The 126,419-nt window shown below is 45.7% G+C and overlaps 1 protein-coding gene across 1 annotated transcript; it reads right to left on the bottom strand.

Moving 5' to 3' along the window:
• Positions 1–7,392: 7,392 nt before the first annotated feature.
• On the bottom strand, positions 7,393–114,366 carry ZRANB1 (zinc finger RANBP2-type containing 1). The gene is made up of 10 exons (XM_040361353.1): positions 114,140–114,366; positions 59,567–60,394; positions 38,648–38,835; positions 37,658–37,811; positions 34,032–34,103; positions 33,750–33,948; positions 32,195–32,315; positions 26,702–26,831; positions 21,365–21,594; positions 7,393–8,594 (listed from the first exon to the last, which is right to left on the bottom strand). The coding sequence occupies exons 2-10, from the start codon at positions 60,351–60,353 to the stop codon at positions 8,376–8,378; spliced, it is 2,100 nt and encodes a 699-aa protein (XP_040217287.1). The 5' UTR covers positions 60,354–60,394; positions 114,140–114,366; the 3' UTR covers positions 7,393–8,375.
• Between the last annotated feature and the right edge of the window lie 12,053 nt (positions 114,367–126,419).

The raw sequence follows: 126,419 nt of genomic DNA, 5'->3' as shown, positions 1-126,419 counted from the left end.
TGAAAAGTTTCCCCCCTCACATATACTAATGTGCCACAAACAGGAAGTTAATATCACCAACCACTCCCATTTTATGAAGGTGTATCCATATAAATGGCCCACCCCTGTACATTGGAGAAGACAAAGCAAAGTATGACACGAAGGGAAGTAGACATTTCAGAGGGTATCCATGACAACCCCCGCTTCTCTCATTACAAGTTTTCTTTTGGGCAGTAGATTTTAATGTAAGAATCTGCATTATTAAAGTGGATGTAAACCCAATTCATGAAATGTGAGCTGGGCACATATATCGGCAGTGTTTTCTTATCTCTCTTCAATGAGAGACGTCCCATAGCGCTCTCCTGAACCATTCCTCTGTTATCAGCCTGATAACTCCTGACAAATTCTCAGACACAGGCTTATCAGATAAAAGCAGCCTGACACTTCTGTTGGGGGAAGTTGCTATAACTAGATTAGCAGGAAGCTGGCCCTGTTACAAAACACCTCTGAAAGTCTCTGACTAATTTCCACCAATCAGCAACGTTGGCTATATGCCTAGACATCACACCCTGTTAAACAGGAAGAGAAAATTTCCTTACACAACTTTCTAAACAACATATACATATACATACAACCTATGCAGGGAGATTTGGTTCATCCCTGTGCATCATCTGAGGCTGTTCACTTCACTGAGTGTAAGGAGGGTTTACATCCACTTTAAGGCTGGTATGAGACCGGCGTAGAAACATTTATTAGGACACAAAGCGTATGCAATAGAGCACTAAACCACCAAGGACTACCAGTGGACCCATGGCTAGGGACTGGCCATTACACAACATCTGTTAACACCATTGGCCTTTGCATGTCTGACATCAACCCATTCTATATGCTGATAGCCTCAAAAACAATGGAACACAAATACAGTTTATCAAAATAGTCCATTTTACAAGTCTTCAAACTTTAGCAAAATCTTCCAGTACTCATTATGCTCTACACAATATATGTACTCACCTACCCGGGCCCCCCGTGGACCTCAATTTCCATCAAGGTCATAAACACATGTACTAATAGGACCACAAGAGAACTTCCACCACACTTTGCAGTCTCCCACTCCCCAAAATGGGTACTTGCAATAAATAGAAATAATGAATATCTAGTGCTCTCTGTATATGGAGAAGATGATGGTGACCAACATTATTAAACTCACATTGTATTACACATAAGCAGCTCGATATATTTCAGCATGTCCTAGCTGTTCACCGCCTTAAAGCGGGGCTTCACCCTAAAAAAAAAAAATTTAAACATTCCCTTAAGCCGAGTTGTGAAAATGACATTAGGCTGACCTTTATTTTATTGCCATACATACCGTTTTATCTATATTTTCACTGCGGCATCCGGGTATGTAATCCTGCGGGACTGGGCGTTCCTATTCACATGTTAATTGATTGACATGCTTCCGACCGGCGCATACAGCACGTCACCGAAAGAAGCCAGACTGCGAGTCAGCTCTATACGGCGCCTGCGCACCGACGTTCGACTTCTTTCTGCAACTCGTGACGCGATGTATGCGCCAGTGGGAAGCATGTCAATCAATTAGCATGTGAATAAGAACGCCCAGTCCCGCAGGATTACATACCTGGATGCCGCGGTGAAAATATCAATAAAACGGTATGTACAGCAATAACATAAAAAAAAGGTCAGCATAATGTCATTCTCACAACTCGGCTCAATGTAATGTTAGAATTTTTTTTTTAGGGTGAACCCCCGCTTTAAGTGGACACTAGTGTGTGTGTGTGTGTGTGTGTGTGTGTACACACACATTGTATATATTTATATTAAAATATATACATAGGGCTAGATTCAGGTAGAATTAGGCGGGCGTAGCGTATCTCAGATACACTACGCCGCCGTAAGTTTGAGCAGCAAGTCCTGTATTCACATAGAACTTGCGCTGACACTTACGGCGGCGCCGTGTAACTGGGCCGACATAAGCCCACCTAATTCAAAATAGGCTGGTTGGGGGGCGTGTTCTATGTAAAATACTAGTGACCCCACGTATTTGACGTTTTTAATTCCGTGGACCTATCCCAGTGCGCATGCTCCAAATGACGTATATATCCAGCCACATGCAAAAAGAGATGGGACCAAGTGCATACCGCTAAAAGATACTTTATTTAAAAAAACACCTACTGAGGAAGCCCATTAGGCGTAACGCATGTACGGTCAGAGCCACACTGCAAGGAGTCTTCTGGTGATTAGACACAAGACGTGTGTCCCTATTGCCATGTTCTATATATGCAAATATAGCACTGTTTTTGTTTTTTTTAAGCGAGTGGAATATCGCAAGTGGTTTTAAATAAAGTAGCTTTTAGCGGTATGCACTATTAGTCCTGTTTCTATCTGAATGTGGCTGGCTATATGGTTGTTGAGGAGGAAAGAAGGTAAATCAAACGGAATAAGGAGGACACAGATTGAACCTTGAGATACATATATTTGGGTCCACTTAAGGAGGTGAGCAGCTGGGACATACTGAACCATCAAATTGATGAGGATTTTTTTCGAGCTGCTTATGTGTAATACAATGCGAGTTCAATAAATTTGGTCACCCATCATCTCCCCATATACAGGGAGCACTAGGTATTCGTTCATTTTATGCAAGCACCCACATTGCAGAGTGGGAGACTGATGGAGGGTGTGAAGACATCTATTAGCAAAAGCGTTTATGACTTTGATGGCAATTGAGGTCTGCACATATATTGTGTAGAGCAGTGGTCATCAACCCTGTCTTCAGGGCCCACTAAGGCCCCTTTCACAGTGAGGCAGGATGTGCGGTGGCGGTATAGCGGCGCTATACCGCTGTAATTCGCCTGCTAGCAGGGCAGTATTAACCCCCGCTAACGGACAAAAAAGGGTTAATACCGCCCGCAATACGCCTCTTCAGAAGCGCATTGACGGCGGTTTCCCATTGTTTTCAACGTGAAGGAGCGGTAAACTCACCGCTCCGAAGTTGCCGCTTGCAGATTTTATTTTTTTTTCTCCCGCCAGCGCATCACCTTCGTGTAAAAGCCCTACGGCTTTCACATTGATAATGCAGTGCAGGAGTTTTTTTTAGGCGCTATTTTTTGCGCTAAACCGCCTGTAAAACTCAGTGTGAAAGGGGCCTAACAGGCCAGGTTTTATACCTTGGGGGAAATGCAAACTAGAATAATGCAATCACTGATCAGCACAAATCACCCTGTGAGGTGTTTCAGTTATCTTGCAAACCTGGCCTGTTAGTGGGCCCTGAGGACGGGGTTGATGGCCACTGGCGTAGAGCATAAGAAGCACTGAAAGATTTTAGAAGATTGTGTAAAATTTTGATATTAATGGAAGGATTTCTAAAAATATGGACGATTTTGAAAAAAAAATAAAAAAAATTTGCGCTCCAGTATACCTGGTGAAAGGACAAAGTTTAGCAGCAATTTTTTCCTAGAGATTTCTGCTTTGTACACATATATTAGGTGTGTGACACAGCGCTGGTTGTTGATATTTATTCAGAGATATTCTAGATACTATATTAAGGCAGTAAAAGAGGTGAAAGGACGTGAATGTGCAAAACCCATATTAACGTCTCATTAGGAAAAACAGGCTGCAGCCAATCCCAGCAAGGAGCCCTGAAGAAGAATCACATTAGTATATCCTACACCAGAGGTCACCAAATGTCAATATCTAGGACAGGGATCCTCAAACTACGGCCCTCCAGCTGTTGCGGAACTACACATCCCATCAGGCATTGTAAAACTCTGACATTCGCAGACATGACTGGGCATGATGGGAATTGTAGTTCCTGAACAACTGGAGGGCCGTAGTTTGAAGACCCCTGGTCTAGGATCATGACATCTCCATTTCTGGAATCCACATTTATTGGGTAAAATAATCTCACCTTTAGGCCTCATGCACACTGGGTGTAATAAAACCGCCAGTAGCGGTGTCACGTTTAAAATTTAAGTTTTCTGCGTCTTTCTGCGTTTTTAGCAAGAAAACACAATCTTGGAAAAAAAAAAAACACCAGTTAGCCGCGTTTACAAGCGTTCGTATCTTTACAGCTGAAAAACTTCTCTCAAAACCCACCATCGTTTTGGGTTTCCAGACAGAAAACAGCCCAGCTAAAAAAAAACGCTGATATCAGCCTATGTGTGCATGGCCACATAGGATAAAATGCTGGGGAGTCTACTGGCTGCAGAACAGGGTGGATAAATATCAAATAAAAAAAAAAACTTTTTTTTTAGATTTTTATCAAATGTATTTTATTAAAATTTTGGATTAAAAGAAAATCTAAAAAAAGATAGTATTCTTTTTAAGATACATTAATAATTTAGTTTATTCAGCATGAAATGGAGCTTAGTTATGTAGCATGAGGCTGTATATTCTGCAATATTTACATTTTTGGTAAACTCATTCTAGAATCCAAGCTGAGATAACATGCACGGCATTGATGCATTCACACAATTTCACAGTAACCATGAGATAAAACAGTTCAGGAATATTCCTTTATCCCATTGTTTTGCAAATCTACGTACACCACAAACTGTATGATTGAAGAGAAATGCATCTGTGCCAGGCTCTAAGTGAGGCGGAAGGGCAAGCAGGAAAAAAATGAAAGTCAAACCTTCCAAGCAGCATATAAACCAGGGATATGCAATTAGCGGACCTCCAGCTGTTGCAGAACTACAAGTCCCATTAGGCATAGCAAGACTCTGACAGCCACAAGCATGACACCCAGAGGCAGAGGCATGATGGGACTTGTAGTTTTGCAACATCTGGAGGTCCACTAATTGCAGATCCCTGATATAAACCTTAGTAGCAGTCCGCAAATGACCCAGCTTGGGAAGATTTACTATGCTGACAGCTTTTTATTCTACATATGAAACCTGTGTTTTGTTTGCAAATATTAAAGATTTGAACTACCAGAAAGAATAAGTCCTTACATTTAAAGAGCACCTGTCATTTCAGATCCATCATGGCAGCGCCCGTTAGCAGACATCCACTCACTTGCTGCCGCCACGCCCCTCACCTTGTTGCGTCACTGCCACTTCACCAGCCGTCCTATTAAAATGAATGGGGACTGTCGGCGAGTCAACAGCGGGTCAGAGGAGGAGCCGCCACGGGACAGAGATGACAGTTGCCCTTTAAAAATTATGATTTAAAGGGCCAGTTCACACCAGACGCAGTTCCGTGCAACTTTTTTTTCTGCACAAAATGCATGCACAGTGTTCTCCATGTATTCCAATGGCTCTAGTTCACATCATGCAGTCAGTTTCTGCACCGGAAACTGCATGGTGTGAACTAGAGGAGGGCTGCAACTAACGATTATTTTCATAATCGATTAGTTGGCCGATTTTTTATTTTTTTTAAAGGTTATTAATCAAAACAATAAAGTAACTTTGCTGCCATTTGCATTTTTTGATGGCCAATTTGTTGTTGGGTAGATTTAAAAAAAACACAAATTGCCACAAAAACACATTACATGCTTTTCTGCAGCTTCTCCATTGAAGTATATTGAACCAAAAAGACAAAATAGCACAGGTGTGCATTAAAAAAAAATCCTTGCCCTTTCCAAATACGCAGCAGCTGAAAAAAATCATGGATGTGAACGTGTCCCATAGGAAACAATGTAAATGAACTGTAGTGTGTTTCTTCAAAAAGCACCAAAAAAGGTGTGACCCCAGCCTGAGATGTTTAGTAACATAATGGGATAACAAAAAAAAGTAAAAAAAGAAAAGTAAAAAAAAGAGCAAATAATCGCTACTGTAAGGCCCCTTTCACATTGAGCGGATCAGTAATGATCCGCCCCGTGAACCTCCGCTTGCTCAGCGGGGATCGCTCCGTTGATCCCCGCTGAGCCGGTGGATGACAGGGCGGTACCCACACAATGTGCAGGGACCGCCCTGTCTTTTCTCCGCTCTCCCCTATGGGGGGGGGGGGATCGGATGAACACGAACCGTGGGCTAGATTCAGATAGATCAGCGGATCTTTAGATCCGCGTAATCTATCTTATTTACGATCCGCGAGTGTAATTTTTTGAGGCAAGTGCTGTATTCAGAAAGCACTTACCTCGAAACTTGCGCCGGCGGATCATAAACCCCCCCCCCCCCCCCCCCGGCGAAATTCAAATTCCGTGGCTAGGGGGAGTGGATTATTTAAATCAGGCGCGTCCCCGCGCCGATCGTACTGCCCCTGCGATTTTTCCCAGTGTGCATGCTCCAAATGACGTCGCTAGGACGTCATTAGTTTCGGCTTGAACGTAAATTACGTCCATCCGTATTCGCGACCAACTTACGCAAACTACGTAAAAATTCAAAACTCAGCGCGGGAACGACGGCCATACTTAACATTGGATATGCCGCATATAGCAGGGGTAAGTATACGCCGGAAAAAGCCGAACGCAAACGACGTAAAAAAAAAGCGGCGGGCGTTCGTTTCTGAATCGGTGGAAAACGGAATTTGCATATTCGTCACGTAAAAAAACGAAGCGTCACCTAGCGGCCGGCGGGAGATTGCAGCCTAAGATCCGACGGTGTAAGTCACTTACACCAGTTGGATATAAGGGAGATCTATGCGCAACTCATTCTTATGAATCAGTCGCATAGATCCGACCGTCGTATCTCAGAGATACGATGGCGGATCAGGAGACACACGCCGTCATATCTCTTTCTGAATCTCCCCCCGTGTGTCCGTATTCACCCGATCCGCCAGACGGATGGAAAAGTAGGTTTTTCCTCCGTCACACTTTGGCGGGTCGGATGTCAGCGGGCATGTCACCGCTGACATCCGCGGCTCCATAGAGGAGCACGGAGCGCCCGTTCAGGTCTGCCTAAAAAACTGGCAAGCGGACCTAAACGGGCCGCCCGTGTGAAAGAGTCCAAAGGGTTTCGTTTTTTACTGTGGGACAGTGCGAATAATATTTACAGTAGCGATTTGCTCCGTATATTTTTTTTAAGCCCATTATGTTACTGGCCGATTAATCCATTATGAAAAAAATTGATTATGAAATTAATCGATTAGTCGTTTCGGTCCTAAACTAGAGCCAATAGATTACATGGAAAACACTGTGCTTGCATTTTTAGTGCAGAAAAAAAAGGCGCATGGGGCTGCATCTGGTATGAAATGGCCCCAAATCAAGTCAACGAGTGATTTAAATTGACTTGATTTAAATAAAATCCACCCTGCTGCAGAAAAAAAACAAAAAGAGCCGCTGTAAAAATATGTCCAGTGTGCACGAGGCCTTAGAAATAAATGTTTGGTGAGAGCGATGGACGCTCCAGGCTGAGAAGCTGCACTGGTGTTCCCTCCTCTCCAGCATGACCACAGTGCGGAGCGTCCTCCGAGGAAGCCGACTAAACACAGAAGTAAATGAACAGTCGAGAAAAGGAGTTCACAGCAAGACGATGTATTTGTGTCACATTCGGAATCAAGTCCAAGCTGGCAAACTGCACACAAATCGCTTTAGAACCTAATTCCTGCATGTGAGGAGGAGGGGGACCGGGGGGGACAAGTGTTCATGAACAAATAAATATATAAAGTTTTCAGAAAAGGGAAGAAAAAAAAAATACTTGGGTGACACGGGAAAAATTAGGAAGCCATAAAGACAGGAAGTGAAAAAAAAATCCTCCGCTTCCCTTCACTTGCCCTTTATAACTAATTCATTACCACATATTTAAAAAAAAAAGGAAAAAAACTAAAATAAAAATGCTTTTTTTTGGTCTGACCTCCGAGACCATCAATGTCTTGTGTGGGAAGGGCCTGAAATTCTGTGTTACCTGTGTAAAGAATGCTAAAATGAAAAGTATATTTAACCCCTTTATTGCTGGAGACAGCCATAAGCTATGGGTAACTGTGCAATATACAACTCTGGTGGCCAGTCTAGTAATGCCGGGGTTAAAAAAAAAAAAAATCAAGTGCGAGGCAATTTAAAATAAACATCGGAAATGAAAAACGTAAGCCTTGCAATAAACAGAAAGGGTCAGGAACTAGGAGCAAAGCAACTAATGGCCAGCCCATTGCTCTGATAGGTTGACCATGGGTTTTTGTGTTTATTTTCTAATTTTTTTTTTTTTTTACCTTCAAAGTCCTCTCTCTCCCCCGTTGCACAACACATGCATTATACCAAGATTTACAACCCAGATTAAGAGGGAGAGACGGAAAAAAAAAAAAAAAAAAGTGTCTGGTCTCGATAACAAAAAAGGATGTTTCCGTCAGAGCCGAAAAGGTGCCGTTATCCCGCAGGATTTGGTGGGCTGGAGCATTCCTCCCTGCATCGGACCCCAAGCACATAACACAGGGTCCCGTCATAACGCAGGTCCCAGTCATGACCTCACAGCATGTGCTGTTTACACATTAAGGCCGAGAGAGTCTTCTCACTCATCCTCGTCTTCTTCATCCTCCTCGCCATCAGACAGCGCTGTACAAGGGCGAATCTGACGATAACCATCCAACCATTTTTCCATCATTTGTGTCACTAGTGGGTGGTTACGACGGCGGGAGCTTTTCTGCATGGCTACCAAGACGCCGCCTTCCGTCACACAACAGTCCAACCATTCGCGCAGAAGCTTCTCCTGTTGGTCCTCATTCCCAAGCTGCAATGGATAGAAGAAAAACAAAAGTTAGTACAAAAAGTGAATAAATACTCCATCAATTCCAAACCCAACACAGCCAACTTATCAAAAGAGAGAGACGGCACATTATATGGACAGTGGTGGTTTGCCTATACCAGTTTCTCTGCACAGATCATGGATTTGAAGTAACCGGCCTGGTCACGGTACAAACACACACAAGAATTGTGGCTCTACACATTTTCAAAATCAGTACAATACAAGACCCCAAGGGTTTTAAAACAGGCGTTTCCAAACTATGCTCCTCCAGGTTGTGCAGGAACTACAATTCCCATCATGCCTAGTCATGTCTGAATCTCAGAGCTTTACAATACCTCATGGGACTTGTGGTTCTGCAACTAGGGGTCAATCGATATATCGGCCGATATTTTGGCCGTTGGAGAAATCGGCCGATTTTTATCCAAATTAGGTCTATATTTTACATGGCCGCTAGCTGTGCCACGGATCCGGAGCTAGGCCAAAGCCACGGCCTTTCCTGATGCTGTCAAAGCACAGGAAAGACCGCGGCTTCGGCCTAGCTCCAGAGCTGTGGCCATCTTGGTACACCCAGCGCGGCGGCCCTCCTCTCTGTTTACGCCCACAGAGGAGGAGGGGCCCGCGCTCGTGGGAGACACACCGGTCTCTGTCTATTATGAATCCATGCTGTTGTCGGATGCAGTATGTGGTTTAGCATTGTGCTCAGAGGTCAAGTCCTGGGGGAAAACAAGTGCAGAAACTCGCAACCAAGATCCACTCCCCCACCAGAAAAAAAAATATATAATACGCTCATATGCATAATTACTAAACCGCATATTTTTTTTTTTCGATCCATTGTACCTTAGTAATCCTTTATGTTACTGCCCGCTTCCTGTATATGGATTCATCAGGTAGTGTGCGGGTATTCCGTCACTTCCTCGATGCCGCAATGTCTCCTGGGAGCTTTTGTCATTAAACTTGCGGCAGATCTCCGCAATATCTCCTGGGAACAATGACAAAAGCTCCCAGGAGACATTGTGGCATCGAGGAAGTGACGGAATACCTGCACACTACCCGATGAATCCATATACAGGAAGCGGCCAGTAACAAAGGATTACCAAGGTTCGCCTGCCCCTGACAGTGACTCGAGCTGGGCATCGCCACTTAGTAAAGGATTGGCTCGGCTGCTCTAGTCCTGCAAAGGGAACTGCGTTCCTGCTGTGAAAAAAGTGCAGGAACTCCGTTCCCATGCCTTCCCCGCAGGACTTGAGCCTTGATTGCCCTGCTGAAATATACAAATCCTTCCCTGAAAAAGACGTCATCCGGATGGGAACATATACTGCTCTAAAACATGGATACATCTTTCAGCATTGATGGTGCCTTTCCAGATGTGCAAACTACCCATTCTATACACACTAATGCACCCCCCCCCCCCCATACCATCAGAGATGCAGGCTTTTCAACAAGCTGGAAGGTCCTTCTTTAGTCAGGAGGACGTGGCGTCCTCCAGATATACTCAAGAGTGCAATAATACAGGGAGGAACACTATTCTGAAAATTGTTTAACATTTAGATGCGGCTTTTCACAGAATGGGTATAAAAAGAGCATCTTGGAAAGTCGGTGTCTGAGAAGATAGGAAGAGGTTCACCAATGTTAGTGAATGGTTACTCATTAACCAAATTAGAAGCAAAATATTCTTCCAGCTCTAGTGCCACTTACTTGGGACAGCACAGGACACCAAAAAGCAGTCAAATTTTGTGTCATGTTTCTACCATCAGGCTTGGTTCACATATGAGCCGCATGCGACTCACAGCAGGGGTCCAGTGTATTCGCATTCACCATTTCAGCCTGAATTCGGACCCGAATAGGACCAAAAGCGCACAGCATATTTGTGCAAAACGCACCAGACCTGCTGCAGAGATATGTGAATCGGCTCCATAAAGAGCCAGTCAATCTCCCGCTATTGCGAATTGGATGCGGAGAATCGCATCCAAAGGTGTGAACCCAGCCTTTGTCAACATTGCTTTATTTTTTCTTCAAATGGGACATTCTCAGTTTAACAGGAGGTTACAAGGACAGAATGTTACCTGAAACAAATCTGCCTTAAAACCTATGAGCTGCAAAACAAAAATCCAATGTTATGGATGTGCTTGTAGTTCAAATCAGGGCAACAATGCGGCTCCTTCAAAAGATAGTGGAGCGAGTGCGGGGGGGGGGGGAAGTAGAATACTAATGCAGTCACCACATCCACTAAAAGGCACTTGCAATCTTTATGGATTTACGATTCATTTTCCATTACAAAACCTGCAGCAGGAGAAAGAAGACGGCAGTGGAAAAGCAAGTTGGACAGACATACAAAAATCTCGGAAACATTATAGCAGCCAGTGCCGGACTTGACATTCACCAAAACCTGAAACACCGGTTTTGCATTGATGAGAGCTTTGCAGCTTAGTCCGCCAACAACGGATGTAAAGCAGACAAGGCCTTTACTTAGAAATAAGCCGTTTTCAATAAATACGCCGGTCACAGAACAATTCAGGTCATCCCTTTTTTGGGAAATGTAAACAGTCCCCAGAGACTCCTTGGCTGCGGTTCAGTCATCTGTTCTTCATCAACACTCCCGATACAGAAAATCTATTCTTGCCATTAAACAGCACTGAAGACGCAGAGGCAGAACTCGGGTATCTACAACCTATACAATATGCAGATCAGGAAAGGTTAGAACCTCCTCACGTGGGATTTGTATCGCTGGGACCAGTCAATGCATTACATCAGGAAGTGAGGGGGAAACTCCCCAATATGAACAACACACATCAAAGCCACTGTCCAAAGGAAAAGCAAAATAAAGTTTTCTTTGGCACAGATCACCTGATTTCAGGGCGATTGCGTCGGGTTATACGGTTGTCCTGCATGCACAAGGGTGGAAAACCGATTCCTAACCATGCAGAGTCTAGCACAGAGCGGGCAGAAGAGACGCCGCATTTCTAAATTAGACGTTTTCTTTTTTTGGGCTTAAAATATGATCTTGCACTTCATCAAAGAAGTACAGTATGTGGGGTGTATAGCAATCCATAGGAACCAACCAGAAACCATCATCTTTCCCCAATTCCCTTCTACACAGAAGACCTGGACAGTGGCTTCAGTGCAAAAATGGCCAGTCAACCACTTTGTGTATTCCATGGAAAACTCCATCCACAGCAGACGGTGCAGCTCCACACATCATCTTCCATGCAGAGACTCACGGTGACCTACAACTTCTAGACATCCCAGTGCTCAGGACTGCCATGACCATTACAGACCCAAATCATGGTTATAGTCCCATTTCAGTGGTGTTCGGTTATTGTTCTGACCTTGTGGTTAAGGCCCCTGGAAGACGCAAGTTATTGCGAAACGGCGTAGGGTGGAACGGCGCAGAAACGTCACTCATTGTACCTACCAACAGGAACGGGTTTACCTGCAGACGACAGTTCCGGCACCGTAGGTTTAAGGCTGTTTATTTATTGAATTGATTCAGGTGTGTTTTTTTTAGCCTTTCTAAAAATAAATCCTATACGGTTTCTCACTATGGGAGCTATTTTTGTTGTCTTTTTGGTATGATTTCTGCCATTGGAGTTCGAGTCTGTGGGCGATTTGACTTGACCTATCATTATTCGAATTTGGCTGGAGTAGAGTGAGATGCATCTGTTCAAAGCAGTCTTTGATCCCCTGTAATAGGGGGTCATTGAGATCCGGTAAGCAGGCACTTCTCTCGATGGTGGATCCCATCAAACACTTCTATTTATGAATGCTATATTAAGGCTTACCTGTAGCTACCCAGGATATCTCCTAAAAATCCCCTGCATGTGTTCACACCATCAGCAAATGCGCACTGGGGCAAACTGAAGCAATGGCACCTATGTGCCGTTGCTTCAGTCTGAGTGCAGTTACCGGCAGCTACCGCGCACGGAAGCGACGTCATCACGCCTCCAGCCAATCACAGCGTTGGAGCCGCGATACCTGGAAGTAACTCCGGGACAACAACATGTCGGCTGCCGGAGGGGGAGACGTGGACCGCTGCGGGGGATTTGATCTGAGGCAAGTGATAATGAGCTAGTATGCCATGTCTTGTAGGGTTTTCTTCCTCTTTAAGCAGACCATACAGGAATGGAAAATCGTCCATTTCAACAGGGACTGGCCGATATTCAATCATGTGTGGCCACTGTGGTTAAACAGAAGTCCATCTACCGATCGCCTTTTGTTCAACCGCCCTGCTGATATTTTCTCATTCAATTAGCACGGCAGGAAATAGGCTTCAGCGCTACCTGTGTATTTTGATGGTGGGGGGGTCTCCCCCTGTCAGAATACAATCGTGGGGAGGATTTCCATATTAAAATGTGTGGATGGGGGAATTGAGTCAGTCCTGCTGGTTGAATGAAAAAAAACTGACCCATGTATGGCCAAGCTTTATACTACCCTAGAGAAATTGCACTGCTGTATATTACAAAGACAAGACACTGGGCAGCAGATTTTACCTACTGATGCCCAATGAATATTGAAATATTGGGCAGCGGAGGAGGCCGACATTTATCTGGAATAAATGACATTCCAGTTCTGAAACCTTCTGCAAATGTCCTGATCCCGCAGCTCAAACTTCACTATAAGATATCAGACGACCCACGCAGGCTCCTGAAATCCGGGGCACCTTGTGAAGCGCTCAATGAAGACTTTCATTATCTATAAAAAATGATTAGTCTTCTGTAGTCAATGGATTTTCTGGCATTTTAGGATCATAGTGAGAACATGCAAGTCCTCAATTAGAGTCTGATCAGGAGGAGGGATCCTCTCATTACAGAAAGATGCAATCAATACATGACATTTGTTTAATCAATGCCTCCTATTTAACGAAGCCAGTTAATTACATTGTTTACAGACTTCTCCAAGGATAAAATGTCACGTCAAAAGACATCCTGATCCAGGGGAGGAAGACTCCCAGCACCCCTGTGGTTGTTCATACTCTGATAGCAATGCCAAGAAAATGATGGGAGTACTACTGCACCCCTACGTCTAGAATGTGTACAGCTCATATATAGCCATAGTGGTGCCATCACTTGGCAGCGGAGGGGGATGGAGACGGCTATTTTTGCCATAAAAAAAAAATCATTTACGTTATTAACTGCTTCACTGTTCTGATTGGACGTAGCCGTAGGTTCCTCAGAACGCGAGGCAACGCAGCGGCACGATCCTGTGATGGCTGTATTCTTCAGGGGCAGCGCATTACAAATTGTGATATGGGCGCTGCGATAGGCCCTCCTGATCAGTTGATGGCTGTGTCTATGGTGATCTATCAAAGTGCCCGGACAAGGGGGGGGGGGGGGGGGGCCCACATATGACGCGCGGCGGGGAACACACAGCTATTCAAATGAAAACCGTTATGTTCCCCGAGCGCCGATCAACTAGACGGCGGGGGGGGGGGGGGGGTGGGAGACCTATACACACGGCTGCATTTGGGGGACACACACACAGCAAAAAAAAAAAAAAAAAAGGTATCGGTAATCGGCGAGTACATGATCAGTACTTGTACTCGGTCCTAAAAAAGGGGTATCGGGACAGCCCTAGTTTGTGTAGCAGTTGGAGCGCATCCCTCGCTTTGTCTAAAAAAAAAAAAAACAATCATCCCTGGGACAGTCATGGAGCCCCGAATAGCAGTTTAAACAAAGCTTCTATTCAGTCCCCAAAACATTCGGATAGACGTGCACTTTACCATTACAGCCAGCAGGTGTCACTCTCTGTAAATACTCAGAGAAAAAACAAGCCTTCAGACACAAAAGGTTGGCGATGCAAAGCGGATGAAAGTCAACATGACCACTTTTGGGGGGTAAAACAGAATGAATTTCTCTGCATGTGTTGCACTGATCATAAGATTCACCACAGCCGCAAAGCAAACCATCTCCAAAGCTTGGAAAACCGCTACGCTTCTAGTTTCTGAAACCAGAAACAGTACACCAAGCCATGCTCCACTCAAAATCAGAAGCCATAACCAATGATTCCATAGACATATATGAAACAATATGGAACCCATGGGTGACCTATACTATCTCATCTAACCCAGATGATTCTCTATTGAGACCTTGGTAGGATATTGTAAGCCAGTAACATTCTGGATACAGTCCCTCTATATTATTACTATCTCTATTATGTAACGATCCCGGAGCCTTTCCTCTATCCTGTACTGCCTTTCCTATCCTATTGTTTTCATCACTTTCCACTTTTTATACTCCACATTATGTCTTTATTTCTTTTTATCTCTCACTTCTTCAAATATATAGCTCAAGCTACCTCATTATATAAAATGGTAAATGTGAATATGTAAATACGATATCTAATTTTGCTCCTATTGTTTTAATATTTAACATGAATAAGATCCTTCTCCCCCCTATTTCGGCCAGTTTTTTGAACCGATTCATTGCTAAAATTACAATTGCTCCATAGCTATAGTTCATATCATAATTATATCCGGTTCCATTTATATCACAATATTCTATAATATTTTATATGAGTTCAAATGCAATAGACTAACATGATTGGTTTGACTATAACCTGCTTTAATGATTCCTTTAATATTCCTCATAGGATCTACAAATATTTATTGGATTTTTCTATGTTTCAAATACTCTCTTATTACATGATACCATTTTTATTTTTCTGTAATCTTTTATTGTCAATTGTATCTACTGTTTTCTCTTTACTTTAAACCCAATAAACTAATTTAAAAAAAAAAAAAAAAAAAATCCTTAAAATATAAAAAAAAAATACAGCACATGAGGACCAATAAGGCCTTATTATAAAACGTCATATGTTAAGAACTACAGTATCAAGTGTCTAACTCTTTATTAAAGACCAAAAGAACCCAAAAAAAAAAAAGATTAGGCCAGGGCCTGGAAACAAGCAGACCTCTAACGTGATGCCATTATAAATGGGGACACCTGCCTGTGTAGGGCCCCCCCCCCCCCCAAGACTTAAGGCCAAACACAGGGAAATACAACATGTCTGGTTTTGTTTGTATGTTATATAAAGAGACATTTCTATAAGGATGCATATGCCACATACAATGTAGTTCACTTTATTGTATTTCCTCCACCAATTGTAAGTGAAGTGCATAACGAGATAGATTTACTGCTGCTCAAAACACAGCCAACATCTCGGAGGCCCTGGAGCTGTACATTCTCTAATACACACACACACACACACACACACACACAAAGAAAGAAACACACACATACACACATATAAGAAAGAAACCCATTTCTTCCTAAGAAACTAAAACCAGATGTGGATTACAAGCAAGCTTTGCAGCTTCACAGCCTGGTTCCCTTCTGCGCATGTGCGACTTGCGAATTCTGATTTTGCGATTCCGAAAAGCGGAAGTTCTATTTTTGTGTGGAACTCGGCTTTAAAGTGTTCCTAAACCCAGGAGCCTGCATTCACTATATCTGACCCCCCCACAGTACACAGAACATGCAAATGCAATCATTTCAGTAAATATAAAATGACTAAAAACCTTTTCTCATCAGCAGTATATAGCAGTCTTGTGACTTCTATCAGTGACTGGTTAAAGCTTGTAGGAGGAGTTTTCATGCTGCCCTATGAGGCTGTAGGACCCCTTACCCTCTGTCTGGACAGTGCTGATTGGCCCTGTGCTAATCACATGCACCGTCCCCAAGAAAAGAAAAACACCCTCTAGCACAGGGATCTCAAACTGGTGGCCCTCCAGCTGTTGCGAAAACTACTAGTCCCATCATCCCTCTGCCTATGGGAATCATGCTTGTAACTGTCAGCCTTGCAATGCCTCATGGGACTTGTAGTTTTGCAACAGCTGGAGGGCCACTAGCTTGAGACCCCTGCTCTAGCAATACACACCAAACTGAGCTTGTCCCCTGAATCTGGATATGGCATTAGAGACTGTGGAAGAAGGGGAGGATCAGAGAAGACAGGAACAAACAGTTTTTTTACACAAAAGCAGAGATATTTCCCTTGGGTTCCACAGTGAGTATAACAAGCATGCTTTACGGCATATACAGACTGATTTTTACTGTTGTGGGTTTAGTAAAACTTTAAAAAGGCAAAGTATTGAAATAGAAAAAAATAAAAAATTTAATAAAAAAAACACTTTATACTCCTTTCCATGCAGCAGCATTGGTGCGATGCTGCAGCTGTCCCCTGCCAACTCTAATGAGCGATCACATGACTGCCGATTGCCCAGTTCTGGGTGAGCTGAGAGCAGTGGCTGTCAGTCACCGCTCTCCACTGGAACACCAGGCTGTGGAGGGGGTGGGCACTGGGGGCTCACCATGAGCCTGTTGATCAGGTATCCGCTCTCCACTGGAACACTAGGCCGTGGAGGGGGTGGGCACCGGGGGCTCACTCTTGGATGCGCACCATGAGCCTGTTGATCAGGTATCCAGGTGGTTCCTGACAATATGGTCACAATTCTGGGCCACAGGAGAGCAAAAGCACACTCCTGTGACTCAGAAGAGAAGTACGGCCACAAAAGCATTGGTCATAGTTTTACGTAAAGCTATGGTGAGACAAAGGATAAGTTACAAAGGTTTTTATTAGGGCTGCGGAAATTAACGATTAATTGGTCGATTAATCGTTAATTTCTTTGGTCGATTAAAATTATTTTGATCGATGACGATCCGCGGAGTGAGCTCCGCGGTCTCGCCCATAGGAAAGGCCGCGGCTTCGGCCTAGCTCCGGAGCCGCGGCGCGCTGACGTCATCATCACCTGCCCGCCTGCTTGTATCTTCTTCCCTTGCGCACGTGTGTCCATCGGCTACGCTGCAGATGGGTCTGCCTGCCTGATAGTCAGGTAAGAAAGGACAACCATCTGTGTGTGGTAACATTATGGGGCAGATGTATATATTCCTGGAGTATGGGGACAGATGTGTATATTAAAGCATGGGGGCAGATGCTGTAATGTACACATCTGCCCCCATGCTGTAATGTACACATGGGGGCAGATGTGTATATTCTTGCAGTATGGGAGGCAGATGTGTATATTAAAGCATGGAGGCAGATGCTGTAATGTACACATCTGCCCCCATGCTGTAATGTACACATCTGCCCCCATGCTGTAATGTACACATCTGCCCCCATGCTGTAATGTACACATCTGCCCCCATGCTGTAATGTACACATCTGCCCCCATGCTGTAATATACACATCTGCCCCCATGCTGTAATGTACACATCTGCCCCCATGCTGTAATGTACACATCTGCCCCCATACTGCAAGAATATACACATCTGCCCCCATGTGTACATTACAGCATGGGGGCAGATGTGTATATTCTTGCAGTATGGGAGGCAGATGTGTATATTAAAGCATGGGGGCAGATGTGTATATTACAGCATGGAGGCAGATGCTGTAATGTACACATCTGCCCCCATGCTGTAATGTACACATCTGCCCCCATGCTGTAATGTACACATCTGCCCCCATGCTGTAATGTACACATCTGCCCCCATACTGCAAGAATATACACATCTGCCCCCATGCTGTAATGTACACATGGGGGCAGATGTGTATATTCTTGCAGTATGGGAGGCAGATGTGTATATTAAAGCATGGGGGCAGATGTGTACATTACAGCATGGAGGCAGATGCTGTAATGTACACATCTGCCCCCATGCTGTAATGTACACATCTGCCCCCATGCTGTAATGTACACATCTGCCCCCAAACTGCAAGAATATACACATCTGCCCCATGCTGTAATGTACACATCTGCCACACAACTACTTTTAGCTGATCTCCTTGCATTGCAACTCTGCATTAGCCACTGGTAAATGTGGTGGGGGCAGTATGGGGGGCAGATGTGTATATTCTTGCAGTATGGGGGCAGATGTGTATATTACAGCATGGGGTCAGATGTGTACATTACAGCATGGGGGCAGATGTGTATATTACAGCATGGGGGCAGATGCTGTAATATACACATCTGCCCCCATACTGCCCCCACCACATTTACCAGTGGCTAATGCAGAGTTGCAATGCAAGGAGATCAGCTAAAAGTAGTTGTATCTGTATGTGCGTTAATTAATCGAAATTAGTCGATTAATCGATTAAAAAAAAAAACGATTAATCGAACACAAAAATTTTAATCAGTCACAGCCCTAGTTTTTATAAAATAAGAGGGTACCTTTTGGGCTACTCTTTAGGCAGGAGCTCTATTCGCACTTCAGTGAATGTACCCTTCCTTACATACACTATAGGAGAGGGTTACAAAATGGTAGCCTGTGTGACATCTTCATACACGTCATGTGTAGCTTTATTGGATTAGTGCAGCTAAACAGGAGCCCAGAGTGAACTATAGAACAGAGGTCATCAACTCCTGTCCTCAGGGCCCACTAACAGGCCAGGTTTGCAAGATACCGTATTTATCGGCGTATACCGCGCACTTTTTCCCTCCTTAAAATGAGGGGAAAATCGTGGGTGCGCGATATACGCCGATACCCGCGCTCAGTTTGAATGCCTGCGCCGACATACAGTGAGGAAAATAAGTATTTGAACACCCTGCTATTTTGCAAGTTCTCCCACTTAGAAATCATGGAGGGGTCTGAAATTGTTATCGTAGGTGCATGTCCACTGTGAGAGACATAATCAAAAAAAAAAATCCAGAAATCACAATGTATGATTTTTTTAACTATTTATTTGTATGATACAGCTGCAAATAAGTATTTGAACACCTAAGAAAATCAATGTTAATATTTGGTACAGTAGCCTTTGTTTGCAATTACAGAGGTCAAACGTTTCTTGTAGTTTTTCTCCAGGTTTGCACACACTGGAGGAGGGATTTTGGCCCACTCCTCCACACAGATCTTCGCTAGATCAGTCAGGTTTCTGGGCTGTCGCTGAGAAACACGGAGTTTGAGCTCCCTCCAAAGATTCTCTATTGGGTTTAGGTCTGGAGACTGGCTAGGCCATGCCAGAACCTTGATATGCTTCTTACAGAGCCACTCCTTGGTTATCCTGGCTGTGTGCTTCGGGTCATTGTCATGTTGGAAGACCCAGCCTCGACCCATCTTCAAAGCTCTAACTGAGGGAAGGAGGTTGTTGCCCAAAATCTCGCAATACATGGCCCCGGTCATCCTCTCCTTAATACAGTGCAGTCGCCCTGTCCCATGTGCAGAAAAACACCCCCAAAGCATGATGCTACCACCCCCATGCTTCACAGTAGGGATGGTGTTCTTGGGATGGTACTCATCATTCTTCTTCCTCCAAACACGGTTAGTGGAATTATGACCAAATAGTTCTATTTTGGTCTCATCTGACCACATTACTTTCTCCCATGACTCCTCTGGATCATCCAAATGGTCATTGGCAAACTTAAGACGGGCCTTGACATGTGCTGGTTTAAGCAGGGGAACCTTCCGTGCCATGCATGATTTCAAACCATGACGTCTTAGTGTATTACCAACAGTAACCTTGGAAACGGTGGTCCCAGCTCTTTTCAGGTCATTGACCAGCTCCTCCCGTGTAGTCCTGGGCTGATTTCTCACCTTTCTTAGGATCATTGAGACCCCACGAGGTGAGATTTTGCATGGAGCCCCAGTCCGAGGGAGATTGACAGTCATGTTTAGCTTCTTCCATTTTCTAATGATTGCTCCAACAGTGGACCTTTTTTCACCAAGCTGCTTGGCAATTTCCCCGTAGCCCTTTCCAGCCTTGTGGAGGTGTACAATTTTGTCTCTAGTGTTTTTGGACAGCTCTTTGGTCTTGGCCATGTTAGTAGTTGGATTCTTACTGATTGTATGGGGTGGACAGGTGTCTTTATGCAGCTAATGACCTCAAACAGGTGCATCTAATTTAGGATAATAAATGGAGTGGAGGTGGACATTTTAAAGGCAGACTAACAGGTCTTTGAGGGTCAGAATTCTAGCTGATAGACAGGTGTTCAAATACTTATTTGCAGCTGTATCATACAAATAAATAGTTAAAAAATCATAAATTGTGATTTCTGGAATTTTTTTTTTGATTATGTCTCTCACAGTGGACATGCACCTACGATGACAATTTCAGACCCCTCCATGATTTCCAAGTGGGAGAACTTGCAAAATAGCAGGGTGTTCAAATACTTATTTTCCTCACTGTATGCCGAGTACAGTACCCTCGGCTACATTTGGCCAGGCTCGGCTTCGCTCGTGCTTGCGCATAAACGTCACAGAGCGTGAGCACGAGCCTGGCCGAATGTAGCCGAGGGTACTGCACTCGGTATATGTCGGCGGAGGCGTTAAAACTGAGCGCGGGAAGCGGCGATTCGACGGGGAGACAGCTCGGGAGAAGCCAGGAGGACACCACCGCAGACGGACCCGACGAGGCCGACGAGGCCGCCGCACAAGACACCAAAACTAAGTACTAAAATGTTTTTTTTATACAGGAATGCGGGTCCACATTAGGGGTGCGCGCTATACGGCGGAGCGCGCAATACCCCGATAAATACGGTAACTGAAATACATCACAGGTGATATCATTTGCTGTCCAGTGATTGCAGTTTGCATCTCCCCAAGGTAATACATAAAACCTGGCCTGTTAGTGGGCCCTGAGGACCGGAGTTGATGACCACTGCTACAGAACGTCTTAAAAATGCTAGTTCCCTGGCTTCAAATGAGTCACTGACCCAAAACAAGCACTCTGCAGGTGAAGACTCCTAAACTGTACACTGCAATGGCAGACTACCTACATCCCGGCACCCCTGTACCTCTTGTGGCATTCTGTACAAGGAAAGGTCACAGGCTCACCTCTTGCGCAGACAGGAAGTGAATGTGCAGGAGCTTCCTTTCGCTGTCCACCAACGGGAGAAACGTAACGGTTACGTCGTCGTCTGTGTTTAGATTTGCACCGGCCCCACGATTGTCGTAGCCATCGTTCTCCATGGCTACCAGGGCCGAGAAATGACCCCGCGTGTAGCCCAAGGCGATCGGGCTTTTCCAGCAGAAGCTTTGCTCCCATAAAAGCGGCAGGTATACTCCTATGGAAAGAAGATCACACAAGTCAGCACCACGGTACATACAAGACACCTACACACTTACCAAAGTGCAGCTTCTGTTAACATGGTGCACATTTGGCAGTGCATTAAAAAAAAAAAAAAAGTTTTAGATATCATGGAACTATTTTTTTTTTTTTTTGCAAGGATTTAAAGCGGAGGTTCACCCTCAAAACAAAGTTTACTGCATTTATACACTTCAGGCCATTAAAGATTGATAGCGTTTACATTTTTTGTCCACGATGCTCCCTTACCTCTAATCTGCTCCACTTCCGGGTATTCATCCCTGCGGGGAGTGGGCGTGTCGCTCTATTCCCCGACCGCTCTGTGCATTGTGGGAGCAGATTGTATGGTGTCCAGGGAGTGACGTGAAGGCCAATCACAGCACATCCTCAGAAATAGCTAGGCGTCTGGTCTCGCGCTAGCTGGGCTGTCACGTGACGCGGGAGGTGGGTCACATGACTCGCAAAGCGCTGATAAAGTAGCACTAGTGTAATGGACACATCGGGGCGTGTCCTTTTCAGGACGCCACCCGCCATGGTGATGGTAACTGTGCAGGGTTGACGGCGCGGCTCGCCGTCAACACTGCGCATGCGCGGGATTACGCGGTGAATGCTGGGAGATCAGCATTCGCCGCATCCCGGAAGAAGGTACAGGAGGGCTTCAGCCCTCAATTAAGATGGCAATGTCCATCGTAGTATTTTATAAAATATTATTTTCTTGGAAACGAGGACCCTGGCGGCTGCAAGAACGGCACTAGTGAGCAAAAGAATAAGTATAGGAACAGCAGCAGATTTGTCTTAAAAAAAAAAAAAAAAAAAAAAAATGTTTTCCCACAGAACCTCCGCTTTAAGAATGCCATCAAATAGTTTTGAATGGAGAGAAGGTGACAATAGAGCACATCTGCTGCTCATTTCCAGTGTCTGGCAGATCCTCCGACAATCTCTGCATACTGGGCTGGTAGCCCTCTAGGCCAGGGATTCTTAACAAGGGTTCCAACGAAATCTACAAATCACTCGCAGGCAATGGTGTAGATCTCCATCGCATGCAGCCAAAGATGAGATTACTTCTAGCCTGACACAGCAGGCAACTATTACAAGACGCAACCATAATGAACAACTGAATGTGCATGTCAGACAAAGGGATCAACAAATCGCTGTTCATTGCCACAGGTACCCCGCATTGTGAAATAAGGTGGCCATTATATGGGTGCACAAACAAAAATCACTTTACTTATTTTACCAGAAGGAGCAGTAAATATTTTTTAAATTACATTCAGGCCCCTTTCACACATGTGGACCATTTGCCAGTTTTTCATTCATCAGTTGACGGACAAAAAAATGGACATCAATGCATCTCTATGAAAAAACGGATGTAAATGGGTGATCATTTATTCACATCGGCCTCCGTCTTTTTTTTATTTTTTTAAGAACAGATTAAAGCCCTAATTTTTCTTCCGAATCGGACGAAAAACGAATGTAAAATGGACAAACGGTCCGTTTTTGCATGAAAGAATGGCTCCGGGACTCAAGTGATTAAATTGATTGTAAAGTCACGTTTTTTCCCCTCTAAAAACATGTTATATGTACCTGCTCTGTGCAGTGGACAGAGCAGCCCCGATCCTCCTCTCCTCGGGTCCCTCTTCTGAGATCCTGGCTCCTCCCTCCTATTCAGTGCCCCCACAGCACGCAGCTTGCCAAGGGGGCACCCGAGCAGAGTCACAGCGCCGCCCCCTCTCTCGATTGGCTGTGGCTGCTGTCAGTCGACTAGCCAATGGCACCACTGCAGTGTCTCAGCCAATCAGAAGGGAGAATCTCGGACCGCTCAGACACTTGGACATCGCTGGACAGAGAAGAACCTCAGGTAAGGGGGGTGCTGGGGCATCTTCTACACTCAGAAGGTGATTTTTTTCCCCCCGAAATAGCTTCCTTTACCTTAGTGCAGTCCTCCTCCACTTACCTCATCCTTCCATTTTGCTTTTAAATGTCCTTACTTCTTCTGAGAAATCCTCACTTCTTCTGTCTAACTCCACAGAGTAATGTGAGGCTTTCTCCCTGGTGTGGAGAAAGCCTTTTGAGGGGGGAGGGGGCGAGCAGGAGTGTCAGGACGCCCACTAACACACAGCTCCTTTGTCTATCTGCAAAGTAGAGAGTGTCCCGACTCTCCTGCTCGCCCCCTCAAGAGGCTTTCTCCACACCAGGGAGAAAGCCTCGCATTACTGTGTGTAGTTACAGACAGAAGAACAGGAAGTGAGGATTTCTCAGAAGAAATAAGGACATTTAAAAGCAAAATGGAAGGAGGACTGCACTAAGGTAAAAGAAAGCCATTTAGGGGGGGGGGGGGGGGAGATGTACCTTTACAACCCCTTTAAACAAATGGCCCGTATGTGTGAAAGGGGCCTTGGTTATACAGCACAAATGCACAACCATTGGCAAAAGAATGTTCAATGTGTGCTTTAAGATCAGTTTTTGTTTGAATCAAATGGGTTCTGCATTCCAATACAAAGTCTATAGGGATCCAAAACCCACTTGTAGGAGACCAATGCAAATCTGAAACCAACGTCAAAATGTCAAGCTGATGCCATTGACACAAGACCAAAGCCCACTTATAATTGAGATACGATTAGGCCATCACTTTACTGAAAATAGCAATTGTGCAACTTAAATTTTATTTTGAACGGCTCACATGCAATTCAGGGGCCACATATTTTTATCGCTTCACTAGTTTCATTGGCAGAAGCACATTCACTCCATATTTCTTCCACTCATTTAGAAAGCTCAACCTCTTCCCAGCAGTTCAGTAATCTATTTTTCCCATGCCAGTTACTTCTAGATCATGATGGAGCATCACAGGACCTGTGACTGGCCAACATTAGTCACTGCAGCTGCAACTGTTCCTGTTTGTAATCAGATCTACGACTGATAAGTAAAGTGCGGCTACTGACCTAAGGAGACAGGAATTACGGAGGGCACCAGGCATACACAATTGATGTACAGAAACACAAGTTAACTTACAGTCTCTTCTATCCCAACCAAAAAAAATAAATGTTAACACTGCATTTAACATATGTGCATTGCACACCAATTGCTTAGGAACTCCAATGTAAGGGGAGGGCAGGCAGAAAGGCGAGGAAGGGGAGGGCAGGCAGAGAGGCGAGGAAGGGGAGGGCAGGCAGAGAGGCGAGGAAGGGGAGGGCAGGCAGAGAGGCGAGGAAGGGGAGGGCAGGCAGAGAGGCGAGGAAGGGGAGGGCAGGCAGAGAGGCGAGGAAGGGGAGGGCAGGCAGAGAGGCTAGGAAGGGGAGGGCAGGCAGAGAGGCTAGGAAGGGGAGGGCAGGCAGAGAGGCAAGGAAGGGGAGGGCAGGCAGAGAGGCAAGGAAGGGGAGGGCAGGCAGAGAGGCAAGGAAGGGGAGGGCAGGAAGAGAGGCAAGGAAGGGGAGGGCAGGAAGAGAGGCAAGGAAGGGGAGGGCAGGAAGAGAGGCAAGGAAGGGGAGGGCAGGAAGAGAGGCAAGGAAGGGGAGGGCAGGAAGAGAGGCGAGGAAGGGGAGGGCAGGAAGAGAGGCGAGGAAGGGGAGGGCAGGAAGAGAGGCGAGGAAGGGGAGGGCAGGAAGAGAGGCGAGGAAGGGGAGGGCAGGAAGAGAGGCGAGGAAGGGGAGGGCAGGAAGAGAGGCGAGGAAGGGGAGGGCAGGAAGAGAGGCGAGGAAGGGGAGGGCAGGCAGAGAGGCGAGGAAGGGGAGGGCAGGCAGAGAGGCGAGGAAGGGGAGGGCAGGAAGAGAGGCGAGGAAGGGGAGGGCAGGCAGAGAGGCGAGGAAGGGGAGGGCAGGCAGAGAGGCGAGGAAGGGGAGGGCAGGCAGAGAGGCGAGGAAGGGGAGGGCAGGCAGAGAGGCGAGGAAGGGGAGGGCAGGCAGAGAGGCGAGGAAGGGGAGGGCAGGCAGAGAGGCGAGGAAGGGGAGGGCAGGCAGAGAGGCGAGGAAGGGGAGGGCAGGCAGAGAGGCGAGGAAGGGGAGGGCAGGCAGAGAGGCGAGGAAGGGGAGGGCAGGCAGAGAGGCGAGGAAGGGGAGGGCAGGCAGAGAGGCGAGGAAGGGGAGGGCAGGCAGAGAGGCGAGGAAGGGGAGGGCAGGCAGAGAGGCGAGGAGGGGGAGGGCAGGCAGAGAGGCAAGGAAGGGGAGGGCAGGAAGAGAGGCGAGGAAGGGGAGGGCAGGAAGAGAGGCAAGGAAGGGGAGGGCAGGAAGAGAGGCAAGGAAGGGGAGGGCAGGAAGAGAGGCGAGGAAGGGGAGGGCAGGAAGAGAGGCAAGGAAGGGGAGGGCAGGAAGAGAGGCGAGGAAGGGGAGGGCAGGAAGAGAGGCGAGGAAGGGGAGGGCAGGAAGAGAGGCAAGGAAGGGGAGGGCAGGAAGAGAGGCGAGGAAGGGGAGGGTAGGAAGAGAGGCGAGGAAGGGGAGGGCAGGCAGAGAGGCGAGGAAGGGGACACTTTAATCCAGGGGTGTGAAACTCAATTTAATTGTGGGCCACATCAGCATTATGATTGCTCTGAAAAGGGCCGGTTGTATCTCTAAGATTAGATTTCGGGGGCATCCCCTCCCCATATATTAAATGTCAAGAGCCACCCCCACCATCAGAAGTTGAGTCCCTCACTCTCTTACATCAAAGTGCACCCCATTCCCTTATGCTGCTGCTGGTAAGAAGTTGGATGCATTGCTTGAAAGCGAAAGTAAGGGTCTGGAGGAGGACCAGAGGTTAGCTGGAGGTGCAAGGGCCACATGAAATGGCCTGGAGGGCCGGATTCGGCCTGCGGGCCTTGTGTTTGCCACCTGTGCTTTAACTAATGTTTCATATTTTATTTGTCACATCATTCCTGAAAACTCCCTCCTCATGTCATTATCTAAACAGCTATATAGTGCCGTATAGGCCAGAGGAAGAAGTCAAATCCTTTAAAAACACAAAGATCAAAACACATAGTCATATCAAACACTATTTAAAAAAAAAAAAAAAAAACAGAGAACTCCCCATTGTGATGCCCCCCCCCCCCCCCCATTAGAACACCCCTCCGCTTTCCATGTTTTCTGAACCAGTATCTGGTTACTCAAGCCTGACTGTACCTTGAAAACGAGTGTACCCCAGCGTCTCCCCACGGAAGCTCTTATAATATTTCACTCCATACACTATAATTGGTCTCCTAAGAATATGCGCAAGAACGAAGATGTGCGTCTGTTCCAGGCTGGCCCCTGGCTGTAAAGAAATAAAAAAAACATTCCAAGTTAGATTGTACAGGAAAAAAAATGGCAGGTTTATTTTAGAAAAGATCATTTGTCTACCTTGAGTTGGGCTTAAAAAAAAAGCTAAAACCAACACTAGGGTGTGTCTGGCTTGTTGGCGCCCCCTATGCCCTCTTTTTGCCCTGCAGCAGAAAAGAAAATACCAACCTTCCGATATTTTCATATCTGGGACTGGAGGATTCTGGGAGGACGGGTCTAAATCTAAATATTTTTTACTTTTTGCTGTAATAAATATCCCCCAAAAACATATATAAAAAAAAAAATGTTCCTCAGTTTAGGCCAATACGTATTCTTCTACCTATTTTTGGTACAAAAAAAAAAAAAAATCGCAATAATCGGTTATCGGTTGGTTTGCGCAAAATTTATAGTGTTTACAAAATAGGGGATAGTTTTTTTTGCATTTTTATTTTTATTTATTTTTTTACTAGTAATGGCGGCGATCAGCGATTTTTTTCGTGACTGCGACATTATGGCGGACACTTCGGACAATTTTGACACATTTTTGGGACCATTGTCATTTTTCACAGCAAAAAATGCATTTAAATTGCATTCTTTATTGTAAAAATGACAGTTGCAGTTTGGGAGTTAAACACAGGGGGCGCTGTAACATTTAGGGATCACTGTGTATGTGTTTACTAGTGTAGGGGGGTGTGGCTGTAGGAATGACACCATCGATCGAGTCTTCCCTATAAAAGGGATCACTCGATCGATGCGCCGCCACAGTGAAGCACGGGGAAGCCGTGTTTACATACGGCTCTCCCCGTTCTTCAGCTCCGGGGAGCGATCGCGACGGAGCGGCTAAAAACAAATAGCCGCGCCGTCGTCCCGGATCGCTCCCCGAGCGGACCCGACCTCTGCATGTACAGGGGGGGGGGGTCCCGATCGGACCCCCCACCCACGTCTAGCAGAGGACGTACAGGTACGTACATGTGCCTGTCCGTGCCATTCTGCCGACGTAAATGTACATGAGGAGGTCGGGAACTAGTTAAAGCTGCCTGAAGGATGCACATAGTGGAATTTTCTCAAGATGCGCAGCGGATATAAAAAAAAAAAAAATGCCCGATAATACAAACCATTAAAAAGTAAAGTAAATGTTAGGAGACTTCATCATCGCCACACCTTTTCCCTCTTGGCACCAAACTGCTATATTATATATAATTAAAGCTGAATACCAACAGCTTAATACATTGTTCAAATACATTTACCTGGCAAAGAATTTCTATTTTTGTCCATCCAGTCCTGCAATTTACACATCACTGACAGACAGCAAAGCCAGTTTGATAAAAAAAAAAATGCAGTTATGCATCACACCGTGCCCACCAACCAGTGACTGGTCAGTAAAGGAGCATTTTGACAAGCTTAGGCCTCTTGCACATGATACTCCTGTTTGAGCATCTACTTTTTTCCGATTTTTTTTTTTTTTTTTTATGTATTTGCGTGCATTAACCACTTAAGACCCGGACCTTTAGGCAGGTAAAGGACCTGGCCAGATTTTGCGATTCGGCACTGCGTCGCTTTAACTGACAATTGCGCGGTCCTGCGATGTGGCTCCCAAACAAAATTGGCGTCCTTTTTTCCCCACAAATAGAGCTTTTTGGTGGTATTTGATCACCTCTGCGGTTTTTATTTTTTGCGCTATAAACAAAAATAGAGCGACAATCTTGAAAAAATAATAGTTTAACTTTTTGCTACAATAATAAATATCCCCCAGTTTAGGCCGATACGTATTCTACCTATTTTTGGTAAAAAATAAAATAAAAATCGCAATAAGCGTTTATTGATTGGTTTGCGCAAAATTTATAGCGTTTACAAAATGGGGATAGTTTTATTGCATTTTTATTAATATTTTTTTTTTACTACTAATGGCGGCGATCATCGATTTTTTCGTGACCGCGACATTATGGTGGACACTTCGGACAATTTTGACAAATTTTTGGGACAATTGTCATTTTCACAGCAAAAAATGCATTGTTTACTGTGAAAATGACAATTGCAGTTTAGGAGTTAACCACTAGGGGGCGCTGAAGGGGTTAAGTGTGACCTCATATGTGTTTCCAACTGTAGGGGGGCAGGGCAGGGCTGGACGTGTGACGTCATTGATCGTGTTTCCCTATATCAGGGATCACACGATCAATGACAGCGCCACAGTGAAGAACGGGGAAGCTATGTTTACACACAGCTCTCCCCGTTCTTCAGCTCCGGAGGACCGATCAAGGGACACCGGCGGCGATCGCTCCCACGGCCACGAAGCTTCGGACCGGGACGCGTGCACGCGCCGTCAGCGGGCGTGACCCCACGGCTGGGCTTAAAGGGCAACGTACAGGTACGTGGTTGTGCCCAGCCGTGCCATTCTGCCGACGTATATCGGCGTGAAGGGGTCCTTAAGTGGTTAACATGCATACGCGTTTGCGCATTTCCAACGAAAACTTATCGTGTTCTCGTTCTGCACAATATGTAAATGCTTAGTCATAGCAAACAAACACTCTTTCGCATTAGTGTGATGGCCGGGTGATTGATGACTCCAGGGATAGTGTCTTTGGCCTTGCTGCCCTCCTGGATAGGGGATACCCTAGTAAATCACAGAAAAGAAAACGAAAAAGGGTACACACCAGCCTTGTGCATTATCCCGTCCAGCAGCAGTTCTGAGGTCCTCCTCTCTGCTTTCTGGAGACTGTTGGCTCTATGATTGTTTGCCACATCCAAGTGGTCTTCACAAGCTTTTTATTCATCACATGTTGGCGAGTAGGATTTTGCTTAATTTTTTTATTAATAAATTATCTTGGGATAATGCACAAGACTGGCGCGCCCTTTTCTTTTTATCCAACATGTAAATGCACATTTGCGTGCATGAGGTGTAAATTATTGACCGAAAAAAAAAAAATGCATATTTTCCTATATTTTTTTTTACTAAAGAATGCACTGCCCTTGTTTACACGCCTGTGTGCATGGGCAAACAATTAAAGTGGTTGTAAACCCTTTACAACCACTTTATGCTACAGGTAAGCCTATAATAAGTCTTACCTGTAGCTACCCAGGATATCTCCTAAACCTGCATATGTGCCGTTGCTTCAAACAGTGTGCCGTTAACGGTGGCTCCCGTGGGAGTGACGTCATCGTGGCTCGGGCCAATCACAGTGCCGGAGCCGCAATACCCACAAGTAACCTTTGGGAGAGATGTCGCTGCTGGAGGGGGGAGGGGGTCTGGGGGGCGAGGACTGCTGCGTGGGCTTCGATCTCAAGTAATTCATAATGAGCATACTAGCTCATTATGGCTTTGTCTTGCAGAGTTTATTTTTTATTTTTAAATCAGGTTTACAACTACTACTACTTTAATGGGCTGTATTTTAACTCAGTAAAATAAAAAGCTGTACTGAGCTCATTCAAACTGCAGTGTGCAAGGGGCACAAGGATGTCAGTTTTTTTTATTTAAAAAAAAAAAAACAGACATGATTCCCACATTCCCCCTGCGCTGTGTGTCATTGTATTTTCAGAGCGGCGGGACTTCCCCCAAAAAGAACACAGATCAAGTTCCCCCCCAACACGGTAGTTGAACAGAAGTCAATCAGTAGAGATTTAACCACAGTGGCCATACATTTCCCTGCTGAACCGTCCAAATTTCATTCAAGGTATGGCCAGATTTACGCCGCTCTTCTCAACATGACCATTTCTCATCCCAAATAAGAACATCCGATTGGCTCCCAGTACAGCCCCTCCCTTTCCCCAATCAGAGTTGCACTATATAAAGCAGGGGTCTCCAAACAAAGGGCCAGTTTATTGTTCTTCAGCCTTTAGGAGGGCCAGATTGTGGCTAGCGGGGAAGAAAAATGCCCCGGGCCCAGCATTGGTGAGAATAAATATGGCCTCATAGTTTGCGATCACTAGGATAAGGAGCGGTGCCCCTATTAGGAGTAATTGTATCTCATCATTGGCATCAGTGGAAGAAAAAGTGCCCCCTTGTTGGAGTCAGTGGTAAGAATAGTGCCTCATATCAGTGGGAGGAATAAAGCCCTGAGGGCCACATAAAGGCTAGCAAAGGGCCACATCTGGCCCTCGGGCCGCAGTTTGGAGACCCCCTGATATAAAGGGATTACAGGAGGCGGATTCTGAATCAAATTTTGGAAGTTACATTAGTACCCCAATTACATGCAATCATTCGCAGAAGCAGGGGCTGGCATGTCAGGGTTAAACCCGTGTTTAGCACAGGCCTTTTATAATAAATGGGATTCATAGTAATATAGTGTGGGGATACAGTATTATTATTATTATAACATATTGGTTGCTCAATTATGGCTCTTACAAAAACAGTTATCTGGAGGGATATCACGGCTCCCACTGCCAGCAATGCAGACAATGGTTGTTTCTGAAAATTAGGGAAAACTAAAGCGCAAACCAATAAGGGGGTGGGGTGGGGTGGAAGGGAAAAAAAAAAAAATGTGTTGCAGCCACCTAGTTCACACACTGATAGCAAAATGCATATAAAAGGATATAGGGGCGCTCACTCATTAAAATATCTTATATGTTCTTCAATACTAAAAAGATAAAATATGACTTCCTCCCTCTACAGTGCAAATCAATACCAAGTGCAGCAATCCAAATGTGAAAAAAACGAATCCTGTGTAAAATATCCATATAAACCAATGAGAAAAAAATAAAATAAAAACTGATAAGACTGATAAATGTAAATATTCAGTGATATAGTCAGTCTTTTTTTTTTCCCTCATTGGTTTACATGGATATTTTACACAGGATTTGTTTTTCACATATGGATTGCTGCACTTGGTATTTATTGGAACTGTAGAGGAAGTCATATTTGTTTATTATTGTAGAACATACAAGTTATATGCACCTTTTAGGTTAATTTAATAGTAATTTTAGAGAGTGAGCGCCCTTATATTCATTTTACTAGGTGGCTGCTACACATTTGCTTAGTTTTATTCCTGGACTTTTATGCACATTGCTGTGGATCACTTATAGAAATTTTCCAGCACAAGGAACTGCATCTGCACATGTTGCTGTTTTTTTGGATTTGCCTAATATTGTTTGATGCACTTTATACTATATATCACTGAATATTTTTATATTAGTTTTTATCAGTCTTATCAGGTTTTTTTCTCATTGGTTTACATCGATATTTTAAACAGGATTCTTTTTTTCACATTTGGATTGCTGCACTTGGTATTGATTTGCACTGTAGAGGAAGTCATATTTATCCATTTAGTATTGAAGAACATAAAAATATTTTAATTCAATAGTAATTTTAGAGCGAGCGCCCCTATACCCCCCTTCTTATATCCAATGGTTGTTTCTGGCTTTTACCTGGCTTGCGAGTGACAGAATAAAAGCCCAGTCTTCCTGCCACTGTTCCTCTCTTAGAGAGAAATGTAACCCAAAACTCTGCGAGTACCAAGACTCCCACTCCTTCCAGCGGCTGTAAAACCTGGAAAAAAAAAAAATAAATTTAAAAAACACAAACCACAATTCAGAACAGTTGTAATGTTGGACAAACTGCTGCCATTGCAATACAAGCCCATACACTTTTAAAATCGCAGGACAGCAACACAATTATGTGAACAGGGCCTACTGAAAACTATAGATTTTCTCTCGTCTCTGCATTTTGCCTGTGCTTGAGAGCAAAAATGAAGATTGTTAAAAGGTAACGCCAGTTTCATAGTGCATATGTTTGTGACACTAATCAATTTGTAATTGAAGGTTATTAAAAAAGTACCTTTTTTTTTTTCCAATGCGGCCGATGCCTGGGCAGGAAGTTGAGTGAGGGCAAGATGGCCCCCACTCGGCTCTATGCCCTTGGAGAACCTGAGCGACCTTTGACGCCACTTCTGGTTTTCAGGCACAATTTTTTTTCTTCAACTCTTTTAAAAAGGTAAATTAGAGATCCGAGGTCTTTTTAAAGCAAGATCCCTAAATAAAGAGGACCTGTCATGCTTATTTCTATTAGAAGGAATGTTTACATTCCTTGTAATAAAAATATATTTTTTTTTTGAACAGGACCGTGCAAAAAAAAAAAAAAAAACCTACATTAGACTTACCGGTAACGGCATTTCTACCAGGACGGCAGGCCTACTTTCAGGTGTGCCGTCCTGGAAGGTGATAGGAGAAAACCTACGTTAGACTTAACGGTGACGGTATTTCTACAAACCTTCCAGGACGGCACACCTGAAAGTAGGCCTGCCGTCCTGGAAGGTGATAGGAGAAATAAAAAATTTAAAGTGCCCCCATTCCTCCGTGCAAACGCATACGCAAGTCGCACTCGCATATGTAAATTGTGTTCAAACCACACATGTGAGGCATCGCTGCGAACGTTAGAGTGAAGCAATAAGTCTAGCGCAAGACCTCCTTTGCAACTCTAAACAGGTAACCTGTAAAAAAAAAAAAAAAAAAAAGCGTCGCCTATAGAGATTTCGTTTTCGTACTGTAGTTTGTCGCCATTCCACAAGCATGCGTAATTTTAAAAACAGGTTACATATCCATTTGCTCAGCGCAACATCTTTCACATTATTAAAAAAAAATTGGGATAACTATTGTTTTATTTGCATTTTATTTTTAAAGAGTATTTTTCCCCGCAAAAATGCGTTTTGAAAGACCACTGCGCAAATACAGTGTGACCCAAAATTTTGCTACGATCACCATTTTATTCTCTAGGTTCTCTGCTAAAAAGTTCCAAGTAATTGCCTAGCAAAAAAAAAATATAAATCAAAAAGTTGGTCAGCAAGTGGTTAAGAAGTCAAGACCCTGAGATTTCATTGAAAAAATGACAATAGGCTTCATAGAAACAGACCTGAAAAAAACTACATGGCTTAGCCAAACAGTTGCCAGGAATAAGGCCCCATGTAAATGCACAGGTTGTGATTACCAGTGGGAGCAGTCGTGGAGGCTGTCATGCAGAGCCTTTCTTAGCACCGAGTCTTTGTCATAGATGCCCCATGTAGCTTGTAGTACAGAGTCCAGCAGGCAGTCGCCTGCAGTGCGATTCCAAAGTGCATAAAGTCTGCTATCCAGACGGGTCCCCAGCTCCAGTGACCAATTAATGATCGGAGATTCTTCCTCTAACTCTGAAATCAAATATTGAAAATTTTAACCAAACACAAAAGGTTACACAGGTGTTGGATATGGAAGTCAAGTAAACCTGAATCACCTTTCTGCACATCCCGATCCAAAACTTCATCAAACAGTTTCTCCTGGACTGGGGGTGGCAGATCTTCTATGTCTATAGAAAGAAAAGTGCATTTAGGGGCCATCTTTGAGAGTTAAACCTTTTAGCCCTCATTCACACCTAGGCGACAAAACGCCTGAAGCGCGACGCCCGTGCCGCTGGAGGGGAGAATTTCCATTGATGTCTATGAGATGGTTCACATCTCATAGACGCCGTACGCCTGCCGCCTGAAAACAAGTCCCGGAACCTTTTTTTCAGGCGGCATTGGCGTTCGGCCATACAAAGCAATGTAAATTCTTTGTGAAAAAAAAAAAAGTTAACTAATCGCGGCAAAATACGCAGCGTACGCGGCGTTACAATGTGAGTGGAGCCTTAGCCCTGCACATTGTGACACAAAGGAAATTGTAAAATTGAACATGCCAACTTTAGAACACTGTCGCCTTGCCCATACAGTGTCTTTGCAAAGGACTCCTCTCCAACCCAGATACCCACCTTACTCCACTGCAGCTGGTGAGATTACCTGGAACTTCCAGGTAAAGGGGATCGCGTGATTTGCATTTGGCGTAAATGTCCCAAATAGGACACAGATTGTACAAAAAGTTTTAACCACTATATCAACTGAAGAAACAAAAAAGTAAAAAGCAAAAAGTTTAGTTGCCTGTCTACACCCCTGCAAAAAAAAACAAAAAAAAAAACACCCACACTATGTGCCACAACTCTCCCCCGTATTACGTTTTTGCACATGTGCAGTGAATATTCCATTCATTCCTATAGAGATGCCAATTTTTATGCCCCCCAATGACAGGCTACCTCTTCATAGGAATAAAAGGGGAACTGTCCAGAAAGTCTGCCGTATGCTTTGTGGCAGGGCAAGGCCATGCCACTGTTTAATATGGCGGTCTGGGTCAGGTTTTCCAGGAAACAAGCACACTAACGGCACAGGTGTGTTCCTGCTTTATGTTAGAATCAGAAGTAGAGGTCAGTGCCTCATCCTCCCAAGGGGATCAATTAAAGCGGTGGTTCACCCTCCTTAACATCAGTCTAGCATTACATTCGGCATAGTAGCGCGAGCTACAGTATGCCCCATCTGTATTTTTTTATCCCCGTACTCACTGCGCTATTGCACATTGAAGATTCCGTCTGCCGCGGGGAATGGGCGTGCCTATGGAGAGGGAGGATGATTGACGGCCGGCTCTGGCACGTCACGCTCCCCGAAGACAGCCGGAGTAGGTCTCGGCTCTTCACGGCGCCTGCGCACAGGCTATGCGCAGGCGCCGTGAAGAGCCAAGCCTATTTCGGCTATTTCCGGAGAAGCGTGACGTGCCAGGGCCGGCCGTCAATCACCTTCTCTCTCCATAGGAACGCCCATTCCCCGGAATCTTCAATGTACAATAGCGCAGTGAGTACGGGGATAAAAAAATAAAGATGGGCATACTGTAGCTCGCGCTACTATGCCGAATTTAATGCTAGAGGAAAAAAAAAAAAAAAAAAATTTTTATATAGGGTGAACCCCCGCTTTAAGTGAGAAAAGGTTCTGGACGGCCACACTCCAAAAATTAGCCTTTATTTAAAAAGATATCAAAAATGCATGACAGCAGAATATAGGACAGAAGACTGACACGTTTCGCACTTTCAACAGTGCTTGATCAGTGTTAAGCTATGAATAAGCACTGTTGAAAGTGCGAAACGTGTCAGTCTTCTGTCCTATATTCTGCTGTGTGCGGCTGTCCAGAACCTTTTCTCACCCAAAGCGGAGCTCCACCCTAAAGTGGAACTTCCGCTCATCGGACCACCAACCCCCCCCCCCAAACCTCCGGTGTCACATTTGACACCTTTCAGGGGAGGGGAGGGGGTGCAGATACCCGTCTAAGACAGGTATTTACACCCACTTCTGGGAGTCCTCTCTGCGGAGAGTGGTCACTTCCCGCCCGTTGTGTTCTGGGAAACACTCGGCTCCCAAAACACAGCGGGGACCATTGAGGAGAGTGCTGCGCGTCTCACGCATGCACCGTAGGGAATCGGGCAGTGAAGCCGGAGCGCTTCACTTCACGATTCCCTCACCGAGGATGGCGGTGGGGGCAGCTGATAGACGAGCGACTGCTCGTCTTCTACTGCAGACATCGCTGGACTCCAGGACAGGTAAGTATTGATATATTAAAAGTCAGCAGCTGCAGTATTTATTAGACATGTGCATTCGTTTTCGTTAGAATGCATTTTCGTCCGAAAATCTGTTTTTTTCGTTATCGTTCCATCGAATATTTTTTTGACCATTAGACAAAAACCAACAAAGATTCGACGTTCCGTCGAATATTCTTTTGACCATTCGACAGAAACCAAGTATTATTGGATTTTCGGACAAAAGCTATTCCCCAACGAAAAACAAAATAAATCAAAACGATTTTCGGGAGTAACTAAATAAATTTATTTTCCAAACGAAAATGAAAAAACGAAACAAAATATTCCAGTCTGCACATGTCTAGTATTTATAGCTGCTGGCTTTGAATTTTTTTTTTTTTATAACGGCGGAGCTCCGCTTTACTTGCTATATACAGTGTGTGCACCTGCTGCTTCATCTCTGAGAGGTTTATTTACATTGATCCACCTGGAGCGGTAATTCCCTTTCCCTCCCGAGGGAATCGGTGTGCAAAGGCACCGTATTGTCCAGGTCAGGAGACCAAGTCCCGAGCTTGAGGGGGAGAGACCGTCAGAGACTGAGCAGCTGCAGGAAAGACACAGCACTGAGGTACAGCATGTGTGCACAAGCACTGGGGAAGGAGGGCCAAGGCATCAGGCCTCAGCTGCAAGGCTGATCAAGAGCCGGGAGGCCGATTTGTATGTTTGGTTGCATTGATGGGAAGGACCCCCTGTGTGGAAAGATATTCATGTGAACTTTTGCTTTGGTTTAAATAAAAGTGGTCAGAAAAAGCCTGGAAAAGACTTTTTGCGTGGAGTACACTCACTGTTGGCACTACCAATGAGCAACAAAACCCAAAACTTATCACACCCCAACTTAGAACACTCAGGGCCAGTTCACACCAGATGCAGTTGTGTGCTTTTTTTTTCTGCACTAAAAACGCAGGCCGTGTTTTCCATGTATTCCAATGGCTCTAGTTCACACCAATGCAGTCGGTTCCAGTCAGTTACCGCACCATAAACTGACTGCACTGGCATGAACTAGAGCCATTGGAATACATGAAAAAACACTGCATACATTTTCAGGGCCAGCTCACGGCACACGCAGTTCCAGTGTGTTTTTGATTTTCTAGGTTCCAGTACAGTACTGTGCACAAAAGATGCAGCACGCTCTTTTTGCTGCCCCGTAAACTGACTGCACTGGTGTGAACTACAGCCATTGGAATACATGGAAAACACTGCATGCATTTTTAGTGCAGAAAAAAGGGCAAGAAACTGCATCTGGTGTGAACTAGCACTCATACAGATGGATAGTTATCGCTAAATTGGGGGGGGGAGGGGGGGGAATCACCTCCTTTGATACCTCCGATAGCAAGGAAACAAGTCTAATTGATGCACTGCAGCAATAATTTCACTCCTGCTGCACAATAAGGCTGCTTAAAATTCACTGTAGATGGGCAGCACCTGGCACTCACCAGCGGGTAAAGTGAAGGTCACCAGATCTGTCAGGAAGTAACAGGCGAAGTCTCCTTTCCTCTGGTGCATGGAAGCTGCAATCTCCCTCCTAATCTGCTCAGTAAGCTCAGGACACACCATGGCTGGGATACATTTCACTGCATGCTGAGACACCTACAAATACAACATGAAACCTATTAGCTGATCACAGATATTCGATGGAGATCAGATTATGAACCCCCCCTCCCCACTCCAAGATTTACTAGAGCAGCGATGGCGAACCTTGGCAGCCCGGATGTTTTAGAACTACTATTCCCATGACGTTCATGCATTCTGCAGTGTAGTTGACCATCATAAGTAGTTCCAAAAATATCTGGGGTACCAAAATTTGCCACAAAACAAAAACCAACCACCCACCCACAACCAATACACAAACCCACCCACCAACCACCAACCACGCGCCCTCGCACCATCCAAACAAAAAACCACGCGCCCACCCACCACGCACCCACCCACAACCAACCAACCACGCACGCACCCACACACAACCAACCAACCACGCACGCACCCACACACAACCAACCAACCACGCACGCACCCACACACAACCAACCAACCACGCACGCACCCACACACAACCAACCACGCACGCACCCACACACAACCAACCACGCACGCACCCACACACAACCAACCACGCACGCACCCACACACAACCAACCACGCACGCACCCACACACAACCAACCACGCACGCACCCACACACAACCAACCACGCACGCACCCACACACAACCAACCACGCACGCACCCACACACAACCAACCACGCACCCACACACAACCAACCACGCACGCACCCACACACAACCAACCACGCACGCACCCACACACAACCAACCACGCACCCACACACAACCAACCACAACCAAATACCCACCCACAACCAACCAAGGATGTCTGCCCAAAATAAACAGAACAGAACAGCAGTTGACTGGTAAGCGCTACTCACCTCTGTCAGAAGTATGGCCAGCATGTCCTGCCTCTGGAAGCGGATAGATAGGTGCACCAGAGTGTAACCCACATCAAAGGCCGATGGACGGTTCAAAAGACGAACTTCATCAGCTGAGAGTTGCCGAGCAATGTCTCCTCCTGAGTTCTTATACGCTTCCACCGCCGACAGATCACCCTCTACCACACCTGCCAAAAAACACACATACATGAGACAAACCCTCCTTACACAGAAACATTTCACTGTATGATCCAATGTAGTGGGACAGATTCAACCACAGTTTGCATGAAGCAGGCAATAGAATAAATTCCTGACGGCGCAACTGTCTTGCGAAACGCGTAAAGACTTCTGGGTAAGCGGAACTACGTCACACGAACACCTCCGTACGCTGAGACGCTCCGATACCGAGGCGTGGAGCGCACGCCGGCGGAACAGCAAGGAGAGCGGTAACGCTGGACAGACTAGTGCCGGTCTTAGGCACTAGAGCATGTGAGTGCAAATCTTTTTATGCTATTGAGCGAATACATTTTATGGTTTTAACATACTACCCCATATCGAGCCTCTTTACTTTTGAAAGCTATTCACCTCATTGGGGAAAAGAGCTGCGGATTAAGGCTTCATTTCCATGGACGTTTTTGGATGTTTTTACAGCCACTTTTCTGAGCTTTTTTTGCAGCTTAAAAACGTCTCTCCATGTTAGTCTATGGCCCCATGCCCACCATGACTTTTTTGAGCTGTAGATGGCTGAGCCGTTTTTAAGCTGCAAAAAAAAACCAGGACCAGTGCAATCTGAAGCATCAGCCTTAGAGCTGTAAAAACGCCAGACGTCAAAAAACGCTAAAAAACGTGCAAAAACGCGGCGTTTTTAAGCTGTAAAAAAGGCTAAAAAAAGTGGCTGTAAAAACGTCCATGGAAATGAAGCCTAAGAGGAAAACTTCTCAGAGCTGGTGAAGAGCAGGCTGATCCCGTACAGGCTTTAATTAAAGTGTGGTCTGGTGAGCGCATTTTTTGCTAAGAGGTGGTGGAGACACGACGGGTGAAAAAGTCACAAATTATTGATGAAATCTATGATAGCTGCACTTAGGAGAAATGGACTTTTAGATGCACATTTTACTGATTTGAATATACGTTATATAATTGTTGGATTACATTTTTTGTCATTGGGTTGGAGCGTTTTTTTCTTTGGTGTTTATTGATCACAGCACATTGATTGGTTCAGTGCATATTGATCACTGTTCATTGACATTTGAGTTATTCATTATTTTAATTGACACAAAATTGGGTATGTATATAGGGCGATAAAGGGAGAACACTTAATTCACTGGTATTATACTTATATTTACATATATACACACACATTATACATACATACATATGATCAGCGCAGTAATATATGCTCACACATATATACTTTGTTTTCTCTACAAATGGTGCAACACTTCTTATAGAAAAGATGTGTTGCACCAATACTGCAGCAGATAAATTGGACATATTGATAAAATAAGATTAACGAGCGCCGGTGACACAACACAATAGAAAATTCCCCAATAATTTGAACTTGAAAGCATCAGAAGAGGTTCCGGTTATCAACACTTCTTTCAACATTTTTGGAAAATCCCTGTGATCATTCATCAATGGTTCCCTTTTCATAATAAAAAAATTCTTTCATGTGCCAAATCTGAATACTGCCCAAGCTGGAGGGTGAGGCTGTGGCAGGACCCAGTGCCATGATGACTGGAATAAGTATGGGCTGATATTCCACCTCTTGTTATTCTAGAGGAGATTAAAAAACACCCGTCGGTGTGAATCAACCTCCGGAATGCCCAGCCGTAATATAGGGCCTAATATTTCCAGTTTACCAGCCTGTGAATGCCGAGTTACAATTCCAGTAACAAGGAACACTTGTGAGCACTAGAAAGTCTTATTATAGCAACAAGGAGGAATAGATCTCACTATATAGTATACAGCAACAAGGAGGAATAGATCTCACTATATAGTAACAAGGAGGAATAGATCTCACTATATAGTATACAGCAACAAGGAGGAATAGATCTCACTATATAGTATACAGCAGGGATATGCAATTAGCGGACCTCCAGCTGTTGCAAAACTACAAGTCCCATCATGCCTCTGACTCTGGGTGTCATGCTTGTGGCTGTCAGAGTCTTGCTATGCCTCATGGGAATTGTAGTTCTGCAACAGCTGGAGGTCCGCTAATTGCATATCCCCGGTATACAGCAACAAGGAGGAATAGATCTCACTATATAGTATACAGCAACAAGGAGGAATAGATCTCACTATATAGTATACAGCAACAAGGAGGAATAGATCTCACTATATAGTATACAGCAACAAGGAGGAATAGATCTCACTATATAGTATATAGTAACAAGGAGGAATAGATCTCACTATATAGTATACAGCAACAAGGAGCAATAGATCTCACTATATAGTATACAGCAACAAGGAGGAATAGATCTCACTATATAGTATACAGCAGGGATATGCAATTAGCGGACCTCCAGCTGTTGCAAAACTACAAGTCCCATCATGCCTCTGACTCTGGGTGTCATGCTTGTGGCTGTCAGAGTCTTGCTATGCCTCATGGGAATTGTAGTTCTGCAACAGCTGGAGGTCCGCTAATTGCATATCCCCGGTATACAGCAACAAGGAGGAATAGATCTCACTATATAGTATACAGCAACGAGGAATAGATCTCACTATATAGTATATAGTAACAAGGAGGAATAGATCTCACTATATAGTATACAGCAACAAGGAGGAATAGATCTCACTATATAGTAACAAGGAGGAATAGATCTCACTATATAGTATACAGCAACAAGGAGGAATAGATCTCACTATATAGTATACAGCAGGGATATGCAATTAGCGGACCTCCAGCTGTTGCAAAACTACAAGTCCCATCATGCCTCTGACTCTGGGTGTCATGCTTGTGGCTGTCAGAGTCTTGCTATGCCTCATGGGAATTGTAGTTCTGCAACAGCTGGAGGTCCGCTAATTGCATATCCCCGGTATACAGCAACAAGGAGGAATAGATCTCACTATATAGTATACAGCAACAAGGAGGAATAGATCTCACTATATAGTATACAGCAACAAGGAGGAATAGATCTCACTATATAGTATACAGCAACAAGGAGGAATAGATCTCACTATATAGTATATAGTAACAAGGAGGAATAGATCTCACTATATAGTATACAGCAACAAGGAGCAATAGATCTCACTATATAGTATACAGCAACAAGGAGGAATAGATCTCACTATATAGTATACAGCAGGGATATGCAATTAGCGGACCTCCAGCTGTTGCAAAACTACAAGTCCCATCATGCCTCTGACTCTGGGTGTCATGCTTGTGGCTGTCAGAGTCTTGCTATGCCTCATGGGAATTGTAGTTCTGCAACAGCTGGAGGTCCGCTAATTGCATATCCCCGGTATACAGCAACAAGGAGGAATAGATCTCACTATATAGTATACAGCAACGAGGAATAGATCTCACTATATAGTATATAGTAACAAGGAGGAATAGATCTCACTATATAGTATACAGCAACAAGGAGGAATAGATCTCACTATATAGTATACAGCAGGGATATGCAATTAGCGGACCTCCAGCTGTTGCAAAACTACAAGTCCCATCATGCCTCTGACTCTGGGTGTCATGCTTGTGGCTGTCAGAGTCTTGCTATGCCTCATGGGAATTGTAGTTCTGCAACAGCTGGAGGTCCGCTAATTGCATATCCCCGGTATACAGCAACAAGGAGGAATAGATCTCACTATATAGTATACAGCAACAAGGAGGAATAGATCTCACTATATAGTATATAGTAACAAGGAGGAATAGATCTCACTATATAGTATACAGCAACAAGGAGCAATAGATCTCACTATATAGTATACAGCAACAAGGAGGAACAGATCTCACTATATAGTAACAAGGAGGAATAGATCTCACTATATAGTATACAGCAGGGTTTGACAAATTTGCTTGGAATCTAGGAGCCAGCTAAAAAAGTTAGGCGCCAGAAAACGCACCCCGTCCCGACGAGCTTGCGCACAGAAGCGAACACATACGTGAGCAGCGCCCGCATATGTAAACAGTGTTCAAACCACACATGTGAGGTATCGCCGCGATTGGTAGAGCAAAGCAATAATTCTAGCCCTAGACCTCCTCTAACTCAAAACATGCAACCTGTAGAGTTTTTTAAACGTCGCCTATGAAGATTTTAAAGGGTAAAAGTTTGTCGGCATTCCACGAGCGGGCGCAATTTTGAAGCGTGACATGTTGGTTATGAATTTACTCGGCGTAAATAATATCTTTCATAATATTAAAAAAAAAATGGGGATAACTTTACTGTTGTCTTATTTTTGAATTAAAAAATGTGTAATTTTTTCCCAAAAAAGTGCGCTTGTAAGACCGCTGCGCAAATACGGCGCGACAGAAAGTATTGCAACGATCGCCATTTTATTCTCTAGGGTGTTGGGATAAAAAATATATATAATGTTTGGGGGTCTAATTAGAGGGAAGAAGATGGCAGTGAAAAATTACATTAGAATGTGCGGCTTGTTTTGCACACAGTGGCCCAGATCCACCGACTGTATCACTCGGCCCTGCCCCCCGACACGCCACGTCATTGGATGTGATTGACAGCAGCCAATGGCTGTGCCGTTTTCAATCCATCCAGTGTAGCCAATTAACGGGCAGGCTGAGAACCAGAGGATGACGGGGACGAGTGCGAGACTTTCGAGGGGTCAGGTAAGGCTGGGCGGTACTGTCGGATGTTTTTTCACCTTAAAGGGTCACTAAAGAAATAAAAATATATATATATATATCTCTCCACGTCTTCTGGGGTCCCTCGGTGGCTGTCTCTGGTCCTCCCCGCAAGAACTGACCACATTCATGCGAGAGAGCTTGCATGGTGATTAGTACTTGCGGGCGAGCTCCCGTGATACAGTGAGCGGCTATGGCCGCTCGCTGTATCACTCGGCCCCGCCCCTCGGCACGCCGCGTCACTGGATGTGATTGACAGCAGTGCCAGCCAATGGCTGCGCTGCTCTCAATCCATCCGCTCTAGCCAATCAGCGGCCAGGCTGAACGACGAAGAGGATCTTGGGAGCGAGCGCGGAACTTTCGAGGGGTCAGGCAAGTAAAATGGGGGCTGGGGGGGGGCTAGCATCATCAGATGTTTTTTCACCTTAATGCATAGATTGCATTAGGGTGAAATTTTTTTTCCTTTACAACTCCTTTAAACAGAACTGGAAGTCCTTCACAAAGCATAAAGATCCATGGTGGAATACATACGACTCTAACCTGGATTTCAGGTTAACCACTTGCCTACTGGGCACATACACCCCCTTCCTGCCCAGACGAGATTTTAGCTTCAGGCACTGCATCGCTTTAACTGACAATTGCGCGGTCGTGCGACGTGGCTCCCAAACAAAATTGACGTCCTTTTTTTCCCCCATAAAGCTTTATTTTGGTGGTATTTGATCGCCTCTGCGGTTTTTATTTTTTGGGCTATAAACAAACAAAAAAAAAAAGCGTCAATTTTGAAAAAAAAAACACAATATTTTTTACTTTTTGCTGTAATAAATATCCAATTTTTTTTAAAAAAATATATATTTTTTTCTCAGTTTAGGCCGATACGTATTATTCTACATATTTTTGGTAAAATCTGAAGTCTCCACTGACGTCACTGCCAGTAGTCGAGGCACCGCGTCATCCTGACTGCCCAAGTCTGGATCCACCAGCTGCCTTGATTGATGACAGTCTCAGCGAGCCTCTGAGACGGCTGCTCTACGCCCCTCCACAGCTCATCGCTCAAATGAGCGTGGAGAAGCAGAGGGGAGAGACGCTGACAGTCAGCAGCTCTCCTCTCAGGGATCCATGAAAACCGAGCCCTCGGCGATGTTCGGTGGCTTGGTTCTCAGTGCAGAGGACAGATGCAGCTCTTCTGATTTCACAGGCTTTGCAGATGAGAATGCTGCTGCCATCAATAAAATCTTGTAATGAGTGTGGTGGGGGGGGGGGGGGGGCTGGGCCAAGTTGCGCTGCGTCTATAGATGCACACAGCCCCACTCATGAGCAAGTCCACACAAATGTCCCCATTGCAAGCGGCTTGCTATAGGGGCACGCTAAGGAGGAGGAGCAGAGAGTGCCAGCAATAATAATTTTAGCTTTAAACACCCAGTAAAGGGGCAAAATAATATACCGTATATATTCAAAAACGGATAAACTGTCCTGTGCTACTCCGTACAGCTGATGGTAACAAGATAGAACAGAAGAGTCTTGTGTGAGGTGTACGATAGCAAACAGTGTCTGCGCTGTGCGCCAAGTGGAGTCTCCTTATAAGGAAGCACGGGGAGCCAAGCCGTTAACTCTATAGACAGCAGTGCATTGTATTATTTATATACATTTTGTGTGTATTACATTTATATTGCAGAGTTGTACCAATTTTTTTTTTTGGCACCCTAACAGCCAACATAAAAAAAAAAAAAAATTGTACTTTTACTTTTGACCTACTTGAAAGGCTAGAGTGCTCCATTAAATGGCAATATATTGTATATAGAGATCAATATAAATAGAGACAGAGATATAAAGACAGACACAGATGTGTTTGACAGTCAAAAAGCCCTGTCCTGTTTTTTACTACCCGAAATAGAAAAATCAACCCACCACTAGAAAGGCCAGAGAATGCAAGTTTGAATAAAACTAATCTCTGTCATCAAAACTGAGCAAGGGGCAATGTGGGCGTACAATAACCAGCTAGGCTTCCATAGAGAACATACCTCTGCCCACACGAGACTGGCGCATGATAGGGTACGAAAACACACCGATAAAACAACTAAAAGTTTATAAAGTCCAGGGAGTACAGTATATGTATGCAGCATTAGTGGCAGCGGCTTTGAGGGCGAAGCAATCTCTAGAAGAACAATGGGAGAAAAGCAAGGTGCGCCAAAAACTAAGTGCAGGAGAAGATGCAACAAATGCTATATTTAAAAGCAGAGTTCCTCACGGGAAATAAAAAAATGAATAAAATAAAAGTCAGCAGCTACAAAAATACTGCAGATGCTGACTCAATATAGGATTCCCGTGATGTCTGCACCCAAAACCAGTCTTCGGATCGACTCAGGGGTGCTGCCGCAGACATTCCTGGTAAGGGAACCAGGCAGTGAAGACTTTCGGCTTGATTCCTGGTTCCCCAATGTGCAAGTCACGCTTATCACAGCCCATAAACGGTTTATGAAACAGAGATAAATCGGGGGGAGAAGCGTTTGAATTTGTTCTCCCGCCGATTATCTCCACACACAGAGAATCCTCAGACTGACACAGTAACGGCCAGTTTATGAAGCTGCGATCTGAGCGCTTCACTGGCGATCCGAGTCAGAATTCACACTCCCGATTCACCATCTCAGAGCTGGTGAATTGGGGAGTGAAGAGGGAATCCCAGGGGATTCGAGGAGGAAGGAGGAAGATTTTTAACTTCCTTCTACCTTGTTCAGACCCTCCAACGCTGTAACCATGCGCCCCTGTAAAATATATATATTAAATTACATTAACCACGCGGTCTGTCAGTGTAATGAGCGGTGATCATTTATCGCTACTCAATAAACTGACATCTCAGTGTTTCAGTGAATTTCTGGTACTGTAATCTCGTAGAGTCTCACGAGATTCCAGTATCAGGGGCCATTCTCCACTGTTTGAAGCGTTGGTAGATCACTTCACTTCAAGGGTGAAGCGATCTTCTCCGCTTCATAAACTGGCACACAGAGGAGAAAAATCTCCTCTGTGAATGCCGGAGAACGAAGCAGTGAATAGATTTCACTGCTTCATAAAAGGACACCATAGTGTAGTTTGGCGCTCTTCCGCCAGAAGTGGGGGCAATAACTGGATTTGAAAGGGGCCAAATGTGACACGATTGGGGGGGGATTGGTAATCGATCAGTGGGAGTGCCATTTATTCCACTTTAATGCAAAAAAACTGTCAAGTGGCTACTCCTACTTATATAACCACTTGGGATCCGCCTGCCGTCAATTGACGGCTACAGTGCGGATCCCAATCTCCCAACTGCCGTCAATTGACGTCCGCCCCTTAGGGCGGTCCCCGCGCGCGCTCCAGAGCGCGCTGCGGGGAAAATCTGTGTTGGCCGTGTCCCTCGGACACAGCCAATTACAGAGCGCCGCGAACGGCCAATCAGAGTGGCCGTTCGCGATGCGATCTGTGCGGCCAATGAGAGATGATCTCATATGTAAACATATGAGATCATCTCTCATTGCCGTTTTACACAGAGGCAGCGGTGCTGTCTCTGGAGAGGAGACCGATCTGTGTCTCTTGTACATAGAGACACAGATCGGTCACCCCCCCAGTCACCCCCCTCTCCACCCACAGTTAGAACACTATATAGGATACACATTTAACCCCTTCCTCACCCCCTAGTGTTAACCCCTTCCCTGCCAGTCACATTTATACAGTAATTAGTGCATATTTATAGCACTGATCGCAGTATAAATGTGAATGGCGCCAAAAATGTGTCCGATGTGTCCGCCATAACGTCGCAGTCCCATTAAAAATCGCAGATCGCCGCCATTACTAGTAAAAAAAAATAATTAAAAAGTAATAATTCTGTCCCCTATTTTGTAAGCGCTATAACTTTTGCGCAAACCAGTCGCTTATTTTTTTTTTTTTTATTTTTTTTTTTACCAAAAATATGTAGAAGAATACGTATCGGCCTAAACTGAGAAAAAAAAAAGTTTTTTTTTTTAAATTGGGATTTTTATTATAGCAAGAAGTAAAAAATATTGTATTTTTTTCAAAATTGTCTCACTTTTTTGTTTATAGCGCAAAAAATAAAAACCGCACAGGCGATCAAATACCACCAAAAGAAAGCTCTACTTGTGGGGGAAAAAAAGGACGTCAATTTTGTTTGGGAGCCACGTCGCACGACCGCGCAATTGTTAGTTAAAGCGATGCAGTGCCGAAAGCTGAAATTTCACCTGGGCAGGAGGGGGGTATATGTGCCCAGTAAGCAAGTGGATAAAGACCAATAGGCACATAACCGTACAATACTGTGGTCACTCAGCGGGTCCCCGTTGGATGGTGGTGTGTAGATATTAAAGCGGAGGTTCACCCTAAAACAATGATATAATATTGGGTGGAGGCGCCGCCATCTTTGGTAAGGCAATCAGGAAGTAAAGCCTTGCAGCTTCAGTCCCGATTCCCTACTGCGCATGCCTGTGTGTCTCCTAGAACAGCGGTCCCCAACCTTTGACAATGGGGACTGCTGCATGAAAGAAAAATTATACCAAGACCCGCGGGGGGTAAGCAATATTTTGCGGGCGATTTGTTGAGGCAATGGCTGGTGTTTGCGCTTCGATCATCCTGGCACCATGGTTGTTATGGTGTCAGCATGATTGAAGCACATTATTTCTATTATTACAATGTAATAAAAAAAGAAATAGTTCAACTCACCATAATGCAGAATCAGTGGGAGCCCCGTCTGTCACTTGTCACTGTCGCCTACCACCAGATGCAGCACGTCTTTTGCCACCATCGCCTGCTACCAAATTCAACTTTCCACCGTCACTTGCCAACAGGTGCAGCTTGTCACTTGCCAGTGAGGGTGGAACCGCCGAAACTCAGTGTAGTGTTGGTGGCCGGCTGTAAGCACTCGATGGTGGTGATGCGGGCAGGCGGTGAAAGATGACATCTCTCTGCTCGCACGCAGCACCTCAGACAATGTTGTGTTCGTGGTCGGCTGTGAGGGCTGAACAGCTTCGTTTAGTGGCATGCGGCGAGAGATGAATGTCATCTTTCTGCTCGCACGCAGCACCTCTGACCATGGCTGTGAGGGCAGAACAGATGTGATGTGTGGCGGGCAGCGAGAGCGGTCATCTCTGCTCGCCCGCCACCGCCGAACCCCTGAAAGTGCAGCCTTGGTCGGCAGCCAGGCTGCAAACAGGCTACGGCCCGGCAGTGGGCCGTGGCCTGGGGACCCCTGTCCTAAGTAGGTTCCGGACGTATCGTAGGTCGCTGTGGCGTAGGTCGCTGTCTGGGGGCCTGGGGGTTGGGGACCCCTGTCCTAAGTAGGTTCCGGATGTATCGTAGGTCGCTGTCTGGGGGCCTGGGAAACCCTGTCCTAAGTAGGTTCCGGACGTATCATAGGTCGCTGCCTGGGGACCCCTGTCCTAAGTAGGTTCCGGACGTATCGTAGGTCGCTGTCTGGGGGCCTGGGAAACCCTGTCCTAAGTAGGTTCCGGACGTATCATAGGTCGCTGCCTGGGGACCCCTGTCCTAAGTAGGTTCCGGATGTATCGTAGGTCGCTGTCTGGGGGCCTGGGAAACCCTGTCCTAAGTAGGTTCCGGACGTATCATAGGTCGCTGCCTGGGGACCCCTGTCCTAAGTAGGTTCCGGACGTATCGTAGGTCGCTGTGGCGTAGGTCGCTGTCTGGGGGTTGGGGACCCTTGTCCTAAGTAGGTTCCGGACGTATCGTAGGTCGCTGTCTGGGGGCCTGGGACCCCTGTCCTAAGTAGGTTCCGGACGTATCGTAGGTCGCTGTGGCGTAGGTCGCTGTCTGGGGGTTGGGGACCCCTGTCCTAAGTAGGTGCCGGACGTATCGTAGGTCGCCGTGGCGTAGGTCGCTGTCTGGGGGCCTGGGGGTTGGGGACCCCTGTCCTAAGTAGGTTCCGGACGTATCGTAGGTCGCTGTCTGGGGGCCTGGGACCCCTGTCCTAAGTAGGTTCCGGACGTATCGTAGGTCGCTGTGGCGTAGGTCGCTGTCTGGGGGTTGGGGACCCCTGTCCTAAGTAGGTGCCGGACGTATCGTAGGTCGCTGTCTGGGGGCCTGGGACCCCTGTCCTAAGTAGGTTCTGGACGTATCGTAGGTCGCTGTGGCGTAGGTCACTGTCTGGGGGCCTGGGGGTTGGGGACCCCTGTCCTAAGTAGGTTCCGGACGTATCGTAGGTCGCTGCCTGGGGGTTGGGGACCCCTGTCCCAAGTAGGTTCCGGATGTATCGTAGGTCGCTGTCTGGGGGCCTGGGGGTTGGGGACCCAAGTCCTAAGTAGGTTGCTGTGGCGTAGGTCGCTGTCTGGGGGCCTGGGGGTTTGGGACCCCTGTCCTAAGTAGGTTCCGGATGTATCGTAGGTCGCTGTCTGGGGGCCTGGGGACCCCTGTCCTAAGTAGGTTCCGGACGTATCGTAGGTCGCTGTGGCAACCTATGCCCAGAAGTGGGAGCAAATACCTGGATTACTCCACTTTAAAATATTCCATTCGTTGCATGTCCTGAAACGTCATTTTTGTCACTTTGTTTTTCTCCCACCAATCACACAATGTTATCCTTCCAGCCGCTACTGACCAGGACAACGAAGGCCCCTTTCACACGGACGGATAGAAAGGTGCTTTTAGCTGCGGATTTTCTCGTTTTCTACCGCAGCTAAAAGCACACCATGCTTTCCTATGCAACGTTTAGCTGCGATTTTGTTACATGCGGTTTGGTGCGAATAGAAAAAATAGAATTGGATGCGTCCAGGTGCAATTTATGCACTTAACCGCAGTTTGTGTCAACTGCAGATAGCGGTGTGAAAAAAAAAAAAAAAACGAACAGGAAGCACATCATGATAACAAAAAAAAGCAAAGGGGTTGCTATGGAAATTACTACCGCAACTATACGCGACCGCATGTAACCGCGCGTAATTGCAATGTACAAATGCAGCTAAACGCAGTGCCCGGAGCCTTGAATTTCACAGAAAATTGACATGCTGCGGCAAAACAGCCATCCGTGTGAAAGGGGCCTAAAGATTCTCATCGCCAAGACCACTTGTAAAACTCGCCCAGATATTGGGAATGAGAAGGGCAACGCATCTATGAAATGACACAAAAGGGATTAGCATAAGAAATGAATTAGCCCAGGAGTGTGAGCTTCAACAGGAAGCCAAGATCCAAACAAAGCCAATCCATACAGATTTATCAAAACAAAACGTACAAAGCAGCCCACGGAGGGAGTGAGACGGCTAGCTCCAGTAAACGCACGGTACGCAGGCAGACCTGTGAGTCATCGCACTTTATTTATAGACGCCCCAGAGACTCCATCCAGCATAAACACCACACTCTCCTGTTCTCTTTAATGCCTCTCGCATTTCATCCCTCCTCACTACAAGCCTCACTACAAGCCTGGACATTTAGGGACAGGAAGGTAAACACACACACAGGACTCCGGGAACCGGTGACAGGCACACATCCAGTCCGGCCGAGAACCCGGACTCTTCCCGGGAAGTACAGGTGTAGGTGTGAGAGCGGGCGGAGGAGGGGATGGGGGACACTCCACATTTCTACACGCTTGTTAGGACGACAATACAGATTAGATTACAGCTGCACAGCCACCAGTGGGAAGAAGGAGGAGGTGGGATGAAACCTGTTGAAAGAACAAGCAATGCTTAAAGTGTATTCTAAATCCAAAAACAAAAATGTATTATATTGCAGCTTATCAGTGCTTAGATGTGATGGCTGCTTTGGTTTTTTTGTTTGATTATTTTTTCTTTTCTTCTCAGGGTTTTAAAGGGGTTGTAAAGCCTCGTGTTTTTTTCACCTTAATGCATCCTATGCATTTAAAGCGGAGGTCCGGAAAAAAATAAATAAAAAATAATAAAAGTCAGCAGCTGCCAACACTGTAGCTGCTGACTTTTAATAAGGAACACTTACCTGTCCTAGCCGCCAGCGATGTCAGCTGCTGCCAGCGATGTCAGCCGCCGCCAAGGCCGATCCTCGATCCTGGCAGCTCCAGGCGCCGCCATCCACAGTAAGGGAAACAGGCAGTGAAGCCATGCGGCTTCACTGCCCGTTTCCTACTGCGCATGTGTGAGCCGCGCGGCGCTTTGAGAATGGGCCAGCTGCTTTCTGAGATACACACAGTTCCCAGAATGCAGTGCGTCCCATTCACAAGAAGAAAGTGTAGGAGGAGGAAGAGAATCCACCGCAGAGGATGAAGAGGCAGATTCGGGACTGCCGCATAGCAACAGCTATTTAGGGTAAGTAAAACATTGTATTTTATTTATTTTTTTAGATTGAGGAAAAAAAAAATTTCAGGGTGGAACTCCACTTTAAAGGTGAAGCACACCTTGCAGTCACTGCCCCCCCCCCCCACTTAGCCCCGAATCTCCATGGGAGCGCCCCCGCCATCCTTCTCTTCTTGGAGTCCCATCTTTGATTGGATAGATAGCAGCGCAGCCATTGTCTCTTGCTGTTGTCAAATACAATGACACGGGTGCCGGGGCCAAGTCATACACTCTGCGTCTATGGACGTCAAGTGTGACACAGGAGCGCGCCTGCAAGGTAACCCCCTCGGGAGAGAGCTTCCCAGAGGCGATTATCCAATACGGGGAAGAGCCGCGAGAGCTGCCGTGGGACCCCAGAACAGGATGATAGGGGCCACTGTGCAAAACGAACTGCAGTTAAAAACAGGAAGCTTTAGTGTCACTAACTCTTTGGGACAGTTCACACCAGATGCAGGCCAGTGCTTTTTTTTCTGCATCAATGATGCATGGAAAGCAGGTCATATGGTTTCCAATGGCATAATTCAGACCAGTGCGTTCCATTGATTTTAACTTAAAAACAACAAATGTCAGAAAAAGGTTTGGTGTTTAAGTGGTTAAACTTTCCTAATTTACACACAGAAGTTTATTCCTTTGATGTAAAAGACAAATTGCTACAATGTTTAGACTTAACATTCCACTGATAAAGAATGTTGTGATACTTGGCAGACTGCCCTGATTTTTTTCTTCCTTTCTTTTGATGGCTGAGAACAGAGAGAATTCTCTGCATACAAAAAGATCAGGAAATACTTTGTCAAGATCGCAACGGGGAAAAAAAAAAAAATTGCGATAACGATTCTTGAAGATTAATCGCTCAGCTCTAACTCCAGGTATGGTTTGTTTTGCTCCACCTTGGACCGATGTAAGGAACACATATCCCATATCTGAGTGACTGCTGTGGAAGCGGAGAACCACTGTAGTATTGGTCAATGCTAGGATGATCACAGCCACTATAGCAACTGCTGTAGTCTTTCGGGTCCCATGCTGTTTACAGGACGCCCTGCATTTTGCTCAATGAATGCAAAGTGTCCTTCGGTCCTGTTCACACCTGAGCATATTGAAGTCACAGGACCATTCCAAAATTGCAGCAAAAATGTGTGACGCGTTTGCAGTGTCTTTTTTGCTTGAAAAACACAAAAAAATCAGGGCAAACCACTCAACGCCAAACGCCGGTACATGACCTTTGGCTCGTTTTTGGAGTGAAGCAAAACCCATAAAAAAAATAATTAAATGACACTGCTCCAAAATTCACCACAAGAAGGTGAAGCAGGAGCGTCGCTAGATATAAAATGTGAACGGGCCCTGAACGAGAGGTGGAGATTGCGGCTCTGCCTCGCCATCTCATCAATTCATTGAGAAAAATGCATGAAAATCTCTGAATGGTGTCCATGCCCATCGAGTGATTACCGGTGTTGACATTGCAGCAGGGCAACTGCTCAGCACGGGACCCAGGAGACCGCTGTGATAACTGTTCGTAGTGGGGGGCGATTTATCTACCCCAAGATCTGGTGAAAACAAAACTACTTCCATTACAAGATGAGGAAAGATCAATACATGGATTGCAGAACCACAGTGAAAATCTTTATTGTACTTCAAACTGAATTCCAATTGAAAGTCATAACAGGCAAACAGCAACAGTTTTGAGCTATTCGCTCCTTCTAAAGCACTGGAATCGTGCTGGTTCCCCCATCGCACAAGTGCGAACCAAGCCTAAGCCCTGGTTCACACTGCTGCTATTTGACCACATCTGTGGCACTGCACAGATTTCAAAAAGTAGTTTTTGTACTTTTTTGCCCGCCATTTACGTTGACATCTGCACAGGTGTCTCTGTAATCGCAGCCGAAATCGGGACTGACAGTGGGAGTGAAATAATGTGAGTTCAGCTGAACGGCTTCACTCCCGCAGCACTGTGTGAACCTGGGCCAAATGTCCTACCAAAAGGGAAACTCCAGGAGCAAAGTTCAATGCACAGTTACCACTATGGTTTTTAATGCTTCTCTGAACAACTGCTGGCTGAAGACTCATGTGGAGGGGAGGGGGGTGAGCTGAAGACTCATGTGGAGGGGAGGGGCGTGAGCTGAAGACTCATGTGGAGGGGAGGGGGGTGAGCTGAAGACTCATGTGGAGGGGAGGGGGGTGAGCTGAAGACTCATGTGGAGGGGAGGGGGGTGAGCTGAAGACTCATGTGAGGGGGAGGGGGGTGAGCTGAAGACTGATGTGGAGGGGGGTGAGCTGAAGACTGATGTGGAGGGGGGAGGGGGGCGAGCTGAAGACTGATGTGGAGGGGAGGGGCGCGAGCTGAAGACTGATGTGGAGGGGAGGGGGGTGAGCTGAAGACTGATGTGGAGGGGAGGGGGGTGAGCTGAAGACTGACGTGGAGGGGAGGGGGGTGAGCTGAAGACTGATGTGGAGGGGAGGGGGGGGGGGCTGGCTGAGGTCTGATGGGGAGGGGGTGAACTGAGGACTGATGTGGAGGGGGGTTAGTGGACCTCCAGCTGTTCTGCAACAGCTGGAGGTCCACCAATTGCATATCCCTGTCCTATAATAAGCACATCAGATAAGCACAGAAGGTTTCTTGCGCCCGTTGGAGAAATCTCTCAGTCTCACACTCATACATAAATAAAACTGACCGCTCTGTTCCGACAGCATTCAGATCAGGTTTCACCACAGAAAACGCTCTCCGTTCAGCCATTAGACGGTACTAAACTATTAGCTGAATGAAGAGAAAGTTTTCCTTGGTGAAATACAATCTCAATACAGTCCCAGTATGAGAGGAGAGCACAGTGTGGGACTGAAAGGAACATGTAATGGGAGTAAAGGTGACCATGCATGGCTCAAATCATGGAGAATTCCTCCTGAAATCGGACAGAATTTAGGCTGTGGGTGATGCTGACAACACAACCCAGGGGGCCATCAGATGCCGTCACTGTTAAGGGTCCTCAAGCAGCCGTGGGCGATGGGGCAGCTTTATCCGATAGCCAGCAGTCCACGTTCCTCCATACACGCTGAACTGAGGAATATATTCATATCGTCTTCAGTCTGCAAACAGCAAGAGAAATCTAAACAATGCATAGTGAGCCTAAAAGGAAACCAATCTGCCAATTGATTGAATTAGGGAGAGTACTGCATTGCTGTCCGAGGATAACAAGGCAGTTCCTCCATGAATACAGTATGGTAAGGGAGGGTTGTCACCCTACGAAAAAAGCAAACAAATGCGGCCACCATACCTAGAGAGTAGTAAGCTGCAATATATTACAGTTTTGATTATTGGGTTTAAATGCACTTTAGAGAATGTAAGCAAAGCAAAAACTTGTATTTACATTATTGGACAGAGTAGGTGTGATCTTATTTAGCCCCGGTTCACACCGCTGCATCTTGTCATGCGACAGTTGTGCCCCATCAACAACGATGGAACGGTTCTAATCGGTGCGACTCAAGTGGCTCCGACTTAGAAAAAGCTTCCTGCACTACTTTGGGGCAAATTCAACACAACTAGCATGGACTTCTGTTAAAGAGGTCCTATGCAAGCCGTGACCAAGCCGTGCCGTGACCAAGCCGTGCCAGTGTGAGCCGTGCCAGGTAAACAAACTGCACAAAGAGGAATTCTAAATACCTGAAAGTACCTGAAAGAATTTCTAATGAGCAGTCATTTGGGGGGGGGGGGGGATAAAATAAAAATAATTTTAAATCTATATTAAAATATTTTTATTATGTATTAAATAGTATGTATCAAATTATAAATTTTTATTATTTATAATAATAATAAATTATTTTTATAAATACAAATATTTATCAAATAATTTTTATTATGTATCAAATAGTATGTAATACATACTAATATTTAAATTATTTGTATTTATAAAAATAATTAATAATAATAATAATAAATAATCTGATTTGGGTTATTTTCACCAAGGAAATGTAGCAGAATACAGTTTGGCCTAAATTTATGAAGAAAGATTAGCAAAATGTTATAATATATTTTTGCGCGAAAAAAAAAAAATCATGGGTACAGCGTTGCATGGCTGCGCAATTGTCAAGGTGTGACTGCCCTGAAAGCTGGTCTGGGCGGGAAGGGCGTAAAAGTTCCCTGTATTGAAGGGGTTAAACAATCATTGAGCTCTTTAATTCAGAGTTCATGTCTTGGGAAAGCCTGATCATGGAAACTTTCAGGAATGAGCTTGGGAAGGTTTTACCCCCCCCCCTTTAGGACCACAGCATTTTTATGCCATTAAGCACTGCGCTACTTTAACTGACAATTGCACCGTCATGCAACACAGTAATAACTTTATTTAAAAAAAAAAAATCCCCACAGAAAGTACTCGATCACCACTGGATTTATTTTTTATCTACATTTTTTCCCCCAAAAGGTTATTTCTTTACTTTAAATCCCCCCAAAAAATTCATGAATTTAGACCCGGTTCACACAGGGGCACCAGGACTTTTGGGGCGACTCTGCAAGGTGATCTTAAGACTTTAGAGGCGACTTGCAAAATTACTTCTGTATTGAAGTCGATGCAAGTCGCCCCCCAAAGTCATACAAGAACTTTCAAGTCGGACTGACTTGAGTCGCTCCCATTAGAACGGTTCCATTGAACAGTCGCCTGACAAGTCGCCTCTGTGTGAACCGGCTCTTAGGCCAAAATGTATTCTGCTACATAAGTGCAAATTAATTGGTTTGGGATAAAGTTATAGCGTCTACAAACTATGTATATATACACTGGAACTTATGTAGCTATGATGCTATACTGGTAATGGAGGTGATCGGTGAATTACAGTGGGACTGGGATAGTGCGTTTGGCCAGCCGACATTGGATGGGAGGTACATGGACATCAATAGTGACAGTAATACAGTGATCAGTGCCAACTGTACTGGCATCTAGGGGGCAATCAAAGGGTTAACTGTGTGCCCAACAATAATGTGTGTATTGTGTTGCTTTTACTGTTTTTTCTCTCCCTGAAAACCGCCAGATCGCTGTTCGCAATACACAGTTTTACGCTTCTGCAAACACAGAACTGTGTGCGATTGGCCACAGCAGATCAGCTGACTTCAGCCAAAATTAGTGTCGTGTCCAATCAACTAAATCCGGAAGAAAGGCTGCGACATACGGGCAAGTCACCCAGCCTGGGAGATGTACAACGACTATGGGTGGGTGGCAAGCAGTTAAAAAAAATTTAAAAGAAAAAAAATCTAATAAGTGGAGCTGCAAAGTCCCATGAGGCCAACAAATGAGCTGAGCTGTGAGCTCATGTGCAGATGCCTCTCTGCCGGGGTACCCAGGAGATACAAGCAGGTGGAGGATTCGAATCTCTAGTACACAAAATGAAAGGAGGACTTTGCATGGATTAGCCCCTTAAAGCGGAGGTCCAGCTGTAAATATTCATTTTTAAAAGTCAGCAGCTACAAACACTGTAGCTGCCGACTTAAGGACACTTAGCTGTCCAGGGTGCCTGCGATGTCGGCTGCCCGAGGCTGATCCGTCCATTGGTTCGGGTCCCGACGCCAACATTCGAAGTAAGGCAAACAGGCAGTGGAGCCTTGCGGCTTCACTGCCCGTTTCCTACTGCGCATGCACAGGTCGTGCTTTCAATGGCTGACTGTCTTCTGGGACACCCACGTGTCCCAGAAGACAACGCGAGGAGAAGAATGAAGACTACCGCGGAATAGGAAGTGGCATATATACATATATACATATATACACACACATACATACACACACACACAGTATTTATTGGCATATACCGTGCACTTTTTTGCCCTTAAAATAGGGCAAAATCGTGGGTGCGCGATAGCGCGGGTATCGGCGTATGAGTTTGAACTGCGCCGCCATGTACCGAGCGCAGTACACTCGGGTACATTCGGCCAGGCTCGGCTTCGCTCGCGGTCACGCTCTGTGACGCCTCCTAGCCTTTATGCGTGAGAAGCCGAGCATGGACGAGCGTGCCCGAGTGTACTGCGCTCGGTATATGTCAGCGGCGGCGTTCAAACACAGCGCCGGAAGCGAGGATTCGACTCAGACAGCGCAGGAGGACACCACCGAGGCCACAGACGGACGCCGGACCGGACAAGGCTGCCGGGCAAGACACCGATGAGGGGCATTCAAACCAAGTTTTTTTCCTGAAATACCCTTCCAGGTTGGGGGTGCGCGCTATACGCGGGTGCGCGCAATACCCCGGTAAATACGGTATATCTCTATATTCGGGCCGAAACATCTAATCGATTATGAAATTAATCGATTACAATTTTCTTAATCGATTAAATCGGCCAGTAACATAATGGGGTTAAAAAAAAAAAACGAAAATTAGCACTTTATAGTACAAAAAAAAGCAAATCGCTACTGTAAATAATACTTTCACTGCCCCACAGTAAAAAAAATGAACCCCCTTACTGTAGCGATTATTTGCTCTTTGTATTTTTTTTTTTTTTTTTAACCCCCATTATGTTACTAAACATCTCAGGCCTGGGTCACACCTCTGTTTTTTTGGTGGTTTTTGCAGAAACACACTACAGTTCATGTACATGTTTTCCTAGGGGACACGTTCACATCCATGATTTTTTTCAGCTGCTGCGTATTTGGAAAGGGCAAGGAGTTAACGCAAAACAGTGCAATTTTTTTTTTTTTTTGGGGGGTTCAATATACTTCAATGGAGAAGCTGCAGAAAAGCATGCAATGTATTTTTGCGGCAATTTGTGTTTTGGAATTTGCCCAACAACAAATTGGCCCAATTTTTTTTAAAAAATGCTTTTTTTTTTAAGGCCATTATCCGATTACAACAATAAATCGGCCAACTAATCTATTATGAAAATAATCGTTAGTTGCAGTATAAAAAAAATTATATATATATATATATATATATATATATATATATATATATATATATATATATACACACACACACACACACACACATATATTTTTTAATATACACAATATATATATATATATATATATATATATATATATATACACACACACACACATACATATATTTTTTAATATACACAATATATATATATATATATATATATATATATATATATATATATATATATATATATATATATATATATATATATATATATATACACACACACACACACACACATACATATATTTTTTAATATACACAATATATATATATATATATATATATATATACACATATACATATATACATATATACATATATACATATATACATATATACATATATATATACACACACATACACACATTTTATATATATATATATATATATATATATATATATATATATATATATATATATATATATATATATATATATATATATATATATATATATATATACACATACATATACATACACACACATTTTTTATATATATATATATATATATATATATATATATATATATATATATATATATATATACATACACACACACACACACACACATATACATATACATACATATATATATTTTTTTTTTTTTAATATACACACATATTATATATATATATATATATATATATATATATATATATATATATATATATATATATATATATATATATATATATATATATATACACACACAATATATATATATATATATATATATATATATATATATATATATATATATATATATATATATATATATATATAATTTGCGCCTTTTTGTCCCTTTTTTGGATGTGTGAATCTCCGCTTTAACATGGCAATATCATCGCCATGTTGTCTATAGTTTGGAGCACTTCACACTGGATGGGTGACATTAGAGGATTGTTAAAAAAATATGCCCAAGAGAAAACCACTTACCCACACACGCATTCAGAAACAGCCAGTCAGTCTTCCTCATACGATTTTTGATTTGCTTTAACTTTTTGAGGTCCAGCTCATCCTTGCTGCCCACCGCCCCAGCCAGTTCAATTCTTTGGAAGTCCATCTCAGAGTCCCGTTTGGGCATGGGTGGAGAACGGCGCTGGCTGTTGCCACCACTGCAGCTGCCTCTCCAGCGAGCTCTGTCCTGCTCATTAATAATGGAGGAAGCCTCATCTGTGTCTGCCAGCTCTATAGCGTCCAAGTTGTTTGGAGTAGGATGATCGCACACCACGCATTTCTTTGCTTTGGCACCGTTCTCATATGTGCAAGCAGAGCAAGTCCAATGTTGACCTTTAATATTCAGTTTATTGCGGTCGTTATATTCCTCGCATGGGTCAATGGGGCCAGGGATAGACCTTAACCCTGATCCGGAGGATTGGGGAGATTCTGTTGGGCTACGTGTCCTACGGTGTGACAAACACTGAGTGCATCGGATGGCTCTGGGCCAGTTCAGGTAGGTGCACAATTGACAGGACCATTTACTGCCATTTTCCATGCTAAATGAGGACTTTACACGTGGCCGGGCACTGGAATCTGGGCAAATTAAGGGACTCCCACCACTTCTCTCTATGGTACCCACATTAGAACTGCTGCTTTTAAAGGGCTCCTCTGTGATGATAGCGCCACTGGGTCTCTGAGCACGACACATGGTACACTTGATAGCAGATGGCCAATTCTCATAAGTACAATATTCGCAAGACCACTTTAAGCCATGCTCCGTCATCGTGACACTCCCAAGGATGGACGTCTGTATCCGTCAGGAAGCTGGAGAGAGGAAAAAAAATAAAAATAAATCACATTAGAATAAAATAGTATAAAAAGCTTTTCACGCTAAGAGAAGTTACATACACGCACGAAGGATGTTCCCTAAAGGATGATCACAGTCCAGGCCACATAATAATAATACTACACACAAGTACTGAGGGCTTTTTCACACAGGCAGCTGGGGGACATTAAACTGAGGGGGGGGGGGGGGCCTCTGTGCGTCTATGGATTCACATGGTCTGGTTTGTGGACCAGAGGAGGTGGTAACGGACTGCTCTGCGCGATACAATAGCAAAAAAAAGGCATAACATTTTTATAAAAAGAGAAACTGTCATCTGTCCCACTGTAGACTCGGTGACAGTCTCATGCACTTTAACCACTTAAGGACCGGACCAATATGCTGCTAAATGACCCAAGGGCTTTTTACAATTTGGCACTGCGTCGCTTTAACAGACAATTGCGCGGTCGTGCGACGTGGCTCCCAAACAAAATTGGCGTCCTTTTTCCCCCCACAAATAGAGCTTTCTTTTGGTGGTATTTGATCACATCTGCGGTTTTTATTTTTTGCGCTATAAACAAAAATAGAGCGACAATTTTGAAAAAGGAATATTTTTTACTTTTTGCTATAATAAATATCCCCCAAAAACATATATAAAAAAAATTTTCTTCCTCAGTTTAGGCCGATACGTATTCTACTACCTATTTTTGGTAAAAAAAAAAAAAAAAAAAATCGCAATAAGCGTTTATCGATTGGTTTGCGCAAAATTTATAGCGTTTACAAAATAGGGGATAGTTGTATTTTTTTTTTTTTTTACTACTAATGGCGACGATCAGCGATTTTTTTCATGACTGCGACATTATGGCGGACACTTTGGACAATTTTGACACATTTTTGGGACCATTGTCATTTTCACAGCAAAAAATGCATTTAAATTGCATTGTTTGTTGTGAAAATGACAGTTGCAGTTTGGGAGTTAACCACAGGTGGCGCTGTAGAAGTTAGGGTTCACCTAGTGTGTGTTTACAACTGTAGGGGGTGTGGCTGTAGGTCTGACGTCATCTATCGAGTCTCCCTATAAAGGGGATGACACGATCGATGCGCCGCCACAGTGGTCCCGGATCGCTCCCCGCGGGAATCCGATCGGACCCCCGACCCACGTCTAGGCAGGGACGTACAGGTACGCCAATGTGCCTGTACGTGCCATTCTGCCGACGTATATCTACATGCGGCAGTCGGAAAGTGGTTAATGAGATGGCTGGTGATGCGGTAGTGACACAAGGTGAGTGCATGCCGCTAACAGGCGCTGCCATGATGGATCTAAAATGACAGGTGCTCTTTAAAAAAAAAAAAATGCAAGGACTCATTCTTGCTGGTAGTTAGAAATGAATCTTTAATATTTGAAAACAAAATTAAGTTTTCTTATTTAGAATAATAAGCTGTCAGGTTAGTAAAACAGCGATATCAGAACAGATTCAATCATACAGTTTGCAGTGTACATACTAGGTTTGCAAAACAATGGGATAGAGGAATATTCTAGTTATTGTGAAATAGTGCGAATGCATCAATAGAGTGCATGTTATCTCAGCTTGCATTCATTGAATTAGTTTACCAAAAATGTTAAATATTGCAGAATATACAGCCTCATGCTACATGACCAAGCTCCATTTCATGATGAACAAAACCATTACTGCATCTTAAATACGCTTTTGACACTTTACGAAAAATCAGATTTGAAAAAAAAAAAAAACTTTTTTTTTTTAAGACCCCGTGTACACGGGACGCTGCTAAACGTACCTTCAGAGGCAGTTGGATGCTTTTTTCAACTGCCCCTGAACTCAATGTTATCCTATGTCTCCACGTACACATTCTCGTTTGACGTTTTTAGGCAGTTGCGTTTAACAGCATTTCTTTAAAAGCAAAAAAATAAAAAATAAATTAAATAAAATGTGTTCAGACGCCAAAGATTTCCACGTTTCAGATGCCAAACGCGGTAATCCGCATTTTTTTTTAAAAACGCTTCTAAGCGCAAACCTGGCTAAACGCGGTATGTAAACGCGTCAAAATGGACGTTTTAAACGTGGGTTACTATCTGTCAAGTTAAAGCGGAGGTTCACCCTAAAACATGTTCCATCCCATTCAGCATAGTTGCGTCAGCAACAGTATGCTGTTTTTTTTTCTTGCTGTACTTACCGTTTAAATCGTTCATTTTCTTTTTATCCTTCCGCAGGAAATAGGCGTTCCTATGAAGAGGCGTAGATGATTGACGTGCGGCTAAGGCATGTCACACGTTTTGAAAATACCCGAACTAGCACTCGGCTACATACGGCGCCTGCGCAGTCAGCTCCTAGTCTGTGCGCAGGCGCCGTATAGCGCCGTTAAGAGCCGAGTCCTAGTCCGGCTATTTTCGGAACGCGTGACGTGCCTTAGCCTATTCCCCGCGGGAGGATGAAAAGAAAATGAACGATTAAATGGTAAGTACAGCGAGAAAAAAAAAACAGCATACTGTAGCTGACGCAAGTATGCTGGATGGGATGGTACATAGATGTTTTTTAGGGTGAATCTCCGCTTTAAATCGTTCAGGAGCAGTTGTAAAGACCGTATGTCCGCTTTTTCATCCATCCGTGTGCGGATGAAAAAGGGACATACATTGGTCCCTACAAGACTGCGGGTGTCAGCGGATGAACATCCGCCGACACCCAATCTCGTCCGCCTCCCTCCGATTCTGCAGACGGAGGAAAACCCTATATTTTTCCTTCCGTCTGCGGATCGGATGAACACAGACCGTCTCTCCCATAGGGGAGAGCGGAGAAAATACAGGGCGGTCCCTGCACAGTGTGCGGGGACCGCCCTGTCATCCGCCGGCTCAGCGGGGATCAACGGAGCGATCCCTGCTGAGCATATGGAGGTTCACGGGGCGAATCATTACTGATCCTCCCCTCTTCCTACCTCCGCCGCCAGGCCAATTATAAAGTGCAGCGTACCTGGAGCATGCACAGTAGTGAAGAGTCTCTGAAGCTGAAAGGCTTCACTGCTGGTTTCCTTTAGTGGAGATGGCAGTGGCAGCACCCAACAGGCAATTTGAAAATAAGCTGGGGCGCCAGCATTGCAGGCTCCCTGGCAAAGGTGTGTGCAGACTATTGTATTAGGGTGTGCACCCCCCAAGCTCAAACACATGGTACCAATCACGGTGTTCATTCAGAAAGGTAAGGGTCTGGTAAATTACATTACCACTTCACCCACTCATCCTGAAACATCATTTGTGTGCCCGCAGCAGCAGATGGCAGGAGAGGAGGGAAGCCGGTAGCGCTGCAGGAGGGGGTACTGAGCTGCCTAGTGTGATTAGGGTGTGCCTGGGCACACCCTGTGCGCATGCCTATGCTCCCTGGACAGGCAAGTGTCCATATAGTAAAAGTCAGCAGCTACAGTTCCACCCCCCACCGGTTAGAACACATCTTTAACTACGAAGAATGAACAAAGTAATAGGTCTGAAAGGCTTTTTCTTGGAGAATGCCGCTCCATGCTCTAGTGCCAGACACAAGCACAATTTTGGGCATTTTGATCCCATTACATACACGATCCTTACCCTCAGCAGATGCCTTGGCTTTTGGTCATGTAACTTGCACAAGTAGGAGCCCCGGAGAGGCATTTTCTTCATAAAATGTCATTCAATTGCTCATCACTCCTCTTCAAAATTCCATTATAAGCCAGCACACTAGATCTCAGTCCATGTACTGGAGGGAAATGCTTTGTTTGCCGGCATAAATTTGTTAACCATTTTTGGCTTCTTCCCGAGCTCCAGTACACTCACCAGTCATCCCCGTCACAACCCTTTTAACAGCTGGGTTGAACTTCAAGCACATGGTTTATTTTTTGCACAGAAATAGGTCAAGACTAATTAAGCCCAAAATAGGTTTCTTATTTCGATGTACTATGTTACAATGTACTTGTACAGCAGAATCTCTGCTTCAATACACTGCAGTCCTGCTTTCGGAAAGCCATGTGTACAAACAGCAGTGATAACAGCACTACCTCACGTGATTGTAATTGGCCAGCTTTACCATGTACAAAGATAGAGAGATTATAAATAGATTTTTTTTTTTATATATATATATATATATATATATATATATATATATATATATATATATATATATATATATATATATATATATACACACATACACACATACACACATACACATACACACATACACACACACACACACACACACACACACACACACACACACACACACACACACACACACACACACACTAGCTGAATACCCGGCGTTGCCCGGTCTTCCTATCTTAACCTTTTGGGGAGGAAAATCATAGTAATATAAATATACCCATCTTTTATATAAGGGTGTAGGTAAGGGTTAATGTAACTGTCATATTTTTATTTGGCATATAAGTAATATGTGTAGCAGGTATTATTGAAATATCTCCAGGCGTACAGAAGTTATGTGGGAACATACATTTCCCATTGATTTGCATGGGACTTTAAACAAAAACCCTGACCCTCACAAATGGGGGTAGTTAAGGGATAAATTAACTATCCTATAGTTTAAGTGGACATATAAGTAACATGTGACCAAGTGTTATCGAAATATGTACAGCCGTTTGGAAGTTATGAAGTAACATGTATTTCCCATAGAGTTGAATGGGACTTTAAAGAAAAACCCAGACCATGGCAAATGGGGGTGGGTAAGGGTTAAACCACCTATCCTATGTTTGTTGCTGACATATAACTAACATGTGTGCCAAGTTTCATGTTAATATCTTTAGCCGTTTGGACGTGATGCTGGAACATACACACACACACGTTGAGAATATATATATAGATATAGAGAGTTTTTCCACCCATAAAAAAAAAGGTTTACCTATGCTGTAAAAACCTGGTCGATCCTGCCTATCCCTGTGTACCCCATGTAAACTGACCAAGGTAAGCATGGCCGCTATATTGGGATACCATGGTCAGTTTGCGTGCCTTAGTCCCTCTCCCTCCCTATCCATTAGCTCCTGTGTGCAAGCGATCTCCCCCGCCCCTCCCCCTCCTGACATTATTAGTAGCTGGCAGTAAAGTCAGAGAAGGATTACTGACAGCCCCTCTGTTCTATCAAACTACACTACAGTGTAAACATATAAAATGTTGCCTCTAAATACCTTCTTTCAGCTCATTTGTTTGGTCATGTGACCTCCAGCAGCTCTCCTCCCCCAATCTAAGGGTTACAGCGGGAGGGGCTGAGCAGACAGCAAAGTGATCACCTAACCTCCCAGCTGTAGTCAGGAGGATCTATGCCCCTCCCACTGATTCCCTTAGATCGGAGGAGAGCGCCCGGAGGTCACCAACAAAAATTATCTGAAATAAGGTATTTGGAGGAATTTTATACAAACATTTACACTGTGTAGTATGGTAAAAGAGGGGCTGGCAGTCTGACTTTAAACAGCAGGACATTCCCAGGTTGTGCGATGAGGCAAGAACTAAATAAAAAAAAAAAAAAAAAAGAATCCAGGCAGGTCTTATCCGACTCAAAGCAACCGATCACTAACCACGTGAAAGCCATTGTGGCGCATTGTGGGCAGTATTAACCCTTTATTGGCCACTAGCGGGGGTTTATACCGCACCACTAGCGGCCAAATCCCGCAGCAATTCTGACAGAATAGCGCTGCTATTTTTATACCACCACCGCGCCTCCCGCCCCAGTGTGAAAGGGACTTAAGGGTTAAACCCTGACCTAGGGTTAAAAAAAAAAAAAAGGGGGGGGTGTCAGGATAGGCAAGATCGGACAAAAGGGGGGGGGGTGGAGAAAGTGAAGGAAGGATGGATTAAGGGGGGGGGGTATGATCAACATGTACAAATAAAAGGGACCATATGGTGAACTTGGTGTTGAGTTATTCACTTTACGGTCAACACAGAGGACAAGGGGGCACTCTTTACGTCTAGAGATAAAGATTTCATCTCCAAATACGGAAAGGTTTCTTCACAGTAAGAGCTGTGAAAATGTGCAATTGACTCCCTCCAGAGGTGGTTCTGGCCAGCTCAGTAGATTGCTTTAAGGCCTAGATTCTTTCCTAAATGTACATAGTATAAAGTCCCGTACACACGATCGGACCTTTGTACGACCAAAATCACATTGGAATTCCGACGAAATTCCATCAGAGTAAAAGAGATAACAAGTTTTCTATCTAAACACCAACATGATTCATCGGAATTTCCGATGGAAATAATCCGATGGGGCATACACACGGTCAGAATTTCGAATGGAAAAAGTCAGGTAACTGGGTACTGACATCTGTAGGTAAAGTTGATCCAGGGAAAATCTGATTGCCTCTCGGGGGATCAGGAAGGAATTTCTTCCCCTGCTGTAGCAAATTGGATCTCATGCTCTGCTGGGGTTTTTCGCCTTCCTCTGGAAGAACTGTGGGTATAGAATTGGATATATAGGATTGTATGATTTTTTTTTATGTTTATCCAATTGTGCACGCTCTACCTTTGTATTGATGTAGATTGCCTAATCCTACAAGCAATTTACCCGACTATCCGAGGCAAGCTTTTTGCAGTCGGCTCCTAACTACCACAGCAAACGCTATGGTTTTTCCTTCTATTGGAAAAAAAAAAAAAAAGTACTTCACCACGCTGTTGCAAATAACATCCTCAGACAAGTTGAAGAGAGGACTGCAGAAGGTCCCAGCGGTGCAGGGAAGCATATGAGGACAGACAGGTGCCTAAAAAAAAAAAAAAAAAGTTCTTTGCAAGATATTCAGCCCCATAGCCAGCCACTACAATTAGCAAGTTATGTTTTAATATGCTCGTGTCCGATGGCAACATTTACATAGTCACCGAGTGATGGTGGGCCTAAATGGCCCAAAGACTGCTCCAATACTTAAAGGGTTAGTTCACCTTTAGGCGTAAAAGGTATAAAAAAGATTTTTTCCTCCCTTTAAAATAACAAACATGTTATACGTGTGTGTGTGTGTGTGTGTGTGTGTGTCGTGCAACAGGGTGCCACACATAGCTTCCTGAATTCATTACAGCACCCTGCCTCATTACTCCAAGAGCCCTCATCCCTGATGCAAGCGGTGGACTGGCTCTTTGGAAAAGCTACGCAAATATCACGTCACTTTCAAATGACCTTTGTCAAGTCTCTTTTCACATTATTGTATGTACAGGTCACTGCTGTTCATTTTATTTTTTACTACACTACACAAAAACATCACTGATGGGTCCTGATGAGGCAGCACTAAATATGCCCCACTGATGGACACAGATAGGCGTCACTGATAGGCAGCAGTGCCTGGCATTACTAATGGACACAGAGTGGGGTCGTTGATGGGCACTGGTGGCACAGGGGGGTGCTTTACTGTAATCAGGGCACTGATCACATGTCCATGTGTTCCCTGCGTAAGGTGCCGCCGACTGGCTCTCCTTGCCACACACTGTCAGAGGTGAGGAGCCGGTCACATGTAAACACGGAAGTGTCAGTGGTGAACGGACAAAGCTGATCACAGGGTTAAAGAGACGCGCGATCGGCTCTTTAGAGAGATCGAGGTCACGCCATGTCCTAGCAACATGGCGTGATCCCGTGGGTTGCGTGAGAGCAGTCGTTCTGGGCGCAGTCATATGTCCACCCAGAACGAGAGCCGTACCGTCCCTCCATTTGACAATGGGCAGCAAGCAGCTAATGCAGGGTTTGACAAATTTGCTTGGAATCTAGGAGCCAGCTAAAAAAGGTTAGGAGCCAGAAAACGCGCCCCGTCCCGACGAGCTTGCGCGCAGAAGCGAACACATACGTGAGCAGCGCCCGCATAAGTAAACGGTGTTCAAACCACACATGTGAGGTATCGCCGCGATTGGTAGAGCGAGAGCAATAATTCTAGCCCTAGTCCTCCTGTGTAACTCAAAACATGCAACCTGTAGATTTTTTTTAAACGTCGCCTATGAAGATTTTAAAGGGTAAAAGTTTGTCGGCATTCCACAAGCGGACGCAATTTTGAAGCGTGACATGTTGGGTATCAATTTACTCGGCGTAACATTATCTTTCATAATATTAAAAACAGTGGTGATAACTTTACTGTTGTCTTATTTTTTAATTAAAAAAAGGGTAATTTTTTCCCAAAAAAGTGCCCTTGTAAGACCGCTGTGCAAATACGGTGTGACAGAAAGTATTGCAACGATCGCCATTTTATTCTCTAGGGTGTTAGGATAAAAAATATATATAATGTTTGAGGGTTCTAATTAGAGGGAAGAAGATGGCAGTGAAAATAGTGAAAAATTACATTAGAATTGCTGTTTAACTTGTAATGCTTAACTTGTAATACCAACGGCCACCACCAGATGGCGCCAGCTCACAAAAAAAAAATATTTCTAGTCGCCATGGCGACCTGGCGCCCAGGATTTGTCGAGCCCTGTTATATTGGATATAGTGCAGTATCACTATTAACATTCTCATAGCATGACATTTGTATTTCTCCACCATCCTGTGAAAATAAGGCGACGTATTTAATGGTTCCGGTCAGGTCACACTCCAGCCAGAAAGTGAGGGCAACAAATTTAGTTGCTGGTGGACAGGCTACTGAAATAAATAGTTTATGATGTCGGATAAATTCAATGAGTGCTTACAGGAATTATTGCAGAGTGTCAGGCAGTGAAGGATACAGAGAAGCGTGTAGGTGTCACCATCCCAGCAAAAGCTTCAGGTTCTCCGGTTACAATGTTTGGGAATAGAAGCAGAGAAAACTAACCCGGTCAGCTGGCCATGTGTATGAAAGACACAAAGTCAAGGAAGGAGACGTGTTTATAGTAACAGTGTATACTAAGCTAGAAGTGCGCCCGTCTGATTAAGCACAGAAGGTCGATTATTAAGATATCCAATCATTCTAAACCTCACACAGTTAACAAAAAAAGGATACACAAAAATGCATAACCCTATATGACCAGGGAACAAAAATCAGTTCAGGGAATAGCGACTCTTTCCTTTTTTGCTTTAAAGCGGTGTTCCAGCCAAAAAAATAAAATGTATTAAAAGCCAGCAGCTACACATAATGCAGCTGCTGGCTTTTAATAATGGGACACTTACCTGTCCTGAGTCCCTTGATGTTGGCACCAGATTTTTTCATCAGCTATCGGGTGCTGCTGCCATTGCGCGTAAGGGAACCCGACAGTGTAGCCTTTTGGCTTCATGCCGGGAACCCTACTGCATATGCGCGAGGCCCGGCTCCTCTATTGGCCCGGCTGCCGGAAGGAGCCCCACGGTGATGTCACAGACTGCAGCCCAGATTCCCGGAAGTGGGAAAGTATGGCCTGCTTTAGCCAAGAGCCCCTTGGCAGCTTGAAGATGAAGCAAGTCTGTTTGCATCGTCTGATAAGATTGATACCAACCGATGAGCAGATCTAGTTATAAATAGCTTGGAATACCTTGTGGGCGGTCACAGGAGCATGGTGTACAACCCATTACAGCAGGGGTCTCCAAACTGCGGCCTGAGGGCCGGATGTGGCCCTTTGCTAGCCTTTATCCGGCTCTTGGGGTAGTATTGCTCCCAATGATATGAGGCACTATTCCTCCCAATGACACCAACAATGGGGCACTATTTCTTGCACTAATAGCAATGATGGAGCACTATTCCTCCTCCTACTGCCCAACAACACTGGGGCCATGTTTATTCTCACTGATGCTCGGCCCTGGGGCATTTTCTATCCCCATTGGTCAGAACCTGGCCCCCCTGCAGTCTGAAAGACTGTAAACTGGCCCTTTGCTTGAAAAGTATGGAGACCCCTGCTTTACACCATTCTCCCGTTTAGCCGTGCGGCTCATTCAGTGTTTTGTGGGAGGAAGAAATGGCAGCTACTGACTTAAATGGCCTTACTGCCTCACAGAAGTCCCATTGGACGAAACATACTATGCATTGAGCAGCGTAATTTTATCGTTTTTGTTGCCAGTACAACTTTTAATATACTCCTGTGTGCTTTTAAAAGAATGTTGTTCAATGAGATCATCCTCCACTTTCATAGGATGAATGTGTGACCGGACTCTGAAGTTTCTGTAACTGATAACTGTGGAATATACACCTGTGGAATCCAATTAAAGCAGAGGTTCACCCAAATAACATTTTTCTCAGAACAACTTCTTTAGACTTTTAACATGTACAGTCTACAATTTTTTTTATACACTGTACGGGGGGGGCGCGCCGGGAGGAAGTTCACCTCATCCGCCCCCCCCCCCCCCCCCGGTACAGTGTATAAAAAAAAATTGTAGACTGTACATGTTAAAAGTCTAAAGAAGTTGTTCTGAGAAAAATGTTATTTGGGTGAACCTCCGCTTTAATTGGATTCCACAGGTGTATATTCCACAGTCAAACACACTCAAAATTACACAAATGTGGCATGTCAGAGGGTCACCTTCCCTTAAAAGCGGAAGTTCAATATCTGGGTGGAACCCTGCTTTAAAGCATATCAGTGGCTCCTGGGCTTCGTAGGTCAAAAAAAAAACCAAAAAAAAAAAAAAAGGAATCGGATGGTACATGCAGTACTTGAAATTAACTGCTTTCCATCGCTATTCCCGCCTTACAATGTTCACTATATGGCAAGGTTCACTTCAAGTGTATAATAAAAACCTGCGCCAAGCTCTCCCGGACAATGCCTTGGGCTTTCTTTGTGGCTGGGTCTGGCACAGTGACACAGCAGCAGTCTAGGAAGGAGAGCGAGAGATTAGACTGACTTTTATACAACCGATTTTAAAATGAAAATAGAAGCAGGAAATCAGCAGGAATAGGATTGCAGCAACCAGGGTTTCCTTACAAAAGGCAGCAAAAAGGAAACCAACATTTTTCAGTTGCCAAGAAAATGAACTGCAGTGCATAATACAAACCTACTCATAGCTGCAGAAAAAGTGAACCTTTCCAACAATGAGCAGGTCCCCGGGGTCCCCAGACATCACAATTTATCAGAAACTCAACCCTAGTAAAGACACAAGGGCGACAAAACACACACACAGGTCATCTAAGAAACTACACCCTATAACATAGGGCCTGTGTGCCCAACTACTGCGATACGGTAATCTTATACTAACCGCGATAATGTGGCAGGATTTTGAAGTGCTTGTAAACCCAACCACACAACTTGCACCTACAGGCAAGCCTAGATCAGGGACATGCAATTAGCGGACCTCCAGCTGTTGCAGAACTACAAGTCCCATGAGGCATAGCAAGACTGACAGCCACAAGCACGACACCCAGAGGTATGATGGGACTTGTAGTTTTGCTAATTGCATATCCCTGGCTTAGATTAAGGCTTACCTGTAGGTACACCGACACGGTTTAGGAGATAGTTACAATGACAGGCGCCGATGTCTACGGCGCTTGCGCGCTGTATATAACGACGCGGGCGCTCCGAGCGTGCCGTTTTTGTGAATGGCATAACTTGGGTTAATGCCTTTCCCGCGCGCATGCGACGTCATCGCTGCTCCGGCCAATCACAGTGCCGGAGCAGCGAAAAGAGGAAGAATCTGCGAGGGAAAATGGTGGCGGCGAATGAGGAGCACTTTTATTCTCTAGGGCCTAGAGAATAAAAGTCCACCTAGAGTCTAGGGCGTTAGAATAAAAAATATATATAATGTTTGGGGGTTCCAATTAGAGGGAAGGAGATGGCAGTGAAAAAACACATTAGAACTGCCGTTTTTCCTACTTGTAATGTAACCTGTAATGCCAACGGCCACCACAAGATGGCCACTCCTAGATTCCTTCTGCAGGCCTCAGCTTCCTTCTGTGAAGGCCGCAAAGCCACGGCCTCAATTACCGGCCGGTAATTGAGGCCGCGGCTTTGCGGCCTTCAGCAGCCCTAGGCTTTCCCAGGCCACAATTTGTCGCAAATTGCGACAGGGCGCCCGGATTTTGTCGAGGCCTGCTTTAATGGCACGTCTGTAGAGCGTTTTTCTTACGGTTCCAAAGTGTGTTCAAGAACCCGTGTTGCTGCAGGTTTCTGCACGTTTTCCAGAAATGTGAAGAGGTGAATGTAGCCTTAAAGAGGAATTCCAGATATGAGAACTTGATATATAAAAAAAAATGTCCACACTCCTACACCATACAAAAACCCCAGCTGCTGTATTAGACATCATTCTGAATCGGATATAGTATATAATAAAAACAATGTGAAGCACAGAGCGGGTCTATGCACGCAATGAGGGAGATTTACTAAAACTAGAAAATCCTAAATCTGGTGCAGCTCAGCATAGAAACCAATCAGCTTTTAGGTTTTAATGTCAAGAACTTAAAGCGGTGGTTCACCCATAAAAACGACTTCCCCCTATTACACTGCTCCCCCGCATTACAATACGAATATGCCATTAATTTTTTTTTGGCTGCTGTACATACCTGGGTACAGCTATTCACCCGTGTCCTCCGGGTTGCGAGTCCCGCGGGAGTGGGCGTTCCTACCATGGCGGTGATTGACGTTTTGACTAAAAAACGAGCTCCCCCCGTCGCGTAAGCAGCGTCACGATTGGCGGAAGGAGCCGAACGGCGAGTCGGCGCTATACTGCGCATCGCAGTTCGGCTCCTTTCGCCAGTCGTGACGCGGCTTACGCGACGGGGGGGGAGCTCATTTTTTAGTCAAAACGTCAATCACCGCCATGGTAGGAACGCCCACTCCCGCGGGACTCGCAACCCGGAGGACACGGGTGAATAGCTGTACCCAGGTATGTACAGCAGCCAAAAAAAAATTAATGGCATATTCGTATTGTAATGCGGGGGGGCAGTGTAATAGGGGGAAGTCGTTTTTATGGGTGAACCACCGCTTTAACTGGACAAGCTGAAGTTGGAAGCTCATTGGTTACCATGCAGAGCTGCACCAGATTCGGAGTTCTCCAGTTTTAGTAAATCTCCCCCAATGTCACTCAGCAGAGCAGGGGCACCAGACCGGGAACACAGGTGGAGATGGCCTTGGACATAAAAATACACCTCATCGGTCCCAATGCTGGCTTTGTTGCCCACAGTTGTGAGGGCAATGGTTTATTTTAGTCAAACCGTTTCACGCTAAAGGGACATGTCTTTTGCGAATTCTTAGCCACATAATGGAAATCTATGAACGTGTTCCATTGCGTGACCTAGCAGCAGAACACAGGAAATAGCATGACAGCGATTTGGACATTGTGTAGACACCGACATTGTTGGTGGACTATATGATTTATATACATGTGTTAGAATTGCACGATTAAAGAGGTTGTAAACCCTGACAGACCACTTATACCTACAGGTAAGCCCGGAATACTACCTGCAGGTGCAACAAATAGCTCCGAAACCTACACGGCTTAGAAGATATGTGCAGAAAAGACTGCACCGATGTCTATGGCGGCTACTTTTAGCTGAATGTGGGGAGGCGGGAATGGGTGTATACTAGGGGCGGAGTGTTGCGGCGTGTGTCCACGAGAACTTTTCTTATTAAACTTTAAGAAAAACGTAGAAAGTTTAACTTTCATTTTAAAACTTATCTAGTATATTCACTGTCAGTCACTTTATAGTAGGCAAGACTTTAGCCAGTCACACAGACATACCAGATTGTTTACATTTTCTGGAAGCAGACATGATCACATTTTATTGACAATATACCCTGAAGAACTGAACAGTCTTTCGCACAGAGCAGATGTTGCCGATACACAAAGAATTATCTGCACAAAACTGACAGACCGAGAACGATGGTTATTTTTGCCCCCTTCCCCTGATGGAGCCTGATGCATCCTCCTGCGCCACAGATGCAATGGGTCCAGTTTGCTCGCATCCAGCAGGGTAAGTCTCGCTGTCCGGTGACCTCAAGAATTTTGATCGATCAAATGAATTAAAGATTTAATCGAGGAATTAATCTTTAATTTCCCCAGCCCTAATTTTATTTACATTAAAGGCAAGCTGTTAATAGTTAATTTTTAGGGTGGAACTCCGCTTTAAGATTGTGAGGGTGGTTGAATGGCGATAACTATTTTTTAACATTTAAAGAGGAAGTAAACCCTCTAACGAAACAAAAAAATACCCTGCAAGACAGACATAATGAGCTAGTATGCATAGCATACTAGCTCATTATGAAGTACTTGCCTGAGATCAAAGCCCCCACAGCTGTCCACGTTCGCCTCCTCAGTCTCCGACATGATACCCGGAGTGACTTCCGGGTAACGCAGCTCCAGCGCTGTGACTGGCTGGAGCCGCGATGATGTCAGTCGCGCGCATGAGCTGGCCACTAATGGCATGTCCCATTCATTAATGGCACGCTCAATGCGCCTGCGCCGTTGTCTACGACACACATGCACCATAGACATCGGTGCAGTCTTTTCTGCAAATATCTTAGGACCCCGGCGCTTTTGCACAAGTTTTTCCGGATGGCGGCTGACCTTTGTTGGCGCTGCCTAGAAGACAGGGGAACCCTAGTTCATATTTTCTGGTCATGCCCCCGACTAGCACATTTATGGAGGGTGGCCAGGGAAACGATACAGAAATTCACAGATCGCACCATCCCCGACGACCCGGCATTCTTCCTACTCCATGCATCCACATTTCCTGATAGGGTCTACAAAAAGTCTGATTTGTCACCTACTGGACGCTGCTAAAGCGTGCATCCCACTTCACTGGGAATCCACTCTCCCACCCACTGTTGCCCAGTGGCTCCAAAAAGTGGAGGACATTAAACATATGGAGGATCTCATCCTGACGGCGCAAAATAGACAGGAGACCTTTTCCGAAACCTGGCAACTGTGAAACATCTTCATATTCTCAGATGAGGGCCAAGCACTGCGGCATAGTTCTGCTGCTGTGTGACCTCGGCGGACCCCATGCGCCGCCCCCTGCGTCTTGTCGTCAGAACTGAGTCGAATAATGACTCTATTCTGAGGTAGAAATTTAGGTGCAAAAAAGAAAAAAAAAAAAAAAGAACGGAGGGCTAGTGTGATACTGATTGATGAGTTTTATTAAAATTGTAAAATAAATCATTATACTCACAAATGGAGTGAGTGGAGTGTACCCCTTTCCTCAGAGCTTGGTGGTCTGCAGACACTGCAGACCACCAAGCTCTGAGGAAAGGGGTACGCCCCTGAAACGCGTCAGCCCTAACCATGATCACAGATCGAAGCAAGTATCGTGTTCGGCCGATGGTGTTGGACTTCTGCTGTATTGTCTTTTAAGGCCTGTTTTTAACACTCCATTTGTGAGTATAATGATTTATTTTACAATTTATTAAAACTCATCAATCAGTATCACACTGATTGATGTCGGTGCGCCCTCCGTTCTCTTTTCTTTTTAGTTTCATGAATTCCCACGATTCTGAGGAGGGCTGCAAGACTCTGGAAGATACTTTTTAATTGAATTTTACCATCTCTTAAACATCTTCCAAAAATACCGGAGCGCAGGAGCTTTGTCTTTGTTAGGAATTTAGGTGCATCATGCTTCTGGGCACATGTACCCACATCCCGAATCTAAACTGCGGGGGGGAAAAAGGGTCCTGTGCAAGTTTGATCCGTGTGCGATGCGAATTCGGCTCTAGACTGGCATTTCCTGAGATCGCGGCGGGAAAAATCGCAGCAAATTCGTGGCCGCAAAATTGTGGTAAAATTGCGTAATTTTGAGTTTGCAGCAGTGTGAACCTACAGTAGCCCAATACTTCAATAATTTTAAAGATATGACCTTAGCAAGTTGAGGCTGAAGAGAACAGGGTGTAATATACTCGGATAATTATCAGAAATGTATCCATTAATCAAATTCTATTTAGATGCGAGTACACCATTCCACATACCCGATTATATATAGACACAGCAGGCTGTACACATCTAATGTCCGGGAGTAGTACAGCAACAAATGTGACATAATGGATGTGCGTCATCAGAACGGAGAAAACATTCCCTATGCTGCAGTATGGGATCCAAACACAAGCAGTCTGCAGAAAATACACATTGTGAGTGCGGCACAAACCCCGACCAGGAAGTCACTTCCACCATCATCATCATCACTGAATAGAGACAAGAAATCACAAAAACAGGGCAAAGCAATGTTTACCTCCTGTCCTCCTTACTTACTGACCTCGGCATTCCTCCAGGATCACCGCCTTCCAACACAGGAGAGGGGCGTATGCCGTGTCCACATCTACATTCAGGATTTGCAATAGAGAGAGTTCACTACAAGCGATCGCCTAAAATATTGACCGATGCGACACACGCGGGGTATTGTTCCGCACGTTGCAATCAACTGAACTATTGTTCAAGTATAGGATCAGTTGTAGATTAAATTCTTCTTATTTTACATTCATCTAAAATAGCAACCAGTTTTATGGCCCTACGATTATACAAAATTAAGGTAGCGGTGTTCATTTCGTCTACCAAAACATTTTAGCCGACTAACTTAAAAGCGGAAGTGCGCCGAAAAAAAAACACAATTAAAAGCCAGCAGCTACAAATACGGCAGCTGCCGACTTTTAATATTTGGCCACTTACCTGTCCTGGAGTCCAGCGCTGTACGCAGCAGAGGACGAGAGATCGCTCGTCACTCTGCTGCCCCCCGCCATCCTCCGTGAGGGAACCAGGAAGTGAAGCTCTCCGGCTTCACTGCCCGGTTCCCTACGGCGCTTGCGCGAGTTGCGCTACGCCTGCCGACTGGCTCCCGCTGTGTACTGGGAGCCGAGTGTTCCCAGAACACAATGGGGGGGGGTGGCGACGGGAGGTGACGTCATGCCCGCAGTCTGCACAAGACTGTGTGGCCAGAAGTGGGTGCAAATACCTGTCTTTAGACATCGCGTCACGAGTAGCCGAAGGAAGCCGAACGTCGGTGCGGCGCCATACGGCGCCTGCGCACCGACGTTCGGCTACTTTCAGAAAATCGTGACGCGATAGATGCGACCATTGGAAGCCTGTCAATCAAGTAGGAACGCCCAGTCCCGCAGCCCATACCCGGAAGCGGCGGAGAATATCGCTCTCTAAAACAGTAAGTGCTGCTTCTATTAAAAAAAAAAAAAAAACACCCGATTCCCCCTGACAAAATGAGCATCAATTTAAGGTTAAAAATTAACTTTTCGGGTGAACCTCCACTTTAAGACTCCTTTCACACTGAAGCGTTCTTACAGCGTTTTAGCGTTAAAAATATCGCCATTAAAACACTCATACAATGTCTCTCCATGCATCTCAATGGACCCTTTCACACCAAGTCCTGGTCCTGCAAGCAGCATCTTTGGGCGCTGAAAAAACGCTCCAAAAACGCCCCTCTCCATTGAAATGAGGGACGTGGCGGCAGCAGGTGAGTGGATGTTCTGCCATGACGAACCTGAAATGACAGGTGCTCTTTAAAAGCAAGGACTCATTCTTGCTGGTAGTTAGACAAGGAAGGGTCAGACATCAAGTTCCAGCACATAGTCCTCGTTACATAACACGACCCCCCCCCCCTCCCCCTTTCCCATTAGCCATTTGATTTTTCCTTCTGAACTAATGGCATGAAGAAGAGACATCCCTGCTATAATACAACACACATCTGCCATTTAAAAATAGTTTTCCATCAAAGTACTTAGTAACACGTAAGCAATGCATTCAATGCTCAAGGTCATGAAGAGGTAAAATGAAGACAAGCATCTGGACAATCCCCGTTCTGCTGAGAACTGACAAATCACGTCTGCAGATACTGAACTACAAAACACCAGAGGGAGGGACGTGCCCCCCCCCCCCCCCAAATCATTCTTATGCTGTCCATATCACTTCAGCCTTTGCTCTAGTCAATATACATATGAATATGAAGTACCCCCTCTTCCAGAAGAATGATAAACCCCCCATGTGATTCTTTTAGATTGCATTCCCTTCAGCTGTATGAGCCGAGGAATGACAGACTTATAAATTCTGCCTCTGCTACGTAGAAGTGAACATTGTATACACTGGGCCACAGCAGACCACGCGGGCCCCGAGGCATGCACGGCTTTCCCCTTCCGGGCCTCATAGCCGGGTGAGTATTTGAGAACATATGGGGAACTCCGCCTAAAGTAAAAACAGATGCAATAAGCACTACACTCAGTGTGAGTTTTATGTGTGCCTTCGTCATACATAAAAGGATATCTAAAAAACACAACAAAAACAGACGGCACCTTACACACCACGGCTAGATTAGATTTCATTTTTTTCAGACTAAGAACAACTCCAGAAAGCCAGCAAAGGTTAATGTTGTTCTATACCCGTGCTGCGATTTTTACCTACAGGTAATCCTCTAATAAAGGCCTACAAACTGGAAAAGAGACGTGTGGGAGGGGCAAGGATTTCAGTGTACAAATACCGCCTTGATGACCCCACAATAGGGATAAAAAAAATAAAGAAAATCCCAAGCAAGGGAACACAAGACACGCAGCCATTCACTAAAATATAAGAAAAAAAACGCTTTAACCTTAACCGTTTCCCGACCGGCTCATGTAGATATACTGCTGCAGAATGGCTCTCCTGGGCGAAACCCCATACGGGTACGGCTTTCCCTTTAAGAGCCCCCAGAGGGCAGGGAGCACGATGCATGTGGCCGGCGATTGCGTGCACCAGAGCCAGCATGGGGATTTGTGTGTGTAAACACACAAATCCCTGTTCTGCCAGGGCAGAGGAGACATATCATTTGTCCCTACCAAGTAGGAACAACGATATGTCTCCCCCCCCACAGTCCTACACCCATACAGTTAGGACACATCTAGGGAACACACATTTAACCCCTTGATCGCCCCGTAGTGTTGACCCCTTTCCTACCAGTGACATTTATAGCACAAATCGTAGTCAGTAAAGATCACTGGTCCCAAAAATGTGTCAAGAGTCCGATCTGTCTGCTGCAATGCCACAAAAAAAAAGCCATAAAAATGCCATAATCTCTCCTGCAGTTTGTAGACGCTACAGCTTTTGAGCAAACCAATCAATATACGCTTATTGCGATTTTTTACTAAAAATATGGATAGAGATGGAGATATAGCTAGCCACAATTTTAAAAACATTTTTTTTTTCTTTTTTTAACTTTGCTATAATAAATATCCCCCAAGTTTGTTATTTTTTTTTATTTTTTTTTTTTTACAAACTTGGGGGATATTTATTATAGCAAAAAGTTAAAAAAAAAAATTGTTTCAAAATTGTGGCTATTTTTTCCTTTTAACGCAAAAAACAAAAACACTGCAGAGATGATCAAATAAGGGGGTAAAATCTTCGGGGGCTTAAATGGTTAAACTGCGTAGAGGGTTCTTTACGATTAAGAGCGGTAAGGATGTGAAATTCTCTTCCACAAGCAGTGGCTTCAGCAGGGATCATAGATAAATGTAAAAAAAACTATTAGATAAGCACCTGAACGACCACAACATACAGGGATATAATACTGACATAATCACACACATAGGTTGGACTTGGAAAATTGTGTCTTTTTCCCCAAACTCACCTACTATGCAACTATGTTACTATGTAAAAAATAAGGCTCATCTGTAGGTAAAAACAATGCTTGCTGCATGCCATCAGTGGCACATGCGCGCTGCAGGTCCAGCGTATGCCGCCGGGATGGAGGGCTCCTGTGTGCATGCACAAGAGTGAAGTCATCGTGGCTCCAGCCACTGGAAGCGGCAGGCAAAGCGCCGGAGCCTGTACGGTTTGGGAGATATCCCTTTTTCAGGCTGAAGGTCCGGCAGACGCTGCCAGACCTTGCCGGGAAGAAAACTCCTGCACACATGCGCGGGAGTGACGCCATCGCAGCTCCAGGAACTCACAGCGCTGGAAGACACGCTGAGGGCAAGATGTCAGCTCCGGGCTCCGATACGGGGGGCTTCGTTCCGAGGCAAGAATTTCATAGTGAGCTAGTATGTATACTAGCTTATTATGCCTTGGCAGAGTTTGTTTTTTTTTTTTTGTTTTTTTTTTTAGTGTATGGGTATACAAGATCTTTAAAAATTGATGCATCTTAAAGTCACGACTTTGAAAAGGTGCCTGCACTACTTTGATGCGACATTGATCCAGAGTGTGTAAAGGCAGATCAAAGTCATGTGCCTCTCTTCTTCTCCTACATCTCTACATATTGGTTTAAATATTTGGCCAACATTGGGTACCCCTGGAAGCGACCCGTTTCCTGATTTGATCCCTGGGTTACTCTCTGACGTGTGAGACGTCTCCGTGAGAATTGCAGCCAATGATCCAGGCCTGAGAGTGGTTTATACCCTGCTTTACTGACCCTCTGGGCATATGTCCATTAGGGTACAGTATCTCTGGTAAGCCTTCCTTTCAATGATCGGTGGTGGATTTCTTTACTGCACTTCATTCCGAGGCACTGGGACTATCGTCACATTGGACCTTTTTTTCACATACATTTATTTAGAGATATATGATAGATAGATAGATAGATAGATAGATAGATAGATAGATAGATAGATAGATAGATAGATAGATAGATAGATAGATAGATAGATAGATAGATAGATAGATAGATAGATAGATAGATAGATACACATCACTTTTTTAGTTGATATATTATCATCATTTTTTTTTACCATTTGTTTGATGCACTGTTTATTCATCCTTTCATTGGGTGATTAATTTTATGCGCTACACTTATGTTTATAAAAATGACAGCACCTGTCACCTGATCAGTTTCATAGCTCTTCAAATGCCGTAACAGGCAAATCCCTGGAACATGGAGGTATATAGCAAGGTGGGGTATCAAATGTGTAGTGTAAAGTAACTGACACCTAAAACTCTGTCCAGTCCAGTGCAGGGGGAAATTTTGTTATGATTATTCCATTCTTTGGTATAATGTGTCATTGTATTATTTTTGGTGCCAATACGTTGTTCTTTATGCATTTTGTATCCATGTCCTTTATGCATACACAGTAATGCGTTTTCTTTTTATGTACGTTTGGTGCAATGTATTCTGTATATTGTTGTGATTGGCCCAATAAAATATTTTTCGGATTAAAAAACAAAAAAAAACACACGACACCTTAAAAGGCACACAAGGGAAAAAAAAATAAATACAAAAAAACACATTTAAAAGAAAAAGCACCCCCCACACACAATTTTTTTTTTAAGTCAATTACTATGATCAATAATTTTAGCAACTAGATCATATTCCCATCATAAAAAAAAAAAAATAGTATGTGAGGACACTACATAATACTGACGCAAAGTGTCATCGTCACCTGTTAAAAGCGGAAGTAAACCCATCGATTTAACAGTTTCAGCCCAGGTTCACACTGGGTACGATTTGAGATGCGATTTCACATGTCAAATCGCATCTCAAATCGGCGGCATTTGCCGGCAATGGCACCATCCTAATCGGTGCGACGCCGCACCGATTTCAAAAAGTAGTTCCTGTACTACTTTTTGCGATTTCGGGCCGCGATTTACATTGAACCCTTCACAGATGTCTCTTAAATCGCGGCCGAAATCGTGGCAAAACCGCAGCCGCGAAATTGAATTTGCACTAGCCTCAAAAAGCAGTTACATTTCCGGCATGCCGGGATGCCAACTGTCACATTGGTTGTGCTCTCAACCAAACTGTCAAACCATCCAATAGCTGGTGTCATAACTGATCACATGTGCAGCATCATGGCAGTTGAAGATTAAACATAGGCCAAGATGGCAGCTTCCTTGCCTGAAAATGATAGGTGGGTTTAATTTCACTTTAAGTTTTATTGTTTGGCACTAAAAACCCAACAAGTAAAACCCAATGCAGATATTCAGAGCGGGCCGCTCATGAGAAATCCATCTGTGGCACAGCTGGCATGAAGGGGATCAGCTGCAGTTACCTCTACAGATTTCATGCAGCTTACTAGGCCCTGGAGGATTAACTCCTCGGAGGCCAAAACAGCACATCATATGACAGAGCTCAAAAGGCTTACGAGTAATAAATTCATATAGGTGACCACACCGCTACCTTTGCAAACAGCCTGCTCAGTGTGCCAATAAAAAGGAAAAGCTGTGTTCAATTTAGAAGGAGACCTCAAGGCAAGGTCTGGGTAACATTTTTCTTTCTTTCTGTAAAACCAGCTACAAACACTAGAGGGCAGTGGGAAGCGCAGGCATAAAACTACCAAAACCGGCATCTATTGTGAGGCTAGGTGCCTAAAAATGATCTGTAGCATCAGCCTGTGTGTCCAGCAGGCAGGAGACCAATCTAGAGCCGTCCTGTTGGGTGGGGGAGTTTTGGCCACAGCGTCGGCAGATGCACCATAAATCAGGGCTGGGCAAATCTCAGAAGCCAGATAGCACCTTCTCCATAAAAATACAGCTGGTGCCCAACCTATAGGTATAAGCTCACCTTTCCACAAAAGATGAACACACCACTACCCTCTTCCCCGGCCCCCGCTGCACTTACCTGCCAAGTTATAACCCCCCCACACAGACAGCATAGCGGTCTGGGGGATTTAAGATCCCTGCCCTTCTTGCAGGGGGAAAAAAATAAAAAATAAATAAAAAAACGCTGATCGCCGCCATTAGTAGTAAAAAAAAAAAAAAAAAAAAATTTATAAAAATGCAATAAAACTAGCCCCTATTTTATAAACGCTATAAATTTTGCGCAAACCAACCGATAAACGCTTATAGCGATTTTTTACCAAAAATATGTAGAAGAATACGTATCAGCCTAAACTGAGGGGAAAAAAATGTTTTTATATATTTTTGGGGGATATTTATTATAGAAAAAAGTAAAAAATAATGATTTTTTCTTCAAAATTGTCGCTCTATTTTTGTTTATAGCTCAAAAAATAAAAAAAGCGGGTGATCAAATACCACCAAAAGAAAGCTCTATTTGTGGGAAAAAAAAGGACGCAAATTTAGTTACGGTACAACATTGTATGACCGCGCAATTACCAGTTAAAGCAGCGCCAAAAATTGTAAAAACACCTCTGGGCATTTAGCTGCATATTGGTCCGTGGCTTAAGTGGTTAATGACAATGGTCCCGAAATGGCGTCAAGTGTCCATGTCGCAGTCACGATAAAAAAAAAAAAAAAAATCGCAGATTGCCGCCATTATTAGTAAAAAAATAAAAATGCCATAAAAAACTATCCCCTATTTTGTAGACGCTATAACTTTTGTGCAAACCAAACACTTATTGTGATTTTTTTTTTTACATATATTTTTTTGGGGATATTTATTATAGCAAAAAGTAAAATATTGCTTTTATTTTCAAAATTGTTGCTCTATTTTTGTTTATAGTGCAAAAAATAAAAACCGCAGAGGTGATCAAATACCAACAGAAAGCTCCATTTGTAAAAAAAAAAATAAACACCGCTTTATCATCCACAATTAAAACCCCTCATTGACTTGAATACCCCCTGCTGAAAATGGAATGCAATTCTTCCGATTACAAGGATACCACATACAAGTGCGATATTTACACACTATAGCGAAGCTCAACGTTTACCTTGCACTATGGACAGCTTTTCTTCCCCTTATGACATTGCATCAAAAAGTATGCTTCACAACAAAATCTAAAAATGTGCAAATCTTTAAAAATATGATCGTTTCTCTTGGAAAAAAAATTACTACTTCTTTTATACCTCGTCTTTTCACAAGGGAGGAGTTTATGTTTTGGCTCTTATTATTTCCAAGTTCCGCTGCCTGCACATCTCAGTGCCAAAGTCTACTGGGCGAAACCGCTGGTTACTAAACAATGCATTCATTCCAACTACAGAGAATAAAGAGGATTTCACTCTAAACTGCATTTCAAGAGAAAACACTGAAGGTCAATTTAGAAGGTGGTCATGAGGATTATTATAGCAACAGTAACATTACAAGCTGCAGTTTCTACAGTGGAGTGATAATTCTTCTTCATCCAGATTATGTACTCTCATTAAGTCACCAGCTACAAGGCCAAAGTAATAAAATAACGGTTCCTGCTTGCAGATTGGTTAGAAGAACGTAAACCAAGTTGTGACATCAGCTGAAGTCCGATGCAGTTCCATCCAATAGTAGCTGCATCCAAAACCAACGCTATACCTGCATACCCGGCTCATAAAAATTCACCTGTGTCTGAAATATAACAATATTTAAAGAATCTTTATCAAGTATGAATCCTGATCCCCGAGATGATCTTTACCACAACAGCAAACAACGGAGATTACGGAATTGTAAATGCAATAAATACATAGGTAAACAATGGCTTGCTGCGGTCACACCACAGATCTGGGGACCCAAACATTTCCTATTAATACAATAGCCAAGTGCTATTGCTACACAGGGGTAACCCAAATTGCCGAATCGCAGTTCGGCTACTTTCAGAAACTCGTGACGCGCCTAAGGCCTCTTTCACACGGAGCGGATCCGTAATTGATCCGATCCGTGTGTGTCCGTCGGCTCAGCGGGGATCCCCGCTGAGCTGTCGGCGGATAGGGCGGTCCCCGCACACAGTGCAGAGACCGCCCTGTCTCTCCTCCGCTCTCCCCTATGGGGAATCGGATGAAGACGGACCGTGTGTCCGTATTCATCCGATCCGTTCCGCCGGACGGAAGAAAAATAGGGTTTTATTCTGTCCGCAAAAGCGGATCTTTGCGGATGGTTGCGGACGTTAGCGGATGCATCATCCGCACTCCCATAGGGAACCATTACAAGTCCGTAAACGGACTTGTAATAAAACGGACCGTTCGTCCGTACGTCTGAAAGGGGCCTTTTCCGCCGAGGGGAAGTTTTTCTCAAGACGTCAATCATCTGGGCAAAGTCCCACATGACACTGCGCCTCTGCATAGGAACGCCTACTCCCGCGGGAGTGAGAACCCGGATGGAAAAATAATAATACGGTACATACAGCGAAAAAAAACAAACAAACAGCATACTGTACATGTTGGAAGTATGCTGAATGTAATGATATATTGTGCACTTTTCTAACATGACAATGATCCAAAACACACATCTAAGGCCACTGTAGCAATTTAAGAACAGAGTGAAAGATTCAATGGCCAAGAAGGTCTCCTGATCTGAACCCAATCGGACACCTATGGGGAATTCTCCATCCAGCATCCAAGCTCTAAGGCAGTGGTTCTCAGCACCTGTCCTCAGGACCCACTAACAGGCCAGATTTTAAGTATTATCTTGGGGAGATGCAGAATAGAATACTGCAATTACTGAGCAGCACATGATATCACCCGTGATACATTTCAGTTATCTTGCAAACCTGGCCTGTTAGGGGGTCCTGAGGACAGGCGTTGAGAACCACTGTTCTAAGGTCTCCATTCACACCATGGCATCCCGCAATTCTGTTTGCACGATTTTACCGCGATTCAGCAGACAAACAGCAAAATCAGGCCACGATTTGGGAGCCATTAAAAGTAACGGGGATCACAAGGGTGTCCCGTAATTTGGAATTGCAGCAATTCCACCTGGGATCCAGAAAGTCACGGTGCGAATGGAGCCTACAAGAGGTGTTTCTTGGAGAATGGAAAAAAAAAAGATAGATGTTGCAATATGTCACCAACTTGTTCATTCCATGAATAAGAAGACTTGGTGTTGTCCTAACATTTTATGGAGGTCATACAAAAATACTAGATGTAGTTTTTGTTGTGGGGTGTATTCATTTCCCCCCCCCCCCCATCAACTTATTTGGAGTAAAATTGAAGATTTTGTAAACCAAGTTCTATTATTAACCTTACTTTCAAGTAATAAACTAAAAAAAGGTTCTACAAATCTGTTTTGTCAAAATTTGGGAAAATGGTTTGGTTCGCCGAACCCCGGGCGCCAGGTCACCATTGCGACTAGAATTCGTGACCTGGCGCATCCTGTGTCTCCGTGCGCCCCCACCGCGCGATCGCGACGGGCCATGCCGGCCGGCAATTGAGGCCACGGCTTTGCGGCCTTCTGCAGGCCTATGCTTTCTTTGTGATCATGCGCCATCTTGTGGTGGCCATTGATGTGACAACCAGCAATTCTAATGGTGCTTCCCCTGTCTGTTTTCACTGCCATCTCCTTCCCTCTAATTAGAAACCCCAAACATTATATATATATATTTTTTTTATTATTATTATTCCAACACCCTAGACAATAAAATGGCGGTCGTTACAATACTTTGTCACACCTTATTTGCCACACCTTATTTGCGCAGCGGTCTTACAAGCATACTTTTGAGAACAATACTTTTTTTAATAAAAAAATAAAAAACACCAGTAAAGTTAGCCCAACTTTATTTTATATTGTGAAAGATAATGTTATGCCAAGTAAATGGATACCCAACATGTCACGCTTCAAAATTGCGCCCGCTCGTGGAATGGCGAAAACCTTTACCCTTTAAAATGTCCATAAGCGACATTTAAAAAAAAATTCTACAGGTTGCATGTTTTGAGTTACAGAAAAGGTCTAGGGCTATAATTATTGCTCTAGCTCTACTAATCGCAGAGATACCTCACATGTGGTTTGAACACCGCTTTCATATGCGGGCGCTACTCACGTATGCGTTCGCTTCTGCACGTGAGCTCGGCGGGACGAGGTGCGTTCCTGGCTCCTAGATTCCAAGCAAAATTTGTCAAGCCCTGTATACTATTACACACACACACACACACACCTCCATTTTATATCCTCTTTCCCATCTCTCTCCCCCCCCCCCCCCTATATATCTCACTCGCCTACCACCCCACATCTCCATATACCTCTCCCCTCCATATATCTCTCTCTCCCACCCATGCCATCCCTTCCATTTCCCCCACATACATATATTTTTAACGTTACTAGCTGCAGCATAAATAAATTCACATAAATGTAACATCCACTGATGGCAAGTGACATCTGTCACAGTTCAGTTTTTGCTTCACTAACCTATGGAAAGTACAAGTTCATCTTCGGTTGTGAAGCAAGGTCAAATGCAACATTAGAAGCAGCTTTTCAATGACACGGTAAACGATCTATAACAAGTGCCTAGTCTGCTCTCTACATATAAAGATAAATATGGCACTACTTACTGATCAGGGTTTCTCAATACAAAGCACAAGCTTTTAGAAATGTAGTAATAAACTTGAAAAAAACATGGGGTAAAGAATAAACGATAACATTTAGTAATGAAGTCCCTGAAATAGGAACCGCTATCCCTGACAAGGATGCGGTTCCTGAGCAATGGAAACACAAGCCGACAGCGACAAGTTGTTCTAAGATCAAGTTCGTTTCTTAGAATTCCTGATCCGGCGACAGGCATCTCTCTACAGTTGTCATCTGCTGATCACATGAGCTGGAGAAGAACGTCTCATCTTCTGAACAACATTCAAAATGTACTTTACAACTGACTGCTTTATATGGGATCAAAGCCAAAAATTCACACTACCGGACACATTATAAAAACCATCTAAACAGTCACACAGTACAAAGGATTTCTTCTATGGAAGGATTAATGAGTCAATCTTTAGAACTCTGCTCTAAACTCTAAAAAGTGTAAATAGGATGTGTAACAAGAGGAACCAGGTCCGATGTACTGCCCAGATCAAACACTGTGCAGGTCCAACACATCAAAGTATTTGTGTTTTTAGGTAGACAACCCAGAAAGTTTAGGTCTGCATGCCCCACAGTGCCCATATTCACTTATTGGTGAATAGAGAATCCAAACCCCTGTGCCCTGGAGGGTTCCATAGATCAGGGTTTGACAAATTTGCTTGGAATCTAGGAGCCAGCTAAAAAAGTTAGGAGCCAAAAAACGCGCCCCGTCCCGACGAGCTTGTGCGCAGAAGCGAACACATACGTGAGCAGCGCCCGCATATGTAAACGGTGTTCAAACCACACATGTGAGGTATCGCCACGATTGGTAGAGCGAGAGCAATAATTCTGGCCCTAGACCTCCAACTCAAAACATGCAACCTGTAGATTTTTTTTAAACGTCGCCTATGGAGATTTTAAAAGGGTAAAAGTTTGTCGGCATTCCACAAGCGGACACAATTTTGAAGCGTGGCATGTTAGGTATCAATTTACTCGGCGTAACATTATCTTTCATAATATTAAAAAAAAAAAATGGGGATAACTTTACTGTGGTCTTAATTTTTAATTGAAAAAAGTGTAATTTTTCCCCAAAAAAGTGCGCTTGTAAGACCGCTGCGCAAATACGGCGTGACAGAAAGTATTGCAACGATCGCCATTTTATTCTCTAGGGTGTTAGGATAAAAAATATATATAATGTTTAAGGGTTCTAATTAGAGGGAAGAAGATGGCAGTGAAAAATAGTGAAAAATTACATTAGAATTGCTGTTTAACTTGTAATGCTTAACTTGCAATACCAACGGCCACCACCAGATGGCGCCAGCTCAAGCCAAGCCAAGTCGCCAGGACCCCATTTCTAGTCGCCATGGAGACCGGGATTTGTCGAGCCCTGCCATAGATGGGCACGTCAATGAATCCTCACTACTGTCTACCAAATGCCAAGGTCAAAAACCTAGAAACATGGGAGCCAGAGCCACTCACCTTACTGGTAACCTAGCTGGGGTCTTTGATAAAAGCAACAGAATTAAAAAGTGGACTACTCCACGATTTAGTCACTGCAGTTAGCACATCGCTGGATCGAGGTGGGGCTCAGGTAAGTTTTAGGAGGTTTTTACCTTCAAGCATAAAATGCATGAAGGTAAAAACAAACTTAAACCTTTAGAATCACTTTAAATGGTAGTAGACCTCTCTCTGAACTTTATTTACACCGAATCAAGCCGCTTTTTCCATTCTTACAGACTTTTATGTGGAGAGATGCAATTTCTGATGCAAACCCACGCAATAGACACAGGTCTTTGCCACATTCTGTAACCTACCAATGTCATGCAGTTCAACAAAAGACCACAGCCAGCTGAAGAGAGCCTGTTGGCTCACATTATTCCTGCTCGCTTCCCTATGCCCGACTATGCAGAATCCCATTCCAATTGTCCCACTTTTTTTTTTTTTTTTTTTTTTTTTTTACTACTAATGGCGGCGATCAGCGTTTTTTTTTTTTTCTTCGTGACTGCGACATTATGGCGGACACTTCGGACAATTTTGACACATTTTTGTGACAATTGTCATTTTCACAGCAAAAAATGCATTTAAATTGCATTCTTTATTGTGAAAATGACAGTTGCAGTTTGGGAGTTAAACACAGGGGGCGCTGTAACATTTAGGGATCACTGTGTATGTGTTTACTAGTGTAGGGGGGTGTGGCTGTAGGAATGACAACATCGATCGAGTCTTCCCTATAAAAGGGATCACTCGATCGATGCGCCGCCACAGTGAAGCACGGGGAAGCCGTGTTTACATACGGCTCTCCCCGTTCTTCAGCTCCGGGGAGCGATCGCGACGGAGCGGCTAAAAACAAATAGCCACGCCGTCCCGGATCGCTCCCCGAGCGGACCCGACCTCCGCATGTACCGGGGGGGGGGGGGGGGTCCCGATCGGACCCCCCCACCCACGTCTAGCAGAGGACGTACAGGTACGTACTTGTGCCTGTCCGTGCCATTCTGCTGACGTATATGTACATGAGGAGGTCGGGAAGTGGTTAATGCCTGAATATGTGGGGGGAGCTCCATAACTTTTTTTTTTTTTTTTTTACGCAAAAAAGTTATGGAGCTCCCCCCACATATTCAGGCATTAACCACTTCCCGACCTCCTCATGTACATATACGTCAGCAGAATGGCACGGACAGGCACAAGTACGTACCTGTACGTCCTCTGCTAGACGTGGGTGGGGGGTCCGATCGGGACCCCCCCCCCCCCCCCCCCGGTACATGCGGAGGTCAGGTCCGCTCGGGGAGCGATCCGGGACGGCGTGGCTATTTGTTTTTAGCCGCTCCGTCACGATCGCTCCCCGGAGCTGAAGAACTGGGAGAGCCGTATGTAAACACGGCTTCCCCATGCTTCACTGTGGCGGCGCATCGATCGAGTGATCCCTTTTATAGGGAAGACTCGATCGATGTTGTCATTCCTACAGCCACACCCCGCTACACTAGTAAACACACACACAGTGATCCCTAAATGTTACAGCGCCCCCTGTGTTTAACTCCCAAACTGCAACTGTCATTTTCACAATAAAGAATGCAATTTAAATGCATTTTTTGCTGTGAAAATGACAATTGTCACAAAAATGTGTCAAAATTGTCCGAAGTGTCCGCCATAATGTCGCAGTCACGAAGAAAAAAAAAAAACGCTGATCGCCGCCATTAGTAGTAAAAAAAAAAAAAATAAAAAAAAAAAAATGCAAAAAAACTATCCCCTATTTTGTCAACGCTATAAATTTTGCGCAAACCAACCGATAAACGATTATTGCGTTTTTTTTTACCAAAAATAAGTAGAAGAATACGTATCGGCCTAAACCGAGGAAAAAAAAAAAATTATATATGTTTTTGGGGGATATTTATTACAGCAAAAAATATTGCATTTTTTTCAAAATTGTCGCTCTATTTTTGTTTATAGCGCAAAAAATTAAAACCGCAGAGGTGATCAAATACCACCAAAAGAAAGCTCTATTTGTGGGGAAAAAAGGACGCCAATTTTGTTTGGGAGCAATGTCGCACGACCGCGCAATTGTCTGTTAAAGCGACGCAGTCCCGAACTGTAAAAACCCCTTGGGTCTTTAGGCAGCAATATGGTCCGGGGCTTAAGTGGTTAAAGTCCCATTAACCTGCAAATGTGCTTTGTATGTTTTTACACCTAAACAACTCCCCTATAGAACTGCGCTCCTCCCCTTGCCCAGACCAGGAAACCAACTCTTGAAGCGCATGAAAAAACCCGAAAATGCCTAGGAAAAAAAAAAATAAAACAAACACACACACACACACACACCGCGTCCGAGGGGGCTCTGTATCTATCACTAGCCCCCCCATCCACTACTTAATGGCCCTGTCCTTAAAGGGGTTGTAAACCCTCAGGGTTTACCTTAATGCATTCTATGCATTAAGGTGAAAAGCCTCCTGTGATGCAGCTTCCCCCTAGAGCCCTCACTTTTACTTACCTGACACCAGTCTTGCCAGCGACTAGCACACCAGATCCAGCCGGTTCACTCGGGTCCCGACTGATAGAAGCGCAGACATTGGCTCCCACTGCTGTCAATCAAATCCATTGATATGGGAGCCAAGGCCGAGTCCCAATGTCTGTCAATAGAAGCAGCAGCAGGACACTGGAGCACGCCCGCACGAGTACCGGGTACTCGAGAAGAGGAACCAGGAGCTCCTCAAGAACAGGAGAAAACCGGGCCAATCTGGGCAAAACCAACTGCACAGACCAAAGAAAACCCTTTAGATAGCCTTTAAATAACCAAGGACAGATGGCCCTGTCCCCTTGTGACACCCTTGGTTGTGCATGCTAGGTCGATGAAGTCACAAGGGGCAGGGTATGAGTCAGGAGTGGGGCAGGTGCCCTCGCTTCCACTCTCTCCCCCCCCCCCCCCACCTTGCCTGCCAAGATAAGTGTCTGGTACGGGATTTTTGTGGGGGGGCTCAAGTCTTCACTCTGGCATTGGGGTCCCCTAAAATCCATACCAGACTTGAAAGGCCTTGTATGGAATGGGGGGTGGGGCGCGTTTTTTTTCACAATTTTGTTTATGACAACAACTCTTATTTTCTACATTCAGCCATCAGCGGGTAAACCCGCTGACAGCCGATGAGTCGTCTGTTGAGGACGTGGCCGCCCGCTCCTAAAATTAGCATGTGAACTGTATCAGAGATCACAGCTGAAAGGAAGTTTAGTCAAAATGGACCGGAAATTCGCACCGCAAAGCTAGCCTCAAAAATCACTGGGAATTCACTTAGCTTACCCCTCTGCTCAGCTGTGAATGCAGGCCTAAAGGGGTTGTAAAAAGATACAATTTTTTCCCCCCAAATGGCTTCCTTTACCTTAGTGCAGTCCTCCTTCACTTACCTCATCCTTCCATTTTGCTTTTAAAGGTCCTTATTTCTTCTGAGAAATCCTCACTTCCTGTTCTTCTGTCTGTAACTCCACACAGTAATGTGAGGCTTTCTCCCTGGTGTGGAGTGTCATGCTCGCCCCCTCGGACTACAGGAGAGTCAGGACACGCTCTACGTTGCAGATAGAGAAAGGAGCTGTGTGTTAGTGGGCGTCCTGACTCCTGTAGTCCAAGGGAGGGGGCGAGCACGACACTCCACACCAGGGAGAAAGCCTTGCATTACTGTGTGGAGTTACAGACAGAACAGGAAGTGAGGATTTCTCAGAAGAAATAAGGACATTTAAAAGCAAAATGGAAGGATGAGGTAAGTGAAGGAGGACTGCAGGGTAATGTAAGCCATTTAGGAAAAAACATTTTTACCTTTACAACCCCTTTAAGGTCAGAGGAGTGCAGACAAACATTCCTAATCACTCCTCTGTAAACATCAGTCACAACTAATGCATGTTCCCCTAATAGACATAGAATCACATCAAATCAGCGAGTCCACAGTACAAAGAAAATGCAGATCTAGAAACCATGGTACAACAAGGATCTCCGCTGACTAAAATTGGGAAAACAGTCTAAAGTACACCAAGCAATCATTACCAACAATCCAGTAATCATCCAATTTGATTGTTGGTTTTATGCAACGCCCTTATATTAGAGCTGCACGATTCTGGTCAAAATGAGAATCACGATTCTTTTGCTTAGACTAAAGATTGCGATTCTCAAAAACTGAATGTCAAAAACTGAATGCCAGACCCCCCCCCCCCCCCCTCCCCACCAAATAAACCTGCGATTTATCTGAAAATATGAATATATACAACAACAACAAAAAAAAGACCAGTGATATGTCTATAATGCTAAAGACCATATAACTCCTATGAGAAAAGCAGAATCAAACTTTAACATTATAGACATATCACTGGTCTGTTTTTTATACATCAAAAGCAGTACCGCCAGCAACCATTGGGTGGCGCATGGATACACGCTACAGATCTGCAAGAGAAGCCCAGGCATCCATCCAGCGGCGCAGGCTGCTGACAGCGGCTCAGATATCGGCGCCATTTGCGTTCCACGCTGGTTACGTGGAACCGGCCGTGAAACAGAAGAATTGCGGGTCATCCCGCGGGGAGATCGCGGGCAGGGAGAATCGAATTTGCGATTCTCTCCGCTATTTACCACTTAAGCCCCGGACCAATATGAGGCCTAAAGACCCAAGGTGTTTTTACAGTTCGGGACTGCGTCGCTTTGACAGACAATTGCGTGGTCGTGCGACGTGGCTCCCAAACAAAATTGGCGTCCTTTTTTCCCCCCACAAATAGAGCTTTCTTTTGGTGGCATTTGATCACATCTGCGGTTTTTAGTTTTTGCGCTATAAACAAAAATAGAGCGACAATTTTGAAAAATGCAATATTTTTTACTTTTTGCTATAATAAATATCCCCCAAAAATATATATAATTTTTTTTTTCCTCAGTTTAGGTCGATACGTATTCTACTACCCATTTTTGGTAAAAAAAATCTCAATAATCGTTTATCGGTTGGTTTGCGCAAAATTTATAGCGTTTACAAAATAGGGGATAGTTTTATTGCATTTTTATTTTTTTTACTACTAATGGCGCCGATCAGCGATTTTTTTCGTGACTGCGACATTATGGCGGACACTTCGGACAATTTTGACACATTTTTGGGACCATTGTCATTTTCACAGCAAAAAAATGCATTTAAAATGCATTCTTTATTGTGAAAATGACAGTTGCAGTTTGGGAGTTAACCACAGGGGGCGCTGTAGGAGTTTAGGTTCACTTTGTGTGTGTTTACTACTGTAGGGGGGTGTGGCTGTAGGTGTGACGTCATCGATCGAGTCTCCCTATAAAAGGGATCACACGATCGATGATGCCGCCACAGTGAAGCATGGGGAAGCCGTGTTTACACACGGCTCTCCCCGTTCTTCAGCTCCGAGGACCGATCGCTGCACTCGAGCGGCGCCCGCGACCCACGGCTGGGTACAAGTACAGGACGTATATATACGTTGATGTGCCCAGCCGTGCCATTCTGCCGACGTATATGTGCAGGAGGCGGTCCTTAAGTGGTTAATCGTGCAGCTCTACCTCATAGAGCTTTACAGACTGTAGAGATGAACAATGATGGTAAAACTCCCACAGAGAGCATTAGAATGTACAATAACCACACACTTCAGTAACTTCTTAGAGTTTTTCGCCAACTCACCAACATTTCTAAACAGCCTCATACATTTTTGATGGCTGGAAGAAACAGGTTGCAATAGCTATGCAATTCAACCTACGTAGACTATAAACCAATCCCAACATTCGTGCCCAGCCTTATACCAATGCTTGTGCAAAAAAAAATTGTCTAGACAAACGATGAAATAACTGAATAAATAAAAAAGTTCTGTACATGATTATAAACTTCAAGTGAATGAACAAGTGGTCCCAACACAGAATTATTAAAAGAAAAAAAGAAATCTACAGAGAAATGCATGCCTAATAAATTCAGACAGTTGTGCCACTGAAAACAAAAGAGGACTGTTACATCATATGATGTAGGAAGGGCCAAAGCTTCCCATGGCAAGTCTGCCAACACTCTGCCTACACAGTATAATATACCCAATGTAAAAGCCTTTCCACTCACACCCAAGACATGGATGCCTGAGGCATGCAGAGTAAAAGCAAATAAAAGATACACCATCAAGAGAGGAGAGTGCATTAATGTCTGTATAAAGTCACACTAAACGATATTCCAATTCTCCAAAAACAATCCATACACATCCACTACTTAATGGCCCTGTAATCAAATTTTTAGTAAATAATTTCCTGCTGTGTTTTTCCACCTCCTTGGTGATCCTCCGAACCTCGCCTTCAGTCCGTTGATCTCTGCGTACTACAAATCGCATAGTCCAGTGCATCTCAGGAGCGAGTAAAGTGGGGTGAACAGTATAGGAAAATCAGGTGATGATCCAATTTTCCTAGTTGTTTCACAGCAGACGAGGAAGGAAATAATGTCCGAAAATTATCGTACGACAAAGGCTTTTCTTTGGCGTTTATCATTTCTGATCATCTGCAGTCTTTTCTGATTTTTCTCGAACTACAATTATACATATTAAAAACAAAAAAATCATTTGTTCTGTTACCGTATGAGAAACATTGGAGTTTGTCGCTTTGGAAATTTTCATTCGGAAATTGGCTGTCGAAAGTTGTGTACAAAATCGTCTGATCGTTCCTCAGATGAAAATGTTCGCCTGATTTTCTTATGGTGTGTATGAGAAGGTGGCTGCATTCCTACATATCCTACGTATGTTGGACCATGGAGAACAAACAGCCACCCTCCAACAGAAGTCTGATCAGAGCAAAAAGAAAAAAAAAAGTTCCCCTCTTTACCGCTTAAAGACCGCCTCCTGCACATATACGTCGGCAGAATGGCACGGCTGGGCACAAGCACATACAGGTACGTCCTCTAACTGCCCAGCCGTGGGTCGCTGGTGCGTGCCCTGGTCCGAAGCTCCGTGACCAGCGGACCCGATCGCCGCTGGAGTCCCGCAATCGGTCTGAGACAGGTATTTGCACCACTTCCGGGTCTGATCCCCGCGGGGAATTAAGCCTGTGAAGTCACTCCCCCCGCTGTCTTCTGGGAAACACTGTTCCCAGGAAAGAGCGGGGACCAGTGACCGCGCGCCACGATCCTCGTGCATGCGCAGTAGGGAATCGGGCAGTGAAGTCATCAGGCTTCACTTCCTGATTCCCTCACCAAAGATGGCGGCGGAAGCAGCAGAGGACCGAGCGATTGCTCAGCCTCAGCTGCTGACATACAGGGTGCGCTGGACAGGTAAGTGTCCATTTTTTAAAAGTCAGCAGCTGCCGTATTTGTGTACCAAATTCAGGGCAAAGATCATCTTATTGACCTACGCCACGTCTGGCACCTACGCCGCCCAGAAGACAGCAGGGACCAGTGGGATTGCACATGCGCAGTAGGGAACCAGGAAGTGAAGCCGCAAGGCTTCCCTTACCGATGTGGCGGCAGCAGAACCCGAGAGCAGAGGAATAGATCGGCTTCAGGTGCCGACATCACAGGCGCCCAGGACAGATAAGTGTCCATATATTAAATGTCAGCAGCTGCAGGATTTGTAGCTGCTGACTTTTAATATAATTTTCTTTCCAAGGGGGATTGCCCAGACCCCGGACATGGTTATACAAGTGGTTTCTACAGGCTTCACAGAGACAACCTGGATAATAACAGAACAGCCATATGCATAATATAGATTCGGCCATTCCAATTGAAAACCTGCATAGGAAACATTTCTGGAAGTAACCAAGTACCGTATTTATCGGCGTATACCGCGCACTTTTTTGCCCTGAAAATCAGGGCAAAATCGTGGGTGCGCGGTATACGCCGATACCCGCGCCGAGTTTGAATACTGCACCGGCATATACCGAGCGCAGTACACTCGTGTATCGTCGGCCAGTCTCGGCTCCTCTCGCGCTGACGAGCTGGGAGGACGCCGCAGAAGGACGCCGGACCAGACGAAGAGGACACCCGAAGCCGCAGACGGACGCCGCGCAAGACACCAAAACTGTAAGTACAAAAGAAAAATTCCACAGGAATTGGGGAAACTTTAGGGGTGCGCGCTATACCCCGATAAATACAGTATATCCTACCAAGCTGTCATTTACAAGTAAAACATTCTAGAGCCAGCAATAGATGTGTGATGGGACGGACTTATCCAGTGGAATTCAGCTACTATAGTAAAGCAATGCAAACCCTCAATCCCATTGGCAGCCAAGCCAAGGATGTCGCGAAATATAACTACGCTTTAACCCCTTGTGACCTGCAGACGTCTCTAAATATTAGACCTCTGGGGCTCAAAATAAACCTAAACAAATTCAGAACCCTAATGCCAGATGATTTAGTACATTTGAACTCTGAATACAGAAGAGAAGATGTGCACATACAGGTGATACTCGAAAAATTAGAATATCATGCAAAAGTTCATTTCACTAATGCAATATATGAGAGAGACTTAGAACATGCAAAGCAAGATAGTTCAAGCTGTGACATGTCATAATTGTGAGGATTATGGCTTACAGCTCATGAAACCCCCAAATCCACAATCTCAGAAAATTTAAATATTGTGAAAAGGTGCAATATTCTTGGCTCAAAGTGTCCCACTCGAATCAGCCAATTAAGCCATAACACCTGCAAAGGGTTCCTGAGCCTTGAAATGGTCTCAGTCTGGTTCAGTAGGAATCACAATCATGGGAAAGACTGCTGACATTATACAATAAAAAAATTGGGGCAACTATTGTGTTTTAATTGATTAAAATGTATTTTTCCCCAAAAACTAGAGCTTGCAAAACCACTGCGCAAATACTGTGACAAATTGCAACGAGCGCCATTTCATTGGGTCTCTGATAGAAAAAATAAATAAATAAAAAAGATAGATGGGTTGTGATTTCCTATTTAAGCTTGAAAACAAAAAGTGCCAGAAAAGGCCTGGACGGCAAGTGGTTAATGGGAAGTTCATAGATTTTGTTTTCGTTAAAATATAAAGCCCATTTTATACTTCTTCACAACTGTCTGACAACATTTGGAAAGCTTCTTGATCTTCATATTGCTTGCTAGGACTGCAATTCAGGGGCCTTTTTAAACAAATGTATGTATTTATACTCAGGGATGGACTGGCCGTAGTTTCCCGGTGGGCCGATGGCTCAGTGGGCCGGCTTCAGTGACAGCGGACCGCCGCCCCCCTCCGCTCCTCTGTCTCTCCCTTCCTGCAGCGCTCACCTGGGGGGGAACAGAGAAGCAGGGGGGAGGAGCAGGGACGATGACAGAGGAGCATGGGGGAGGGGACAGACAGCTGACTCAACAGCTATGGCCTGGGAGTTTCTCACTTCTGCCAAATCTTGTCCCATAAGGGGGGGCACCAAACTGATTCTTTGCCCCGGGTGAAATAATGTCTAGCTTCTCCACTGGTACTGCCTATAAGAGTACCAGTACCAGCCTTTCTACTGTAATAAAGTAGAATGGCTAGTGAAGGGGGAGAGGGGGCTTAGGTGGCCGGGGGGATGCGGGAGTTGTCCAGCCACCAGGGGAGAGACCTGTCAAAGTGGGCCAGTCTGAATGAAGTCCAGCCCATTTTATACTGACATTGTATGACGAATTATGTGATATTCTGCGCACAGGTGGCCCTCACAATCATCTAATTATGGGACCTTTGAAGTTGATTGACCACATCTTTAGACCTCTTTCACACACTGGAGGCGTATACACCGCTCCTAAAGCGCCCCTGCCTATTGAAATCAATGGGCAGCGCTGCCGAACCGCCGCTGCAGCCTTTTTCGGCCGCTAGCGGGGGGGGGATAAAAGCACCCCACTAGCGGCCGAAAAGCGCAGCAAAAACGATGGTAAAGCGCCGCCAAAAATAGCAGCGCTTTACCGCCGATGGCGCAATGCCTCAGTGTGAAAGCAGTCTGAGGCATTTTACACTTCTGCACACAATATTGTACAAAATTGTACCTTCAAAAAGGTTGCAGGCATGTAACGATGTTGTGTACATCACATAGTACCAAGACTAAATAAAAAAAAAAAAAGAAATTTTTGTTCCAGGTTGTGATGCAACACAGGAAAAATAAACACCAAGCAGGGTGGATATTTTCTCAAGTCACTGTAACTATGCAATTAAAGCCATATCTGGAGTTCCCACAAGAATAGCGCCATCAATATATGAAGCTGCTGGCGTGCGTCCGCTCAAGTGTTAAGGAAGCATAAGATTGCAGATTTCTCAGAGTCTGGGTTTTACAATATGCTCTGTGCAGCAGGAACATATTTTTTCTTTAATGCATGAGCTGCCAGCCCCCTCAACGTGTATCCAGGCAAATGCTTTTCTTGGGGGCACCCGCTGCCATTGGCTGCTGCTCTCTCTACTGCACCAAGGACACCTCCTCCTGTCAAGTTGCAAAGCAGCACCTTCTAGTGGTGGCTATGGGAAAGTACAGGGCCTCCTGAAAATAAATCACCCCAAGTATGCTGCTGTGCATCACTATAGCAACAAGGAAGCAGCTGGGTAGCCATTGACATGCAGGAGCCATGGAGAGGAAGTGAGGTTTTCAGTGCAGGGGGAAAACCGTGATGATTGAGGAGACAAGCAGGTGCATTTCTAAATTTCTCTGAGCTACAATACCAGCTTTGTTTGGACCCATTCACACGTGTGTGTCAAAGATGCAGGGTCATAAAAACACATGTTATACATGTCTGAAGGCACCGGTAGGGGGGGGCTGACCCGAGGTCTGAAGGCACCGGTAGGGGGGGCTGACCCGAGGTCTGAAGGCACCGGTAGGGGGGGGCTGACCCGAGGTCTGAAGGCGCCGGCACCGGTGGGGGGGGGGCTGACCCGAGGTCTGAAGGCGCCGGCACCGGTGGGGGGGGGGCTGACCCGAGGTCTGAAGGCGCCGGCACCGGTAGGGGGGGCTGACCCGAGGTCTGAAAGTGCCGGCACCGGTAGGGGGGGGCTGACCCGAGGTCTGAAGGCGCCGGCACCGGTAGGGGGGGGCTGACCCAAGGTCTGAAGGCTAAATGCATAAAGCTCAGTAGGTACTGCAAGTTCTCTTTCCAGGTTCAATGCAGCAGTTAGAATGAAAAAAAAAAAAAACACCTGACGGATTGCCGTACCAACACAACAAGCAATGTTGGTGCAGTGATCTCCCCCACCATGCTATTGTATCCTCCCCCCTCCAGAATACACAGATGAGCCCTCACAGACATTGGCTGCTAGTGTAATTGGATGTCCTTTCGACCGGCTTCGATCAGACAGACTGCTGTACACACTGACTGAAAGTTGGCTGGTTGCGGACAGTGTGTATCCAGCATTAGAGGGTGGTCTGAGGTCCAAGTCTAAAATATACACATTGTCAATGCGCCAGTTAATATAATTTTTAACTCCCCGATAGCAGCACAACCGATTGCAAAAAAAAAAGAAGTGTAATACGACTACACAGTGATATTGCTCACTGGATGCCTGTTGTCAAATGCTTGTAAAAATGACACTATGAGTAAAGCATTGCACCCTTGATCAGCAGACTATGGGTGTAATGCCACAGTCCTGCAGACTGTCTGGGTATATTTGTCCCTACCTCCGATATAGGCAGAGCGTTATACTGTGACGGGAAGCTCAATCCACTACCATAGCACCATGGTAGTTCGTTGACAACCAAGCCCTGTATTTTTCCAATTTCCAGAACACTGAATGGATGAGGCAGCCGGATGGGCAGTGCCCAACATGACTACTCAGATTGTGACAGCTAGTGGAGGAGTAGAAGATCCCCCACTAACTAGAGTATATAGTGGCAGTATTTTAATGTGAAAGATCATTTATAAGCTGCGGGCACTGTGGGGGGAGAACTATTTTCATATGGGTCTAGTAACACTTTAAGCTTAGTTTTAAATGGACTTCCACTTTAAACGTGAAAAAGGTTGCTGACCCCCGCTTGGAGGTCTTGGTGTTTTTAGTTAAATGCTTGAGGTTTTGTGTAGGAACACAGATTGGGAAAAAAGGGGGATGACCTTGTTGGCACGTTTTTGAAAGGCTTGAACTGCTGCCCTGGAAGATGCATATGCATGTTAAGTGTTACTGCACCTTATCTAAATAGGCTTGCACTTAGTCAGTGACTTCAATAGTTCAGAACTGACAAAGGTAGCACTACAGCGCACACATAAATACCGTATTTATCGGTGTATACCGTGCACTTTTTGCCCTGAAAATCAGGGCAAAAATCGTAGGTGTGCGATATACGCCGATACCCACTTCCCGCACTGTGTTTGAACCACTGCGCCGACATATACCGAGCGCAGTACCCTCGGGTATAGCCGGAGCCGAGCCTGCCCGACTATACCCGAGTGTACTGCGCTCGGTATATGTCAGCGGAGTGGTTCAAAAACAGCGCGGGAAGGACACCACGATGGCCGCAGAAGGACACAGGACCGGACAAGGCCGCCGATGGACGCTATGACACCGACGAGGGGCATCCAAACGAAGTAATTTTTTTTCAGGAATTTTCCTTCTAGGTTGGGGGTGCGCGCTATACGCCGGGGCGCGTTATAGCAAGATAAATACGGTAAATAAAATCTACAAAAATAAGCACCTTTAAACAAAGTATCTAAACCAGGGGTGCCCAACCAGTGGCCCGGGGGCCACATGTGGCCCGCAGAGCACTCTGATGTGGCCCGCAACCTCCTGCTCTGGCTTAGAATAGAACACCGTTTTAAAGGTCAGTTTATTAACAAAATCACAGTGTATATATGGGCATATCTGTATTGCAGTGGTTACTGGGCTGCTTTCAAACTGATCCACAGGTGCAGAGCGGGTTACCTGCGGGTTACTTGCAATGAGCCATAGACTTCTGTTATTACCTGCGAGTTTGGTGAGCTTTCTGAAAGTGCACCACACCTACAGAATATAATAGAAGTCTAATGCAAAGTACAGGGAAGCCAAAAGGTACAATGCGTTGGTAAACTGCAGCGCATCTGTGTGAAAGCAGCCTTGGGCCCCTTTCACGCAGTCAGTCGGACCCAATTGGACCCTCCATTCACCGCTAAGGAGTGGCAGATGTAAACCGACTTGTGCCTACCTCCAATCTGATCCGCAAAAAAAAAAAAAAATAGTGGGCTGCATCCGTGTCTGCTCTTCATATGCAGAGCAGACATGGACCTGCCATCCGCCTGCTGCGCTCATTGTGGCTCCGGTTACCAAGTCGCTTAAGTGGCCCTCGCACTTCAAAAGGTTGGACACCCCTGATCTAAACCCATATGCCTGAACAGGGCTCAGCACATCGAGAGCCCCCGCTATGTACAGAATTTATGGAACCTCTGCAGTGTGATGTTACCTGTTGCCAGCCATGGTGCAAATGTCTCAAAGATAGGGGTGCAACGGATCGTCATTAATCCGTGATCCGAAGGGTCAACATCCGTGGATCGGCACACCACATGTTTTTTGATCCGTTGCACCCCTACATAAACAAATCATATTCAGGTTTGATTGAATCAGTTCTGATATCGCCGTTTTACTAACCTGACAGCCTATTATTCCAAAAAGGAAACCTTCATCTGTTTGCAATTAAAGATTCTAACTACCAGCAAAAATAAGTCCTTACATTTAAAGAACACCTCTCATTTCCGATCTATCGTGGCAGCGCCCGTTAGCGGGCATCTACTCACCTGCTGTCGCCACGTCCCTCACCTTGTTGTGTCACTGCCACATCACCAGCCGTCCCATTAAAGTGAATGAGACTTGGTGAGTCAAAAGCAGGTCAGAGGAGCTGCTGCAGAACAGAGATGACAGTTGCTCTTTAACAGGTTCCCGTCTTCACTATACCTGAATAACCGCTACAGTGCAGACATTGCCGGGAGGCCGTCAATAGACGTCCTCCCCTTTGCACGCTCCCTGTGCGCGCGCTGTGATCACTTCATCTGTGCCTGCCAATGCATATCAGTGCCACCTACCAGTGCCACCAACCAGTGGTGGAGAAAAATTACCTGTTTGCTAAAATTTTATAACAAAATATACAACTTTTTTTTTTTTTTTTTTTTTTTTTTACAAAATCGATCTTTTTTCATTTTTTTCTTTTTTTTTTTTTAACAAAAATTTAAAAACCGCAGAGGTGATCAAATACCACCAAAAGAAGGTTCTATTTGTGGGGGGGGGGAATGTAAGCAGTAAGCAAGTGGTTAAAAATGTGATTTAAATCCACCCTGAGCATAGTTCAAGCAGTATATTTATTTATTTCAGGTACTTCTATAGTGCTGTCAATTTACACAGCGCTTTACATGTACATTCACATCAGTCTCTGCCCTCAAGGCGCCTACAACCCAAGGTCCCCAACTCACATTCACACATACTAGGGCCAAATTAGACAGGAGCCAATTAAAGGAGTTCCACCCTTTTTTTTCCCCCCTTTCCCCAAAAAATAAATAAAATAAAATAAATGTATACTCACCTGAAAGGGCGGTTGCTATGCGCAAGTAGCTCTTCTGCCTCGTCCTCCGTCGCGGTGTCTTCTGGTGAATGAGCCGCGCTGCCTTCTGGGAACTGTGTGTATCCCAGGAGGCAGCCGCCCATTCATACAGCGCCACGCCAGTCACGCATGCGCTTCACTGCCCGTTTCCCTTAGTAAGGATGGAGGCGCCAGGACCGAGCGATTACGTCGGGGGATAGACATCACGGGCGACTAGGACAGGTGCGTGTCCTTAGTAGCTGCTGACTTTAAAAAATAGCTTTTTTTCCGTTCCACCACCTCTGGCTCAGACCCTTTGGTGCCTGCTCACCACAATCACTTGTAAACATAGAAGTCTGGTTTCTGTGTGTGTAACCCCCCCCTGAACTCTGCATGTAATGCAATCCTGGTATTTAATGCACCTTTAAAACCCTCCTACGGTTTGTGAATCTGCTTTAACCAATGTCTTTGGAGAATGGGATGGAGACCGGAGTATCCGGAGGCAACCCACGCAGGGGGAGAACATGCAAACTCTCCAAGCAGGTAGCCAGATTCAAACCAGTGACCCTTTTGCTGCTAGGTGAAAGTGCCAACGGCTACACCATTGTGATGCCCTACAGGGGCAACTTCTTAAACAGCCGCCCACACAAATTCTTATACTGCCAGAGTTTTCCTCTTGTCAGACTGATAGATTAGAATGGGGTGCAATTGGTTTCCATCAGGATGACATTCACCAACTCAGAAGTAAACTCAGATTTCAGGTCAAGCAAATAGACCACAATGAACAAAACAACAATGTGTTGTGTGTCTGAATAGGTCACAGCATGAGAGAACGCAGCACAATCTATTCTCAATGATCAGACTGGGTGGAATCTACAGAATACCAGTAACACTGGCAGAGCCCCTGCCGGGACTTCTCTCCTCCATCAGAGCCATGACATCTCTACAGATACTTGTAAAGACAATGGAAGTGCTTAGACAAGCCTGGCTGCTGAAAAGTCCCATCTACTCTGCATGGCAGTCATGCGTTTTGTGTGCATGAAGTACATTCTGGCATTAAAAGTACATTTTACATGTTTTATGTGTGTCAATTAAAACATATTTTAAACTCTAATAATTCTTTGTTTTGCCATATACAATACAAGCCTTGCATCTGAACACCAGGCAGATCTTAAAAGCAGAAATATATGCACTTATGCAATCATTTAAATGCACTTTAAATCCAACCACATAAGTACATGAGCTTGTCTTGTGATAAGCCCAGAGTAATTGACTGTTCGGCAACATTTGGCCTAAGAGCAGGAGAGCCAGCATTCAGTACCAATCAGGCCCTGCAGTAATGCACATGTAATGACAGTGAACTCCCAGATAGAAGAAAGCACAATGATGACATCACTGCTCAATCATAAGGTGCAGCGTGTTCAGACAGACAGCGTCCCTGCTGTAATTAAAGCAGAGCGCCACCCAAAATGGGAAGTGCCGTTGGTTTGCCTCTCCCTGCTGCCACATTTGGCACCTGTCGGGGGGGGGGGGGGGGGGGAAGCGAGTACCCAATTTTGACAGGTACCCGCTCCCAAGTCAGGCTCATTTCGCTGCAGCAAAGTCTCGCAGAAGCATACCAACTCATTATGTGGCACTTACCCGAGAAGTCTTGTCCACCGCCATGTCCCCTCGGAGCTTCTTGTTATCGCCGCTCCGGCGCCGTTATTGGCCAGATCGGCGATGGCGTCACTCCTGCACGGGACCGGCAGATCCCCGCACATGCGCAGGAATACGTCATTAACCCTGTTATGCCATTCACAAAAACACAGCACGCTCAGTGCGCCTGCGACGTAGACATCGGTGCATTACTTACTGCAAATATCTCCTTTTAAGCGGAAGTAAACCCATCTATTTGATAGTTTAAAAAAACAGTTATCATTCCCGGCATGCCGGAAATGCTAGGTGTCACATTTGCTTGTGCTCTCAACCAAACTGTCAAACCATCCAATGGCTGGTTTCATAACTGATCACATGTGCAGCATCGTGGCAGTTGCAGATTAAACAGAGGCCAAGATGGCAGCTTCCTTGGCTGAAAATAGGAGGGTTTACTTCCACTTTAACCGTGTAGGTTAAGGAGATATTTCTTGCACCTACAGGCAAGCCTTAATCTAGGTTTACCTGTAGGTGAAAGGGGGGGGGGGGGGGGGGTTACAAACACTTTGATAGAATCTCTACATATCTGAAAAAGCAGTGTGTCTTCAGTGCTGTGGCACCCCGTGGGTGCATTTTGGAAACTGTTTGGGGACATTTTTCCTGCGGGTACAACAGCTCCACATTCAAATGATTGGGCTGCTGCACCCAAACAAATGCACCCACAGAGCCGCAGTAATGAGAGCCTAGTGCTTGCCATTTGTTGCTCTACACCAGGGCTGCCCAACCTTTTAAAGAGCAAGGGCCACTTAAGCAACTTGGTAACCAGTGAGCGGAGCGGGCAGATGAAAGATCCGTGTCCACTCTGTATATGCAGACACAGCCCACTCTATTCTATGGGCCCTTCAATCCAACCCATCCAGGCGGAAGGGGATGATCCCCTTTGTTTTTTTTTGCGGATCAGAGGTAGGTGGGTGTAAATGGACACAGGTCTGTTTACATCTGCCACTCCATAGAGGTGAATGGGGGATCTGATTGGGTCAGTCCGATTGCGTGAAAGGGGCACAAGGCAGCCTTCACATGGATGCACTGTGGTTTAGCCACACTGCGGGTGCACTTGTGGCTTTCCTGCGGGTGCACTTGTGGCTTTCCTGCGGGTGCACTTGTGGCTTTCCTGCGGGTTAGCTGTACTTTACTATAGAATTTCCTTATATCCTACAGGTGTGGTGCACTTTCTGAAAGCGCATCAAACCCGCAGGTAATAACATAAGTCAATGGCTCCATGAAGGTAACCTGCAGGTGCGCTGCACTTGGGGGATCAGTTTGAAAGCAGCACAGCAACCACTGGAGATATGCCTATACATACACTGATTTTAGTAATAAACTTAAAGAGGAAGTAAACCCTGATGTTTCCCTGCAAAGGTAAAGCATATTGGGCTACTATGCATCACATAGTAGCCCATTATGTGTCACTTACCTGAAACCGAATCCTGTGATGTCCCCGATTTCCTCACTGGCTGGAAGCGTCCATTCTTCACCCCCTCTTCCTTCCGAGGCAGTCACGGCATGACCCCCGCCCAGCTTGAAAACGGCACAGCATGCTCTTTCTAGAGTGCGCATGCGGCGAATACACCGGTGCATGCGCGGAAGATATCGCCATACAGGGAACTGTAAATATCTCCTACACCGTGTAGATTTAAGAGATATTTCCAGCACCTACAGGCAAGCCTTAATCTAAGCTTACCTGTAGGTGAAAGTGGTCTGTAAGGGTTTATAACCCCTTTACCAGTCTTCCATTCAAGTATCGCCAGTTTTTGCTGTCCCAGCTAGAGTGCATTTGGCATCACTCCGCCTGCGACAGGAGGCAGCGCTTATGCGGCTCTGCTAGTTTCCTCTACCCCTGGCTTCATTCACAACACTGATGCTCTGGGATGGCAACCTGCGATCTGTGCTTGCCAACCCACAACAAGAGGTCACGGGCCACATCAGAGGGCTCCGCAGGTCACATGTGGCCCCGGGGGCACTGGTTTGGCACCCTAGCGCTAGATCTAGATGTTATGCTATGATCCTATTTTTAGCGGTCTGCTTGAGCGGGCTTAATATACATTAAAAAAATAAAAATAAACTATTTGAGTCATTGGCTTTACTCAACATTCCAAAACATGACCTACGTCATTAAAAGACACGAGTGCCCTTATTAAAATTAAAAATAAAACCACATACTCCTCAGTAGAGGGCTGAGTCAGATTTATTAGAAGCACCCCAACGATCAACATCTATAAAATAAAAGGCTTAAAAGCCTTCCCATGTAAAAATGTCAAAAATGTAATTATGGGTCAAGTAAACAGACCACAATGAGCAAAAAAAACAATGAGTTATGCGTCTGTATCATGTGTCACAACACAGGGGCCGACGCCGAGGTCACGCTGCACAATCCATTCTCTCATTCTTTCGTACAATGGTCAGACTGGGTGGAAACTGCAGAACATACTATGTTGACAACTGCCCATCCCCCCTTTAATTGGCCTGTCAACACAGAGCCTAGTGACAGCAAATTCTGCACAAGCTTGCTGGTCACACAAAGAAAAATTCCCATAAAGGTCCATATAAAAAAAAAAAAAAAAAAAAAAAATCTCCAAACTGCTGGAAGTGACGGAAACCCAAAACTATGCGCCAAGATTTCCAGGTGCCATTGTAATCCCTGCTGTAGGTGACTGTCCCATTAGCTCACATATAAAGCATGACACTCGCCTCATCATACGGGCTGGAATTGTGTACACATTGCATCAGGATTCCACTAGAGATGAACTTCTACACAATTTATAAAGAAGGCGACCTTTACACCAGGCCACTCGCAGCCCAGAGGAGCAATGCCTGGTGATCTCATGGGAAACCCTGGGCTCCGATAACAGCCACACCTGCCGTATGGAAAGGCGTTTAGAAGTGGCCTGTGCGCCAACGTCTCGTTCACACAGGAGGCAAAGGTTTGCGGACAGGATCAGATAGCGGCGGGTCGTCAGCGGACATGTCACCGCTGAAATGTGCCGCTCCATAGGAGGGTCCGATCACGTCCACCTTAAAAACTGACAGACGGACCTGATTGGACAGACTGAGAAAGGGCCCCAACTCCTAAATCCTGCTATGAAACACCTCCTCCCCAAGTCATCATGCATTGTAATGGATCAAAGTCAGTTTCCATGTGCCAAGCTACCTTCCTTCCCTGGGGAACGGGCACGCAATATCCTCCTGGGCACCTTCACCACCCCCTGAGATCTTCTGCTTCAGGGGGCCCATGACAGAGTGCCCAGCCACTGGATGCATCACCTCCACCAATAAAAAGTGTCCACAATACAACGGTATTTTTTTTTGTCGTTCATACCAGTGGTTAGAGGGGTGGATGGGAAGGTAGGTTACTAATAATTTGGGGTCCCATCCCTAACCCATCGTGTTAGGCCATGTTTAAAGATTTTACCGGGGGGGGGGGGGATTTACCCACCTAATGCCTAGTATACACTACGAAAAAAAAAATCAGGCATTAAATCATTCCACAAGGTGCATATCATGATGTAACCGAAACATGATACCAACTCGTATTAATGCTCGAGAACGACAATGGCAAATATAGATACCTACTAGCCAGGTCTTGTGGGTCGCTCTTTGCTACTGGGGCCAGATGTGGCTCTTTGCTCACCTTTATCTAGCCCTTGAGGCATTATTCCTCCCACCGGCAACAACCAACGGGACACACGCTTCCTCCCACCGGCAACCACACGCTTCCTCCCACCGGCAACCACCGACGGGACACCCGCTTCCTTCCACCGGCAACCACCGACGGGACACCCGCTTCCTTCCACCGGCAACCACCGACGGGACACCCGCTTCCTTCCACCGGCAACCACCGACGGGACACCCGCTTCCTTCCACCGGCAACCACCGACGGGACACACGCTTCCTTCCACCGGCAACCACCGACGGGACACACGCTTCCTTCCACCGGCAACCACCGACGGGACACACGCTTCCTTCCACCGGCAACCACCGACGGGACACACGCTTCCTTCCACCGGCAACCACCGACGGGACACACGCTTCCTTCCACCGGCAACCACCGACGGGACACACGCTTCCTTCCACCGGCAACCACCGACGGGACACCCGCTTCCTTCCACCGGCAACCACCGACGGGACACCCGCTTCCTTCCACCGGCAACCACCGACGGGACACACGCTTCCTTCCACCGGCAACCACCGACGGGACACACGCTTCCTTCCACCGGCAACCACCGACGGGACACACGCTTCCTTCCACCGGCAACCGTATTAATGCTCGAGAACGACAATGGCAAATATAGATACCTACTAGCCAGGTCTTGTGGGTCGCTCTTTGCTACTGGGGCCAGATGTGGCTCTTTGCTCACCTTTATCTAGCCCTTGAGGCATTATTCCTCCCACCGGCAACAACCAACGGGACACACGCTTCCTCCCACCGGCAACCACACGCTTCCTCCCACCGGCAACCACCGACGGGACACCCGCTTCCTTCCACCGGCAACCACCGACGGGACACCCGCTTCCTTCCACCGGCAACCACCGACGGGACACCCGCTTCCTTCCACCGGCAACCACCGACGGGACACACGCTTCCTTCCACCGGCAACCACCGACGGGACACACGCTTCCTTCCACCGGCAACCACCGACGGGACACACGCTTCCTTCCACCAGCAACCACCGACGGGACACACGCTTCCTTCCACCGGCAACCACCGACGGGACACACGCTTCCTTCCACCGGCAACCACCGACGGGACACCCGCTTCCTTCCACCGGCAACCACCGACGGGACACACGCTTCCTTCCACCGGCAACCACCGACGGGACACACGCTTCCTTCCACCGGCAACCACCGACGGGACACACGCTTCCTTCCACCAGCAACCACCGACGGGACACACGCTTCCTTCCACCAGCAACCACCGACGGGACACACACTTCCACCAGCAACCACCGACGGGACACACACTTCCACCAGCAACCACCGACGGGACACACACTTCCACCAGCAACCACCGACGGGACACACACTTCCACCAGCAACCACCGACGGGACAACACTTCCACCAGCAACCACCAACGGGACAACACTTCCACCAGCAACCACCAACGGGACAACACTTCCACCAGCAACCACCAACGGGACAACACTTCCACCAGCAACCACCAACGGGACAACACTTCCACCAGCAACGGGACACACTTCCACCAGCAACCACCAACGGGACACACTTCCACCAGCAACAACCAACGGGACACACTTCCACCGACACCCAAAAAAAAAAAAAAGGGCACCATTCCTAAGGGTTCTTTCACACAGGCTGTCCAATCAGGTCCACCTGTCAGTTTTTTAGGCAGACCTGATTGGACCCCCCGCTGAGCAAGGAGATTCTGTTCCACAGAGGCACCCGTGTGAAAAGGGACTAATACGCAAGACTGGGCATTGCTTACATTCACTGGGCACAGTCCGGCCCTCCTAAAGTCCAAACAGTAAACTGGCCATTAGTTTAAAAAGTTTGGAGACCCCCGTTCTATTTGATTATTTCTGTGCGATCCCTCTAAACATTACACGTTGTGTTCAATTACGATAAACATTTTCTAGCTTGCACCTTTGTCTGAACCGTGAGAATTGGTTGTAGAAAGCACTATGCCAACAGATAACCGTCCAGTCGTTCCTCATACAGAACATTTTCACATGATTTTCTTATTGTGTGTCCGGGACCCTCACTGGTGCCGTTTCCACTGCAGTGACTGCGGATTCAGATTTGAAGGTCATCTTCTGCCATGGCGGTCCCCTAATAACTCCTTGTGAAGACTCGCTCCCCCTGGAGAACCCCGTTGCCGGACAGCCAATAAAAAGGGAAAAAAGGATCCACATCACACAGGCTGTAATGTGGACACCCGGGGGAAGGACCCCAACTGGGAGAAAACACAAGAGGCGGATTGAGACCTGAAAGTCACATGACTGTAGGTTTAGGCAAGTAAAGAAGCGTGTTTGGATTTAGGGATCGTTTTATTTTTTATTCCAGCGATCAGCTACAGGGTAGGAGGAGGAAAGGGTTTGACTGGAGTCGGGCTTTAAGTTGTAGTATACATAAGACCTAATTATAAGAGAAATAAGGAGACTGGCATTGCTGGTCTTATTCTGAAAATGCTAGTGCCTGGCCGTCTACAGTTGGTTAAAAAGATCGATGGCCTCAGTGGGAGCTTATCTGAGAGGCAGAAATTTCTTATTAATCATGGAACCCCCTAGAGGTCCCATGGCAACCTCTCTGGAGGTGAACCCCCTTAGAGGTCCCGCGGCAACCCTGGCAGAGAGAACCCCCCCTAGAGGTCCCCGCGGCAACCCTGGCTGAGAGAACCCCCTACAGGTCCCGCGGCAACCCTGGCAGAGAGAAGCCCCTAGAGGTCCCGCGGCAACCCTGGCAGAGAGAAGCCCCTAGAGGTCCCGCGGCAACCCTGGCAGAGAGAAGCCCCTAGAGGTCCCGCGGCAACCCTGGCAGAGAGAAGCCCCTAGAGGTCCCGCGGCAACCCTGGCAGAGAGAAGCCCCTAGAGGTCCCGCGGCAACCCTGGCAGAGAGAAGCCCCTAGAGGTCCCGCGGCAACCCTGGCAGAGAGAAGCCCCTAGAGGTCCCGCGGCAACCCTGGCAGAGAGAAGCCCCTAGAGGTCCCACGGCAACCCTGGCTGACGTGAAACCCCTAGAGGTCCCACGGCAACCCTGGCTGACGTGAACCCCCTAGAGGTCCCACGGCAACCATGGCTGACGTGAACCCCCTAGAGGTCCCACGGCAACCCTGGCTGACGTGAACCCCCTAGAGGTCCCACAGCAACCCTGGCTGACGTGAACCCCCTAGCGGTCCCACGGCAACCCTGGCTGACGTGAACCCCCTAGCGGTTCCACGGCAACCCTGGCTGACGTGAACCCCCCTAGAGGTCCCACGGCAACCCTGGCTCAGAGAAGCCCCTAGAGGTCCCGCGGCAACCCTGGCAGAGAGAAGCCCCTAGAGGTCCCGCGGCAACCCTGGCAGAGAGAAGCCCCTAGAGGTCCCGCGGCAACCCTGGCAGAGAGAAGCCCCTAGAGGTCCCGCGGCAACCCTGGCAGAGAGAAGCCCCTAGAGGTCCCGCGGCAACCCTGGCAGAGAGAAGCCCCTAGAGGTCCCGCGGCAACCCTGGCAGAGAGAAGCCCCTAGAGGTCCCGCGGCAACCCTGGCAGAGAGAAGCCCCTAGAGGTCCCGCGGCAACCCTGGCAGAGAGAAGCCCCTAGAGGTCCCGCGGCAACCCTGGCAGAGAGAAGCCCCTAGAGGTCCCGCGGCAACCCTGGCAGAGAGAAGCCCCTAGAGGTCCCGCGGCAACCCTGGCAGAGAGAAGCCCCTAGAGGTCCCGCGGCAACCCTGGCAGAGAGAAGCCCCTAGAGGTCCCGCGGCAACCCTGGCAGAGAGAAGCCCCTAGAGGTCCCGCGGCAACCCTGGCAGAGAGAAGCCCCTAGAGGTCCCGCGGCAACCCTGGCAGAGAGAAGCCCCTAGAGGTCCCGCGGCAACCCTGGCAGAGAGAAGCCCCTAGAGGTCCCGCGGCAACCCTGGCTGAGAGAAGCCCCTAGAGGTCCCGCGGCAACCCTGGCAGAGAGAAGCCCCTAGAGGTCCCGCGGCAACCCTGGCAGAGAGAAGCCCCTAGAGGTCCCGCGGCAACCCTGGCCAAGAGAACCCCCTAGAGCAGGGATATGCAATTAGCGGACCTCCAGATGTTGCAAAACTACAAGTCCCATCATGCCTCTGGGTGTCATGCTCGTGGCTGTCAGAGTCTTGCTATGCCTCATGGGATTTGTAGTTCTGCAACAGCTGGAGGTCCGCTAATTGCATATCCCCGCCCTAGAGGTCCCGCGGCAACCCTGGCTGAGAGAACCTCCTAGCGGTCCCACGGCAACCCTGGCAGAGAGAACCCCCTAGCGGTCCCACGGCAACCCTGGCAGAGAGAACCCCCTAGAGGTCCCGCGGCAACCCTGGCAGAGAGAACCCCCTAGCGGTCCCGCGGCAACCCTGGCAGAGAGAACCCCCTAGCGGTCCCGCGGCAACCCTGGCAGAGAGAACCCCCTAGCGGTCCCGCGGCAACCCTGGCAGAGAGAACCCCCTAGCGGTCCCGCGGCAACCCTGGCCGAGAGAACCCCCTAGCCGCCCCGCGGCAACCCTGGCCGAGAGAACCCCCTAGCCGCCCCGCGGCAACCCTGGCCGAGAGAACCCCCTAGCCGCCCCGCGGCAACCCTGGCCGAGAGAACCCCCTAGCCGTCCCGCGGCAACCCTGGCCGAGAGAACCCCCTAGCCGTCCCGCGGCAACCCTGGCACAGAGCACCCCCTAGAGGTCCCGCGGCAACCTTGGCACAGAGCACCCCCTAGAGGTCCCGCGGCAACCCTGGCTCAGAAAACCCCCCTAGAGGTCCCGCGGCCACCTTGGCTCAGAGAACCCCCTAGAGGTCCCACGGCAACCCTGGCTCAGAGAACCCCCTAGAGGGTGACAGACTGATATACGACATGGACACATTAAGGTATAGAAGAAAAAAAAATTTGCTCTGTGCTGATTCGTTTTACCTGTGGTCATGTGATCATCACCTGCTAACAACCACCTGGAACATACCAGACGGGCGGCGAGCAACACCAGTATGCAAAACGCCAAATCAACATTTCATTAGAAACCGTCATCAGAGAGACAACCGACCGGACCTGAGCGGGAGAGCAACGCCGCCGGAATGTCACCCAACACACCAAATATTCATAACAACACCGTGTTTACATCCAACTACACCACACCCTCCCACTATGTATATATGTCTTACTAGAGCATGCAAATATATATATATATATTTATATATATATATATATATATATATATATTTATTTATTTTTTTTCCCACACACATTTACCCAGGTAATAATTTCCAAATGAGATATATGTGCACACATTTTATTATTAATAATAAAAAAATATATATCTAATTTATTTATTATTTTAAAAAGATTATTATTTTTTTTAGATTTTTTTTTTTTTTGTAAACACACACAGTGCTCCCCCCTTGTATACAATACATAACGAGCCCCCACAGGGTGTGAATTCCTTCCCTCCTCACACAGGAGGCCGGGGCCCCTGACACCGTAGGCCCGGGGGGCCCCCTCACACACCAGTCAGCCCCCTTCCCGTCAGGTGATGACAGGTGACCCCTCAGGTAGCCCCCCCCCTCTCCTCCAATATCCCGTAGTACGGTTCTCACCTGGCTCTATCCCGTGGCCGGCTCCCTTCCCCCGCTCATCTCCCCCGGGACCGGACTCCTCGGTGTCGCTCGTCCGGTCCCTCCCGCTCTGAGCCGCTCCGGTGTTCTCCAGCTCGGCTCGGTCCGGTTCTTTCCGTAATGGCGGCTCCGGAGACCGAAGCAAAATAAAGCAGACGGGAACTACGTGACGTCACTCTGCACCCGAGGCCGGCGGACCTTCACCATTGGCTGGGCGGGGGAGAGGCTGGCGCCCAATAGGAGCCGGTGTCTTAAGCGGCGGCGGCCAGGTGACGTCATGACAGCGGCAAAGACGGCAAAATAATAATAAAAAATAATAACAACAACAACAGATGAGGAGGATCCGGGAGTGGTGTCACTGCATTGTGTATACAGATCCCCATATACCCTGATCACATGTATATACCATCTATACACTGATATACAGCACTGGATCCCATATCTCTGATCTATACACTGATATACAGCACTGGATCCCATATCTCTGATCTATACACTTATATACAGCACTGGATCCCATATCTATGATCTATACACTGATATACAGCACTGGATTCTATATCTCTGATCTATACACTGATATACAGCACTGGATCTCATATCTCTGATCTATACACTGATATACAGCACTGGATTCCATATATCTGATCTATACACTGATATACAGCACTGGATCTCATATCTCTGATCTATACACTGATATACATCACTGGATCTCATATCTCTGATCTATACACTGATATACAGCACTGGATCCCATATATCTGATCTATACACTGATATACAGCACTGGATTCCATATCTATGATCTATACACTGATATACAACACTGGATCCCATATCCCTGATCTATACACTAATATACAGCACTGGATCCCATATCTCTGATCTATACACTGATATACAGCACTGGATTCTATATCTCTGATGTATACACTGATATACAGCACTGGATCTCATATCTCTGATCTATACACTGATATACAGCACTGGATTCTATATATCTGATCTATACACTGATATACAGCACTGGATTCCATATATCTGATCTATACACTGATATACAGCACTGGATTCTATATCTCTGATCTATACACTGATATACAGCACTGGATCCCATATATCTGATCTATACACTGATATACAGCACTGGATTCCATATATCTGATCTATACACTGATATACAGCACTGGATCTCATATCTCTGATCTATACACTGATATACATCACTGGATCCCATATATCTGATCTATACACTGATATACATCACTGGATCCCATATATCTGATCTATACACTGATATACAGCACTGGATTCCATATCTCCGATCTATACACTGATATACAGCACTGGATCCCATATGTCTGATCTATAAACTCATATGCAGCACTGGATCCCATATATCTGATCTATACACTGATATACAGCACTGGATCCCATATCTCTGAAATAAACACTGATATACAGCACTGGATCCTATATCTCTGATCTATACACTGATATACAGCACTGGATCATATATCTCTGATCTATACACTGATATACAGCACTGGATTCTCTATCTATGATCTATACACTGATATACAGCACTGGATCCCATATCTCTGATCTATACACTGATATGCAGCACTGGATCCCATATCTCTGATCTATACACTCATATACAGCACTGGATCCCATATCACTGAATAAGAAAAAGTAGGGCTGTGACTGATTAAAATTTTTGTGTTCGATTAATCGTTTTTTTTTTTAATCGATTAATCGACTAATTTCGATTAATTAACGCACATACAGATACAACTACTTTTAGCTGATCTCCTTGCATTGCAACTCTGCATTAGCCACTGGTAAATGTGGTGGGGGCAGTATGGGGGCAGATGTGTATATTACAGCATCTGCCCCCATGCTGTAATATACACATCTGCCCCCATGCTGTAATGTACACATCTGACCCCATGCTGTAATATACACATCTGCCCCCATACTGCAAGAATATACACATCTGCCCCCCATACTGCCCCCACCACATTTACCAGTGGCTAATGCAGAGTTGCAATGCAAGGAGATCAGCTAAAAGTAGTTGTGTGGCAGATGTGTACATTACAGCATGGGGGCAGATGTGTACATTACAGCATGGGGGCAGATGTGTACATTACAGCATGGGGGCAGATGTGTACATTACAGCATCTGCCTCCATGCTGTAATGTACACATCTGCCCCCATGCTTTAATATACACATCTGCCTCCCATACTGCAAGAATATACACATCTGCCCCCATGTGTACATTACAGCATGGGGGCAGATGTGTATATTCTTGCAGTATGGGGGCAGATGTGTACATTACAGCATGGGGGCAGATGTGTACATTACAGCATGGGGGCAGATGTGTACATTACAGCATGGGGGCAGATGTGTACATTACAGCATCTGCCTCCATGCTGTAATATACACATCTGCCCCCATGCTTTAATATACACATCTGCCTCCCATACTGCAAGAATATACACATCTGCCCCCATGTGTACATTACAGCATGGGGGCAGATGTGTATATTCTTGCAGTATGGGGGCAGATGTGTACATTACAGCATGGGGGCAGATGTGTACATTACAGCATGGGGGCAGATGTGTACATTACAGCATGGGGGCAGATGTGTACATTACAGCATGGGGGCAGATGTGTACATTACAGCATGGGGGCAGATGTGTACATTACAGCATGGAGGCAGATGTGTACATTACAGCATGGGGGCAGATGTGTACATTACAGCATCTGCCCCCATGCTTTAATATACACATCTGCCTCCCATACTGCAAGAATATACACATCTGCCCCCATGTGTACATTACAGCATGGGGGCAGATGTGTACATTACAGCATGGGGGCAGATGTGTACATTACAGCATGGGGGCAGATGTGTACATTACAGCATCTGCCCCCATGCTTTAATATACACATCTGTCCCCATACTCCAGGAATATATACATCTGCCCCATAATGTTACCACACACAGATGGTTGTCCTTTCTTACCTGACTATCAGGCAGGCAGACCCATCTGCAGCGTAGCCGATGGACACACGTGCGCAAGGGAAGAAGATACAAGCAGGCGGGCAGGTGATGATGACGTCAGCGCGCCGCGGCTCCGGAGCTAGGCCGAAGCCGCGGCCTTTCCTATGGGCGAGACCGCGGAGCTCACTCCGCGGATCGTCATCGATCAAAATAATTTTAATCGACCAAAGAAATTAACGATTAATCGACCAATTAATCGTTAATTTCCGCAGCCCTAAGAAAAAGTAAAAAAAAGTGGATGGAACTCCACTTTAAGCAAGTAAAGCGTGTTTGGATTTAGGGATTTAGCTGAGATCCTTCAGTGTAGAGTGGGTTACAATGGTGGGTGTAATGCAAGATGAAAAGGTGGGCGCCAGACACTTTTTGAGATTTATTGTCTCTTAACCACTTGCTTACTGGGCACATAAACCCCCTTCGTGCCCAGGCGAAATTTCAGCTTCTGGCACTGCATCGCTTTAACTGACAATTGCGCGGTCGTGCGACGTGGCTCCCAAACAAAATTGACGTCCTTTTTTCCCCACAAATAGAGCTTTATTTTGGTGGTATTTGATCACCTCTGCGGTTTTTATTTTTTGCGCTATAAACAAAAAAAGAGCGACAATTTAAAAAAAATATATATATTTTTTACTTGTTGCTATAATAAATATCCCAATTTTTTTTTTAAAAAAATATTTTTTTTCTCAGTTAAGGCCGATACGTATTTTTCGACGTATTTTTGTAAAAAAAAAAAAAAAAAACGCAATAAGCGTCTGGTTTGCGCAAAAGTTATAGCGCCTACAAAATGGGGAACAGAATTATGATTTGTTTTTATTATTTTTTTTTTACTAGTAATTGTCGGCGATCTGCGATTTTTATTGAGACTGCGATATTGCGGCGGACGTATCGGACACTTTTCACACAAATTTGGGACCATTCACATTTATACAGCGATCAGTGCTATAAAAATGCACTAATTACTGTATAAATGTGACTGGCAGGGAAGGGGTTAACACTAGGGGGTGAGGAAGGGGTTAAATGTGTATACTGGGTGTGTTCTGTGTGGGGGGAGGGGGGTGACTGTGGGAGGTGACCGATGCTGTGTCCCTATGTACAAGGGACACAGATCGGTCTCCTCTCTCCCTGACAGGACGTGGAGCTCTGTGTTTACACACAGAGCTCCACGTCCCTGCTGTGTTACCGACGATCGCGTGTACCCGGCGGACATCGCGGCCGCCAGGTACACGCATGGGCTCTTCAGCGATGCGCCGGGACCGTGTTTACCCGCTGCGCGCCCCCCAGTGGCGCGCGCGGGTAATGCACATAAAAGGACGTCCAAAGACGTCCACTTGGCACTTGAGAGCCGCGCTGTGGACGTCTTTTGTCTATAGCGCGGGTCTCAAGTGGTTAAACAGAACTGTGGGAGAGAGGGTTAGGGCCAGGACACCCTTGGGTAGATACAAAGATAATTAGCAGACTCCGAGACTCCACTTCTGTATAGGTAGGACCGCTGTCTCCTATGGCAACAACAAACTTGTAGCTGTTACTAACGGTAAAGTTATTCAACTATCTGCAACACAATCAGTTCTCTTTACTCCACACTCACTCACTGTGGGTCTTCACTCAACAAGCTCCCAGTCTCTCTCACTAGACTTCAGATCCACTAGCACTGGATCCCCTGAGTTCTTTCACTGTATCTTCCTCAGGAGTCACCCCTGCTTCCCTGCTGGGTCCCTGGCTTGGCACTCACAGATAGTCTTCAAGCTCCACCCCTGCTGACACGTTAGGTCCCTGGCTTGGCACACCACAAGTGTCACCTCTGCTGTCCCGCTGGGTCCCCGGCTGGTGAGAAGTCTACTCTGGTACTTGCCTCAGCTTACTCACAATGGTCTCGGGTAACAAGGTGGATGGTCTCTTAGTGGCGACAGCTTCCCCTCTACCTCTGACCACAACTGGTTCCCCGGCCGGTGGAACCGTTACTTCTGGTTGGACTACAAGCCCGCATTCCCAACCCTAAGCTGCTCCCCTGCTTCTGGATAGTCCCCCAGACAGCCTAGCAGCCAGATGTCCCCCGGGTAGGCCTTAGGTTTCTGGCCTAGCAGCCCGGGGCAATACAACACACGTCCACCCAGACAGCCGTCCAGGTGGCACAGAACACTGATCACCTGACTCCACCCAAATAAACAGGTTCTCCCAGCAGGCCAAGGGACCCAAGAAAATCCCTGCCCATTGGCTGAGACACCCCATTCATCCCTAATCTGTCCTTGCAAGTCTTTGATAGTCTTTGTGATGTTGACCAAGGCGAAGGCAGAGAGCATCTTAACTGGAAGGCTTAAAGGGGTTTTCTAGCCATTTTTTAAGTTTATTAAAAGTCAGCAGCTACAAAAAGTGTAGCTGCTGGCTTTTAATAAACAGACACTTACCTGCTCCACAGCTCCAGCGAGCAGGTGTCCTTGCAATGCCCTTGTCTTGTCTAATGTCACCATATACCTGGACATCTAGCGATAGAAGAGAGAAGTGCAGCAATTCCAGAATTAGGGGGAAATCAGTTGACCTCCTGACAATTGGCCAAGGCAACCATCACTTGGCAAATACATTTCATGACTAAACATCAGGTTGCTACATGAGGAAACTGGAAGCTGGGCCACATCATCATTGGTTGCAAAGAAGCTGTCAGGGCCCTTCCTTCTCTGAGCTGGCCGCTCAGCTGTCGGCTAATTGCCAGCTCCTATTTCTCCACAGTGACTCACCTGTTGATAATCCGGCTCGTCAGTCATGCCTACTTAAGCCTTCCAGTTAAGATGCTCTCTGCCTTCGCCTTGGTCAACATCACAAAGACTATCTCCTGCTTTCCTGTTGAAGACTTGCTTGGCTGACGTCCCTTCTGGCTCCTGATCCCGCTTGCTGTTCTACACATTCTTCTCTGGCTCTCTGACATTTGGCTTGGCTGACTATGCGATTCGGTTCCTGAACTCTGGCTATGTTTTGACTACGTTTACCCTGTTTATCTTTTATTATTATTATTATTATTATTATTATTAATAAACAAGTGTGATTTAACTGTACTTTTGTCTCTGACTGATTCATAGTTTCTGACAGTAGCTGGCAGCTAGGCTACATCATCATTGGTTGCTATGAAGCTGGCGGCTGGGCCACAGCATCATTGGTTGCTATGAAGCTGGCGACTGGGCCACAGCATCATTGGTTGCTATGAAACTGGCGACTGGGCCACAGCATCATTGGTTGCTATGAAACTGGCGACTGGGCCACAGCATCATTGGTTGCTATGAAACTGGCGACTGGGCCACAGCATTATTGGTTGCTATGAAACTGGCGACTGGGCCACAGCATCATTGGTTGTTATGAAGCTGGCGGCTGGGCCACAGCATCATTGTTTGCTATGAAACTGGCGGCTGGGCCACAGCATCATTGGTTGCTTTGAAACTGGCGACTGGGCCACAGCATTATTGGTTGCTGTGCCAGTGCCCTAGCAAACATGGGTGGGGTGGTATTGGAGTGAAGACAACATGGGGTTGTTCCTCACTGTGCTAAAGATGTGGAGTATGCCCATTGTGTGCTACAGAGGAAGACGGGTTGCTTTCATTGGCAGTCTAGATGAAAAGGATGGAGCCACTGCTGAGATGGGGGGAAATTTTCCGAGTGCAGAGTAAACCTAAATCAGAGTAAACCTCTCTCCTGCCATCTCACTATCACCATAGGTAGATTCATGCATTGCATGAATCTATCTATGGTCGCCGCTGTCACCCCCTATTCAGGTGCCCGGCCCATTTTCGGGTTTCCGGGCATCAGAATTACATCGGGGGTGTTTTTTGGAAGCACCTTATTAGAGCCATAGGCTCTAATAGTCGTCCAAAAAGGTGAACAGCGGGCGCCATGCTGGGCGCCCGCTGTTCGCTCAGCGTTGTGTTAGGAAAGCGAAACACTGTCAGCCAATCAGGTGCTCGGATCTGTTACCTGTCACCTGATTGGCTGAAATGACAGGTGCTGTGATTGGACGACACCTATCAAGCGTAAAATCATAGCAGAGGACGGGTAGAGAGGATGGGAGAAGACATCGAGGAGCGTGGAGGACATTGCTTCTGTGACCCGCTGCCCCGCCGAGACAGGTAAGTGCCGGGCGGGCAGGGGATGCACACTGGCAGCAATTGGTGGGCACAATAGTGGTAATTGATGGGCACACTGGCAGCCGTTGATTTGGACAGTAGCAGCAGTTGATGGGCACACTGGCAGCAGTTGATGGGCACAATAGCGGCAGTTGATGGACACAGTAGCGGCAATTGATGGGCACACTGGCAGCAATTGATGGGTACAGTGTCAGCAATTGATAGGCACACTGGCAGCAATTGATGGGCACAGTAGCAGCAATTGATGAGCACACTGGCAGCAATTGATGGGCACAGTGTCAGAAATTGATGGGCACAGTGTCAGAAATTGATGGGCACAGTGTCAGAAATTTACAGGCACAGTAGCTGTTTTTGATGGCACTGTGGCGGCAATTTATGGGTACAGTGTCTGTGTTTGATGGCGCAGTGGCTGCGTTTGATGGGCACCGTGGCGGCAATTTGCGGGTACAGTGGCTGTGTTCGATGGCACAGTGGCTGCGTTTGATGGGCACAGTGGCTGCGTTTGATGGGCACAGTGGCTGCAATTGATGTTTTTTTTTCAGTTTGTTTGCGCCCCCATTTTGAAATTTATTAAAACATGGACAGTGTCAGTAGGGCCGTGGATGATGTCAGTTGGGCAGTGGATGATGTCAATAGGGAAGAGGACAATGTGAGAAGGGCAGTGGACGGTGTCCGTAGGGCAGTGGACGGTATCAGTTGGGCAGTGGACGGTATCAGTTGGGCAGTGGACTGTGTCAGTTGGGCAGTGGACGGTGTCAGTTGGGCAGTGGATGGTGTCAGTAGGGCAGAGGACAATGTGAGAAGGGCAGTGGACTGTGTCAGTTGGGCAGAGGATGGTGTCAGTTGGGCAGAGGACGGTGTTGGTAGGGCAGAGGACGGTGGGAGTAGGGCAGTGGACGGTGTCAGTAGGACAAAGGACAATGTGAGAAGGGCAGTGGACGGTGTCAGTTGGGCAGAGGACAGTGTCAGTAGGACAGAGGACAATGTAAGAAGGGCAGTGGATGGTGTCAGTTGGGCAGTGGACGGTGTCAGTAGGACAGAGGACAATGTAAGAAGGGCAGTGGATGGTGTCAGTTGGGTAGTGGACGATGTCAGAAGGGCAGTGGACGGTGTCAGTTGAGCAATTGATGGTGTCAGTAGGGCAGAGGACAATGTGAGAAGGGCAGTGGACGGTGTCAGTAGGGCAGTGGACTCTTGAATATGCAGAATATATATTGGCCTAAACTGATGAAGAAATTTGTTTTTGTTTTTTTAAAATGGGGGATATTTATTATAGCAAAAAGTTAAAAACATTGTTCTTTTTTCAAAACTGTCGCTGTTTTTTCGTTTATAGTGCAAAAAATAAAAACCGCAGAGGTGATCAAATACCACCAAAATAAAGCTCTATTTGTAGGGGAAAAAAGGACGCATTTCGATTGGGTACAGCGTCGCATGACCGCACAATTACTACGCAACGCAGTGCAGAATTGTAAACAGTGCTCTGGTCAGGAAGGGTGTAAAATCTTCCGGGGCTGAAGTGGTCAAATAAATAATTTATGGTTATGTAACTTTAAGATTAAATATATTTCTGGTTATTGATTATTATTGTTCAATTTTGGGTTACCCGTAATAAACGCTGTGGTCATTATAGCCAACATGAAATAAATTGTGTTATGTCTCTTTATTTAATATCTTTGAGTCCTTTGTACTGTCCCATTAATATCTCCTGTTTTTTAATTTTTTTTATTATCAAAGGAAGACTGACCCAAAATAGTAAAAAAAAAATCCTTTTTGTTTTTTTTGTTTGTTAAAGCGGATGTGCCACAGGAAAAATATATTAAAAGCCAGCAGCTACAAATACTGCAGCTGCTGACTTTTAATATAAGGACACTTACCTGTCCTGGAGTCCAGCGGTGATCGCAGCAGATGACGAGCCGATCGCTCGTCACCCTGCTGCTCCCCCCTCCATCCTCTGTGAGGGAACCAGGAAGTGAAGCGCTCCGGCTTCACTGCCCGGTTCCCTACGGCGCATGCGCGAGTCGCGCTGCGCCCGCCGATTGGCTCCCGCTGTGTGCTGGGAGCCGAGTGTTCCCAGCATACAACGGGGGGACGGACGGGAAGGAAGGAAAAAACCCGTCCTTTGCCCGTATCGTAGGGCCGGAAGTGGGTGCAGATACCTGTCTGTAGACAGGTATCTGCACCCCCCCCCCCCCTGAAAGGTGTCAAATGTGACACCGGAGGGGGGGAGGGTGCCGATCAGCGGGACTCCACTTTAGAGTGGAGATCCGCTTTAAATATAGTTATGTATTTCTGGTTACTACCATAACCTACCGCCAAAGAACAGCCCAAAATAAATTCTCCTGCTCCTGACGATCACATCGATACCATATAGGTGAATGCTATTTGTTGTTTGTATCCGTAGTACAGCCCAAAAACAATAGTGTGCCTTTTTCTTCTTTTTTTTTTTATCTTACCCACTTTTTTTGATCTTGATCTAGTAGCCTCTTGTTTTTAACACAGAGGGCTAGATTCTCGTAGTTTGGCGTAACTTTGTGCGGGCGTAACGTAACCTATTTACGTTACGCCTCCGCAACTTAGACAGGGAAGTGCTGTATTCTCAAAGCACTTGCTCCGTAAGTTGCGGCGGAGTAGCGTAAATAGGCCGGCGTAAGCCCGCCTAATTAAAATTTGGAACAGGGGGGCGTGTTTTATTTAAATGTTCTGTGACCCGACGTGATTGACGTTTTTCACGAACGGCGCATTCGCCGTCCGTGGAAATCTCCCAGTGTGCATTGCTCCTAATACGCCGCAAGGACGTATTGGTTTTGACGTGAACGTAAATTACGTCCAGCCCCATTCACGGACGAGTTACGCAAACAACGTAAAATTTTCAAATTTCGTCGCGGGAACGACGGCTATACTTAACAATGGTACACCGCACTTACGCCACCATATAGCAGGGGTAACTATACGCCGGGAAAAGCCTAACGTAAACGGCATAACTGTACTGCGTCGGGTGTACATCCGTGAATTTGCGTATCTAGCTGATTTACATATTTTGCCGCGTAAATCAGCGTACACGCCCCTAGCGGCCAGCGTAAATATGCAGTTACGATCCGACGGCGTAAGAGACTTACGCCTGTCGGATCTAAGGGAAATCTATGGGTAACTGATTCTAAGAATCAGGCGCATAGATACGACGGCGCAACTCAGAGATACGCCGTCGTATCTCTTTTGAGAATCTGGGCCAGAGTTGTTTATTTTTCTCCCTCTAAAGGAGAGAGAGAGACATGCAATGGAGCTGATTTACTAAAACTGGAGAGTGCAAAATCTGGTCCATCTGTGCATGGTAACCAACCAGCTTCTAACTTTGGCTTGTTCAATTAAGCTTTGACAAAAAAAATCCTGGAAGCTGATTGGTTTCTGTGCGGAGCTGCACCAGATTTTGCACTCTTCGGGAGAGGGAGAGAGGCTTCACGTTGACTGATCACTGTGATAGCCAATGAGAGGCTATCAGAGAGATCAGGTGACAGAACCGGGAGTCCAGGGTCCCAATCGTTAGTGCAGTACCCCTGTCTCTGTGCTGTGCGTTGTGCTAAAGATTGTATAAAAACTGCACTAAAATTAACCCCCAGCAGCAATTCTCTTGTGTAGCATACCGTGTTTCCCCAAAAATAAGCCCAGGTCTTCTATTAATTTTGGCAACAAAAGACACAGTAGGGCTTATTTTCGGGGTAGGTCTTACCATGTAATGTGATGTCTTCTCTCCCCCTCTCCCTCCCTGCCTGTCAGGAATCCCCAGTGTGAATGCTTGTAAAAATCCTATAATCTACTTGTGTGTGTTTCTGTAATATAAATGTGCCAAATACCTTCGTTATAGCGCCGCTCTGCGCTTCTGTGACCCACCAAAACTCTCTTCCCCACAATTATATTACAGAAACACACACATTGTACATTACATACTTCTGTAATAGAGTGGATTATAGGATTTTACAAACATTTTAAACTAGGGCTTATTTTTGGGGTAGGGCTTATATTGCAGTCCTCCTGGAAAATAACGCTAGGTCTTATTTTCGGAGAACACGGTAATCACAATAAACATAAAAATAGAGTGACACTTAACCCCTTAACGCCCGCCGCACAATGGCACGGACAGGCAGAAGGACGTATATATACGTCCTTGCCTTCTAGCGGGGTGGGGGGTCCGATCGTGACCGCCCCCCCCCCCCGCTGCGTGCGGCGGGCGGATTCCCTCGGGGAGCGATTCGGGACGACGGCGCGGCTATTCGTTTATAGCCGCTCCGTCGCGATCGCTCCCCGGAGAGCCGGGCTTCCCCGTGCTTCACTGTGGCGGCGCATCGATCGTGTCATCCCCTTTATAGGGAGACACAATCAAGAACGTCAGACCTACAGCCACACCCCATTACTGTTGTAAACACACACTAGGTGAAGCCTAAAACGTTCAGCGCCCCCCTGTGGTTAACTCCCAAACTGCAATTGTAATTTTCACAATAAAGAATGCAATTTAAATGCATTTTTTGCTGTGAAAATTACAATGGTCCCAAAAATGTGTCAAAATTGTCCGAAATGTCGCAGTCACGAAAAAAATCGCTGATCGCCGCCATTAGTAGTAACAAAAAAAAAAATACTAAAAATGCAATGAAAATATCCCCTATTTTGTAAACACTATAAATTTTGCGCAAACCAATCGATAAACGCTTATTGCGATTTTTTTTACCAAAAATAGGTAGAAGAATACGTATCGGACTAAACTGAGGAAAAACAATTTTTTATATATGTTTTTGGGGGATTTTTATTATAGCAAAAAGTAAAAAATATTGCATTTTTTTCAAAACTGTCGCTCTATTTTTGTTTATAGCGCAAAAAATAAAAACCGCAGAGGTGATCAAATACCACCAAAAGAAAGCTCTATTTGTGGGGAAAAAAGGACGCCAATTTTGTTTGGGAGCCACGTCGCACGACCGCGCAATTGTCTGTTAAAGCGACGCAGTGCCGAATTGTAAAAACCCCTTGGGTCATTTAGCAGCATATTGGTCCGGGGCTTAAGTGGTTAAACCCAGCCAGAGCCTT

This window comes from Rana temporaria, chromosome 8 (genome assembly GCF_905171775.1).
Source record: "Rana temporaria chromosome 8, aRanTem1.1, whole genome shotgun sequence".
NCBI classification, from domain to species: Eukaryota; Metazoa; Chordata; class Amphibia; order Anura; family Ranidae; genus Rana; species Rana temporaria.
This window is presented reverse-complemented; position numbering and strand designations above follow the sequence as displayed.

What these genes read in the sequence shown, in the direction of transcription:
- ZRANB1 (XM_040361353.1), bottom strand. Translation starts at nt 60,353, where the DNA reads ATGACGGAGCATGGCTTAAAGTGGTCTTGCGAATATTGTACTTATGAG. An exon ending in GACCTTCACTTTACCCGCTG is followed by an intron (nt 34,104 to 37,657) that starts GTGAGTGCCAGG and finishes TTCTTTCTATAG; the next exon opens with ACATAGAAGATCTGCCACCC. An exon ending in GGGGTACACTCGTTTTCAAG is followed by an intron (nt 21,595 to 26,701) that starts GTACAGTCAGGC and finishes TTCTTTCCATAG; the next exon opens with GAGTATACCTGCCGCTTTTA.